General features: G+C 45.9%; 2 protein-coding genes across 22 annotated transcripts; both read left to right on the forward strand.

Moving 5' to 3' along the window:
• The first annotated feature begins 462 nt into the window (after positions 1-462).
• Positions 463-30013, forward strand: ZNF622 (zinc finger protein 622). 4 transcript variants are annotated; one of them, XM_078779903.1, is made up of 10 exons: positions 473-581; positions 4470-4609; positions 5524-5692; positions 6305-6646; positions 6953-7199; positions 13506-13757; positions 16602-16764; positions 16974-17092; positions 29274-29417; positions 29665-30013. In XM_078779903.1, exons 4-10 carry the CDS (start codon positions 6326-6328, stop codon positions 29793-29795), a joined length of 1377 nt encoding a protein of 458 aa, XP_078636029.1. In that variant the 5' UTR covers positions 473-581; positions 4470-4609; positions 5524-5692; positions 6305-6325; the 3' UTR covers positions 29796-30013. The 4 variants fall into 4 exon arrangements, with proteins under 4 accessions (XP_067977991.2, XP_078636029.1, XP_067977975.2 ...); XM_068121890.2 differs by lacking the exon at positions 4470-4609 and having other exon boundaries at positions 463-581; XM_068121874.2 differs by lacking the exon at positions 4470-4609 and having other exon boundaries at positions 507-796.
• Positions 30014-43424: 13411 nt separating this feature from the next.
• LOC137431034 (uncharacterized) lies at positions 43425-103724 on the forward strand. 18 transcript variants are annotated; one of them, XM_068121963.2, is made up of 10 exons: positions 43596-43695; positions 43832-44015; positions 44800-45236; positions 45392-45478; positions 53620-53745; positions 68501-68605; positions 81085-81192; positions 95504-95611; positions 95729-96164; positions 102151-103724. In XM_068121963.2, exons 3-10 carry the CDS (start codon positions 44804-44806, stop codon positions 102152-102154), a joined length of 1407 nt encoding a protein of 468 aa, XP_067978064.1. In that variant the 5' UTR covers positions 43596-43695; positions 43832-44015; positions 44800-44803; the 3' UTR covers positions 102155-103724. The 18 variants fall into 18 exon arrangements, with proteins under 18 accessions (XP_067978046.1, XP_078635995.1, XP_078636010.1 ...); XM_068121903.2 differs by having other exon boundaries at positions 95729-95890; XM_068121921.2 differs by having other exon boundaries at positions 95732-95890.
• Positions 103725-115000: the final 11276 nt, after the last annotated feature.

The raw sequence follows: 115000 nt of genomic DNA on the forward strand, positions 1-115000 counted from the left end.
TCCCCCCCCACCTCCGCCCAAAAATTTAATATCAAAATACAGTCGTTACCTATACACCGCGCTAAAATAAAAATAAATAATAATATTAAATGAAAATTAAAAATCACATAAGAAATTAAAAACTACAATAATTGATCTAAAAAAAGATAAATCAACTGATAGGCCTAACATATTCAACTTTAAAAGCAAAAAGTTTAAACACGATTTTTTAGTATTCACCAAGTATTCTGCGTAAGAAACGTACAATACAAAAATACTAATAGCATACCGGAAGCACGTTCTTATAAACTCAGTTTAGATGCTGGATTTATAAAACTAAAACAACAACAACAACAATTTTATTAATAAAATAATAATATATTTCATTCTTATAAACCCAGTTTAGATGCTGGACGTATAAAACAAAAACAACAACAATAATAATAGCAATAATAAAATAATAATATATTTTCATGATTTTATACAGTAGGGTATAGCGATGAGAAATATTAGCACGACTGGTTTCTACCATCTTCAGTTGTGATCGCTAAAGTTATATTTTCACAGAACAAGCATTGAATTAGCCTTTTCACAGAAAGGAGGTAGGATTTCACTGATATATATGGATATAAAAGAAGCAAGGCATAATTTGCGAAGGTTGATGCGTTGATAGTCGTAATACATGCGAATTGCGAACACTATAGTGCTGAGAGAGAGCGTATGTACTTGGTAGACGTGTGGTGCGTTTACGTGGAAGGCTGTTATTAATATTAAGCGCGGGTGTTGTGCTCCGTGTTGAAGCATCATTAATCCTGAGGTAAACGATACATGTCCTCGATTACTGGTACGGACAATGCTAGTGGCGCTGGCCTTGGCCTTGGCCGAGCAAGGCTATGCGCTTGTATGCTTGTACTTTGGCCTTGTACCTCACCTGATGTTTAAAAGCTGTCACGTTTTAACAGCCAGTTTGTCGATTCGTTCTCTTAACGTCTTTAATCCGTGAAGATTAACTATTTTAGATTCATGTTTTGATGGAAAATGATATATTTATTGAACCTGGGCATGATTCAGATTTATCGCCCAACAGAATACAGTTATAGTATCCGAGCGTCGATATGACTTTGGACTTTGATCTAGAAATAGTTGCTCCCCAATTTTGGCGCAATGCTCGATCCTACAAACATCAGCATGGTGTTTGCCCGTAAAATGTGGGTTTCTGCTCCCGTGCTCCAAGTCCACATGGCAATGACGTCATCCGCAAGCGGATCCTGATGGAGAGGCTGTATCAGTATCGTTGATCATGCATGATATTAGATTAGAGTGGGGCTTAAACAGCTACCATGAGGAATGCTGGGTGCGTCATTCTTCTTCCTCTTTTGAATTTAAATTGTGTTTTCAGAGCCGCGAGGCAAAACACTTCGGCAGGAGGGGAAGGTTCTGGCTCGCCCCGGTGTTCACACGTATCAATCAATCTTGGACAATGGTGTCCTTATTGCAGTTAAAGGTGACTGCTGCAGTTAAAGGTGACTGCTGCAGTTAAAGGTGACTGCTGCAGTTAAAGGTGACTGCTGCAGTTAAAGGTGACTGCTGCAGTTAAAGGTGACTGCTGCAGTTAAAGGTGACTGCTGCAGTTAAAGGTGACTGCTGCAGTTAAGGGTGACTGCTGCAGTTAAGGGTGACTGCTGCAGTTAAGGGTGACTGCTGCAGTTAAGGGTGACTGCTGCAGTTAAGGGTGACTGCTGCAGTTAAGGGTGACTGCTGCAGTTAAGGGTGACTGCTGCAATTAAGGGTGACTGCTGCAGTTAAGGGTGACTGCTGCAGTTAAGGGTGACTGCTGCAGTTAAAGGTGACTGCTGCAGTTAAAGGTGACTGCTGCAGTTAAAGGTGACTGCTGCAGTTAAAGGTGACTGCTGCAGTTAAAGGTGACTGCTGCAGTTAAAGGTGACTGCTGCAGTTAAAGGTGACTGCTGCAGTTAAAGGTGACTGCTGCAGTTAAAGGTGACTGCTGCAGTTAAAGGTGACTGCTGCAGTTAAGGGTGACTGCTGCAGTTAAGGGTGACTGCTGCAGTTAAGGGTGACTGCTGCAGTTAAGGGTGACTGCTGCAGTTAAGGGTGACTGCTGCAGTTAAGGGTGACTGCTGCAGTTAAGGGTGACTGCTGCAATTAAGGGTGACTGCTGCAGTTAAGGGTGACTGCTGCAGTTAAGGGTGACTGCTGCAGTTAAGGGTGACTGCTGCAGTTAAAGGTGACTGCTGCAGTTAAGGGTGACTGCTGCAGTTAAGGGTGACTGCTGCAGTTAAAGGTGACTGCTGCAGTTAAGGGTGACTGCTGCAGTTAAAGGTGACTGCTGCAGTTAAAGGTGACTGCTGCAGTTAAAGGTGACTGCTGCAGTTAAAGGTGACTGCTGCAGTTAAGGGTGACTGCTGCAGTTAAAGGTGACTGCTGCAGTTAAAGGTGACTGCTGCAGTTAAGGGTGACTGCTGCAGTTAAAGGTGACTGCTGCAGTTAAAGGTGACTGCTGCAGTTAAAGGTGACTGCTGCAGTTAAAGGTGACTGCTGCAGTTAAAGGTGACTGCTGCAGTTAAGGGTGACTGCTGCAGTTAAGGGTGACTGCTGCAGTTAAAGACCTAATTGTAGTATTATCAAATATGCTGATACAGTAATTAGTGGGTTATTACTCAATGATAACAATGAATATGTGAACTAAGTTAAGTTGGTAGACTGGTGTGACTGTCATTATTTAGTTCTTAATGTCAACAAGGCAAAGGAACTGATTTTTTTTTTTTCGACGCCTAGCAGGTGATCATGACCCCTTTGATCATTCAAGACCATAGTATCGAACAACTCCCTGAACAAAATAATTTTGGGATAATGATTAATAACAAATTGAAATGGAGCAGGAATTCCCAAGTGTTGGCTGCTAAAACACACCAAATGTTGTACTTTTTAAGGAAACTGAGAGTTTCATGTTGGTAGTAGCATTTTGATTCTTTTTTTTATTAGTCATTGGTTCAAAGTATTCTTTCTTTCAATTTTATTTGCACAGTGTCTTCAGAAAGTATTCACACCCCTTGAGCTTTTCACATTTTGTTGTGTTGCAGCCTGAAATAAAAATTGTTTTAATTGAGATTTTTTGGCTCTGATCCACACATAACACACCATAACGTCAAAGTGGAAATTGTTTTTCAGAAATGTTTACAGATTAATTACCTCCGCCACCAATGGTGGATGGAGGTTATGTTTTCACCCCTGTCTGTCTGTCCGTTTGTGAACAAAATATCTCAAAAAGTTGGACAAGATTCGGACCAAATTTGGCAACGAGGTAGTGTATGTGACAACGACGAAATTATTCGATTTTGGTGACGATCCGGATCCGGATCCGGCTACTATAATTTAAAAAATGATTCTTCACCATTGGGAGATGGGGCCAAAAACGATGCGTAGCAGGGTATCTCAAAAAGTTGTGGACGGATTTGGACAAAATTTAGCAGTGGGGTAGTGTATGTGACAAGGACGAAATGATTCGATTTTGGTGAAGATTCAGATCCGGATCCGGCTACTATAATTTTTAAGTGATTCTTCACCATTGGGTGATAGGGCCAAAACCGACATATAGCAGGATATCTCAAAAGGTTATGGACGGATTTGGACAAAACTTGGTGGATAGGTTGGGTGTGTGACAAGGACTAATCGTTTCGATTTTGGTGAAGATCTCAATATGGATTCGGATACGAAATTTTTTTTTTTTTTGAAGTGATTCTTCACCATTAAGTGATAGGGCCAAAAACGACATGCAGTATAGCATGATGTTAAAAAAGTTGTGGAGAGATTCGGATGAAACTTCGTGGATGAGTTGGGTGTTTGACAAGGACAAATTGATTTGATTTTGGTGAAGATCTGGATCCGACAATTGTTTAAGTGATTGTTCACCATTGTGTGATAAGGCTAAAAACGGTATATTGGTTCACGAGTTATCAAGTGACCACTATATTCGTCATGGGTGTGCGTCTGTCTGTCTGTCCGCAGCATAACTACCCGATATCATCCGATCTTGATGAAACTTGGGTGGGAGGTTGATATCATGATCTAGTTGTGTCCTGCCTGGAGTGGGCATATTGCGCCCATTGTGGGCAGAGCCACGCCCAAAAAAGATGTCTTTTTAGGGGGTAATCGAGTTCAAGCTACATCTTCTCCGAGGGGTTTGTTGGAATCTGACAGGGGGTTTCGATATTTGGTTAGGCTAATGTCATGTGTCTAGCCCCACGGAGCTCTATTTTTAATTTTCGCCCCAAGGTCAAGGTCACAAGTTCACGAAATTTAGAAAAGTCGATTTTTGATGGTTTTATTTAATTGTTCGCTTCCTGACAGGGTGAAATGTCGTACATGATCTTATATTATCACATACATCATGAAATACAAGTTTTTGGTTCACGAGTTATCAAGTGACCACTATATTCATCATGGGTGTGCGGCTGTCTGTCTGTCCGCAGCATAACTACCCGATATCATCCGATCTTGATGAAACTTGGGTGGGAGGTTGATATCGTGATCTAGTTGTGTCCTGCCTGGAGTGGGCGTATTGCGCCCATTATGAGCGGAGCCACGCCCGAAAAAGATGTCTTTTTACGGGGTAATCGAGTTCAAGCTACATCTTCTCCGAGGGAGTTGGTGGAATCTGACAGGGGTTTCGGTATTTGGTTAGGCCAATGGCATGTGTCTAGCCCCACGGAGCTCTATTTTTCATTTTCGCCCCAAGGTCAAGGTCACAAGGTCACGAAATTTAGAAAAGTCGATTTTTGATGGTTTTATTACATTGTTCGTTTCCTGATTGGGTGAAATGTCGTGCATGATCTTATATTATCACATACATCATGAAATACAAGTTTTCCAACAAATTTCAGAATCTTCGACCGTTTACCTTTGAAGGTCACAAAGGTCAAATTTTCAAAGTTGTCGGAATCGAACCGAATTTTCGGTATTGTGTAGCTAACTAATCTCAACATTGCTCATTGAGCATTGTCATTGAATACCGCTCGCTCGTGAACCATCGTCGTCTCCTGACTTGTCTGGTTTTTTTTGTTGTTTTTTAATGGGATTTTTCCCGCCACAAGGCCTACGTTCTTGACTGCTTGCCTGGTCATGCGCTTAGCTGGTCCCCTTGTTTGGGAGAGGTTTCATTTTGTCCCTTCCCTCGGGTTTGTAATTTGGCCTTCGTGTACAACTCGTGCTCTGTCTCCATGGTCTTACAATCATATGGCATTGAAAATCTTTGTTTGATAGACAGTGTCTTATGCAATGTGAGCACAATAGATTGTACAAACGGTTTATTATAATGAAAAAAAAAAATCTGTGTCTAAGTGCTCTTTAGATCGTGTGTCCGAGTCCAGGATCTTTGTATTGTGTTTTAGTCCATTCCTGTGTTCTTTGGATTGTGTCCTGTCTATTTAAACATTTCTAATTCTACTTGTCTTTATATCTATGACATCACCTGTTTCATCCGTTTTTCTATCGTTTGATATTGTCTTCATCTTCTTTTGTGTGCAGCACAAGGCTGTGGGGTAGCACCCATTGGCTGAGATCGTGGCTGTGCCACTGATACAGTGCCCTCTGCTGGTTAGGGAAGGAATTTGGATAGGGAAGGTGTTGGGGAAGGTGAAAATTCGCCTACTCTTCATGAAAGATACTGCGAGATCTTTGACATCAACCAACTAAGGTCAGTAGATGGGACACCCCATTTAACGTCCATCCGAGGGATGGCACACACATTGATGAATCGCTCTGCCCGAAACACCTGGATGGTAGTTTGTAGCTGGGATGACATTCAACCCCAGGCTAGACAGCTTTGAGGAGAGTGTGCATTCCTCTCGGCCACCCTGCAATCCTGTTTGATATTGTTATCAATCACTTAGCATGCAATCTTTGTTGCCATCAGCCGTCAGACCCAATTCTTGTGCCTAGGTTATGAATAGAGCTTGCCAATTACCCTTGCTTTGTTTTCTGTGTCCACCGACATGTTATGGACGAGTTCAAACTAGATCGATTCAAATTTGAATTGAAGATCCGGATCCGGGTAGTAGAATTTGAAGTGATTCTTCACGATTGGGAGATATGGCCAAAAACGATACAAAGCAGGATATCTAAAAAAGTTGTGGACGGATGATTTTGATTAAATGTAATTCTGTATTGTGGTTTTCTGGTCTACTCTGGGATACAAAACGTAAACTGTTCACCTGGTGGAGGGAGGTATGCTCTCTACTGAGTGTTGTTCTTGTTATTATTGCTATTGTCTCCTCCTGCTCCCCATCCCCACTGTATTCCCTGCCAGGCTTGCAAGTAGCTTTCCAACATGTCTGCACTCACTTGCATTACTTGCCGTGTTGTTTTCTCGAGTGCGGAGCTGCAGCGTGCACACTACAAGTCGGATTGGCATCGTTACAATCTTAAGAGAAAAGTAGCGAACTTGCAGCCCGTTACTGCGGAGGTCTTTCAGGAGAAGGTTCTGGCTCAGCGAACAGCCACGACAGGCCCGGAGCCTGTACAATGCTGTGCCTTGTGTGGAAAGACCTTTGCATCAACCAATACATTCAATAACCACCTGGGCTCACAAAAACACCGTCAGGCAGAGACAGCCTTCAGGAAGCTTGGAAATCGGGCTGTGCAATCACAGGTGTGACAGAATGGATCATGATTTTGTCAGAATGTGAACTGTAAGAAAGTTTATTTTAATTTTATTTATTTATCGATGTTTGCAGAATTTAAAGTTGTTTGGGTTTTGGAAAGAAATTGGGAAGAAGTACTTTTCCCCCCTCTCCTACACACTACATCCCCCCCCCCCCCCAACACTACCCCTCCATTTTTAATACCTGCTTTTACCCACCAATAACAATTTATATTCTTGTGTTCCTACTGTGGTTTCTTGCATCTTTGTTTGAAGTCGAATGCAACACATCCAGTTTTCACCTTTTGGTTGCAGGTAAACAAGAAGAACATAGAAAATGGCCAAGATGTGGTGCTTGCTGATGATGGCATTAACAAGGCAATCCAACAGGCCATGGCTAAAGGTGCACAGAAACCTCCGGGAGCACCTGTAGAAGGTGAGACTCGGACGAAGAAACGTAGACAAAAGCCACCACGTCTGGTATGGCTTGAGAAGCAGGCTGCCAAGTTGCATCTGAAGGAGCACACAGAACACAAAGCATCTGGGACAGATGAGGATGAAGGTACTTTTTTTTCTCAATTCTGTCTTTCTGCAGACTCTGATGGTTAATATTTGCTTTCTATACTTGGATGTTTGTGATATTTTTTGCGCTGAACCTGTTTGTTAGCCAAACCACCTCCCTACTGTGCATGAGCAGGGTTCGCACAGTCGTTTGAAATTCCTTGAAATTCCTGGAAAAATGAATAAGCATTTTCCATTACCAGAAAGTCCTTGAAACTCCCAGAAAATTTCGCAAATAGAAATATAATCTGCCAGGCCCCAAGTAGTATTGTTAATTCCACCAGTCTCTAAGAGAGTCTCCTAACACCAGTCTCCACCAGTCTCCACCAGTCTCCTAACAGGAGACCATTACCAATTTTAACAGTCTCCCAAAATTTACCATTAAAGCTGCACCGGAATGGTTTCTCAGTCTGGCTCTCCACCAAATTTTTCATATGTGTTGGTCGTACCCAGGGGTCTGGTCGTGGGCACAAAAAAAGAAAATCCCCGACTTGCGATGTTAGCCTGGACGCATGCCCTGCAAGTGGTTTACTGACCCCTGCTGCAGACGGGGCATCTATATAATAATACCGTAAGGACTCGACTTTGTTATCCCTTTTACGCCGCACCCAGTGACCCCATGCCCACGGCACTAATGCATTTTCCATCTACGAACCGCGCTCTTTGTTTATCACGTACAGCCATACTCGAAAAATCTGAATTCGCCGACTTTGGGACCCAAAAGCATCCGATTATCGGCCGATACGACGCCATCTTACGACACCATCGTATTGGCGTCTGCTGGGCGAAGGCGATGCGAGCCGTCCGCTGATTGGACAGTCGAGTGGTGTGAACCAAATCGTCTTTTTATTCCCTTGAACATTTTAAATTAGGATATATAAGGAAACGTCTTTATCGTCATTCGAATCGAAGTGAAGAAGTTTTTGAAGTTTTGATTTTGGAAACGTTAAATGGAGAAACAGTTTCACAGGAAGAGAATGCGAGGCGATGAAGAAGAATCCATCTTTATTTTATTTTTTTGAACCACAAAAGATTGAAGCTCCACGAAGTCAAGAATGTGAAACTACGTGAATGTAATAAAATAACAAGTGCAACAAGTACAAAAAGTTTTAATTAAAACAAAAGCCGCGTCGATGCTACACAATGCCTAGATGCAGCTGTGCCTATAACGTCGATGTTATAAGCACAGGACATTCCTATTGATTTGATTACTTGATGTTATTTTTGTGCAAAGTGAAAATATATCTCGGCAATTTCCCGTGTGTGGCGACGAATTTTTAATATATCTCGGCATTTTCCCGTCTGTTATTTCAGGCGGTGTATGACTGACCATGCCGCGATTGAAAAAAATATATATCTCGGCAATTTCCCGTGTGTGGCGACACGTGAACGAAGCTATGCTCCTCTCTCCACATTATTGTCATCAAATGGACGAATTTTTAATATATCTCGGCATTTTCCCGTCTGTTATTTCAGGCGGTGTATGACTGACCATGCCGCGATGTAAAAAAAATATATATCTCGGCAATTTCCCGTATGTGGCGACACGTGAACGAAGCTATGCTCCTCTCTCCACATTATTGTGACGACGTATAAATTAAATATTTCATCGTGACGATTGTCATCAAATGGACGAATTTTTAATATATCTCGGCATTTTCCCGTCTGTTATTTCGGGCGGTGTATGACTGAGCATGCCACGATTTAAACAAAATATATATATCTCGGCATTTTCCCGTCTCTTATTTCGAGCGGTGTATGACTGAGCATGCCGCGATTAAAAAAAAAAAATATCTCAATGGACTTGAAGTTACAGGCCTTTGAGAATTCATTTCGTTCTATAAAGGGCAACTTTCATCGGATTTTCTTCCCGTTCTTTTTCAACCGAGTCTAAAACTATGTTAGCGACTGTGAAAAATGAAATGATATATCGAATTTGATTTGAAAGAAAACTGTGTGAGAGAGGAAGACACCACGGGCCTACAAAACAGGCCTCAAAGCTATGCGAGTTAATAAAATGGTGGATATTTGTTTATATGAAGCCTCTCCCAAAATGGGTGGAGCTATGGTTCCCAGAATGGGTGGAGCTCTGAGGTTTTGTCTTCTCTGCAAGAACAAGAAGAAGAAGAAGAAGAAGCAGTGGTAACAACAACAACAGCAGAGGGCACTCTATGAGCAGCGTCTGCAACGCGGCTAAAAATGTACATAAACGACACAGTTCTATGAAACAGTTTCACAGGAAGAGAATGCGATACGATGAAGAAGAATCCATCTTTATTTTATTTTTTTGAACCACAAAAGATTGAAGCTCCACAAAGTCAAGAAAGTGAAACTACGTGAATGTAATAAAATAAAAATATACATAAACGACACAGTTCTATGAAACAGTTTCACAGGAAGAGAATGCGATGCGATGTGATGAAGAAGAATCCATCTTTATTTTATTTTTTTAAACCACCAAAGATTGAAGCTCCACGAAGTCAAGAATGTGAAACTACGTGAATGTAATAAAATTAAAAATATACATAAACGACACAGTTCTATGAAACAGTTTCACAGGAAGAGAATGCAATGCGATGTGCTGAAGAAGAATCCATCTTTATTTTATTTTTTTAAACCACAAAAGATTGAAGCTCCACGAAGTCAAGAATGTGAAACTACGTGAATGTAATAAAATAAAAATATACATAAACGACAGAGTTCTATGGAATTTTAAATCGATTCATTTTCACATGAAGAAAATGAGACGCAGATGAAGAAGATGACTGCATCACCGGAATTCACCTCAGGTTTTTGGCGTATCTTTCAAGTTGTGATTTTGTGAAAATCCTGAATATTCCTTTGGTTTTGTCGACACGTTTTGTTGAGAAGACGATCAACAAAACATTTTCCTTTTTGATTGACAGGTTACAAATGTGTTCTTGAATAGCTGAAATGTCGCGTTTTTTAATTCAAGTTGAATAGGTCTTGAGGCCTTTATTAATAATCTATATCTATATCTATCTATATCTATATAACGACTTTGTTATCCCTTTTACGCCGCACCCAGTGACCCGATGCCCACGGCACGAATGCATTTTCCATCTACGAACCGCGCTCTTTGTTTATCACGTACAGCCATACTCAAAAAATCTGAATTCGCCGACTTTGGGACCCAAAAGCATCCGATTATCGGCCGATACGACGCCATCTTACGACACCATCGTATTGCTGGGCGAAGGCGAAAGCTTTTAAAAAAGTGTACTTCGCCGAGTGACGAAACGTAGGCCTAAGCACTACCTATCCAGTTGTTGTGTTTCCGTTGTGGCCATGATCTCAACAAATGGCGTAGGCCATGTGGCGTCGGGTAGGTCATGATCAGCCCCCCCCCCCCCCCTTTCGTTTCACCAACTCCTGCATCTGCCACCGTTCATGATTATCAAAGTAGGCTTTACCCTGTTCACGATAAGGTAGAAATCAGTGAGTTGTATACGAAGAGATAAAAGGATGGCATTGACTTCGAGACGGTACGTGATATTTTCAAAAGTATGTCGTAGCGTTGTCATTTAAGTAGATTGCAATAAATACGTTGTTCATATACGCACTCTTCATTCTCATCTTTCTTCCTAACTCTTACTCGGACAAGCAAATCCCCTATGCCATCCATAATGGTACACTCTATCCATACACTACATCCTCCCTTCCGTGGATGTTCCACGGGTTTCGGCTAGTTATTACTATTAGTCGTGGCACAAAATATATTTGGGGGCCATTTATTGTATTGGCAAATATAGGAGATGTGTTTTTCCCCCTCCATCTACGACCAGCCCATTATACCCCTCATGTATGCATAAATTTGAATCGCCCCTGCCTTTTTGTTAATGGAGTATGTATTTCAAATTGGTCTTTGATTTAATACCACACCGTTGGAGCATCTTTTATAATTGAAGCTTGATAACAGCTCAAAATCTCCAGCGTAGACCTCAACATATCATCATCATTATCATTTTTGTGTGCAGCATGCAGCTGGTAGTTTGCATCATTGCTGGGAACATCGTGGCAATGCCCCCTGTAGGTTAGGGCGGAAACTTGTAATTTGGCCATTGTACCGGTGCTAGCTCACCTCCTCTTCGCAAAGGAAACCATATGATCGTTCATGTCTGAATGCTGGCAGATGTGATGCCTGTTTAATGTTCATCCAAGGGACGGCACATACATTGGTGAAACAACCTGCTTGTGAAACACCGGGATGACAGTTTATAGCTGCACTGAGATTTGAACCCAGGCTGAGTGTGCCACCTCCAGCTCTAGCACATCATGTCAGCCTTCTCTCGATGGTGAAGAATCCTTAAAAATTTTTTATCTTCATTAAAATCTAATCAATTCATCATTGTCGCGCACCAAATTTTGTCTGAATTTGTACACAACTTTTTAAGATGTCCTGCTCACACACAGACAGGGGTGAAAAGATAACCTCTGTTCACCTTCGGTGGTGGAGGTAATAATATTGTTATGGGTTCGTGTCGGAAGGGGTTACGATGTGAGTTATCGGACATACTTTCTGGCCGATGACCCTGAAGCTGACGAACCGCAGATAACTCTGCAGCATGGCAAGTTGCTAAGCAACCACAGACGCTGTCTAAGACTTAATTTAGGTACGGCCCAGCATACAAATCTCGCTTTACCTTCCCGGCAAATTAATCACCCCAGATAAGGACTGTGCATCCCAATGCTCCACTGGTATTGATCAAAACGCCCAAGCGATACCGCAAGTGGAATGTTGGCTAATGTCTAACCATAAAATGGTGGAGCTGAACTTGCTGTCACTAATCACACACTATGTTCTAACCAATGGAAAAGGACAATCGAGCAGTTTGGGAAACGGTTTATAAGGCTTAGCAAAAATGCATGTATAAACAAGGCAAACGGTGTCACAAAACAAAGCTCTTACCCTGAGCACAGAAGCCCAGTCTTAGTCAGTAACTTAGTCGCAGGTTCTACACACACAGGTGCCTCAGTCATTCTGAGGAAACTAGGTAAGGAGAGAGAGGTTAGGTTGAGCCTCTTGCTCACCCGGCACAAGCCGGCTCACCTGCATGTTGGTCCCAATGAAAGATAGGAAGGGGGAGAAAAAAGAAGAAGAAGAGGAGGGTAGAGGATGTCGTGTGCAGTTGTGGGAGAGGTGCAAATGGTGAATGCCAGTAGGGTTTTCGAGGAAAGTATGAAATGAGTCAGTAACCCAGCTTTAAAAGGGATGAGGGCTTATTGTTGATGCTCTGTGTTCAAAGTGAACGAATTGGATAGACGTAGGGAAAGCAAGAGATAGTGTAAATCGGTGTGTTGTGGCCGGCACTCCAAGGTAATCTCTGCTGCTCGGTCCGCTCATCAGCCCTTTGCTGTACCACGTTCACCAGCTCGCTCGTCCTCACAGGTTCAGTCTTTGCTCGGAAATTTCCCCAGACCCAGACGCACCAACTTGTCAGCCCTCAAATATTCCAGCTTGCATGGCCCTGGAAGAGGCATGGTTTGGGGACTGAACAGCTCCTAGCTACACACTCTAGGTCTAGTGCCACTTTGGTCTCTTGGAGTGGTCTGTCTGTCATTGGTCTATCTTGTATTCAGGTGGTTTATTGGCGGAGTACAGCTCATGCAGTGCTTTCGAAGACCAAGGTGGGGCATTGGTAGTTGAGGCTGTTGTTGGAGGTTTGCCCATCTGCTGCTGTGCGGCTTCATGCTGCTTTATGATGCTGTTCCATTGGATTTGTAATGTTGGTTTTATAATGTTGAGTGCAACGTTGAGCATTGTAAAGTATGTCTGGATGCGCTGCAGAGCTGTAGAGGAGATAAAGGCAGAGAGAATATAGATGGAGAAGAATCACAAAGGGGTTCAAATCTTCTACAAACACAACACATTTCCCTTTCCACTGATATGTGGAATTGGCATGTGCCTTTGGCATGTGCTCACATTGGCATGTGCTCACAACATTTCCCTTATGTATTGGCATGTGCCTCCCCAGGGTCTCTGAAAACAGTCAAAATATTTATCACAAAACTAAAACTTTTTCAATTTCCTGATTTATTTTATATACTTTGTGGTAACTGTGACATTATATCTGCTTTCACATATTTGAATTATCTACCGATTATTGCACACTTTTAACATCCCACAAATGTTTAATGGGGAATAGCACAACAAAAGTGGAAATAATCCAAACTTTTGCACAGTGCTGTAGGTAAACCAAGGTGTTGAAATTAATTTATTTTAAAATCGATATCACTTAACCTGGTTTGTATAGATAATCTGTACATGTTTGCTGTGAATTCAAAGATGAGTGGGAAGACTTTGAAGAAGTAGATTTTGAAGATGAAGGGGGAAATGATGATGAAGAAGATGATGATGAAGAAATGGCTGCTGAACTTCCTGCGAGTGAGGGTGCCCTATCAAACACGACTTGCCTCTTCTGCCCACACTTATCAGCCTCTCTTGCTGAGAATATGGCGCACATGTCATGTGACCATGGCTTCTTCATCCCAGATATGGAGTACTTGGTGGACCTTCCTGGTCTCATGAGTTACCTTGGTGAGCCTGATATTCCATTGCTCATTCACACTAGTTAATTCATTCTTAAATTATCTCAAAGATGCAAAGAGTGGATCAGGATGATGACCAATGTATTTCTGTTTATGCAAAAAATGATTACTAAAAGTGGTTATTCAATTCTCTTCCTTTCATATAGTGATCTACCATAATCTTGCGATGCCCCCCCCCCCCCATTCCCCACTCATGATATATTCTATTCACCCACAAGGCTTTCTGAACACTTTGTTTTCCTTTTATTTCCCTTATCTGCATTAACATTAATCACACAAAAAGTCAAACCGACACAAACCGGCACATAAAACACAAAATAAGGGGAGCGGTAGACAAGATGGGGAGAGAGGGGGAAGGACACAAACACAACATTTGAGAGCAGGGACATCGAGAGAAATGTGGGAGGGAGAGGGCTTGGGGGGAGGTGGGAGAGGTAGAAAACATATGGACACGAGCCTGGTGTTGGCTTAGCGGTTAGGGATCCTAGGATCCTGGGTTCGAATCCCGGTCGATCGCTGAATTAACGCCAGGGGGGTTGACTCAGCCTGTCATCCTTCCGAGGTCGGCAAATTGAGTACCAGCTTGCTGGGATGAATGATCACGGTATGTACCCCGATTTAGAATAGGTACACCGTATCCCTGCACATCGTAAGAGGCGACAAAGGGTTGGCGTCAGGAAGGGCATCCGGCCATAAAAACACTGCCTCAAACAGGGAACCATGATTGTCATGGGGCCCACAAGGCTAACCCCCGCTTTAGCGGGGAAAATGGCCTTAAAACGATCATTCATTCATTTTTTTCATTCCCTTATCTGCCCCACTAAAAACTTGTCATCTTTTGTCCAACTGTTTTTATTTTTGTTTGTTTAAACCTCCTACCCTCAAAAGTGTTGACCTATCATCTAACATCCTCTAATTCTTCCATGAACCATGATTCTTTCATTTAAAAATGCCAGACCTGAGGTGTTTTCGGCAAAGTGCAGTTTTTCAGCAAACACAGGCGTCGAGTTTTTCAGCAAATATGGAGAGGATTTATTTATTTCTTTTCAACATGTATGCAAACAGAAAAGGGGATTTTAAAAGTCTAAAGGTGTTTCCTGGGTATATTTTCTGTCTGCCTCATGACCACAATTTAAAGCAAATCAATATTGTGCGAACAAAATGTTTTTTAGCTCACCTGGAACGAAGTTCAGGGGAGCTTATGCGATGGCGCATAAGTCGTCAGTCTGTCCGTCGGTAAACACTGAAACTTCTTCTCCGAAACTACGAATGGGATTGCGACCAAATTTGGCACAAATGATATTTGTTACGTTGTGACTAAAGTTTGTTCACGGCATTAAAAAAAATTGGGGTCTAAGGGGGTTTACTGGGGGTCAAAGTGCATCCAGGTTTGATTCCTAAAATAGGCATTTGCTTTCTTCTCTGAAACCAAAATAGGTATTACAATTCGAAACCGATCGTCACGAAACTTCACCAAGTTGTATAGGTCGTCCCAATTGAGAAGCCTATTGCTTTTGGGGTCAAAAGGTCAACATAGGCCAAAGGTCACCAACTTTGCCAAATTTCTAAAATCCTCAATTTTCATCCTATTGACTTGAAATTCTAAGAGGACTTGCATATCTGGTCACTGAATTCAACCACCAAGTATATTTGAGGTCAACATAGGCCAAAAGGTCAACATAGGCCAAATTTCTAAAATTCTCAATTTTCATCCTATTGACTTGAAATTCTAAGAGGATTTACATATCTGGTCACTGAATTCAACCACCAACTATTTTTGAGGTCAACATAGGCCAAGTTTTTAAAATCCTCAATTTTCATCCAATTGACTTGAAAATTGAACAGCATTTGTACATTGAGTCACTAAATAGGGAAACTAAATATTTTTGAGGTCAAAAGGTCAAAGGTCAACTCAAGGTCAACCTTACAAAATCATCATTTTTCATCTGAAAAATCGTCACTTTTCTTCCTGTTGACCCGAGCTTTGATCAAGATTGTCAATTTTAATCTTGATGAAATGGACAATTTGCTGTATCAATGGAATTTTTTTTTCTTAGGAGTGGGGGGCAGATTTTGCAAGTATCGTGCTCCGCATGACATCTTCTTGTTTTCTTATTCTTTTTTTTTGCCATTAAAAAAATTTATCATTTTGGGATTCTTTCAAAGGGAAAGGTGGTCTCCAATGGATAATATTGCAGTAATGCGCTCATAGAGGAAATCGGACCACCACATGAGCAGGGGGATCTGAATACCAAAATAAGATGACTCAAAAATCAAGACTGGATGCTAGACGGTGTCAAAGGCTCTAGACTCTAGATGTTTCCAGAGAGATGTCCTCCAACCTCTTGCTTTGTGGTTCAGGGCATCCATTCACTGCTGTGTCGGGAGGAATTGCCATGTGGGGGGTCAAACTGGTTGTCATAAATTCCTGAGTTGGAGTTGGTTGGAGAAAAGATCGTACCTGAGGTCTGCTGCAATGATGGAATATTCTGCAATACTTGGCTTATGGTGTGGAGAAGGATTATAGGTCTTCGTTATGGATAGGTTCCTGAGGCTGGGTGTGCCATCAAGATTGGTTATGGAAGAGGTGTTGGACTGGGTAAGAAACATCTCCAATACGTCGGAAAGAAGGTTATAATTTTTGTCATTTTTGCAATAATGGTTATATGTCAGTCCTTCAATTTGTCTTTTTTTTTTTTTCCTTTTTTGCTTCTCCTTTTCTTTCCCCACTTGTATTCCCACCCTCATGATTGTGTTTAACCTAGGTGTGAAAGAAGTTGGAGTTTGAAGATGATTCATGGCTTAACTCCATGGTGTTGCCTTGTTAACACAGGAGAGAAGGTGGGAGCGGGAAATGTGTGCCTGTGGTGCAATGAAAACGGTCGCTCGTTCTACACACTCGAGGCTGTCCAGGGTCATATGCGTGACAAGGGACATTGCAAGGTCTTCGCTGATGGAGACGCACTTCTGGAATTATCTGACTTCTTTGACTTCAGGTTCGGGCACTTAAACTTTCCAGCTCTTGGTTAATGGAGTTGTATATACAGCATTTATTTCATTTGTAAATGTAAACCTTTATTTATTTTTTTGTTGCAATAATCAAACGTTTTGAAGTTACATTGAAGTTAATTGAATTGAATTGATTGATTTGAAGTTAATTGTTAAATGTACTTTGTTTTTAAGTTTATATAATGTCCCTCTTTAGGCCTAGCTATCCTGATTATAAAGGTGGTGTAGCAGGAGACTCTGATGATGAAGATGAAGAAGCAGAGGACATTCTATTGAAATATGATGAAGATACAATGGAACTTCAGCTTCCTTCTGGTAAGCAAACTGAGCCCAAGCTATTAATTTGGAGTTTGAGAAGAGCTGTGATGACCTACAATAATTGGTTGTTACCTTCGCAAAAGCGGAAGGTTATGTTTTGATCGCTGTGTATTTATTTGTATGTCTGTCTGTGTGTATGTTAATCGCATAACTCAAAAAGTATTCAACCGAATTGCATGAAATTTGGTGGGATGATTGGTTATTATACGGGACACATTTGATTAGATTTTGGGAAACAGATTTGCTCAAATTCTGACTATTTTTAACTCGATCGTATTTCACTCAAAGTTATGAGCGACTGAAGAAGAAGATGTCCATCCAGGACGTCATCACTATAACGCGATCTCCCGCGATCATTTCAACCTCAAAAAAAATTATAATTGCAGATTTGACAATAGATGAGGCATATTAACAAACGAATGAAACAGATTTGCTCAAATTCTGACTATTTTTAACTCGATCGTATTTCACTCAAAGTTATGCGCGACTGAAGAAGAAGATGTCCATCCAGGACGTCATCACTATAACGCAATCTCCCGCGATCATTTCAACCTCAAATGAAATTCAAATTGCAGATTTGTCAATCGGGGAGGCATATTAACAGACGAATGAAACAGATTTGCTCAAATTCTGATTTTTAAAAATCGATCACATTTCACATAAAGTTTCACATCGCATACACTCCCATGCCAAGTACAGAACAGTAGCTGCGGCGAAGGTATGCGCTCTACCGAGTGCCCGGATTCTAGTTATTCTTGTGATGACTTCGGATTCCCAAAGCTGGTGATACCTTTTAATTATTTGTTTAAGTGAAGCCTAATCCTAACCCTAAAAGTAACCAATGCTCCAGGAGACCATTAATTTACGAAACTGCATTCAATTAACTATTAATTTGATGTGCTGCTCTGTACTTTCCCATCGTATTTTGCAAACTGTATTTCATTGGTTCACACCTGGTGGTATTTCCTTGGTGTTCCGTACAGTGGTTCCTTGGTTCTGTACAGTGGTTCATTGGTTCACACCTAGTTATGGTATTTCCTTGGTTCCTACCTGGTGGTGGTGGGTCCTTGGTTCCTACCTGGTGATGATGGTTTCATGGTTCCTACCTGGTGGTGGTGGTTCCTTGATTCCTACCTGGTGATGGTGGTTCCTTGATTCCTACCTGGTGATGGTGGTTCCTTCATTCCTACCTGGTGGTGGTGGTTCCTTGGTTCCTACCTGGTGGTGGTGGTTCCTTGGTTCCTACCTGGTGATGATGGTTTCATGGTTCCTACCTGGTGATGGTGGTTCCTTGATTCCTACCTGGTGGTGGTGGTTCCTTGGTTCCTACCTGGTGGTGGTGGTTCCTTGGTTCCTACCTCGTGATGATGGTTTCATGGTTCCTACCTGGTGATGGTGGTTCCTTGGTTCCTACCTGGTGATGGTGGTTCCTTGATTCCTACCTGGTGATGGTGGTTCCTTGATTCTTAACTGGTGATGGTGGTTCCTTGATTCCTACCTGGTGATGGTGGTTCCTTGGTTCCTACCTGGTGATGGTGGTTCCTTGGTTCCTACCTGGTGATGGTGGTTCCTTGGTTCCTACCTGGTGATGGTGGTTTCATGGTTCCTACCTGGTGGTGGTGGTTCTTGGTTTCCTACCTGGTGGTGGTATTTCCTTTGTTCCGTACAGTGGTTCCTTGGTTCACACCTAATGATTGTAGTGGTGGTTCCTTGATTCATACCTGGTGGTGGTGGATCCTTGGTTCCTACCTGGTGGTGGCATTTGCTTGGTTCTGTGCAGTGCTTTATTGGTTCCATGACTTGAACCAGGTTCATAAACCTCAGTTTATAAATAACTGTTTTGATGACTTTCTCTTCGGTTCTAGTTACACTGTTAAATGAGAATCAACATCTTCCTTCATCTTCTTTATTTCAAAGGGTGAAATCCTTTTCCAACACAAGCAGGTGTACAGCATTTCGAATCACTAAAGCTTAATCTCTATTACAAATCAAAAGTCAAAATAATAAATGTGAAGGTCCCAACTGGGACAATGTTCAATGTTCTCCTTTCCCCCCCCCCCCCCTATGACGAAATGCCTGGGAGGCCTGATGGGAGGGTGTGGAAAAGGATGACGGCTACCTGTAACACACCTAAGGATGATAGTTAGTTATCTCCCCCCCCTGGGGATAAGTTTTTGAGGGTACGTAAAAAACTGATTGTCACACAGCTGGAGTGTTAATGTCCATCTGGCACACTGGTTGGCCCACGGTGGTGGGGAGTGCTCGGTGGCTGGAGCTCCTTGGAACCAGCCTGGTTGTGAGGGAAGAGCCGAGCGAGGGCACGTGGTACCCGTGTTTTAGGTCCTGTCGGGCAGGGGGATCGCCGTGGTGGAGGATTCACTAAGGCGGGTGAACTGATGGGGCTGCTCGTGATATGTGGCCCCTGAGATGGGCGAGGCGGTGAAACAGGTGGCTGGGCCATATGAGGCAATGGGGCCTGTGTAGGGGTAGGAACAGGTGGCTGGGCCGTATGAGGCAGTGACAATGGGGCCTGTGTGGGGGTTGAAACAGATGGCTGGGCCATATGAGGCTGTGACAATGGGGCCTGTGTGGGGGTTGGCTCTCTGGGCAGTCCCACCACCAGGCCAGATTCTGTCCCTGTGCCACACGTGGGAGTGTTGTGGAAGGGAGTGAACTTTCGAAGGTGTTGTCGGTTCCGGATGGTGACTCTGCCCGATCCGTCAACACGAATGACATACTGGTGGTACTGCCGCACTTCAACCACTGTCCCAGTGCGTTCCCATCTCCCAGGGTGGTTGCCGACCAGGTTCTGCAGGTAGACATGATCGCCCACCTGCAGTGGGGGTAAGAGATGGGTGTGCTCACTCCAGCGTTCACGCTCCCTAGAGTGGCGTCTAGCAAGAGCCATTTCCCGTTGTGACATCAGCTCCGTCCATGTTTCGTGTGGGGAGTATCGGCCCATGGGAATAGGGATGGCATCACGTATGGGTCTTCCAAACAATATAAGTGCTGGTGAGGCTTTTGTTTCAGGGTCAATGGAGTTCCTGTACATCAGCAGAGCCTGCTGGAACTTGTCAACATCAAGAGACCCTGAAGCAGTGACATTGTCCATCAGCATGCGCTTGGCCGTCTTCACAGCCAACTCGGCCCTGCAATTTGCGTGTGGGTTTGCCACAGAGGAGATCCTGTGTCGGACACCCCAGGCCGTCAGGAATTCCTGTGTTTGGCCTGATTTGAATTGGGGACCCCCGTCAGAGGTCAATTCTTCCGGGATACCGAATGTAACGAATGTCTCACGCAACCGTTTGATGAGGCCCTCTGCACCTGATTCTGACCTGAAGACCATGGGCCAATGCGAGTATCTGTCCACAATCACCACGTAGTCCTTGCCATTGTGGGTGAAGTAGTCACTGCATATCATTTGGAATGGGTAGGCTGGGGGTGTCGACACAGAGGGGGGTTGCATAGGGTTGCTCTTGGCTATCTGGTGGCAGTGTGCACATTGGTCTCTCACTCGGGCAATGTCGATGGAAATATCAGGCCAGTATACCGAATCCATGGCTCGTGCACGCATCGCACAAACACCCTGGTGGGCGGCATGAAGTGCGTGGAGAATGGGTGTGCGGAGCGTGGGTGGTATAACAATCCTCCGGCCCATCAGTACCACGCCATCCACTACACACAGACTGGCAGAGTAGCGGTGAAAGGGGCGCAGGTCAGCGGGGAGCTCTCTGCAGTCAGCTGGGAACCCATTCTCCAGGTGCGTGATGAGTAGACTACGGATTTTTATGTTAAGAAAATAGGCCTTTTATGTTTTGAAAAGCGGAAATGTATTTTTTTTATGTGAAAAAATCCCGAAATATTTTTTTCCCCCGTTTTATTCGTTTTTTATTATTACCAAGTTTTTCAGAAATCAGTCAAAAAAAGAACAAAAAATGGTAAGCTTTTTCCTGCACAACATTAAGCACTCTGGGCTAGTAAACAGGTAAAAAATGACGTTCAGGTACCTTTATTGCAACCGCATTGTTTGATAAGTAGAGGACTAGAAGAAATTGACAAGACCCTTTTAGGAACGGTTAAAGGAGGTGTTTGAAATCATGATCTTGGTAATGTTCTCCTTGGTGAGGCGGTGTCGGCGGTCGGTGAGGATGTTTCTGTAGACGGAGAAGGACCTTTCCACGTCGACGCTGACGATGGGGCAGTACCTCAAGAGGGGGATGTCGGCAAGCTTGACTCCAGCCGGCACACCAACCTCAGATCCGTGCTGATCTCCATCCAGGATCAAAGCCACTGTCCTCAGCACACCAATGTCGGGATTGCGCTGCAGCACCGCCTTGAACTTGGTGAGCAGGATCTCCTTACGGCAGCCTCGGATCTTTTCGAGCTCCTCCTTGGCCTGATCAAGGAGCTGGAAGGCCTTGGCCAGCTTCATGCCGGCCTCCTCCAGCTGCTTAAGGATCTTCGGGATGAACGACACGTGGGCATTTAAGAAGACCAAACTGAGCTTGATGTCCGCCTTTCCGAACAGGTCCTTGGCACTCCGGATTGCCATCGCGTCGTCATCGTTCAGCTGGTCCACAATGTCCTTGACGGCCTCGAAGTGCTCGGCGCAAAACACCGCGGCGTCGATCCACGTCCCCCACCGAGTCAGAATGGGCTCCGGGGGGAGAGAAAGATTGGGCTGCTGCTCCTTCCAAAGGACAACACGTGACGGGGCTTTGACGAACACCTTCTTCGTCGTGGCAATCAGGTCGTTGACGTCCTTGAACATTTCTCGGACTGTCTCGCAGACACGGTGGAGCGCATGGGCAACGCAAGTCACATGCAGCAAGTCCGGGAAGAGTTCCTTCAGGGCATGGCCGGACTTGATCATATAGGCCGCGGCGTCGCTGACGAGGACCTTGAGGCACTCCGGCTTGAAATCAAGCCAAAGATAGCGCAGCGTGTCTGACTGCGCGCACGATCTCCCCGGAGTTGGTCTTCTCCAGAAACATGCACTGGACGAGGTGGGGACGGAAGTACCTCTCCTTGGACAAGCGTCCCGCGATGATGTTGGCCACATATCGACCTGCCGAATCGGTCGTCTCGTCGACGGACAGCTAGATGGGCTGCTGTCCGAGGTCGGCACGGATCCCCGCCAAGGCCTCGTCGTAGCACTTGTCGAGGTAGTGCTTTCGAATCCAGCTTTCATCGGGGATCTGGAGAGTGATGTGCTTCTCCAGGAACGACCGGAGGGCAGGGTTTTCCAATTTCGACCATGGGATGCCAGCGGCCAGCATGGCCTGGCACAGCTCCTGAGCCACGACGTCGCACTTGTGCCTTTTTCCGCCACCAAAGTCCTCCTTGGTGGCTTGCGTGACCGTCTTCTTCTTCAAGGCCAAGTTGCTCTTGTGGCGGTCTCCTCGGACATGTTGGGCCAGCTCAGACTTCTGCTTCGCCCGGAAAGTCTTTTCACAAGCTCGACAGAAAGCCGTGTCACTCGACACGTACTTGAAGGTAGCCCCATCGCCACCAGCATTGAATTCCTTCAGCCACTTGTCACGAAGAGCAGCACTCATCTTGATAGGAGACTTGTTCACACTTTGTGTACACTCTCTCACTGTAGTACACCGCCTCACTGCTGTGCACGCTGGGGACGCAACGCACGCAAGTGGACGCAACGTTTTGTTTTTGAGATCGATCGCAGTTAAAAATTTTGATCGCAGTTAAAAATTTCGAAAAATTCCCTAATTATTTTTTAGCGTTGCCAGACATTTTCGACCAAAAAGGGCATTTTATTTTATTTTTCCCGAAAAAGGGCGAAATTTTTTTTTTCTCCGAAAATAGCAAAATAATTTTTTTGCGCGCAAAAAAGCCGTTTTATGTGAAAAAATATTTTTTATTTTTTCACATAAAAATCCGATGTGCAGTGATGAGGTTTCGAAATGTCATGTCCGAAGCTGTCGCCTCGCGGACCATGTCCCATGTGACGACTTGGATGACAGTTTTAAGGGCGGCGGAAGCAGCTGCAACTGTAGAAGTGTCATCGGCTAAATCAGTGTTCTCTCCGTGCAGGGGAGAGCTGGCCGTGGGGTTGTGGTGGAGTACTGACATGTTAGCGAGGTCAGATTCTGACGGCTCACCTGGTAAGTGGAGGCGAATGGGTTGATCAACAGGGTGTCTTGAAGCGGCATCAGGGCCCAAATTCTTCCTGCCAGGCACATGTATGATTGTGAACCTGTATGGCAGGGTCTTCTCTTTGAGGTTGAGGAGTCTCCTGTTGGCAATATCTGTGAGTGACCTATCATTCAGGACCTGGAGTAGAGGCTTATGGTCGGTGGCCACAATCAGATCTGTACAGCCCAGCACATAGTAACGAGTTTGGTGGAGCGCGTAGGCGATAGCCAATGCCTCGCCTTCAATGGGAGCATACCGGCTTTCAGCAGGATGGGTGAACCTGCTGCCCACTAAGCACAATTTCCAGCCGTCAGGGCAACAGGTAGGTGTTCTGGCCTCGCACTGACAGTACTTCTGCATCATGAGGAATCCGATGCCATCAACCGACCAGTCTGTTGCCAAGCATGTTGGTCGAGATGGGTCAAACAGTCGGACACCCTCCTGCATTTCTTGGATGATGATGTCCTTCGATCTGTGGAATATTTCATCCAACTCCTCTGTCCAGATGAATTTTGTGGAAGGCTTGAGTAATGCCCGGAATGGCTTCATTTGTTGTGCCATGGCAAAGGCGTACGCTCCCTGGTCGACCAGCCCGAACCAAGATCTAGCACCGGTGATGTCGGTTGGCGTGGGGAACTTCCTAATTGCATCGAGGAACTTGGCGCTGGGCCGTATGTTGGTCGGAGTTATTGTGAGACCAGCAAAGTCAACGGCGTCCTGGGCAAACTGGAATTTCCTTGGATTCAGCGTAATACCATTACGGGCACATACGTCAAGCCATGCGCACGCCTGAAAGAATGCTGCCTCGACAGAATCCGCCCACATGCAGGTGTCATCAACGCACTTTACCTTGTTCTGGAAATCAGCGATGATAGCATCAAAGCGTTGGTTATAACCATCACCGCTGGCCAGGAAACCCTGTGGGGGCTACCTTATACCTATAGCGTCCCCATGGTGTGATGAATGTGGTAAAGTGTTGGTCCTCCTCGCGGATGGGCACCGAGTGATACCCATTCCATGCATCGGTCACCGTTTTCTTTGTGCCCTGAGGGATGCGGTCGGCCAGGTGGAAAGGGCTGGGCACATGGTGGGTTTGACGTGCGGCCTGACGGATTAGGGGTTGCAGGTCTACAGTCCGCCTCGGTGTGCCATCGGTTTTGCCTGTCGCAACCATCCGGGAGCACCATGTTGTAGGTGTGTTTGTGCTGACCTGCTCCAGCACGCCGATATGGACATCTCTCTGGAGATCAGCATGTACTTTGTCCTGCCAATGGATTGGGATCAGTGCTGGCTTGTGGATAGCCACCGGTGTGGCATTGGGGTTGACATGAAGATGTAGGGGTTCGCATTTCATGAGAGGCAGTGGTTGGTGCTCGCACACATGAAATGTTGTGGGCCCGTAATATTCGAGAAGCCATGCCTTCAGTGCATCTACATTCTCTTCAGTGGCCTGTAATCCCGGGGGTAGAGAGGTTGGTATTGGGGGTGGTTGAAGGTCACGCTTGGGACAAGAACAGGTTGGCTCCTCATAATTCTCTGCAGCTGCAGTCGAGGCTAGGTGTTCTGTGGGAGTGGTAGCTGGGAAGTTAATGGGGATGGTACCCAAGGCGACAAGTGCCTCTCTACACAGGAATGCTTTCTCCATGCCGTTGGACACATAACACAGCAGCCGTGTTGACCGGGGAGAACCGCTGGTGTCTCTAATGGTGATGTCAACCGCAATTCTGCCCATCACGCCTAGGTCTTCTTTAATCGCCCCGCGCATGACAAGTTTAACGGGAAGGAGGTCGTGCTCTTTATAACCCATATTGTAGGCAGACTTTAAGGGTATTATAGAACTTTGGCACCCGGTGTCAGCAACCATTGACATGTTGATCGGTGTCAGGTGACTGATATCCTGTATGGGGTGTCCTAGTGATGAATGTTCCAGGTGGAGTGGGGTCATAGTAACCAACAGCATTGGGTGGGGTTTAGAGGGGCGGGCCACCCATTGTCCATCAAACATATGGTGAGCAAGGCCTGCGGCCTCCTGGTGCCCTGATGTGGTGCATAACTGGTCATAGATGTAAGTAGCAGAGTCATGTGGCGCATCTTTGCTCACCCCCGGTGGGGTGTGTTCCTTAGGCGTGTACCTGCGGGCTGCTCCTTGGTGGCAAAATCTGGATGACTTGTCGCGATGGCCCCAGGTGCCACAGGTGGTACATTTGTTGCATGATTTGGTATAGTGACCTTTAACTGCGCATTTGGCACATGTAAATGACCAGGCCTCACAGTATCTTGATCTGGTCCTTCGGTCATTCCTGGGCCCATGAGTGGGGTTGCCACATGCCCAGCATCTCGCCATACTATTATTACTAGGTCCTGGGGCTGTAGGTGGTCTGGGGTTGTTATACGTGGCACCTGCCGAATCTCCCACAGCCCCTCTGGTCACCTTGCCCAGCTCCTTCTGGGCAATGAAAGAGACTGCCTCCTCCAGGGTTCTGTCTGTTTTGGTGTCACCTAGCAAGTCGGACATAATCTCGGGGTCAGCAATGCCCCTCACCAAGTTATCTTTGATTATTTCCTCGCTGAAGTCAAATATGTGAGTGCAGTCTGGTACCTTACACTTGGCTGTGTACTGGCAGAGGGCAGCCTGGCCTCGGAGGCTGGCCAGAAATGTTCTGATGCCTGCTCCAGGTGATTGGGTCATCTTGCTCAGCTTTAAGGGTCATTCCATGTCAAATCATCAAAGAATCTGCCGTCATCTCTCAGATTTTTGTAAAACTTTGGGAACCAATTGGGACCCATGAAAAACAGCTAGAACTCAAATATTTTTGCTAACAGCCTCTTAATTAGTGAGATACAGGTTAACGAACTTTGGACTAATTAGCGCGATGTCGCGAATTCAAATGGCCATATCTCTAAAAGTATAACACCTAGAGAGCTGGTTTTGGTGTCATTTTAAAGGTATTTTCATGCCCTATAAATTTGTCTGGGCAACATTTTCCTACCTCCAATCACAAAAAAGTTATCACAAAATATAAACTTCAATCGTGAATCCAAAAAAAATGTATCCTTCAAATTTCCTCAAATTCATCCCAGATGTACCTTATGATGTCAAGAAGCTTCCACATAAGTTTTGTGATGGGCACTCCAATAGTTTCTGAGATATGAGCAATAATGTACATGTACGTATGGCATATAGGTTCGAAAATCAGCATTTGTAATGTATTATACAATCATTCTAACCTAGCCATGACAGGGAACACAGGGAACAACCATCAATTGCTTTGAAGTATCATATACTTTCATTTTCAACTGGGCCTGAGGGGAATTCTCATCTGGGGAATTCCAACTGGGATTTCCCATGTGGGTAAGTCGAGGTGATGCAACTTTCACAGTCTAAGATCCCCAGGGAAAGTCCAAGTTGGCTTAGTGTAATGCTTAGGCCTGCCACCAACAGAAATTGGCAGTTCACTTCTGAAGGAGCTGCAGAAAAATGACGACTGCCAAGGAAAAGTTCATCTTGAAGCAGAAATCCTGCTGCAATCCCTTTGGAGCTCATGAAAAACCAAAGTCGTCTGGCTTGAGAGCTGTTAGCCAAAAAGCCATAGCCGCTCATCCAAGCCTCAAACTGCAAAGTGCACAGAAAATCTGTACCCAGTGTCGTAAGAAACTGGCAAAAAGACAACCAGGTGTGGTAGAGACTCAGAGTGAAATACCATTACCAGTGACCAGCAGCGCTATTAGCAGTAGTGAGGACAATGATGGTGGAGGTGAATCACCAATACCAGGCAGTTCAGGGGAGTTTGAATTTCATTCTCCTGAAATGGAACTGAATACACTGAATGAGTCTTTGGGATTGATTGGAGAATCACCTATTCCAAAAAAGAGACTTGCTGCAGATAAATATGTGAAATCCAAAACCAAGAAAATCGGTGACACTGGTTAGTGAACCTAAGTCAGGTTAGTGAACACTGTGTACTTGAACTCACTTATTGATTGTATAATACATTACAAATGCTGATTTTCGAACCTATATGCCATACGTACATGTACATTATTGCTCATATCTCAGAAACTATTGGAGTGCCCATCACAAAATTTATGTGGAAGCTTCTTGACATCATAAGGTACCTCTGGGATGAATCTGAGGAAATTTGAAGGATACATTTTTTGGGGATTCACAATTGAAGTTTATATTTTGTGATAACTTTTTTGTGGTTGGAGGTAGGAAAATGTTGCCCAGACAAATTCATAGGGCATGAAAATACCTTTAAAATGACACCAAAACCAGCTCTCTAGGTGTTATACTTTTAGAGATATAGCCATTTGAATTCGCGACGTCGCGCTAATTAGTCCAAAGTTCGTTAGTCTGTATCTCACTAATTAAGAGGCTGTTAGCAAAAATATTTGAGTTCTTGCCGTTTTTCATGGGTCCCAATTGGTTCCCAAAGTTTTACAAAAATCTGAGAGATGACGGCAGATTCTTTGATGATTTGACATGGAATGGCTGTTAATGCGATGGACGAGGATGCTCTCGTCTTTGACAGCCAGTCTTTTGATGGCGGCCATTAGGTCCTTTTCCGCCATGTTGCCAACGTCACCCTGAAGATCACGCATGATGTCCGCCCTCAGGTCATGGTCGCAACAATAGAATAGGGCCGTGGGTACAATGTTGCCGGAGATCGCCATACCGGCCTTGTACATGTCCCACTGTCTAGTGAATGAGGACCAATGTTCAGGGTCACATCCGGCAGAGATGGTTGGGGGGTCTAACTTGAGCTTTGGCGGAGCTGGTGGGGGCCGCACAGCGTGTACGGTCCTGTCATGGATCTGCATTGCTGCGGTTAAGGCTGCCGCGAAGGCAGCGTCCATGTCCTGGGACTGCCAGTCGCATCCCTCCACGGGGCACTGTAGGCTCGGCATGTTGGAGGTCTGTCACGTGCAGGGGGGTTCGATCGTCTGCTCACTGCTGGCTGGAGGTACTCTTGTAGCCATCATAAATGAGAATCAACATCTTCCTTCATCTTCTTTATTTCAAAGGATGACGGCTACCTGTAACACACGTAAGGATGATAGTTAGTTAACTGTAAGTTATCTTCTCTGTGTGTGAGCATTCACTTGTGTTTCACGGTTAACATAATTGAGATTATCACGTCTTGTGCCCACTTTGGTTCCGGTTACACTGCAAGTTATCTTCTCTCTATGTAAGCATTCGCTCGTGTTTCACATGGTTAACATCATTGAGATTATCACGTCTTGTGCTCACTTCGGTTCTGATTACACTGCAAGTTATCTTCTCTCTCTGTAAGCATTCGCTCGTGTTTCATGGTTAACATAATTGAGATTATCACGTCTTGTGCCCATTTTGGTTCCGGTTACACTGCAAGTTATCTTCTCTCTATGTAAGCATTCGTTCGTGTTTCACATGGTTAACATCATTGAGATTATCACGTCTTGTGCTCACTTCGGTTCTGGTTACACTGCAAGTTATCTTCTGTCGATGTAAGCATTCGTTCGTGTTTCACATGGTTAACATCATTGAGATTATCACGTCTTGTGCCCACTTCGGTTCTGGTTACACTGCAAGTTATCTTCTCTCTATGTAAGCATTCGCTCGTGTTTCACATGGTTAACATCATTGAGATTATCACGTCTTGTGCTCACTTCGGTTCTGATTACACTGCAACTTATCTTCTCTCTCTGTAAGCATTCGCTCTTGTTTCACATGGTTAACATCATTGAGATTATCACATCTTGTGCCCACTTCGGTTCTGGTTACACTGCAAGTTATCTACTCTCTATGTAAGCATTTGCTGGTTTTTCATCATAGACAAAGTCATGTCCTGTGCCTGCTTCACGAAATAAAATAAAAACCCCCGCGCGTTTTCATCGCTCAGCCTAAAAATGTAATCGCTCATAAATTTCCACTTCTACAGTTGGTGATCACAAGCACACATTTTAAATTCAACACTTGCATTTTCTGTTCATGACCATTTAAATGTTAGATTTTTATTGCTTGTGTTCACAATTCCCACAGGTGCAAAAATCGGGCACCGGTCACTCATGATTTACTTTAAGCAGCGATTTGGAAAGCCACAAACTATTGCAGTGCGTAAGAACACGCACCTTCTGGGACGGGTGATGCAGCAGTACCGTGTGCTTGGAAGGCGTGGAGATGAAGGTAAGGAAGAATAAAGAGCAAAGTCTTCAAACTTCAGAGGCTTATTAATTTTGGAAATTTAGTGCTTTCGGTACAATCACTGATGTTTTGTTTGCAAATTCTGCATTTTAGATGATTATTTGAGTGATGTTTAGTTGTTAATATAACAGGTGAGCAAGGTAAATAAGTGGTTACTGCAACATGGATTTGGAACTACTCAGAGCATGGTTTGAATACCATTATTGTATCTGTTCTCTGGCACATCCAGGTGGAGAAACTGCTTTCAAGCGGCGGCGAGATATGCGATGCTTGCAGAGGTCGAAGGCCAAGTGGTCCCTGAAGATGGGCTTACTTGGAAACTCTCTGCAGCATCATTTTAGGCCTCAAGTTATATTCTGATTCGAGGTCATTCTTCAGCTGAAATGTCTCTTCTGTACACTTGACTGGACGTGCACCATCGTCGATGAAATAAGCGGCTTTTTTGTTAACAATATGCAATACTTAAATTGCAAATATTTGCAAAGACTTGACTTTGGAGAGTAAAATTTCCATTGAAATGAATATTTGTTGCTGTTTAATGCCTCCGTGATATGATCAATAAATGCATGTAGAAAATATTTTGATTACTCCCAGTGAAACTGCCTGGTGTTGGCTTAGCGGTTAGGGTGCCGGCTTGGGATCTGAGGGTCCTTGGTTTGAATCCCGGTTGATCGCTGAATTAACGCCAAAGGGGTTCACTCAGCCTGTCATTCTTCCGAGGTCGGCAAATTGAGTACAAGTTCACTGGTAATTCCCTGTGTGTCGGAAGAGGTGACTAACAGGGTTGGCGGCAGGAAGAGCATCCTGCCATAAAACATTGCTTCAAAAAAGGGGACCACGGTGCCTGAAAAAGGCCAACCCCCACTCTGCGGGGAAAAATGGCCTCTAAAGGTGGTTCTTCTTTTTACTCCCAGTTAAACTGGCAGTTGTTGATCTCAAATTGTAGCTGTTGTACTTTATTAATTCTAAGTAAGACATCTGAGTCGGCTGTAGCTGCAAGTATGAAAATTGAGGTACAGGCAGAGACTCGTCCAATTGCAATGGTCTATTCATTTAATTATATTATTTAACTGACGTGAAACCATTTGGTTTGTTTGGCTGATTTTACAGTTGCAAGTCATAGAGAAACTGATTTAATTCGAACAATTTTAAAATGCATTCCTGGCTTCCAAATGATTTTCCAAATTTGGAGACGTTTAGTGTAAGTGAAGATGTTTACCATTTGTGTGCTGACATTTTGCGTCTGTCTTGCACAATCTATCAAAGGTAAGTACTTTTTATATATGGGTCAAAGGTCATGCAGGAGGTAATATCAAAGGGCTGCAGGTTTTCAAATGACCGAATGGGGTGGGGTGGTTGGCTAGACAGCACAAGGAGGAATACCAAAAAGGAGTAACAATGCCCAGAGAGACACAGAATGGCAAGGAATTAGCATTTCTCAAAGTGATCTTGGACGTGCATGTGTATTGACGGGTAAGAAATTTGAAAGACTTGAGTAAGGAGGAGACGACAGACAAATGGGAAGACTATTACACATTTGGGTAAGATAAGGGGATGGATTTATGCAGGTTATAAAATAACCTTGGCTTTTGGAGGGTGAGCCAGTGAAGGTTTCTTGTGGAACTGGTGTGGTCTGGCTTGGAGAGGGCAGAGATGGGAGAGTTCAGGAGCAGCAAGGCCAAATGTTTGCTTTATAAAATGGTGCCCACCATCTTGCTGCCGGTGGGAGATTGGCAGTCTTTGGGAATTCACCTCTTGTCTTGAGATTTCCATGATGCTGAAGACCTTATCAACCACCTCCAGAGCAGTAACGTGGGGAAGAGAATAACCAACCCAGAGTAGTGAGCCATAATCTTGTGGTGAACTTGGGGTGGTTCTCATTAATATTTTGCCTCTGTGGAGAATACCCGAATGGTGACGAGCCTTTAACGCTAGTTTGATGGTGTGATATTCTCATGAAAGGTTATGCCAGGTAGTAAGGCCTGACCAAGAAGTTCCAGTAGAGAAATTGATTGGAAGTTCATTTGTTGATCCTTGTGGAAAGCGCGTGTCACTTGCCAGCATTGAACATCATGTTCCAACTAGCTGATCAGCGGATTGTCTTGTGGTAGCCTTTCACAAGTGATGTATCGTTCGACATAGGCTGGAGTAGTCAGCAAAAGGGTAAAGGTAGTTTTGAAGAGAAAGACATCTTTGATATCGATGAAGGATAACATAGTTCCTAAAATGCTGTCTTGTGCAATGTCAGCATGAGGGGTATGGACATTTCTCTTAACATAGAGCCACCTGTTTCCACTCAGTAAAGTGGGCAAATATTTGAATAGGGGGGGGGGGGGGGGGGGGAAGGGGTCAATATACGAAGGCAACTTAGAAATCAAGGTTGGATGCCAGATGGTGTCAAATGCTTGAGAGACATCTCGAGAAACAGCCCTAATATATTGCTTTGTGTTTCAGTGCATTCATCTACTGTTGCATCAAGAATGGCTATGTTGGAAGCCAAACTGTCTAGAGAAGAGATGGTGTCTGAGGTCCGCTGCAATGGTGGACTCCATTACTTTGCTGAAGATGGGGAGAAGGATAAGTCTATAGTTGAGGGGAGCAGTTTTGGAATCTTTCTCATGTAAAATGAGTGATGTTTGCCAATTTCCAAAATGGAGAAATGAGGAAGCAACTTCGCTGTGGTGAGGGGGAAGTCCACGTACTGTTGGGAACCTTCTGTAATAGGGAAAGAGTTGGGACAAAAAAGGACAGATTTGGGATCTTGGCTTTTTTGTGAAGACAGAGTTCAAGAATGCTTTTTCTTGAACAGCATCCAGCATGACTGTCCTTTTGGGGGGAATGTATACTTGACCAACTTACCAAGCTTTGGAGGATGGTGAGGAGCTGGAGAATTTGCATTGCAGCCGAGCCTGATCTTAGGCCTTGGTATTTTGTGGGACAGATACACAATGGTTCTGAGATATACAAACTACAGGTTGCCTTAAATAGGGTTTGCTTTTCAGGAGTATCATTCGTTTTCCAGTAATGGCCTCACGACATGCCTCAGTGTACCAGTATCGAGATGATGGACAGAAAAGTTAAATTTAGGATGGGATGAACTTGCTAAAGAGAGCGATGAGTCTGACACTGAAGATATTCCAGGAGGAGCTAATGGCATAATGGATTAGATTGTGGAAAGTGGATTTTAGATCAGACCAAACAGCCTTCTTAAATTGATGTGCATAGTTCCTGGCGATAATGGTATGAAAGCTGCACCTTGGGATTTCTCTTAAAAATTGACAGAGGAGGATTCTTAACTAACACGTGGCCAGAGAAGCTGAGGGGGAAGCAGAACAAATTGATCCCCGTTTATCGTCCACCAACTAATTCTAGCAGACAAGACATCATGTTTAACGTCCACCAACTAATTCCAGCAGACAAGACGTCCTGTTTAACATCCACGAACTAATTATAGCAGACAAGACATCCTGTTCAACATCCACCAACTAATTATAGCAGACAAGACATCCTGTTTAACGTCCACCAACTAATTATAGCAGACAAGACATCCTGTTTAACGTCCACCAACTAATTATAGCAGATAAAGACATCCTGTTTAACGTCCACCAACTAATTATAGCAGACAAGACATCCTGTTTGACGTCCACCAACTAATTATAGCAGACAAGACATCCTGTTTAACGTCCAACTAATTCCAGCAGAGAAGACATCCTGTTTAACGTCCAGCAACTAATTATAGCAGACAAGACATCCTGTTTAACGTCTCCCAACTAATTATAGCAGACAAGTCATCCTGTTTAATGTGCACCAACTAATTATAGCAGACAAGACATCCTGTTTAACGTCCACCAACTAAAGACTTGGCATTTAATATGGAATATTTTTTTTGTGGGGGTGACCTTACTTTTCAAGATGACTTAGAACCAAAAGGTCGTTGGAATTATGGAAATTATTCTAGATTTTGTTCATGTGAAAAGAAACAAAAACCACATTTGACATTTCGAAGCAAATAAATTGATCCTTGAATGTAATGTAAACTGATATCGAACTCAATTCACGGACAGTACTGTGTTAAACTTCTGTATGTTTTCCAGAAGTATCTCTTTATTTTGCACATTAGCCAATTTTTTTTTAACAAAAACATAAGTTAAATAACGACTGGGATTACGGACAGTAAAATTTCAGTTCAGTACTTCGTGTAACCCCCACGAGCATTCAGGAGAGCACGTACACGATGAGGCATGCTGTTCACGAGATTTGCCAAGATTTGGACAGGAATCGCTTGCCATGCAGTTGCAATAAATAAATAAAAACCTTTTAGAGGCCATTTTACCCCGCAAAGCGGGGGTTGGCCTTTTTCGGGCACCGTGGTTGTTGTTTTTGTTGGTCCCCTTTTTGAAGCAATGTTTTACGGCCGGATGCCCTTCCTGCCGCCAACCCTTTTTGTCGCCTTTTTACGACAAGCACGCAATTACCAGTGAACTGGTACTCAATGCAGTTACAATAGCCTGCTGCAATTCACGCACAGAGGCAGGCTGCTGGTCCAAGTTGTCGATTTGATGCGTTAATTCTGCCCACAAGTTCTCTATCGGATTCATATCCAGGGACATGGCAGGCCACTCCATATGCTCTACACCACGGTCAGCAAGAAAGTGTTGGATCATGCGAGCACGAAGAGGCTGTGCATTGTCATCTTGGAAGACAAAGTTTCCTCGAAAGGCTGCACGAGCAAATTTCACAATGTTTCACAATGAAGCAATGTTTCTTCCAGAATGGCCCTGTACTTGAACTGGTTCAGGTTTCCATTCGGAACAACCAGGTCAGTTTTGCCCCCTGCATGAAAAGCAGCCCAAACGGTCACCCCCATCACCTCCAGCTTGGACTCTTGGCACTATACAATCTTCGTTGTAGGCTTCATGCACTTGTCTGTGCACTCGGACGCGGCCATCTTGACGATAGACCAGAAATCTAGACTCGTCACTGAAGATCACGTGATTCCAGTGTCCTGGCTGCCATTGACGGTGCTCTCTGGCCCAATGCAATCGGCGCTGGCGGTGTTGTCTGGTCAGGCGTGGCTTTCTCAGGTAACGCCTGGCACGACAGCCTGCTTGAAACAGTCGTTGGTTGACTAGCCTTCTGGATACAGGCACATTTGTCAGTTGCTACCACTCAGCCCTAAGCCGATTAGCTGACTTGGTACGGCCATTGCGGACTAAGTGGTGCAGCTGGCTATCATCCCTCCTTGTGGTTCTGCGGGGACGTCCTGGCCTCGGTATTGGAGTAGGGACACCCTTCTGAGCATTTCGTTTCAGGATCTTTGACACCTGACCTTGAGTGATGCCATACTGCCGAGCAATAGCACACTTTTTCATGCCGGAATTTCGTAAAGCCACCATTCCATGACAAACAGCATTGTCGAGTTGATGGACCATCTCCAGAGGAAGCGGCAATAACTTTTGTAGATGTGCAGCAGTTGTTTTCCACGAATACAGAACGCAACAACCCTTATATACCCGATTGTGAAGCCAATGGTCAAATGTACCTGTCCGTACATTTTGTCACGCCACCTGTGATATAATCCTGTTATTGACTTCTTGCTGCTACAGACAATCAGTGACATGGTTCTTTTAACAAAGAAATCACCGAAGTGTAAAAGAAACTCACCAGATTCATATACTGAGTTCAGAAAGTAAACCCAAGTCAAGAAAAAAAAAATATTCCATATTAAATGCCAAGTCTGTAATTCCAGCAGACAAGACATCCTGTTTAACGTGCACCAACTCATTCTAGCAGACAAGACATCCTGTTTAACGTGCACCAACTAATTATAGCAGACAAGACATCCTGTTTAACGTCCACCAACTAATTATAGCAGACAAGACATCCTGTTTAACGTCCACCAACTAATTATAGCAGACAAGACGTCCTGTTTAACGTCCACCAACTAATTATAGCAGACAAGACATCCTGTTTGACGTCCACCAACTAATTATAGCAGACAAGACATCCTGTTTAACGTCCACCAACTAATTATAGCAGACAAGACATCCTGTTTAACGTGCACCAACTAATTCTACCAGACAAGACATCCTGTTTAATGTCCACCAACTAATTATAGCAGACAAGACATCCTGTTTAATGTCCACCAACTAATTATAGCAGACAAGACATCCTGTTTGACGTCCACCAACTAATTAGAGCAGACAAGACATCCTGTTTGACATGCACCAACTAATTCTAGCAGACAAGACATCCTGTTTAACGTGCACCAACTAATTATGGCAGACAAGACATCCTGTTTAACGTGCACCAACTAATTATAGCAGACAAGACATCCTGTTTAACGTGCACCAACTAATTCTAGAAGACAAGACATCCTGTTTAACGTTTACCAACTAATTCTAGCAGACAAGACATCCTGTTTGACGTGCACCAACTAATTCTAGCAGACAAGACATCCTGTTTAACGTGCACCAACTAATTCTAGCAGACAAGACATCCTGTTTAACGTTTACCAACTAATTCTAGCAGACAAGACATCCTGTTTGAAGTGCACCAACTAATTCTAGCAGACAGGACGTCCAGTTTAACGTCCACCAAGTAATTCCAACAGCATGGACACTGCGTTTAAAATGCAAAGACCGTCCGTGTCCGTTTGTATTCAGACATCTTCCATAAGATAAACATGACGAAAACAGTTTTTAAAAAATACGAAATGAAAATTGTCGATTTTATGACCTTTGACCTTTTGATCTAAAAAAAACAATCAGCTGTCTGCTGGAATTCCCTTTTCAAATTTTAATCCACCTTTTGATTGGTGAACCAATTGAATGATCCAATATGCATATTCTTTAAATTTCAAGTCAATTGGGAGGAAATTGATGATTTTATGCAACCTTGACCTTTGACCTTTTGACCTAAAAAAAAACAATCGGCTGATAGCTTTTGATTGAACCAATTCAGTGACCCAATATGATTTTAAAAATATTATTATTTAACGTCATTCGAATGAAAATTGATGATTTTATCTGACCTTTTGACGTTTTGACCAAATTATGAATTTGCCGTATCTATATTCTCATAAGCCTGGTGTTGGCTTAATGGTTAAGGTGGCTAACTTAAGATCATAAGGTCTTCAGTTCAATCCCCTGTCATGCCTGTTGAATTAACACCAGGTGGATTGACTCAGTCTGTCATCCTTCTGAGGTCAGAAAAATGAGTACCAGCTGACTGGGATGAATGGAATGAGCCATTTGAGTATCCTGTGTCGGAGTGGCGACCTGTCCAGGATTGGGCCCAATCGCAACGAAATTGACTCAGCAGTCCTATGCACCTGCCTATCTACCTGAACATGCAAAAAGGAGTGGTCTTCATCATGTTCTCATAATAAAGCTTTGTTGAGAATTGGATAACAAAACTCAAATGGTAAATGTAAATTTCAGGTTAATTGGATGAATATTGATTAATTTAGGTGATGCTGACCTTTGACCTCTTGACAAAATTATTAATTTATCTTCTTTGTATTGTCATAATAATGCTTTGTTGAAAATTTAATGATAAAACTGAAATGGTAAATTTAAATTTCAGGTAAATTGGATGAATATTGTCCTGTGGATTGCTCTATATTCTATAAGGACAGAGCATCCATGGATGGCTAATCGAGCTTTAATGAGGCGTTCACTTCAATCAATGGTGGATGATACGTGAGAGGGGGGGGGGTGGGGGGGAGGATGCCGACTTACCTGAGTGGCCTCGACGATGTCTTCACCCTTTGAAAAGAAACTCACAAAAACGGAATTTATGTGCAAAAATAAACGCGGCTTTATTGCCGACTCCGAGGACAAAGAAACGCACTGGTAAAAACTAAACCCCTATATCGGTACGTCCCCACACCTCACTTCAAATACAAGACAAATGGAGGGATAAATAAAATAAATGTTGTGGTTCTGCGGGGTGTGTCCTCATCAAGGATGGTCAGGCTCCGACCGATGCGGCTCTGGTCGGCGCAAACCGCTCGGTCCGGTCTGCTGGCGTACCACCGGCCCTCCACGCGATTCGAACGGGTTGCGTGCAGCTCGCTCCTCCGGCCGTGCCCGGACTCGTCCAAGCGGAGTCGCTCCCTTGTCCAGAACCGAGATGAGAGGTCCGACGGCACTGGAACACGCAAAGGGCAACAGGAGGAGAAAGGAAAGAGCCTCCAATGCGGGAAGGCGTGAAGAGGCAAAGGCGAAGGGGGAAGAGAGAAGAGAGAAAAGTCCGTCTCCGCTCACTTTTATCAGACGTGGTCTGACGTCACTGGTGCTTTCCTTCCAATCACCCCCATTGCTTCCAGAGAGTCTTTCGCGCCCTCCTCACGTCACCGGCGCTCCTCCCCCAATCAGCACGTCACTTCTTCCTTGCCTTTCGTGCCCTTCTCACTGATTGGCCGAGCGCTTCGCGCCTTTGGTGTTGCGTCATTGGTCTGTGGCCAATCAGCGTGGCACGTCCTTCACCTTCCTTACTCTGCCAATCGGCGACCAGCTTTTTACTCGCCCCTTCCCCCTGTCAATCACGAGTTTCTGGGCGTGGCTATTGCCTGTCTGCACGGTGTTTGCTTGCCATGGTGTAATACTGCGCGGCCGCTTCCTGTCTGTTCTTCCGGTCAGGTTTTATTAATTACTATGTGTGGTGCTTTTTATGGTGGGATTCCTAACCTATGTGTCTCTGGGTGTGTTGCCATATGGGACACTGGATAGATCACAGGTATGACATATGGGGGAGGTAGCATAATCCCTACTCTACCTATCACACGATCATCCTTGTATGATCACAGATTTACACTTAATCTGAACAAACCACCAAGACAAACTTATTACAGGTAAGGTTCCCTATCACGACAATCGAAGGACCTACCTATTCAGAGCTACGTGGATCTATATATCCACCTATCCAAAAGTCATAATATTGATTAATTTAGGTGATGCTGACCTTTGACCTTTTGACAAAATTACGAATTTATCTTCTTTGTACTGTCATAATAATGCTTTGCTGAAAATTTGATGATAAAACTCAAATGGTAAATTTCGGGTTAATTGGATGAAGACTGATTAATTTAGGTGATGCTGACCTTTGACCTTTTGACAAAATTATTAATATATTGTGGCGGACACGAAACCCCACTGGCGTGGTGACATCATTCCACGCACCAAGGGGGCGGCGGCCACGCCCGAGGGGTAGGCGTGGCCTCAGGGTATACCCTGGGCGCGCAGCCCGGAGCGCGCCAGTGCTACAGTGACCTCTTGTCAATAAAGACACTTTTGTTTAACCGCGTTGTCCGCTTCCTCCTTGGTAGCAAGTCGCGTGCATAGCACCGCGCTTCATTGGTGACTCCGACGTGTGGTCAGCCGTCACTGACCACCCGAACCCGCCACAGCCATGGCAACCAACGTGGTAGCGATAAAGCTCCCCGAGTTCTGGGAAGCTCAGGTGGAGATCTGGTTCCTGCAGGCCAAAGCCCAGTTCAGGCTTCGACGCATCACGGCGGACGAGACACGCTACTGCCACGTGGTCGCCTCCCTCGGGGCCGGCGCGGCCGCCCACGTTGTGTCGGTCCTGAGGAACCCACCGGCCCACGACAAGTACGAGGCGATCAAGCGCCTCCTCCTCGCCACGTTCGGCCTCACAGTGGACGCACGGGCCGATCGCCTCTTGGACCTCCCCGAGCTCGGTGACACGCGACCGTCGGTCCGAATGGACCATATGCTGTCGCTCATGGGCGACGAAACCCCGAACGCTCTATTCTGGGCGTTATTTCGACGCCATCTGCCGGCACGAGTCCACCTCGCGTTGGCCGGTTCCGCGACGACGGAACCCCGTGCTTTCGCGGCCGAGGCCGACAAGTTCTACGCGGTTTTGGACACGCAGGGTAGCGGCTCCCGAGCCCGAACCTCCTGCGGGTGCCCACCCCTGCTCCGAGGGGCGCCTCGTGGCGGCCGCCACGCCCCGCCCACCACCACCGCGGAAACCGCGGCCTCCGGCTTCGCCGCAAACCTGGTGCCATTTCCACGCTAGGTTCGGCCACGAGGCTCGGCAATGTCGCCCGCCGTGCTCATTCGGCAGGTCGGGAAACGCCCGGGCCGGCCCTCGGTAGTGGCACTGAGCGCCGGCCGATTAAACAGCCTCCTATACATAACGGACACCTTATCTGGGCGCCGTTACCTGTGCGACACGGGAGCGCAGGTGAGTGTCGTTCCCGCCGGTACGTCCGACAAGCAGTCCGCGGGCCGGGGCCCCGCGCTGCTTGCTGCCAACGGTATGCCCATTCGCACGTACGGAAAACGCTGCCTTTCTCTGCGGTTCGGAGGGCAGGTTTTCCGATGGTCGTTCGTCACTGCCGACGTGCCTATGGCACTGCTCGGCACGGACTTCCTCTGTGCCAATGGCCTGTTGGTCGACGTAAAGCACAGAAGGCTTGTCCAGGCTGAGACGTTCAGCTCGCTCGCGTGCGCGCTGCCAGCCTCGTTGAGCGGCTCACTGAGCGGCTCATCGAGCGGCTCGCCGAGCGGCTTGCTGAGCGGCTCGGTTCCGGCCAGGTTCATCTGCACGCTTCCGGCAGCGGACAAATTCACCCGCCTCCTCGCCCGTTTCCCGGCCCTCATGAGGCCCACCTTCTTGGCGGGGACCGTCAAGCACGGGGTGGAACATCACATCCCCACCGCCGGGCCACCGGTCTACTCCCGGGCACGCCGCCTCGAGCCGACGAAGCTCGCGGAAGCTAAAGCGGAGTTTGCTACGCTGGAGCGGCTCGGCATCGTGCGGCGCTCCGAGAGCGCTTGGGCGTCGCCGCTCCACATCGTGCCCAAGGGGGATGGCGACCGTGCGGGGACTACCGCCGTCTCAACGACGCCACCACCCCCGACCGCTACCCCGTCCCCCATATTCAGGACTTTTCTGCCCGCTTGGCGAATGTCCTTCTTTTCGAAGGTGGACCTCATACGCGGTTACCACCAGGTACCTGTCAGGCCGGAGGACATCCCGAAGACGGCTGTCATCACGCCGTTCGGTCTTTTCGAATTTCTTCGGATGCCCTTCGGTTTGAAGAATGCGGCTCAGGCGTTCCAGCGCCTCATGCACAGCGTCTTGCGCGACTTGGATTTCGTCTACGTCTATCTGGATGATATCCTCGTCGCAAGCGCGTCCCGCGAAGAGCACCTACACCATCTCCGCACGCTCTTCGAACGTCTGGGCCAGCACGGCCTGATCGTGAACCCCGCCAAGTGCCGGTTCGGTGTCGCCGAAATCGACTTTTTGGGGCACCGCGTCACCAGGCATGGGGCCGTCCCCCTACCGGCCAAGGTGGAGGCGGTGAAAGGGTTTCCGCGCCCCCGCACGATCAGGGGGCTCCAGGAGTTCCTGGGCATGGTAAACTTTTACCACCGTTTCCTGCCCCGCATCGCCCAGCTCCTGCACCCCTTGCACGAGGCCCTCCGAGGGAAGCCGGGCAAAGGTGACGTCACCTGGACCGAGCAGATGGACGTGGCGTTTGTGGGCGCGAAGCTCGCCTTGGCTAACGCCACCATGCTCGTGCACCCGGCGCCCGATGCACCGATCGCCCTCACCACCGACGCCTCGGACTACGCGGTGGGCGCGGTGCACGAGCAATGGGTGCGTGGAGCTTGGCAACCGTTGGCGTTTTTCAGCCGGCAGCTTCGCCCGCCCGAACGCCGGTACAGTACCTTCGACCGCGAGTTGTTCGGGCTCCACCTGGCGGTCAGGCACTTCCGCCATCTGCTCGAGGGCCGTGCGTTCACGGCCTTCGTCGACCACAAGCCACTGGTGTTCGCGATGGGCAAGGTCGCCGAGCCGTGGTCGGCCCGGCAGCAGCGTCACCTCTCGGCCGTGTCCGAATATACGACGGACATCCGGCACGTCACGGGAAGGACAACCCGGTGGCGGATTGCCTTTCCCGGTCCGTTGCCCACGCGGTCCACCTCGGCATCGACTATGCCCGGATGGCGGCGGACCAGGCCGCCGACCCCGACGTCCAGGCCTTGCGGACCGCCGTTACGGGCCTCCGCGTCACCGAGGTGCCGTTCAACGGCGTGGGCACGGCCCTCTGGTGCGACGTCTCCCTCGGGCGGCCTCGCCCCATCGTGCCCGCGGGCTGGCAGCGCCGGATTTTCGACTCCATCCACGGCCTGTCCCACCCGGGCACGAGGGCCTCCCAGAGGTTGATCGCCGACAAGTTTGTCTGGCATGGCCTCCGGAAGGCCGTCCGCGGCTGGGCCAGGACGTGCCTCGCGTGCCAGCGCGCGAAGGTGCACCGACACACCCAGGCCCCATTGGCCCCGTTTGCTGTGCCGGAACGTCGGTTTGACCACGTTCACGTGGACCTGGTGGGACCTCTGCCCCCCTCGCGGGGTTTCACCCACGTCCTGACCATGATGGACCGCACCACCCGGTGGCCGGAGGCTGTGCCTTTGGCGTCAACGACGGCGGCGGACGTCGCGCAGGCGTTCATCGCCACCTGGGTCGCCTGGTTCGGCGCCCCCTCGGACATCTCGTCCGACCGCGGCCCCCAGTTCACCTCGGAGCTCTGGGGGGCGGTCGTGCGGGGGCTCGGGGTCCAGCTGCACCGCACCACGGCCTACCACCCCCAGGCTAACGGCCTGTGCGAGCGGTTCTACCGCTCGTTGAAGGCTGCGCTCCGGGCCACCCTCCGCGACGGCGGCTGGGTCGACAGGCTCCCCTGGGTCCTGCTGGGCCTCCGGACGGCGCCCAAGGAGGACCTGCGCGCATCCGCGGCGGAGTTGGTCTTTGGACAATCGCTGCGGGTGCCGGGCGAGTTCCTCCCCGACCCCACGGCACCTTGGTCCTCGGCGCAGGAGCGCTCCGCGCTGCAGGAGACCGCCCGGAGGTTCGCCCCGGTGCCGACGGCGCACCACGGGCACCCACCCACGCACGTCGCCCCGGAGCTTCGCACCGCGGAGTATGTCTTCGTCCGGCACGACGCCCACCGGACACCACTGCGGCCCCCGTACGACGGGCCTTTCCGCGTGCTGGAGACCGGGGTGAAATACTTCACCTTGGACATCGGCGGTACTCCCGACCGCGTCTCGGTGGATCGACTCAAGCCGGCCCACCTCGACGTGGATCACCCACCGCCGGTGGCTCGGCCCCCGTGTCGGGGCCGCCCCCCGGCGGGCGGACTCCCGGCACCGCCCAGCACCGCCGGCACGCCGCCCCCCTGTCCGGCACCCATCCCGGGTACATCCGGGGGCATCCCAGCTGGCATCCCTGCACCCCGGACGCCACCGGTCGCCAGAGGGCGCTTCGGCCGGGTCATCCGTTTGCCCCGCAAATTGGCCCTCCAGGTGCGCGGGAATTCTGGGGGGGGGCGCGTGTGGCGGACACGAAAGCCCACTGGCGTGGTGACATCATTCCGTGCACCAAGTGGGCGGCGGCCACGCCCGAGGGGTAGGCGTGGCCTCAGCGTATACACTGGGCACGCAGCCCGGAGCGCGCCAGTGCTACAGTGACCTCTTGTCAATAAAGACACTTTTGTTTAACCGCGTTGTCTGCTTCCTCCTTGGTAGCAAGTCGCGCGCGTAGCACCGCGCTTCAATATCTTCTTTGTATTGTCATAATATTGCTTTGCTGAAAATTTGATGATAGAACTCAAATAGTAAATTGAAATTTTAGGTTAATCGGATGAATATTGACGATTTTAGGTGACGCTGACCTTTGACCTTTTGATAAAATTATAAATTTGTCTTCTCCATATTATAATACTAATAGAGCTATGGTGAACATTTGCTGCCAATAGCTCAAATGGTAAAAAAAAAGTACAGACACAGAAGTAATTGCAAAACCCCGTCTCCCGCTGCGCAGGGCACGAGCTAATTAATGAACGGAGTTGAATTTAAAACGGCGAATTCCGTTTTCGGATGGAAGGGACTATCGAAGCGAACTCGCGACTGCTTACGTAATAAATAGATAGATAGTCTCCTCGGCCTCGGGTGAGGAAGTGTCCGTGAAGGAAGGAAGGAAAGAGAGTTGGCGTGGTGTTGAAGATCGCGCTACTAAAAACTTTCACTGGAAATATGTTTGATCTTAGACACGTCGTTAAATAAGAAAAAAACATTTAGTTTTTCTCTTCTCATGATATATATATATATATCCCACGTATTAAAGGGAAGGATGTGACGTCAGCGTGCCTTTTCCTTGTCTAAGCTCGATCTGCCGTTTCTCTCTTGAAATCATAAACTTTCTTCTTTGGAAGGTACATTGTGTATATTATTTGTCATTTTCATCGCGATAGTGGATCATTACCACATAACTGTTGTTGTTTATTTTCGATGCAAACTCGGCTAATCTGTGCCTGTGGTGATAGTTGATGACTGATGTTGCTTGCACAGGACCCCGACCAGGAGGTAGGAGGCCTCAGTTTCATGCCGCCGGGCCGGGAGGATCAGTATCTCGGGTTCTTTCGTGTGCTTTGTGACGACCCCCCAAAGATCTGAAATGGCGCTTCAGGTCGTCTAATCGACACGAGCATTTGACTCGAGAGAAAGAAAGCACGAAGTATATAATTATAATAAGGTTCGTTGCTGGGCGGTCCTCAAGAAGGCCTTTCGGTGTTCTAGGCCGGATTCGGGTCGGTGCGACTATTAGTATTACCAACTTGGGTATTGCAACAGCTTGGTCGGCAGGATGTCTCGGAAGTAGTGAACTCGCTTTTTGAGTTGCTCAGCCGAGGTTGCATAAACTGCCGACCTGGTGATGCTCAGGGAGGGCGTTGTTGCAGCATTGGGTGCGCCGTCCTTCATAGGGCCGGCGGACCGAGCTTTGCTAGTTTCCCAAAAGCTAGGTCTGCCTTTGTATGGATGAGGACGTAAAGTTAGGTGTTCTGCGAGCATTAGCTGGTACATGTTAAATATCCTGCAGTAGGGCAAAGGGGGGCATTAGGCTCCACTACATTGTAAATGCATTTTATAATAACTTACTGTACAAGAAAACTCATTCTGATTGGTTCTTGAGTCACTTGAGAACATGGCCGGTGTGTCATGAATAAAATATAATCCAATTACAATGACAATGTAGTGGAGCCTAATGCCCCCTGGAGCTTAATGCCCCACTTTGCCCTACCTTTCGAAAAGGGTAGGACAGTGTTCCGTGCTCCCGAACACGTAACCTTTAGGCCTAAGTATTCACCTTGGCCAAATAGATCCTGCTTAAAATTTCTGGTCACTCGTTCTATACCTACCTACCTGGGGTTTGAGTTGGGTTAGATTTGAACTTCAAGTGATGTGGTACTACAATGGAATTGTCAATGCCAACTGCCGACCTATCAAAATGTATGTTGTGCATGTTTCCTTTCCGGCAGAGGCATGTCCGAGCAGCTGGTTCTCGACCCGTACCGTGACTTTCCTGCATGGCTCACCTCCCGGGGAATGAACCATCGCATGGCGCGTGCTCTCGAGATGGAGCTGGGAATAACAGACTATGACGCCTTGCTGGCATGCGCCCGTCCAATGAACGTTCGCTTTGAGCTGCTCGCTGTAGCCAAGGAGCGGCTGCCCTTCGCCGCCTACGCTGTGCTGCGCCAGGTGCTTGAGGGGTGTCCTTTGGAGGGTGGTACCAGCGGAGAGTCTTGCGGCTTTCGGTGCTCAACGTCACCGCACGCTGCTATTGCCGCTCTGCTTGATGCTATCGTGACCACGCTAAGTGGGTTGAGCCAGGAGCTGTTCCATTCTGCACAGAGGTTCAGTTGTCTCTATTCGGGAGGGCAGGAGTCTGTGGAAGATGTCCAGGCAGACACAGGTAAACCTTCACTGCACATGTACTGTTCCTCAGGCCGGTGGCACTTGAGTGGGTAGTGCAGTCGTTATTCTGTTTTCATAGACCAGTAGGTGTGGTTATAACGCCGTAATTTGTTTTTAAATATGCTTGTAGTTATTGTGACCATTTTCCAACAGGATGTAATGAAGACTCTACTCAACTAGACACGACACAAAACTCCCAGCAGCCATGGCAGATTGAAAGAGAGAGGGAAGACGATAAAGGTATTGTCGCGTCCACAGCTAATTATCACCAGCCTTGGACGGATGAACCGAACCGGTTTTAACTCCTGAGGCAATCTCCCAATCTGGCGGTTATGACGCACGCGTGGGATGGAAGAAACACTAAGCGTTTAGCTTCACGAACACAAAAGTTTATTCTGAAACCCAACCAAGAACACAACAACAAAAATGTAACAATAAAGCTTTATAAGAAAATAAGGCGCAGAATGAAAACGATGAAAATAAAAATGAGGTAAAATGCTATGGTGAGGTACCTCCTCACAGACACAAACACAAACAGTGGTCCCGTTCCCTGCCCATTGAAACACTTTTGCCTTGCCTCTCCTGGGCGGGTCTTTGCCGTACTTGTCCATGGAGCATGAGTACTAGCTGGCTGCTGCTTTGCTTGGCCGGCAGCTGTTATAAATGTTAGGGATGGCCACAGAGGGTATCACCAACCGGGGAAATTAACCTTAAACCCTACTACTAATAACAGGGCATCATCCCTCATATGAACATATAAATCGAACCTTAAGCTACATTTTCCCAACTTATTACATCGAAATGCTCCTACACGTCACACGGTCCATGCTATTTTCTATTCAATCCTACCTTTCCTATGGTATTCTCTTACCTACCCCCATAAACGTTACAGTATTTTCTAACTATTGCAATTTAAGTGCACCGGTCTTGTGTTTAATCCAAATCCAAACTCCATGAAGTTGATCCATCTTCTAACTCGGAAATTTAAGATTCCATTTTAATTTTAATTTTATTTTTTTATTTCTTATAGTTCGAAGATGTTTCCGTTAGCAAGTCAACTTGAAGATACCACAACATGCATTTTAAGGCCATTTCCCTGCTAGAGCGGGGGTTAGCCTTGCGGTCCCCATGACGATCTTCTCCATCTTGCCCTATTTTCTGCATCTCTCCTTGTTAACCCCCTTGCCCGCATTTCTTCTTCCACCATCTTTAGCCAAGTCTTTCTCGGTCTTCCCCGTCCTCTACTTCCTTCTACATTCATTTCCATCACTCTTCTCAACCAGTCACTTTCATCCTTCCTCAACACATGACCAAACCATCTCAACCTGTTCCTCTTCACAGCATCAATCACAGGCTCTATTCCCATCATTTTTCGCAATTCATCATTTGTCTTCCTCTCTCTCAACGATACTCCGCACATCCATCGAACCATTCGCATTTCCACCTTTTCCAACCTTCGTTGCTGCTCTACGTTCATTACCCATGTCTCGCTCCCATAAATCATAACACTTCTCACACATGTAGCATACACCTTTCCCTTCAGCTTCAACGACACTCCCCTCCTCATCAGCACGCCACTCAGTTCCCGAAACTTCTTCCATACACATCTCACTCTAGCAACCGTTGCCGAGTCTGATCCACCTTCTCCATTCAGCATGTCTCCGAGGTAGCAAAATGTTTTCACACCTTCCAGCTTCACGTCGTCTCCAAGATCCAACTCAACATTTCCTCCATCTGCAGCTCCCTCTGTGCGCACCTTAATAATAATAATAATAATAATAATAATAATAATAATGGAGTCTTATATAGCCCCATCTAGCAGAGTAAACGACCCTCATGGCGCTTTACATTATCATGCGAACGCGCACACACATACACAAACATATACACACACACAGACACACCTTCACTCTTGCCCTATTCCTCTCCCTCCCCATTCAAAACCCACAAATGTGTACTCCCCCTCCTCCTCCCCTCCCTCCCCCGCACATGTACACAGACATACTCTCGATCTCTGTCCCACCTCAAACCAAAGGGAAAACAGGACTTAGACTTTGAAAGACTTGTGAAACAGATAGGTTTTGAGGGAGGTTTTAAAGGCAGGAAGAGAGTCAACATGTCGAACCAGAGGAAGGCAAGTCATTCCAGAGCAGAGGTGCGGCAAAGGAAAAGGATTTCTCGCCAAACGATTTGGTGCTGGTGCGCGGCGGCTCTAAGGTCATAGAGGCGTCGCTTGAACGAAGCCGTCGCCGAGGTTCATAGAGAGTGAGCAAATCGGAGAGATAGTGAGGTCCTGTTCCACACAATGATTTATAACATAGTGTGCAAATTTTGTATTGCACACGAGCAGAGACAGGCAGCCAGTGTAAAGATTCAAGAAGCGGAGTAACATGGTCAGACTTCTTCGCCTTACAGACAAGACGAGCGGCAGAGTTTTGAACCTTTTGTAACTTATCCATGAGAAACTGAGGGCAGCCAGCATACAAAGAATTACAATAGTCTAGCCTTGAGAGGACAAGGGCACAGACCAGAGTTAGAGCAGCTTGAGGAGTAAGAAAGTGGCGAATGGATGCGATCTTTCGCAGCTGAAAGTATGCTGATTTGCAAGTTTGAAGTACTTGCTTGGAAAATGTCATGTTACAGTCGAAAACCACACCAAGGTTCTTGGCCGACGAAACAAAGTTTACATCGGTTTCGCCAACATGAATAGTGGTAGGAAGTGAACATTGTAGAAGACATCTGTGCGATCTTACAATCATGGACTCTGTTTTAGCATCGTTCAGCTGAAGTTTGTTTTGGGTCATCCACGCCTTCACGTCGGCAATACAGCTTTCTAACACTTCAACAGTGGGCACGATTTGTTGAATCGTGCTTCCTTTGTACAGCTGATTGTCGTCCGTAAAGGCGTGGTGATCAACTGAATGTCTGGCAACAAGATCAAATAGAGGCTGAGTGTACAAAAGAAAGAGGATAGGTCCCAGGACTGAGCCCTGGGGAACGCCAAAGGAAAGCGGAGAAGGGGCTGATTTCTGGCCATTGACAACAACTGTTTGCACTCTATCAGTAAGATAGGACATCAGCCAAGAAAGGGGAGTACCAGTTAGACCAAATGTGATTTCAAGACGACGAATTAAGACACTATGGTCAATCGTGTCAAAGGCGGCAGACAAGTCCAAAAGAGCAAGAACGGAAACCTTACCACAGTCAAGAGAGGTCAGAAGATCATTGGTTATTCTTAGGAGAGCGGTCTCGGTGCTTTGGCCTGGTCTATGTGCTGACTGGCAAGAATTGAAAAGATTATTTGAAACTAGATGGTCATTCATCTGTGATAGCACAATTCTTTCTGTGATCTTTGACAGGAAAGACAGGTTGGAGATGGACGGTAATTTTTCATGTCGTTAAGGTAAAGGGTGGGCTTTTTAAGAAGTGGTTTAACAAGAGCTTGCTTAAAGAGAAGCGGAAATGAACCCGTAGTCAGAGAATCATTGATAACTGCAGTAATAAATGGGACGAGGGTGTCCAAACACTCAATAAACAAATCGGTGGGAAGGGGGTCAAGATCACATGTTTTTGTGTTTGACTTGAGGATTGTACATTTGACAATTCCTCAGTAACAGGAGTAAACGAACTAAGAGGTCGTTTGTGAAAGCAGTGTTCAGCATCATCGAAGGAAAGGAGTGACTGCTTGTCAAGATTGTTTCTTATTGACTGAATTTTATTGTGGAAGAAATGCAGGAAGCGTTGGGGTAGTTCGTTTTGAGGAAATACAGTGGGAAGAACGGATTTATTTTTGGTGGCAAACAGGCGGTTGGTAATGTTGAACAGTTGCTTGCAGGAGGAGCTCCTAGTAATCCGATCAGAAATATATGACGTTTTTGCTTTCAGAATGATTTTTATGACGAGTCTTTTAGCTATGTTATACAACTGTTTATGGACTGTGAGGCCAGTCTTCAGCCACTGTCTCTCGGCACGTCGTCGTTCCTTTTTGGCAGCCCTGACTTCGTCGCTGACTGCGCTGAACCACGGAGTACTCATGCGTCTGGGAACGGCACGCCGTGTCGCTGGAGCATGACAGTCCAACGCTGTGCGGAGGCAACAGTCGAGGTCTTCTGCAGTGACATAGGAACGGCCAGAGAGACGGGTGTGAAGGTCCTCTTTAAAGGCGGAACGGTCGATGGCACGAATGTTGCGGGCAGTGAAGAAGGTGGGCTGAAGACGAGGAACAGCAATACTCAGGTGGCTGGTGACACAGAAGTGGTCCGAGGTGATAGCACAGGTCACTGACGTGGACTGCACCAACTGATCATCGCATCTGTGCACTAACCAATCCAGGATGTGTCCTTTAACGTGTGTAGGTTGGGAGACAGACTGAGACAGACTAAAAGTAGAAAGGAGGTCAATGATCTTTGAAGTGAGAGGATGTTGTGGTTGGTCGTAGTGGATGTTGAAATCTCCAAGAATCAAGACGAAACCAGGAAGAGTATTGCAGTGGTCGAGCAAATTAGGAAGCTGGGTCACGAACATAGAGTCAGTAAGCTTGTTTTTCCGGTTAGGTGGAGGTCGGTAGAGGCAGAAGAAATGAAGAGTGTTTTCTGACAGAGTGAAGGTGACATGGGCTAGCTCGGAGGATGAATGGTCGAATGAAAAAGTCGTGGTGAAGGAGACAAAGGGAGAGAAGTTGTGTCTGTAAATAACAGCCATGCCCCCGCCCCTAGAGGAGCGAGGAAATGACTGCAGGGTGTATCCAAGTGGGGTGAGATCAGCACATCTCGCTTCGTCGCCACTGGGTCGGAGCCAGGTTTTGGTCAGAAAAAACACGGCGATATCGTAATATCTTGAATAAAAGAGGTAATTTCTGTTCGCTTGTCAGGACTACTTACAGACTGAGCGTTGAATAAGGCGAGATACAGGTCAGAACAGTGTTGTTTTGGTGCTGTGTATGTTCTACAGGGATAGATGAGGTTATTGAAGTTGACAGGGGACACTTTTTCGCAGGAATTATTAAAATGTGGGCCGGGCCGTCGCTGGTCGCGAAGATAAATCAAAATCGGTATTTTTCTCTGCTTTCTCCTCCCGCCTCGCTTTGTGCGTTTTCTCGGGAGACCAACACCGATTTCAAGTTCTCTGAGGCCTGAAACGAGTCCAGGAGTCAATCGAGTGGTGTTGTTTAAAGACAAAAGTTTTTGCCGAGTGTAGCGAATAGGCCTCGGGATCGAGGAGTTAGAGCGGATAGTCGAGCTCGGTACATGCAGAGGTGGGGCGAGCGATGGGGCGAGGGGTGGGGCAAGCAGTGGGACGAGCGATGGGGCGGGCAGTGGGGCGAGCGATGGGGCGGGCGATGGGACGAGCGGTGGGACGAGCGGTGGGGCGAGCGATGGGGCGAGACAGGGAAAAGAACTGTCTTGTTGAGAGGCGCACACCGGGGCTGCGTGAGGCTCAACGAAAAAACATGGTAGGTACTTACAGTTCGAAATTTTCAACTTGGTGGCGAGTAAAAACCAAAGTACTGCAAATCTCACGGGCAGACACGCCGCCGTAAGCCAGGAAACGAAACGGGGATCCATCACAATCATTCACACAAAGCACAACAAATCCAACAGAATCAATCAAATACACAGGACGACCGACTCAGCTCAGCCTGCTAGGCGAATGACCCGGAAGTTAAAATTTGAACGACAAATTACATTTGAATGTAGCTGCCACACTGGTTAATGACCCACTCAGACCACTTCATTTTTGATGAACCCACTCAGCGCACATTGTACATTGAATGGAGTTCACTCCGACACCCTTCCTGCACACAGCACAGGGCCACTTCCCAGTTCTTCCCACCTCACCACATGCTTTACCACTTGCCATCACCTTCGTCTTTCCGATATTCACCTTCAGACCTTTTGTCTCCATACATTCCTTCCACTTGTTCATCTTTTCCTTCAGTCCATCCATACTTTCCGCAATCAACACCAGATCATCTGCATACAACAACTCCCACGGTAAACCCTCCTTTACGTTCTGAGCCAGCACCTCCATCACAGCTACAAATAGTAGTGGACTTAGTACCGACCCCTGATGCACTCCCACCTTCACCATTGTTCCCGTCCTTCGTCCTTACAGCTGTGCGCGCTCTTTTGTACATTGCCAGCACTATGATCAACCATTCCTCCACTCCTAACTTCCTCATTGCCCATGTCAATACTATGCGTGGAACACTATCGAATGCTTTCTCCAGATCAACAAACCCAAGGGGTTTGGGTACCCAAGGGAACCCAACAAACCCAAGGGATCAACAAACCCAAGAAGAAACAACTTCCTCCTCTACTCCATGTACTTTTCCTGCAACTGCCTCACAATAAAAAGCACGTCTGTCGTTCCTCTTCCTGGCATAAATCCAAACTGCATTTCGTCGATCTTCACTTTGTTCCTTATCCTCCTCTCCAACACCCTTTACAATACCTTCATTCCATGCTCCAATAACTTTATCGCTCGGTACGAGCCACACTCTAGACAGTCTAGAGGGTCACCTTTCGCCTTGTATAAAGGGACGAGGGTACTCAGTTCCCAATCCACTGGAATGCGGCCTTCTTTCACCGCCAGATTACAGATCTCTGTCATTCTCTTCACACCCGAACTTCCTGCTGCCTTCAACATATCTCCCACAACTCCCGTCGGCCCTCCCGCTTTTCTACTCTTCATTGCTTTTATCGCTTCCTCAACTTCCTTCTCAGTTATCTTCTCTGCCGGTCCTAAAACTGGGTTACTCTCTATGTTGCCATCCAATTCATTCTCTGTATTCAACAGCATTTCCATATATCTTTTCCATCTTCCTTTAATTCCATCTGGGTCCACAACGATTTGTCCCACTTCATCCTTCAAGCAACTCACCCCCATCACATCACACCTCTCTTTCGCTATCTGCTTTGCAATCCTGAATACTGCTCTGACCCTCTTCCAAATACAAGCGTTCTCTGAACATTTTCCTACATGCCTCCTGCGCCTTTGCTACCTCTTTCTTTGCAGCCTTCTTGGCTGCCTTATAACTTTCATGCTCTGCTGTTTCTGCTCCCGTACCCTTCGCCTTCTGCCACTCATTGAACTTCTTCCTCTTCTCGTCAATCCTCTTTCCAACTTCATCATCCCACCACCATGTTTCCGGGTGCCTCGGTGGTCCTTTTGTCCATCCACATACCTCACCAACGGCTCCCAACAGACTAGCTTTCATTGGCATCCAACCACTTTCAAGCTCAACCACATCATCCTCTACCCTACTCAGCCTCTCTTTTAATGCCTCCCTTACTGTCACCTCTTTCAACCTCCACACCTTTATTCTCGGTTGGTGCTTCACCCGCCGATCTCTCCTTGCACCTTTCACCCTTATGTCGCAGACAACCAAGTGGTGCTGTGAAACAGCCTCCTCCCCCGGGATCACCTTTGTGTCCCGGAGTTGCCCCCTATCTCGCCTACGCACCATCAGGTAGTCAACGGTTGTCGTCGACCAACCTGACGTGTATGTAACAAGCTTATTATCCTCTTTCTGTAACTGAGTATTACAAATCAGCTCCATCAGCAAACTCCAAAATCCTTTCACCTTCTCCATTTCTCACACCATATCCGTAACCCCCATGAACTCCCTCAAAACCATCCATACTCCTTCCCACATGTCCATTTAGGTCTCCTCCTACCACAACAACTTCCTCATCTTTCACGTTTTCCATCAGCTTCTCTATCGCACACCAGAACTTGTCCTTCTCTTCATCGCTCCGACCAACCTGCGGAGCATATCCCGAGATGACGTTCACCAAGAGCTTTCCAATCATCATTTTCACCATCAACCTATCACTCACTCTAGTCACACACACCACACTGTCTAGAAACTCCTCAGAAAACAGGACACCAACACCATTCACGCCCTCCAGGCACCCTTGCCACACAAACTTGTATTTCTGTCCCTGCCTACCCTTCACCATGCTCACACCACTTCCCTTCCATCTCGTCTCTTGCACACAACACATACATCAACTTGAAGATGATAAATTTTAATTCACAAGTCTTACCATTTTGGCTCAATCGTGAATAAATTTACCTCTTCCTCCTCCGACTGCCCCCCCCCCCCCAACCCATTTCAGATTAATTAATGGACGGTTTCTGATGTATTATTTTCCATAATTGTTTTGATGCAGGAAAGACCCATATTCACACTTCCTCCTTAAGAATTGACAAACAAGTAAGTCCCCCAATGTATTTCTGCGGTCAGTCTATGGAGCTCCTGGGCATCACTGTCACCAATAAGTTGGCTTGGGTGTATTGTATTGAAAATCTGGCTTCAAAAACTGGCCGCCATCTCCTAATGATCCTCGGCGCCAAGTCAAGTTCTTCCTCTGCAGGCAGCCCTCAGCTTAAAACGGTGCACAAAGTCTTCATCCGGAGTGTCGTGGAATTATGGATCTCAATGTGGACTGCTGCTACTGCTTCCCACTTCCCAGTGTCTGCTTCTTGCTCTCTGAAGGCAGGTTGGTGGCTTTGCAGGTTTTTTGCCAGTTCTATTTCAGTGTTGCTCCTTCCCTTTCAACTTTTTACTCAGCCCCTGCCCTTCCAGTTCATGCAGGTTTACCCAGAAAACATTTCCTTGTTACCTGCCCCAAGTTTAAACTCTATGCTCTCACCTCCATTATTTTGTACCCCTCTTTGCTCACTTGTGGACCCACCTTCCTGATCCCATTGTCTCGACGTCTTTCTTGCTAGATTTAAAGTGTGCTGCCTACTACCACCTCATGGTCTCTCCCATATCCACTACTGAGCTTTCTTACTTTCACTGAGACCTTGTTCTCACCTTCCGACAAATTCAATTATGCTCTGGTGCATCTGTTTCTTGTTGTTCCACCGTTTTCCCTTTGCCCTATTTTGTCTGTTGCTCCATGCCCCTTGTTGTTCTACTGTAACATTAGCCTCAATACCAATAAACAAAAAGCATGTTTGCACTCGAAATGTGCCTGAGAAGTTGGAGGTAGGAAAGATCCAGACCACACAAAACGAAAACGGTCAATACAAGAGAATATATGGAGAATGGTCTTGATCATAAAGGTCGTCCAAAGGTTGAATGAATGAATCATCGTTTTAAGGCCATTTTCCCCCACTAGAGTGGGGGTTAGCCTTGCGGGCCCCATGACGATCATGGTTCCCTTTTTGAGGCAGTTTTTATGGCCGGATGCCCTTCCTGACGCCAGGTCGTCCAAAGGTTAAAGAACACTTTTGGAGTGAGGGAGAAGGATGGACTGCAGAGCGATGGGGACGAAAACCACGAATGGAATCCAGTCAAGTACGAGGCCTATTGGGAAAATCCAAATGAGTTGCAACAAAATAAAAAAAGAAGATTACGAGATACTTGCAGACAGCAATCAACCCGACATTTAACAATGTTAATGACTTTACGACGGGGACTCAAAAATAATCTGTCCCGGTAGATTTTGTTTTAGAACAGGTGTGCGGGGCTCGACTGAAAGCTGAGAACTGGAAACTGAACACCCAGCTTCTAATTGAACCATATATTATTTCCTACTTGGAAAGCTATCCTTATCCTCATTCTCATGTACAGAGTGTTTGTCTGCTGTGGTGTGTATCCTTATCCAATGCAGTGTCTTTGCTAGGGTTACAACCGTGGATGGGTCGCCACTCTGATGCAGATTCGCTACTGAGTGCACAACAATTTAGAATTTGGTCAGGGTGCGAGTGATAGCTTGCCTACTCATTGCGAAGAATATCGTAGACTCTTTAATGTCCACCAACTAATGTTGACAGATGGGAAAAGTCGGGTAGAGACCGGGACCCAGACCCAGCTTCCACGAGAGGTACAGAGACACAAAGACAGAAGCGTTTGCACTTTTATAGGTTCTTTCTTGCCCCAACCGTTGAGAGATTGTTTGAGTTGAGTTGAACCAACCAACCAACCAACCGTTGAGTTGAGAGATTATCGTTGAGAGAGAGGAAGACAAATGATGAATTGCGAAAGATGATGGGAATAGAGCCTGTGATTGATGCTGTGAAGAGGAACAGGTTGAGATGGTTTGGTCATGTGTTGAGGAAGGATGGAAGTGATTGGTTGAAAAGAGTGATGGAAATGAATGTAGAAGGAAGGAGAGGACGAGGAAGACCGAGAAAGACTTGGCTGAAGATTGTGGAAGAAGAAATGCGGGCAAGGGGGTTAACAAAGAGAGATGCAGAAAATAGGGCAAAATGGAGAAGATTGTCATGGGGACCGCAAGGCTAACCCCCGCTCTAGCAGGGAAAATGGCCTTAAAATGCATGTTGTTGTGTTGTTGTTTCTTGCCCCAACCCCCACATCCTTCTAGCATGCTTATTGCCCCATCATGTGGCCTTCTCAAAGCTTGTCGTCATGTCTAACAGTTGCTGGCTGTTTTCAGTGGTGGTTCGCAGCTTCTGGTTGCCGTTTGCATTTTCTCATTTCCTGTGGTTGGAAATTGCTGCCCGGCGACCCAGCTGCCCAGCGGGATTTTGACATCGGGTCAAAAGGTCACACACTGATTAGAAGGGGATTAAAGCGCATGCAGGCAGATAAAGAAGGGAACGATTTATGGATTAGTGCTGGAGGAATGGTGATAGAATAGATGCATTACAGAATGGAAGGGTGATGTTTAACTCTGACTAGACATACTATAAATATATATGTATATGTATATATATATAAATATGTATATCTATATAGATAAAACACAGTTTGTGTGTGTGTAATGTTACCGATAGACTCCTAAACGGAGAGGCTTACGTGCTTGATATTTGGCATAGACATGGCCATTGAGCCTGGGACGAACATGGCCAAACTCAAAATATTTGACGATCCATATTTTTTATTCATATTTACCTCAGCGCATTTCAGCGCACAGAATCAGAGCAGGTGGGCGCTGATTCGCTCAGAGCGATCACGTGATGACGCTATGAACGCTATGAACGATATGACGCTATGACGCTATGACAAAAAAAAATCGCTATGACGCTATGAAACGCTATGAACGCTATGAACGATATGACGCTATGACACTATGAAACGCTATGAACGCTATGACGCTATGAAAAAAAAAATCGCTATAACGCTATGAACGCTATGACGCTATGAACGCTATGACGCTATGACGCTATGAAAAAAAAAATCGCTATGACGCTATGAAAAAAAAAATCGCTCGCTTTACCAAGGGGCTCGCTCTCCCCCCGTTCCCCTCCCCTCCCCTTCCCTCTCCCCCTCCCCTCCCCCGCCCGGCAATGCCGGGTACTTCTGCTAGTGTATATATATTTACAGTATATGTATATGTATATATATATACAGGGTGAGTCAAAAGTAGCGCCCGATTTCTGTTTATATATATATATATATATATATATATATATATATATATATATATATATATATATATATATATATATATATATATATATATATATATATATAATCGTTAGATTAAATAAGACGCGGACGTAGCTTCAGGACGTCGATCTTTAATTGTCGACAAGCTTTCGACCAACAAAGGTCTTCTTCTGAGTCAGCCCCAAGTACAACGGAACTTGGGGCTGACTCAGAAGAAGACCTTTGTTGGTCGAAAGCTTGTCGACAATTAAAGATCGACGTCCTGAAGCTACGTCCGCGTCTTATTTAATCTAACGATTATTTATTCAATACAAATGAGACGCCCTGCTCGTACTTTGGAGTTTCTACTATTTCTTACAGTTATATATATATATATATATATATATATATATATATATATATATATATATATATATATATATATATATATATATATATATATATATTTCTGTCAGTTGATTGTTTGTTTGCCATTTGTATTACAGTGTATAAGAAGGTAGAAATAAATTAATGGCATGTTTATCTAACCATTTATTCGGGAGAAAATTATTACGGAAGTGTACCAAGCTGTTTTACTTGCAATTTTTTAAGTGCCCTCCCTCGTGATCGATGCACAATTGCAGCCGAGCAGGCACAGAGTGGCACACACGCTTGCAGAGTTCGATATCAATTTCCTCAAACTTTGCAGTGATTTGAGCCTTCAATTCCTGAATGGTACGAGGCTTTTCACGATAAACAAGGTCTTTCATGAGCCCCCAAAGAAAGAAATCTGGAGGTGTAAGGTCTGGGGAGCTTGCCGGCCACTCGATCGGACCGCGGCGGCCGATCCACTTTCCGAGAAAGTTTTCATCAAGCCGCTGACGAAAATGACGTCCATAATGAGGTGGAGCTCCATCTTGCTGGAAATAACAGTCCTGATCTTGTACCCTGGGCCAAAAGAAGGTTTGCAGCATATCCAGGTAAATTTCTGCAGTGACAGATCCCTCAAAGAAAAAGGCTCCAATTATCCCTAATGGAGATATGGCTGCCCAAACTGTCACGCCAGGTAAATTTACCTCCTTCTCAACTGTCACTCTTGGGTTCTCCGCAGCCCAGTAGACACAATTGTGTCTGTTAATTGTGCCGTTAAGCTTAAAACATGCCTCATCTCAGATGAACCAACCATCCGTTGAGTTGAGAGATTATCGTTGAGAGAGAGGGAAGACAGATGATGAATTGTGAAATATGATGGGAATAGAGCCTGTGATTGATGCTGTGAAGAGGAACAGGTTGAGATGGTTTGGTCATGTGTTGAGGAAGGATGAAAGTGACTGGTTGAAAAGAGTGATGGAAATGAATGTAGAAGGAAGTAGAGGACGGGGAAGACCGACAAAGACTTGGCTGAAGATGGTGGAAGAAGAAATGCGGGCAAGGGGGTAACAAGGAGAGATGCAGAAAATAGGGCAAAATGGAGAAGATTGTCATGGGGACCGCAAGGCTAACCCCCGCTCTAGCACAGTACTTACTTTTTCCACATGCAAAATTTGCATTTATGTTTATTTAAATTATACAATGGACTCCAAAATGTAAATGTTTCATGATATTTGTTATATTATATCACCTTTATCTATCAATATTGTTGAAATGAAGATCAAATAGCTGTATGTTGAAATATGTTGAAAAAGTCAAAACTTTACATGGGGTGTACTTACTTTTTCACGTGACTGTATATGTATGTATATATACAGTGCATTCAGAAAGTATTCAGACCCCTTCACTTTTATAACATTTTGTTATGTTGCAGCCTTATGCTGAAATCGTTTAAATTCATTTTTTCCTTCATCAATCTATACTCGATACCCCATAATGACGAAGAGAAAACAGGATTTTAGAAAGTTTTGCAAATTTATTAAAAAGAAAAAACTGAAATATCACTGACATAAGTATTCATACCCTTTGCTATGACACTTGAAATTTAGCTCAGGTGCCTCCCATTTCTCTTGATCATCTTTGAGATGTTTCTACATGTTACGGATTCGTCACTTCCGTTGTTGTGGTTTTCATCCACTTGAAACATATCTGGTTCCATGTATTATTATTATTAATTGTTTGAGGGAAATAGCAATTATTATTGTTAAAAGGTAAAAAGGTTAATGTTTTAAATGAAACAGGAACCGGACGGCGACGAAGAGGAAGAGGAGAAAAAGAAGGCGGAGCAAGTGAGTCGGACAAGAAAGCCAAGCTGCTCCGAGTTCTGAAGCGAATGTTGTCGAACGGGAGTCACTCGCGAACTTTCGGGTTTCCCGGGAAAGGGATTCCTATGACAGAGTTGTCATCGCTGTGACCGATCACCCTGCGTGTCAGGTCTTTGGCGGTGGATTCCGAGGAGAATTATCGTCGGGCCGTTACGTCTCAATAACGGGTCGTCGGCCATTTTGACTCGCGCGCTTTGCGCGTCAAGCAAGGTTTCTTTGCTTCGTCAGCCGTTTTCACCGCTTTCAGACGTATCTGGTGTGTGTGTGCACCGTGGCTTTTGAAGATTAATTTGCGGTTCGCCGACTGTGAGCCTTGAAAGTCCATACCCGAGGGTGTGATTTCCCAGTCGCCTGGAGGGCGCCTTTGGATTTCCCAGTCGCCTTGAGCGCGCCTTGGTGCAGCTTTGGCTGTGTGACTGTACTTGCCATCCGCACGGGATTCTGGTCTCGATTGGACATCGTTCTGACGATCGCTGGAGCGAAGCAACTTTGGCTTGGAGCCGGGAATAAGAGACATTGGGAATGTTCTTGGTTCACTCACTTGGAGCACAGTGAGTTATATATTACGAAACTGATGGTACCATCATAGGACGTATTGATTGTTCTTTTGATTCCTATTATTGTGACCAAGTACCAACCAAGAATACCATACCAAGGGTGAAGTACCAACCAAGAATGAAGGTGTGGAGGTTGAAAGAGGTGACAGTAAGGGAGGCATTAAAAAAGAGGCTGAGTAGGGTAGAGGATGATGTGGTTGAGCTTGAAAGTGGTTGGATGTCAATGAAAGCTAGTCTGTTGGGAGCCGTTGGTGAGGTATGTGGATGGACAAAAGGACCACCGAGGCACTCGGAAACATGGTGGTGGGATGATGAATTTCGAAAGAGGATTGACAAGAAGAGGAAGAAGTTCAAGGAGTGGCAGAAGGCGAAGGGTACGGGAGCAGAAACAGCAGAGCATGAAAGTTATAAGGCAGCCAGGAAGGCTGCAAAGAAAGAGATAGCAAAGGCGCAGGAGGCATGTAGGAAAATGTTCGGAGAACCCTTGGATTCGGAAGAGGGTCAGAAAGCAGTATTCAGGATTGCAAAGCACATAGCGAAAGAGAGGTGTGATGTGATGGGGGTGAGTTGCTTGAAGGATGAAGTGGGACAAATGGTTGTCGACCCAGATGGAATTAAAGGAAGATGGAAAAGATATATGGAAATGCTGTTGAATACAGAGAATGAATGGGATGGCAACATAGAGAGTAACCCAGTTTTAGGACCGGCAGAGACGATAACTGAGAAGGAAGTTGAGGAAGTGATAAAAGCAATGAAGAGTGGAAAAGTGGGAGGGCCGACGGGAGTTGTGGGAGATATGTTGAAGGCAGCAGGAAGTTGGGGTGTGAAGAGAATGACAGAGATCTGTAATCTGGTGGTGAAAGAAGGCCGCATTCCAGTGGACTGGGAACTGAGTACCCTCGTCCCTCTATACAAGGGGAAAGGTGACCCTCTGGAGTGTGGCTCGTACCGAGCGATAAAGTTATTGGAGCATGGAATGAAGGTATTGGAAAGGGTGTTGGAGAGGAGGATAAGGAAGAAAGTGAAGATCGACGAAATGCAGTTTGGATTTATGCCAGGAAGAGGAACGACAGATGCGCTTTTCATTGTGAGGCAGTTGCAGGAGAAGTACATGGAGAAGAGGAAGAAGTTGTTTTTTTGGATTTGTTGATCTGGAGAAAGCATTCGATAGGCTTCCACGCAAAGTATTGACATGGGCATTGAGGAAGTTAGGAGTGGAGGAATGGTTGATCAGAGTAGAGATGGCAATGTACAAAAGAGCGCACACAGCTGTAAGGACGAAGGATGGGAACAGTGGTGAGTTTGAGGTGAAGGTGGGAGTGCATCAGGGGTCGGTACTAAGTCCACTACTATTTGTAGCTGTGATGGAGGTGCTGGCTCAGAACGTAAAGGAGGGTTTACCGTGGGAGTTGTTGTATGCAGATGATCTGGTGTTGATTGCGGAAAGTATGGATGGACTGAAGGAAAAGATGAACAAGTGGAAGGAATGTATGGAGACAAAAGGTCTGAAGGTGAATATCGGAAAGACGAAGGTGATGGCAAGTGGTAAAGCATGTGGTGAGGTGGAAAGAACTGGGAAGTGGCCGTGTGCTTTGTGCAGGAAGGGTGTCGGAGTGAACGCCATTCAATGTACAATGTGCGCTGAGTGGGTTCATCAAAAATGTAGTGGTCTGAGAGGGTCATTTACCAGTGTGGCAGCTACATTCAAATGTAAGGTGTGCACAGAGGGAGCTGCAGATGGAGGAAATGTTGAGTTGGATCTTGGAGACGGCGTGAAGCTGGAAGGTGTGAAAACCTTTTGCTACCTCGGAGACATGCTGAATGGAGAAGGTGGATCAGACTCGGCAACGGTTGCTCGAGTGAGATGTGCATGGAAGAAGTTTCGGGAACTGAGTGGCGTGCTGATGAGGAGGAGAGTGTCGCTGAAGCTGAAGGGAAAGGTGTATGCTGCATGTGTGAGAAGTGTTATGATTTATGGGAGCGAGACATGGGTAATGAATGTAGAGCAGCAACGAAGGCTGGAAAGGGTGGAAATGCGAATGGTTCGATGGATGTGCGGAGTATCGTTGAGAGAGAGGAAGACAAATGATGAATTGCGAAAGATGATGGGAATATTGCCTGTGATTGATGCTGTGAAGAGGAACAGGTTGAGATGGTTTGGTCATGTGTTGAGGAAGGATGAAAGTGACTGGTTGAGAAGAGTGATGGAAATTAATGTAGAAGGAAGTAGAGGACGGGGAAGACAGAGAAAGATTTGGCTAAAGATAGGCCTCAAGCTGACACCATGTATCGTTCAATCCCGTTCCGAGGTCAGAGAGACTAAAAAATAATCACTGATAATCTGAGTACGTGCCGAGTTGTAGCACATACAATAACTATCAGATCCTGCCAGTTTGAAAGTTTTCCACGCGTTTATGTCGCACTACTTTGTCTTGCATTGAAGGCACTGATGTTGAATCTAGGCCTATCAGAACACTTGCTTGGGTCACATGACATACAAAATGGCGGCGCCCATGTCACGCTGAATGTTTAGTCATGGCCTCGGGAAAATCGCGTTTAAAGTGCTTCATGCACTTTGAACACGTCGTGAATGACATAACTTCGCCGTTTACGCCTCTTAGATGGAGTAAATATCGTGAATGCCTGCAGACATGGCTGCAATTGGACGGTGAGTGTCACAATCTTGCCAACAGACACCAGCATCTGGTCAACGTCGAGTTCACCAACACCTCCACGAGTGTATGATACACCTCCACGAGTCTAGGATCTACCTCCACGAGTCTACGATACACCTCCACGAGTCTACGATACACCTCCACGAGTCTACGATACACCTCCACGAGTCTACGATACACCTCCACGAGTCTACGATCTACCTCCACGAGTCTACGATCTACCTCCACGAGTCTAGGATCTACCTTCACGGGTCTAGGATCTACCTCCACGGGTCTAGGATCTACTTCCACGGGTCTAGGATCTACCTCCACGAGTCTAGGATCTACCTCCACGAGTCTAGGATCTACCTCCACGAGTCTAGGATCTACCTCCACGAGTCTAGGATCTACCTCCACGAGTCTAGGATCTACCTCCACGAGTCTAGGATACACCTCCACGAGTCTAGGATACACCTCCACGAGTCCAGGATCTACCTCCACGAGTTTAGGATCTACCTCCACAAGTCTAGGATCTACCTACACTGCTAATTATACCCCAAGTTATTGTGCAGGGTGGGACGAAACGAGCTCTGTTGTACAATGTCTGCATCAGTGGGTGATATTGGATATGCGTCCGCCTGCGTTCGATGTCAACCCACTGTTTACGTTTGATCTCGATTAAAGGTCACATGACAGAGGTAAAACCTCAGATGTTTCAAACTCGAGTTATGATCTGCAAAAATATTTTCAAAGGGCACATGTCCTGTTACACCCAAAAATTTAATCTGTCCATCTTTGCACAGCAGGCCATTGTGGTATCAAATTTGGTTGTTGTTGTATCACTTCGGACAGTTCTCTCGAACAAGCCCGTGACACAAAGACAGCGGATCGATCTCCCAGAAACGACCCAGAGATCCCCCACATCGAGGATGGTGTGACCCACCTTCACGAAGTCAGGGCCACGTCGGAGTTGGAGAAAGACAGAAACAGGGACAAGAGGGAAAGGGACGGTCCATGGGGACCAATCGGCACTCTGACCCTAATAAAGCGCTGACCTGACGAATCCGGGCAGCAGGACAGAATGGGGAAGATTTTGCCCCCGAATTGCATTGGGGGGAGGAGGGGGAAGGGTTCGACCACCATGAAGAAGCATCCGCGATATTTACTGTCAAGTTTGATTGAAATCCCTCTCTCGTCCACAAGTTGTGGTAACCAAGATTTTAAATTAAAGGTCACATGACCATAGTCCCTTTGACCTTTTCAACCCAAAAGCGAAGCAGTTCATCTTTGCATTACAGTTCATACCAATTTTGTTATCATACCAATTATTACAGTTCATACCAATAAGCCAATCCCATAAGCGGTTATTCTGGAAACGAAAGTCTGGTACGGACCGACAACCGGACGGACAACCGTCCTGCGGAGGCATAAAAACGTGCACTGCATACTAATTTTAATAATAAAATGCTCACGATCACCTTGCTCTTATACCTGAGCTAAATAATTGCTGATTAATTCTACCTGAGATTTTTCAAGTATATTGCTTGATCTTGTGCGTTATTCTGTCTGTCTGTCTGTTTGTCTGTCTGTCAGGCGCCTACAGGTCACAATTTTCAACCGATCTTCACGAAATTTCACCAAATGGTAGAGTTGGTCATAAGCAAGAAGCTTATTGTTTTTGGGATCAAAAGGTCAATAGGTCAACATAGGCCAAAGTTCACCAACTTTGTCGAATTTCTAAAATCCTCAATTTTCATCCGATTGCCTTGAAATTTTAAGAAGATTTGTGCTACTTGAGTCCGTGGACATTCAGAATGTTCGCATACATCGAAGCCTGCATCTTGGCGTATTGACACGACGGTGAATAAACTATCATGCGATTTACTTCAGGTGTGTGCCTTATTATTATCTATGGATTGATGCTTATTTTATCAATGGATTATCATGTATTCATCGGATTCATACCGCCGACCAAATACCAAGCTTCCCTACTCTACATTCACTATGCTATCGCTGGTCATCATGCGGTCCCCATATGCATCTGGAGGCATTTTTAGTGTCGCCCCCTTCATCCGTTGTTTTCCAGACAACCACGAAACGTCGTCAATAAGCAGTATCCCTTCCATATGCCAAGCTTACCCATTTTCGAGAGGATATCTCTGATGGTTTCGAAAATATTTTGGGTTAATTTCGGAGAAATTCATTGAAATTTACAGTAGGTACGAACGACAAAAGTACATTTTTTACATTTCCGCTGTATGATGCGTGCGTAAGTAAGAGCCTTCAAAACTGACAGGGCCACAGAACCATGGGAGGTCTGTGCCTAGCATAAATTCCTAGGCTGAATTATATGTACTGACGGAGATACCACGCCGCAAAGTCGGCACCGGAGCTAAAAATCCTCCTTTTTGACTCTACATGACCTAGTTTGACGTGGTCGTTCATGGAAACTGGCAGGATTTCAGAGTTAAACTTTTAACACAAGGTCAGACGTGTTATATACAATAAAAAAATGCATAGAAATCGTAGTCCCATGAGTTCGGAACGAAACTAATTTTTTTGGCACTATTTCAGACCTCAGCTTGAGGCCTAATGGTGGAAGAAGAAATGCGGGCAAGGGAGTTAACAAGGAGAGATGCAGAAAATAGGGCAAAATGGAGAAGATTGTCATGGGGACCGCAAGGCTAACCCCCGCTCTAGCAGGGAAAATGGCCTTAAAATGCATGTTGTTGTTGTTGTATTCCTATTATTGTTGTACTGTTGTTCTCGTGTGATCTTAATACAATATTTGTTTGTGAGTAACAATTGGGGTGGCTTCTCCATTGATCTTTGACATACAGAATAACACATTTTTCTGCCGTGACTCCTCTCGGGGCTCGGAGGTACACCGTGACCAGGGGGTCGGGGAGGAGCACGTAACATACACCTTGATTGGACTCCACCTGTGGTAAATTCAATTGATAGGACATGATTTGGAAAGGCACACACCGGTCTGTCTATATAAGCATATAAGGTCTCACAGCTGACAATGCATATCTGAGCAAAAACCAAGCCATGAGGTTGAAGGAACTGCCTGCAGAGCTCAGAGATAGGATTGTGTCGATGCACAGATCTGGGGAAGCCGACAAAAAATTTTCTGCTGCATTGAAGGTTCCCAAGAGCACAGTGGCCTCCATAATTCTTAAATGGAAGAAGTTTGGAACAAGCAAGACTCTTCCTAGAGCTGGCTGCCCGGTCAAACTGAGCAATCGGGGGAGAAGGGCCTTGGTAAGAGAGGTGACCAATAATCCGATGGTCACAATGGCTGAGCTCCAGAGATCCTGTGTGGAGATGGGAGAAACTTCCAGAAGGACAACCAGCACTGCAACACTCCACCGATCTGGGCTTTATGGCAGAGTGGCCAGACGGAAGCCTCTCCTCGGTGAAAGACACATGGAACCCCGCTTGGAGTTTGCAAAAAAGCACCTAAAGGACTCTCAGACTGTGAGAAACAAGATTCTGTCGTCTGATGAAACCAAGATTGAACTGTTTGGCTTGTCCGTCCGTTCCCAGGTACCGCAAAAACGGCTGAACCGATCGCAACGATATTTTGGGTGGGTAATCCTGGGACCCCCTGGAGTAAAATAGGCTATATTGTTTTTTCCAATTTCAGCTTTGGTCTCCAGCATTTTCAGGTTTGGACTCCCGCCTAACGCTATTGTCCCGGGTACCGCAAAAACGGCTGCACCGATCGCAACGATACACCTCCGTGTTCGTGGGATTCCCACGAGTGGACCCCACCAGTATATATAATGTGTGCACGCACACACATACACTCCGGGGCAAAAAAATAAGCCAAGTTGTTGTTTTTTGGAGCCATAGATGTGCAGTACATATTCCCAGTTTAAACTGATTACTCGTGTTACAGCAGCTAAAAGCCCTCCATGTGGTTCACAGCAATTTTTATGAAACAATTGGTGTTTCAAGAAGTTTTGTTCTCACAAAAACGAAAATTACGGAATTTCCGTATTTTCACCTTTCATCTTTAAAGGCCAATATTTCAGGTAAAACAAAATAAATCAAGATTTCCCACATAAAAAGGAAGATAAGACTGTTTTGAGTTGTTTTGTGTCCCAAAGGAAATTAAAAAAAAAGTTTTTACTGTTAAAAGTATACTTTCAAAGATCTGCAATGCATTTTTAGGGTGTTGTGTTTTTTTGTTTTTTTTTACTGTTTAGTGCATATGTAGTGCCTAAATTGCTCTAATTTATGACTTGTACAGTTAGTGTTGTTTATTGTGTTTCTTTTTAGAAATGGCCCCAAAGAAAGAAGTTCCATGCTGATAGGGATATTAAAATCGAATTGCTTGTCTTCGTCAAACAGGCAAGACGTATTCTGAAATCCACAAGCTCCTGAATAAGGAGAACATACCTATTTACCTGCCTACCATAAAGAGAATAGGTCCACAGTTGCAGAAAACTGGTTCCACTGCAAGGTAGAAGGGATCTGGCAGGCTGAGAGTACTACAAGTAAAGATGACAGGCGACTGAAATTCTTAGTTCTCCAGGAAAGGAAGCAAATCCTGCGGAAACTGTCAGAGGAGTTCAGAACTGCTGAAAACAAAGCTGTCTCCAGAAGGACCATCACAAAAAGGTTGACTGATGCTGGTTTTGCCTCAAGAAGATGTGCTAAGAAGCCTCTATTATCTAGGAAAAACATTCAGGACAGATTGCATTTTTTGGCCGAATATGGGAACTGTGATTGACTGGTTTTAGAGAGTTCTGTGGAGTGATGAATAAAGGTTTCAGCTTTGCAGTGATGCCCCAGAACGTTGCCTTCTCAGATCTGGTGAGAGACTCAACCCTGAGTACATTTCAACAACTGTGAAGCATGGAGGAGGTTGAATAATGGTCTGGGGTGCATTTTTGTCTGCAGGTGTTGGTGTGCTGATAAGGTGTGAACAGTCAATTACTGCCAAGGAATATCAGAAAATATTAGAGAAAGGATTACTTCCCATCCAAAAGTTATTTCCCGGAGAGAAAAGTCATTTTTGCCCCCCGTCGCACCGCAGAGCGAAAGGGGGACTATGGTTTTCCCCTCCGTCCGTCCGTGTGTGCGTGCTTAAGCGAAGGACCGAAGTCTAATTTGGTGTGTGGGTGCAACTAGGCATAAGGAAGAACGCTATTGAAAATTGGGTCGCCACGTCAAATGCCAAGATGGCCGCCACCATATATATATCTGAACCTTGTGAGCGAAATATCTTGAAAAATTAACGAACTACTAACTTCTAATCCTGTGTGTGGATGTATCTAGCCATAAGGAAGAACGCTATTGAAAATAGGGTCGCCACGTCAAAATCCAAGATGGCCACCACCATGTATGTCTGAACCTTGTGAGCGAAATATCTTGAAAAATAAACGAACTACTAACTTCTAATCTGGGGTGTGGGTGTATCTAGGCATAAGGAAGAACGCTATTGAAAATTGGGTCGCCACGTCAAAATCCAAGATGGCTGCCTTGCGTCTTCCACTTTGTCAACTCGCATCACTTCACCGACGGGGGACCTAGGCGTAACGCTTGTCCAACAAGATAATAATGCCCCTGCCCATACTGCAAAAGCCACCAAAAAGTGGTTGGAGAAAAAGTCCTTGAAACTTATGTCCTGGCCTGGTAAAAGTCCCGATTTGAACCCCATAGAGAATCGTTGGGCCTATATTCAGCTTATTGGAAGGAAATTTGCAAATTCTAATCAACTTTGGAAGCTGTCAAACATGAATAGGACAATTTTGACATTTATTGGTGCAAGAAGCTTTGTGAAAGTTTGACCAAAAGACTGGATTATTTAAAAGAAAGCTGAGGGACAAGCTATTCCATACTGATTTGTACAGTTGTTTCAGCATTTTGTGGTGTTTTGGTGTTTTTTTAATGTATGGTAAAATAGTTATGACAAAAACTGTTAAAATATTGACTTGGCTCATTTATTGTTAGAGAGAGAGAGAGAGAAATAGAGAAATATATGTATGTATGTATGTATGTATGTATGTATGTATGTATGTATGTATGTATGTATGTATGTATGTATGTATGTATGTATATGTATATATATATATATATATATATATATATATATATATATATATATATATATATATATATATATATGTATGTATGTATGTATGTATGTATGTATGTATGTATGTATATATGTATGTATGTATGTATGTATGTATATATGTATGTATGTATGTATGTATGTATATATGTATGTATGTATATATGTATATATGTATGTATATATGTATGTATGTGTGTGTATATATATATATATATATATATATATATATATATATAGTTTTCTGAGTTGCATAAAAAGGCTTGAAGCATGTGTTGAGTTTCATGCTGTGATATTTGTTTTTTCTGTGATGAAAGCTCAAACGTTTCTTGCACTTCTTCCCGCCAAACCCAAGATGGTCATTTGATGGAGTTCCCACCTTCGACGGAAAGCGAGCTGCCAGATGAGACCCTTCCACCACACCCCTCCCTCAGAGTGAAGACCGAGGGCTTGATCGGGGGTACGATTTCCTAATATACATTATATATACCGTGTGTATATATATATATATATATATATATATATATATATATATATATATATATATATATATATATATAGATATATTTATATATATATATATACAGTGATCCCTCGTTTATCGCGGGGGTTACGTTCCAGAACCCCCCGCGATAGACGAAAATCCGCGAAGTAGCGACCATATTTTTATTTTATTATTTATATATATTTTAAAGCTTTATGACCTTTCCCACACTCTTATTAACCTTTCTCACACTCTTATTAACCTTTCTCACACTCTTATTAACCTTTCCCATACTCTTATAAACACTTCCTATACTCTTAAACACTTTTTACACTCTTAAACATACGTAATTTTAACAACATATAAAATTATAATGGGTACTCAGCATTGAAGATACTACAACTTGCGTGATGAAGATGATGATGAATTAGCTGTACAGTACTGATGACGATGATGAATGTACTGCACAGCCAGAAAGAGCATTACAGCTCTTCTGAAGGCGCCACTGCATCAGGCGCTTCGTCAGGTGGTGTAGTATCTTCGCCCTCGTTTGCAACTTCAGTTTCCGCTGAAGGCGTAAGCGTAACTTGTCTCTTCTTGCGAGTGAGGGACATGGTTATGGGGAGTTGCTGGTGCTGCTTCTTATTCTGTGCAAGAAGGTTTTTATAAACCGTCATGCCCCCCTCGATGGTATTTGCAAACTGCAACGAACGAAGCATGTGGGGGTCCCATTCTTGAGCCACTCGCTGAAGGTCTTTGGCCATTCTGACCATGGTTGCGAGCCGTTCGAGTGTTAGGCCAACCTCCTCTTCTTCTTGAGACCCTGGTTCCTCTTGTTCCTCTTCCTCTTCCTCGCTTGCTGACTTCGTCATCTCCATGAGGTCTTCATCCGTCAACGGTTGTGAGTGGGCATCAATCAGCTCATTAACATCCTCGTGAGTCATGTTGTTGAAGCCATCTCCGCCAAGAGGTTTTGCCAGCTTCACAGCCTTATCAACTGCGGAATGATAAACCTCTTCAGGAGAGAACCCGTTATAGTCATGCACGACTTCTGGCCACAATTTCTTCCAGCTGGCATTTAAAGTTGCACTCTTCATCTCCTTTATGGCCTTCTGAATATTTAGGAGACACGATGCAATGGTGTATTCACACCAGTATGCCTTCAGCGAGAAGTCTTCGTCAGAGTCCATAGCATCAACGAGGTTTTGCAGGGCGCTTCGCGTATAAAGCGCCTTAAAAGCGCGAATAACGCCTTGATCCATCGGCTGAATCAGCGATGTGGTGTTCGGCGGCAAGAACTCTATCTGCACACCATCATACGATAGATCAACTGCGTGGCCTCCAGCATTGTCCATGATCAGAACCACTTTGAATTTGAGGCCTTTCTCTGCCAGATAAAGCTTCACCTCCGGTATAAAGCACTGATGCAACCAATCAGATGTAAGAACTTTAGTCATCCAGGCCTTAGTGTTGTGCATCCAGTAAACTGGCAACACATTCTTATTTCTGTTTTTGAGAGCCCTTGGGTTTTTTGACTTATAAATAAGACCTGGCTTAATCATAAAACCCGCAGCATTCCCACACATAATTACCATTACACGATCTTTTTGGGCCTTGAATCCGGGGGCTTTGGCTTCGTCCTTCATAATAAAAGTGCGAGACGGCATCCTTTTCCAGAATAGGCCCGTTTCATCCATGTTGAAGACTTGTTCAGGCCTATAGCCCCCTTCCTCGATGAGCGTTTTAAGTGTGTTATTCACATATTCCTCAGCTCCAGCTTTATCCGCAGAGGCAGCTTCCCCATGCAGAGGAACGCTCCTAAGTCCAAAGCGCTTCTGAAACTTATCAAACCAGCCCTTGCTGGCACTGAATGTGGTTTGTTTGGTGGGAGAAGCACTCGATGGTCCTGCTTCTGCATTGTCGTCCTCGTCCTCCTCGTCGCCGTCGTGATCGTCACCGCTTTCAGCAAAACTATCGTGAAGTTTCTTGGCCTTTGTGCGGATGGTGTTGGTATCCAGCGAGATATCCTTCCTCCTGCAGTCACTGATCCACAGGGCCAATGCAGACTCCATCCTTACAATGGCCTTATTGCGGGACGTTACCACCCTCTTCGCAGTCTTGTTAAAAGACACTGCTGCTGTCGTCCTGATATTCTTTTCGTCCTTAATGTACCGGACCGAAGATTCATTGATGCCGTAATGGCAGCCTACAGCCGCAAGCTTCTCCCTTGCTTTAACATGTCGAGAAGTTGCACTTTTTCAACGATGGTTAGCATCTTCCTCTGCCGCTTAGGTTCAGTGCCAGATACCTTAGAAGGTGCAGAACGTTTGGGCGGCATTGTAGGGGTTGAAATAAATTTAAAACTTTTACAGATAAATCACACAAACACAACACCGCAGAGTAACACTACGAGTAGCGATCGCACGTCGATGTGAAATGGACAAGGCGAGATGCTGAATGCATGCTATGCGCGGGAGATACAGAGAATGATGCTATGGTCGCTGAGCCAATCAGAGCCCAGGATACAGAACACCATGCTCTGGTTGGTCGCCTCTAATCCATCAGCCAGTAGCGTGCCGTGTACGATCTCACGTGGGTAACTAGCGCAAGTGGAAGCTGCCGCATCTGCGTTTTCCATACGCACGACTCTTTGTCTCTTTGTCTACTCTTCTACTGTACACTATGTACAGTATTTTATTTCTTGTAATATGTTTTAATTACTGTATTTTTCTTATTTTTTTACGTTTTTTAATTTTTTAGGCTAGAAAATGCTTATTTTACCACAAAAATATTTAAAATAATAGTATATAAAAATACATTTATACCGCAAAATCCCGCGATATAGCGAAAAATCCGCGATATAAAATTAGATATGTAAGAGTTAAAAATCCGCGATACAGTGAGGCCGCGAAAGGTGAACCGCGATATAGCGAGGGATGACTGTGTATATATATATATATATATATATATATATATATATATATATATATATATATATATATATATATATATATATACACATACATACATACATACATACATACATATATATATATATATATATATATATATATATATATATATATATATATATATATATATATATATACATACATACATACATACATACATACATACATACATACATATATATATATATATATATATATATATATATATATATATATATAACTGTGAGAAATAGCAGAAACTCCACAATAAGAGCAGGGTGCCTCATTTGCATTAAATAAGTAGCGGATGTAGCTTCAAGACGGTCAATCTTTTATTTTTGACAAGCTTTCTACCGAACAGATCTTCTTCCTCGTCTACAAGAACAGCAGACATAAATCAGGAAAAAAACAAAACATATATATGTATGAGTGTGTATGTATGTATGTATGTATATACAGACTTGGCATTTCATATGGAATATATTTTTTTTCTTGACTTGGGTTTACTTTCTGAACTCGGTATATCAATCTGGTGAGTTTCTTTTACGCTTCGGTGATTTCTTTGTTAAAAGAACCATGTCACTGATTGTCTGTTGTAGCAAGAAGTCAATAACAGGATTATATCACAGGTGGCGTGACAAAATGTATGGACAGGTACATTTGACGATTGGCTTCACAATCGGGTATATAAGGGTTGTTGCGTTCTGTATTAGTGGAAAACAACTGCTGCACGTCTACAAAAGTTATTGTCGCTTCCCCTGGAGATGGTCCGTCAACTCGACATTGCTGTTTGTCATTTAGTGGTGGCTTTACGAAATTCCAGCATGAAACAGCGTGCTATTGCTCGGCAGTATGGCATCACTCAAGGTCAGGTGTCAAAGATCCTGAAACGAAATGCTCAGAGGGGTGTCCCTACTCCAATACCTAGGCCAGGACGTCCACGCAGAACCACAAGGAGAGATGATCACCAGCTGCACCGGTTAGTCTGCAATGGCCGTACCAAGTCAGCTAATCGGCTTAGGGCTGAGTGGCAGCAACTGACAAATGTGCCTGTATCCAGAAGGCTAGTCAACCAACGACTGGTTCAAGCAGGCTATCGTGCCAGGCGTCCCCTGAGAAAGCCACGTCTGACCAGACAACACCGCCAGCGCCGATTGCAGTGGGCCAGAGAGCACCGTCAATGGCAGCCAGGACACTGGAATCACGTGATCTTCAGTCACAAGTCTAGATTTCTGGTCTATCGTCAATATGGCCGCGTCCGAGTGCGCAGACAAGTGCATGAAGCCCACAACGAAGATTGTATAGTGCCAAGAGTCCAAGCTGGAGGTGGTGGGGTGACCGTTTGGGCTGCTTTTCATGCAGGGGGCAAAACTGACCTGGTTGTTCTGAATGGAAACCTGAACCAGTTCAAGCACAGGGCCATTCTGGAAGAAACATTGCTTCCATTTGTTTGTGCAGCCTTTCCAGGAAACTTTGTCTTCCAAGATGACAATGCACGGCCTCATTGTGCTCGCATGATCCAACTCTTTCTTGCTGACCGTGGTGTAGAGCATATGGAGTGGCCTGCCATGTCCCTGGATATGAATCCGATAGAGAACTTGTGGGCAGAATTAACGCGTCAAATCGACAACTTGGACCAGCAGCCTGCCACTGTGCGTGAATTGCAGCAGGCTATTGTAACTGCATGGCAAGCGATACTGTCCAAACCTTGGCAAATCTCGTGAACAGCATGCCTCAACGTGTACGTGCTCTCCTGAATGCTCGTGGGGGTTACACAAAGTACTGAACTGTAATTTTACTGTCCGTAATCCCAGTCGTAATTTAACTTTTGTTTTTGTTAAAAAAAATTTTGGCTAAGGTGCAAAATAAAGAGATACTTCTGGAAAACGCACAGAAGTTTAACACAGTACTGTCCGTGAATTGGGTTCGATATCAGTTTACGTCACTTTCAAGGATCAATTTATTTGCTTCAAAATGTCAAATGTGGTTTTTGTTTCTTTTAAAGGTCACATGAACAAAACTAGAATAATTTCAACATAATTCCAATGAACTTTTGGTTCTAAGTCATCTTGGAAAGTAAGTTCACCCCCACAAAAAAAATATTCCATCTTAAATGCCAAGTCTGTGTATATATATATATATATATATATACAGTGAAACCTTGACTTACGAGTGCACCAACTTACGAGTTTTCCGAGATACGAGCCGTCGCTCGGGCGGTTTATTGCTTTGAGATGCGAGCCGAGATCTGAGTTACGAGCTTACGCCACCCGCCACCAAGTGGGTTCCGGTCACGTGGTTATCTTGCCGTGCAAGCATCTCTGCCGTATATCGCTGCTGCTTTGTTTTCGCATTTTGGTTATTTTGGAAAATTTCTTAGTTTTAACCATGGGTCCTAAGAAATTGAGTGCCAAGGGCAGTACTGAGAAGAAGAAGAGGATGATGTGCTTGGATATAAAACACGCAATCGTCGAAAAACATGAGCGAGGTGTGCGTGTTGTCGACTTGGTGAGGCAGTACGATCGTAGTACTTCTACGATATGTACGATTTTGAAGCAGAAGGAGTCGATAAAGGCTATAACGCCAGCCAAGGGCGTTACGATTATTTCAAAGCTCCGGACCTCTATCCATGAAGAGATGGAGAATTTTCGAAACATTTTGAAAAGGAGGAAGAAACAAACCTCGTTGGACAGGTTTTTATTGAAACGCCCTGCAAGTGAAAGCGAGGAAAGTGTGGTGAAAAGGGCAAAAGATATCTCCTCCACCTCCGCCAGCATCTTCGTCTGATCTTCAAGGTAAATACACTGTAGCGCGATGCTGCGCGCGCTAATGCTTACGCAAGGAGCAAGCGGACAACGCGGTTCATACAAGTCTTTATTCAAACTGCAGCACTAAGCTGCTCAGCTCAAGGCTGCACGCCCCGTCTATATCCTGAGGCCACGCCTCTCTCCCCGGCGTGGCCCACCCCCACTTGGTGTGCGGGGTGATGTCACCACGTCAGTGCTTTCGTGTCCGCCACAACACTTAATAAAACCAGTTTATTTCTTTACATTGAAGGAGTCTGGACTCCAGCAGAATACGGATAAAAGGATGGCAAGGCACAAACTCGTCCGAGAAGATGTTTATTCGTAAAACCAACTCGGGAACACTAAAAAGCCCGTTTATCGGGCTGCCTTATAAAGCAAAACCAAAAACCCAAACCGAAACCGAAAGCCACGCCTCTCAAGCGAGGCGTGCTTCGGTGGTCACGTGATCCACAGGTGTAGCTCATTATACCCGCACGCGCGGGACGCTTTGGCGGTCACGTGACCAGCCACTCTGGCGCCGGGGATCCCCGCCGGTGACGTCACCGGCTGGAGCAAGGAGATTCTGATGCCGGTCTTGCTTGGGGGACCCATGGGTCGCTACAACATTCTCTTTTATTATGAACAGTACACATATACGAGGTCGTGCTTGTTTGTACATTATTTGTTATTTATAAAGTACATTTTTCTTATTTAAAAACACGTAACAAAAAAAATTGGTGTGGTTTTTTGGGGGCTGGAACGGATTAATAGCATTTCAATGCCTTTTAATGGGGAAATTTAATTTGAGAAACGAGCAAATTGAGTTACGAGCTCGGTCACAGAACGAATTAAACTCGTAAGTCAAGGTTTCACTGTATATATATATATATATATATATACATATACATATACATACATACATACATACATACATACATACACACAAACACACACACACCGCCGGACCCCGCTAATCACGGGTTCCGCATATTTGTGGGTGAAAAATGCGACCTGTTTCTCTATTCATGACAAAGTGTCCTGCGAATCTTTTTTCTATTCACGGCCGTGTTCTGCGAATTTGCGGTTTTTCAGGGGTGCAAAAAGAAATTTCACGAGCCGTTAGCTTGACATACGGTATTTCTAAATTCCATCTTTCACCAGCCATGTATCTGGACATACGTTAAAAAAAACATCTAAGATCTGCGAGCATGACCTGCGTATACATTCCCTGCTGTGTGCTTTGCGTTTTCATGGCTTTTGTGGCCGTGAATTTTCGCTGCACTCTAAGCAAGCTTAGCGGGATATCCCACTAGATGTGTAAACAATACAACCCCGCAAATTATAGAAAGCAAACGCTTCATTAAATCTATTATTGAAATTAGCAGATAGGCTCAATATGGCATCATCTGATAACATCCCCCACAAAAATGTCCAGGGCATTCACCCCTTCCGCAGCTACCCACAATGCTTCGATTCCTACATATACAGACTGTGTCCTGGATCTCGATCATTGTTCTCGTCCCCTTGCTTTGACCTGCATTTTTGACTCTCGCTCTGCTCATCGTTCAAGCGTGGCTCCCAAGCGCAAGAAAAGTGCCAGAGATGTCGACTACCAAGAGGCAGTAGAAAGTGATGAGCCTGCCCCAGAAAGTGGAGCTGCTCGACCGGCTTTCGAGAGGAGAGTGCAGCCTCTGGGCAGGCATTATGGCGTCAACGAATCCACCGTTCGCTACATACGGAAGAACGATAAGGCGATTCGTGAGTATTTCAGCATGCGCTGTATCGAGTACGAAGTTGGTCACCCCATGTCTGGGATGTCCACATAGAAAGGATGGAGAAGTCTCTCAGCATATGGATCGAGGACAACACGCAGAAGAATATGCCTTTGAGTGGACGTCTCATTCGCGAAAAGGCCAAACAAATGTACGACCTGTCTGGGGCGGGTGGTGCCAGCACGAGTGATACGCCGAGCGATGTTGGTACCAGCAGCGCGTCTTCTTTCACTGCAAGAAGGGGATGGTTCCATTTTTTCAATGGGATGTGGATGGAACCCGCGTGCTCTCAAGGGCAAGAACAAGCAAACTCTGCCCATGTTTTGGAGGGCCAACAGGAAAGCTTGGGTGACGGCAGCAATCTTCCTGGGCTGGTTCCATAATTGTTTCGTCCCTCAGGTGGAGAGGTACATGGTGGATAAAAACCTTGCGTTCAGGGTTCTCTTGCTCCTGGACAACGCTCCTGGCCACCTTGAGAACCTGGACGTGCCTCACCCGAATGTCGAGATGATCTTCGTGCCGCCCAACACCACCTCCCTCATCCAGCCACTCGACGAAGGTGTGATTTCAAAGTTTAAAACTTATTACACCCGTCGCACCTTTCACTTCATTTTGGATGTGATGGATCCCGACCCCTGGCTCACCGTCGGGCAGTGCTGGAAGGATTTCGACATTCCCCACTGCATCAGCACCATCAAGGAGTCGCTGGATGAGGTGAGAGCCTCCACCATCAACGCGTGCTGGCACAACCTGTGGCCATAGGCAGTCAGAAACTTTACTGGCTTTCCCGATAACACTGAGGAGAGGAAGGGGAAGGCCTGGGGTGGAGCAGGGGGGTTGGGGAGGGGGGGGGGGTGGAGAGGTGGGGTGTGACGAAGCATGGAGAGAGTAGATGGTGCAAGACCAGAAAGGAAGTGGAAGAAGACAGACCACTGACCTGTCGATGATGGCAAAGTGAGAGGCCCAAGAGACTCAGATTAATTGTGGGAGATTTCTTTGATCTTCAAAGCCTTGGCTTCCACGCTGATGTCAAGCTGTACAAGGTGTGAGGCAGAGGCACCAGCCCAGAGGAGGAAGCAAAATTCCATCAAGCAAATGTAAGCTTTGTAGGTGGATATGAGCTCAGGTGTGCCAATGAAGGACTTTATATGACAAAGAATGCCCAGTCGGCAACTGGCTTTGAAGGCCAACTTTTAAATGGAGCTTGCCCATGAAAGAACATGGCTGATAGAGAATCCAAGATTTTGAGTGTTTGAACTTCTTTGAGAGGGTTGTTGAGAAAGTAGATGGGAGGGATTGGCATACGATCCTTTCAGAGAGAGTGTGAATGAGTGAGATTTCTCAGGATTAAGACATATTCCAGGTTTTTGACCAGTTTTTCATTTTGTCAATGCCTGAATAGAGTGAAGAAGCTGCTGCCTATTTATCTGAAGGTTGAGAAATGTAACCATAGAGGGTGGAGTCATCAGAAAAGAGATAAAGAGGATTTTCAAGGGAGATCGTTGATGAAAATTAGGAATACGATTGGGCCTAGAACACTACCTTGGAATACGATGGGGCCGAGAACACAGACAGGGAGAGGAGATCAAAGGATTCCGTTTAGAGCCACATTAGTTGCGAGTGGAGGAATTGGATGCCATAGGCAGATAATATGGAGCGCAAGGCATGATGCCAGATTGTTTATAAAGCTCTGAGATATGTCTAGAGAGATGGCTGTGATCTCATGTCTGACATTGGGGGGCTCCATCCATTGTTGGGAGATGATGACCATATCTCAATCCAAATTGATAATCTGAGGTGAGGTCATTGGAGAAAAGGAATGATTTTATATCAACTGTGTTGATGGATACTCTGACTTTGCTAATGATTGGCAGTAAGCTGATTGGTCTGTCATAGTTGAGGGGATCGGTTTTTGAATTTTTAAAATGTGATTCAGTGCTGATAGCTGACTTCCTAGCAGATGGAAGATTACCTCATGCAAATTATAGGGAAAAAAGAGTAGAAAGAGGATGAACAAGTACAGCAGAGCATGTTTTTTAGACACGTGAGCTGATGCCGGCCAGTTGCAGAATCGGAGTAAAGGCCAGAAACTTTTCCACCTTCTCAGGTGCAAAAAAAGACAATCAAGGAGCAGTTGGGTACAATTAACTGGGGTAGGTTGGGTACAGAGAGCGAGGGGTTGGGGACAAAATATTTGGAAGCAAACACAGAATTGAGGCATTCGGCCTTCTCATGAGCAATGTCGGCTGTGGTGCCATTTGAAGAAAGGGAAGAAGGGATGGAGGGAGAGCATCCACTAGAGACAGACTCAACTAGAATGGCATTCGGTAGAGTGCATACTTTACCTCCGCCAGGCTGAACAGTTTGCATTTTGTATCCCACAGTTAGGACGGATCTGCATCCATGCTTAAACCAAAATCTAATCGGCTCGTTCTTATCACTTATCCAACCTGTCCACCAAGTTTTGTCATAACCCATCCATAACTTTGAGATATCATGCTATATATTATTTTGGCCCTCTCTCTCGATGGTGAAGAATCACTTTTAAAAAATGATAGTATCTGGGTCGTCACCAAACCCTAATTAATTAATCATTGTCACTTACCCAACCTGTTGACAAAGTTTCATTCAAATCCGTTCATAACCTTTTGAGATATCCTGCTTACAAATAGACAAACAGGAGTGAATACATAACCTCCGTCCACCTTTGGTGGCGGAGGAAACATTGCGTCACCAGGTTTGAGGAGAGGGTTCAATTTTGAGTTTGAAAATTCAATCTTGAGATTGGAAAGATGTTGTTTTCTGGCTCTACCAAGAGTGGACCCACTCGTCGTGGGCTTTTTGATTGTGTTATAGCTAATTTGATTGTGTTTAGACTAATTGTGTTATAGCACCAATGAGCTGAGGTTGCTTTCGGTCAGACATGCCTTCCAGGAGGAGAATGGAAGTTGCTTTAAAGCAACTGCCTCACCACAGGATTCAGAGTACCAAGAGTAGGAGGATGTAGGTAAGATAACTGAAGATGAGGTGTGGTGAATCTTTGCATAATGGAGAGCAGGTTTCTGTGGAAGATTTCCTGGGCTGAATTAATAGCAGGGGTGGTCGATTATAGGCCATTGTTAAAGTGCAGGGGCTGCTTTCAATCTCTGCCAGTTTGCAAGTTTTCCAGCTCTGAGGCTGTTCTCTGTGAATGGGCAGAGAGTTGTTGACCTTCACAAGCACATGAGGCAGTAGAAAGTGATGAGCCTGAGCCAGAAAGTGGAGCTGCTCGACTGGCTTTCGAGAGAAGAGAGTGCAGCCTCTGTGGGCAGGCATTATGGCGTCAACTAATCCACCATACGCTACATACGGAAGACCGAGAAGGCGATTCGTGAGAGTATTTCAGCGTGCGATGTATCGAGTACGAAGGCAGAGGATGAGCAAGATACATTGGCAAGGAAGTTGGTCATAACCAAATCCAGAAGGGAGGATTTGCCATTGGGAGAAATCTTGGAAGAAAGTTCACAGATTGAGTTAGTGCCATGGCTGGTGAGGGAGGTACCAACACCCAGTCAATTGGCACGGTGACAATTGAAATCACCACATAGGAAGAGAGAGTAGGGATGAGTGATTAAAAGTTGGTCCATGCCATTTGAGAGAGATGTAAATGGAGTCGCCACTGTTTGGAGGACGGTACACCACATGGAGAAATAAACATGAGGTGGGAGTGGAGGGGAAGTCGCAGCCAGAGGTACTCCTGGGATTTAGGAAGTGGAATAGCATACTATAGCAGTACATGGAGAGTGAGATACGGAGTTCTTAATGTACAGTTCAACTCCTCTGTCTTGACCGGGTTCAGGTCAATCAAACTAGAGACAATCCTATATAGCCAGGGAGAGACACAAAGGAGTCAGGGTCGTCCTGTATGAGGAAGAATTTTGTTTAAGTTTAACATCCTGTTTGTTAACATTTTTATAATTGTTGACCTCGAGTTATCAAGAGAAGTTGAGATTACCCCCATCACGAATATTGTAAAAAAAAAAGGAAAAAAAAGACGTATGATCTGAGGAATGGTTTATTTCCTCCACCACCGAAGGTGGATGGAGGTTGTGTTTTCACCCCTGCCTGTTTGTCTGTTTGTCTGCTTGTCTGTTTATCTGTCTGTCTGTCTGTGAACAAGATATCTCAAAAAGTTGTAGATGGATTCGGACGAAATTTGGCGGAGAGGTAGTGTATGTGACAAGAACGAAATAATTAGATTTTGGTGAAGATCCAGATTCGGATCCGGATAGTAAAATTTTTAAGTGATTCTTCACCATTGGGAGATAGGACCAAAAACGATACATAGCAGGATATCTCAAAAAGTTATGGACATATTTGGACGAAACTTGGTGTGTGACGAGTGTTGTGTTGGGTGTGTGACAAGGACGAATAGATTCGATTTTGGTGAAGATCTGAATATGGATTCGGATACGAGAATTATTTAATTTTTAAGTGATTCTTCACCATTGAGAGATCGGGCGAAAAGCGATATATAACATGATATTTTAAAAAGTTATGGACGAGTTCTGACTAAACTTGGTGGACAAGTTGGTTAGGTGACAAGAACAAGCGATTCGATTTTGGTTCAGGTCCGAATCCAGATCCGGCCTATCAGTGGGATACAAAACATAAACTGTTCAGCCTGGTGGAGGTATGTGCTCTACCGAGTGCCGTTCTCGTGTTCATTTGTATTGCAGATATAACATGCTGGGCCTTGTGTTGATGTTGATGTTGTTGTTGTTGATGATGTAGTAGTAGCAGTAGATAATGATGATTATGTCCACATACTGAGCCATCAATCATCAATGGTGGATACGTTGAAAATAACCGCTTTTTAGCACCTGCAGTTTCTACAGGATTTAACCTTATCTCAAGGCATTTACTGATCAATAATGAACAACTGAGCTGACATCTTCCCATTGCAGATGCTAACTCGTGGGAAGATGGTGTTGAAATGGAAGACGATCAAGGATACTCTAAGAGCAAACAATTCCAGAGAACCATGAAGATGGAAGGGACAATGCATTGTGCAGGTGCTCATCTAGTGTAGAGTTGTTTGTTATCCCATGCACGCAAAAGGAAAAGGGGGAGGGGGTAGGCAAATAAAATTGAAAATAATTCTCAACAGGAAACTTTAGTGATGTCATAGAGGGCACAAACAACAGGCATGAACAACTAATGTGGCGTGTTAAATAAGGATCGATGGGGGTAAACTTCCAGAATTTTTTTTTTCTATAACCTTTAAAATCGTTTCATTTCAATTGGATTTTATACTAGTAGAACACAAATCACCTTATCCGCATGCTTTTTGGAAAGAATTGTGGGGATATTTTCATCGGCTCCTGTCTGTCTGTCTATCCGTCCGTATGTCTTGTCCGTCATGCTATCTCCTCAAAAACGGTTGTGCAGAAATTCTTCAAACTTAATGGATATTATCACCACATGGCAAGAAGGTGCTATAACAGTGTCAATCTTGGCCCCAACCCTGGGGAGGGTCAAAAGGTCAAATATCAAAAATGCAGTTCCAGCTGCATTTTGAGACATTTTCAAATGAAACTTTGGATATGCAATTAACATTGGGGGACACATGAAATATGTAACAATTTTTTGGATTTGATCCCAGGGTTCATGCCCCAGGGGTGGGGACTTAAGACAAAGGTCAAAACGGGAAAACAAAAACAAAAAACGTTTTACTCAATATTTGATATTAGGTCATTCCTGGTGGAACATTTTGCCATCTTTCAACTTTGCTTTAGGTGGGAAGCGTGTGGATTTGTAATGTGATAGAAATGAATGTAGAAGCTTCACTCTATTTGGCACTTTCAAAAACCTTTTGTTTAGCAGTACTTGGAGAGAGAGTAAATAAAGTAGAGAGTTCATGGGTGTTCTACAAGTTGTGGTCTGAATTTTTTTTCCGAGGAGGCTCTGAAAGTTATACCACCTTTCTCTTGCAAAAGTCGACTGGTAGAAATCCTGAAATAAAATTTTGATTGCATTGTTTTTTTTCATTTTGCTGAAGCTTTATCACAACCTTCATCACCCATGATGTACCAAAGTTTGTTCACAGCACCAAAAAAAAATCAGGGTCTATTGGGGGGGGGGGGGAGCTGCCCCCCGAAATAGGTATTTGCTTTTTTCTGAGAAACTACACACACAATTTCGATGAAACTTGACCCCAACTTTCATCACCTGTGATGTTCCGTAGTTTGTTCACGGCATCAAATGAAGTCTGGGTCTAAGGGGGTGTACGTGGGCTCTGAATTCCCCCCCAACCCCCCCTGAAAAACAGGTACACTACTCACAATAAGTTGGGGATATTGTGGGAGTGAGTTTATTTTTTTTATCGGGGTTACGGTTATGGTATTGAAATCAAGAATGCTGTGTTTTTTCACACATTAATAACCATAGAATTAGGACCAACAACTTTTTTCAACATAATTAATACACAAAATCAACCACACCGAAGAACCTGCCAATATCCCTAACGTATTGTGAGTAGTGTATTTGCTCTCTTCTCCGAAACTACACACAATTTTGGTGAAACTTGACCACAACCCTTATCACTCGTGACAGATTAAAGTTTGCTTATGGCACCGAAAAAACAAACAAACAAAAAAAACAACAACACAACAACATGCATTTTAAGGCCATTTTCCCTGCTAGAGCGGGGGTTAGCCTTGCGGTCCCCATGACAATCTTCTCCATTTTGCCCTATTTTCTGCATCTCTCCTTGTTAACCCCCTTGCCTGCATTTCTTCTTCCACCATCTTTAGCCAAGTCTTTCTCGGTCTTCCCCGTCCTCTACTTCCTTCTACATTCATTTCCATCACTCTTCTCAACCAGTCACTTTCATCCTTCCTCAACACATGACCAAACCATCTCAACCTGTTCCTCTTCACAGCATCCATCACAGGCTCTATTCCCATCATCTTTCGCAATTCATCATTTGTCTTCCTCTCTCTCAACGATACTCCGCACATCCACAGAACCATTCGCATTTCCACCCTTTCCAGTCTTCGTTGCTGCTCTACGTTCATAACCCATGTCTCGCTCCCATAAATCATAACACTTCTCACACATGCAGCAGCATACACCTTTCCCTTCAGCTTCAATGATACTCCCCTCCTCATCAGCACGCCACTCAGTTCCCGAAACTTCTTCCATGCGCATCTCACTCTAGCAACCGTTGCCAAGTCTGATCCACCTTCTCCATTCAGCATGTCTCTGAGGTAGCAAAATGTTTTCACACCTTCCAGCTTCACGCCGTCTCCAAGATCCAACTCAACATTTCCTCCATCTGCAGCTCCCTCTGTGTACACCTTACATTTGAATGTAGCTGCCACACAGGTTAATGACCCTCTCAGACCACTATATTTTTGATGAACCCACTCAGCGCACTTTGTACATTGAATAGAGTTGACTCCGACACCCTTCCTGCACACAGCACATGGCCTCTTCCCAGTTCTTTCCACCTCACCACATGCTTTACCACTTGCCATCACCTTCGTCTTTCCGATATTCACCTTCAGACCTTTTGTCTCCATACATTCCTTCCACTTGTTCATCTTTTCCTTCAGTCCATCCAAACAAACAAAAAAACAACAAAAAAAAAAAAAAAATCAAGGTCTACGGGAGTCAGCGTCTGTTGTGGGGTGGGGTGGGGGGTGGGGATGGGGGAGTGGCTTGCCTGTTGAAGTTGACCCTCTTGCCAACTTGACCACAACCTGTATGAAAGTTTGTTCACAGCATTAAAAAAAATCGTGGGTTTACCCCCCAGACTAGTTACTTACATCTCGGTTTCATATTTCATGTGTCATCCACACCTATCAGTTGTTCCCTGATTCTACTAGGAGGGCCCAGGGGCTTTGCCCATTTTTTTTTTAAAGTGGTCACCATGCTAAAAAGTATCGCCACGATCCAAGCTTTCAGGTTGACCCAGTTGACATCGTGGCATTTTACCTTGTCAAATATTTAGGTCAAAATGTCAAATGAGGTCAAATTTCAATTTTCTTCAGAAATAATATCCCATCTGTTTTGCTTTTCTTTTTTTCTTGATGAAGGTTTCGATTTAATCGAAATAGTGTGTGTAGTTTCAGAGGAAAAAGCAAATTCCTATTTTGGGGGGGGGGGGGGGGGGGGGGAGAGGGTTATGTTACCGAAAAACGTTTGACCCTCCCTCTATGGCGGCGTGGGAGGGTCAAACGTGGATCCATGCTGACCTCCTGGTAGACCCCCTTCGACCCCAATTTTTTATTTTTCATGCCGTGAACAAACTTGAGTTGCAACATACCAAATATAATTTGTGCCAAGTTTGATCACAATCCCATCAGTAGTATTGGAGAAGAGGTTGCAAGTCTTTCCTGATGGACTGACCATCCCATAAGCTCCCCGGAACTACGTTCCAGGTGAGCTATACTATAAACCATGGCAAACATTGCAGTATATAAATCCAGATGTATCTGGCAATTTACATCTAAATTAGCACAAATGGGGGTCAATAAATATCTCCACCATTTCAAGGGACCACAACCAAAATGCATGATTTTGATCTTTCTTTAGCTGGGCTTGAAATTCCTTAGTGATCTTCAGCCCTGTAGTAGGACAACCATGTTCCAGAAGGACAACCATCACTGCAACACTCCACCGATCTGGGCTTTATGGCAGAGTGGCCAGACGGAAGCCAAACAGTTCAATCTTGGTTTCATCAGAACACAGAATCTTGTTTCTCACAGTCTGAGAGGCCTTTAGGTGCTTTTTTGCAAACTCCAAGCGGGCTTCCATGTGTCTTTCACTGAGGAGAGGCTTCCGTCTGGCCACTCTGCCATAAAGCCCAGACCGGTGGAGTGTTGCAGTGATGGTTGTCCTTCTGGAAGTTTCTCCCATCTCCACACAGGATCTCTGGAGCTCAGCCAGTGACCATCGGGTTCTTGGTCACCTCTCTTACCAAGGCCCTTCTCCCCCGATTGCTCAGTTTGGCCGGGCTGCCAGCTCTAGCTCTAGGAAGAGTCCTGGTTGTTCCAAACTTCTTCCATTTAAGAATTATGGAGGCCACTGTGCTCTTGGGAACCTTTATTGCAGCAGAAATTTTTTTTGTAGGCTTCCCCAGATCTGTGCCTCGACACAATCCTATCTCTGAGCTCTGCAGGCAGTTCCTTCGACTTCATGGCTTGTTTTTTGCTCTTGATATGCATTGTCAGCTGTGAGACCTTATATAGACAGGTGTGTGCCTTTCCAAATCATGTCCAATCAATGGAATTTACCACAGGTGGACTCCAATCAAGGTGTAGAAACATCTCAAAGATGATCAAGAGAAATGGGAGGCACCTGAGCTAAATTTCAAGTTTCATAGCAAAGGGTATGAATACTTATGTCAATGTGATATTTCAGTTTTTTCTTTTCAATAAATTTGCAAAACTTTCTAAAATCCTGTTTTCTCTTTGTCATTATGGGGTATTGAGTGTAGATTGATGAGGGAAAAAATGAATTTAAACGATTTCAGCATAAGGCTGCAACATAACAAAATGTGAAACAAGTGAAGGGGTCTGAATACTTTCTGAATGCACTGTATTGTTACGAATTTGGTAGTGCAATATGTAGAGCAGAGTAGATCTGAGTAGGTAACATGCTTCGACTGTCGCGATAAGGAATCTACCTGTAATAAGTCATGTGTAGGCGTTTTGTCAGCTAAGATGTATGATTGTGAATCTACCAGGAGATTCATGTGTTAGTTAGTGCAGGGAATAATGAGTAGAGCCCTTGTATGTCTCACCTGGTAGCCAAACCTTTGTCCATTTTGGCACTGCACACCACTTAAACATTAGTTAGGACCTTTAGTACAACACTAAATGACGCCTTCCCCCCTGACATTACTTCGGAAGAAATCAGGCTCGAACACCGCCACAATTGGCCGCCACCATTTACACCTCCGAGAGGCCTATTCACCTCGCATAGCATGTGCTGTGACCAGGAGTAGGGGACGGGAGTTGGAGTGACGCAGTGGGCGTGACCTGAGCGAGCCGGCGGGTCGGGGGAGGCTCTGATTGGCAGAGGAGTGCGCCAATGCTGACGCCACCGGGCGAGAGATATTAACGAGGGCCGGACGCCTTTGCTGGGAGTTGAGTGAGGAGTGCTGATCTGATCCCGAGTTGAGCAGGAGGAGTGAGGGAGTCGAGTTCCATTCCTGAGTCGAGTTGAGCAGTTGGATTTCTGGCAGTGCAGTGCAGAGCCGAGTCCGTTTTGAGCAGTTGGGTTTGAGACGCGGCAGGACCTTGGTCGGAGTCGACCCCGTGTGGAGCCGCGAGCCTGCGTGGGACGCATGGCGCTTGGAGCGAGGCCTTGTGGGACTTGGAGCGAAGGACCTCGTGGTGTGCGGTCGGGCCGGGCGGGGCGGTGTTGGACAGCAGCGGAAGAAGACGACGACAAGACAAGATAAGTCCGAGCTCAGCGTACATTTTGACATCAAAGACGTGTTTCTTTATTAATTCATCGCCCTCGTCTCGTATCCGAAATCTGTTGTGTGGGGACATCCCGATTAGGATATTTGTTACCGGCGCGTGCTTTTTCCTGTCCTTGCCTTTTTCCTTTAATAAACCCTTCTATTATTTTCTGTACATACTTGAACGCAGTTTCCGGGTGGTTGATTTGATAGATAAGGCTGCGGGGACTTGCGCTGTTTCCCTCCATTCCGCACGCTTAGGTGTTTTGGATTTTGGAATCCGCCATTGAGCTTCTGCCTCAGAGTTAAAGCCTTCGTGATCGGCATCTGCGATCGCCTGATATAAATTTCGGCGGTTGCGCGACATTTGGTGTCAGGAGTGTGGGATTCGAACCCGTCGGACAATTTTTTTTGTCCGCGGCGAGACATCGACACGGCCGGGCATACATCGCGCCTGACGTTCGAACGCAAAATTTTTTATAGTCGAGGCGGAGAAATTTGATAGTCGATTGGACATATGGAGCGCGATATCGTGTCTTCGACAAATTTAAATTGTGTTTTTTTTTTTTTTTGGAATTAAAATAAATACGCGCGCGGGAAAAGACCCTCCGAAAAGCGGATGTCGGAGGTCGGCGAGATGGAGGCACGTAGCGAGGCTTCTGTCAGTGTAGGGAGTGAGCCGGAAATGGAGGATAGCGTTGGAACTTTCCCCGCCGTTGGGACGGCCCCGACAACCAACCAGATGTTGGGTCAATTGCTTCGGAAAATGGAAGGATTAATGTATCAAATGAGGGCTCGGAGTGAGAAAAGCGAGTGAGCCAGTAGAGAAATGAAGGAAGACATGAGGGCTCAGAGAGAGAACATTGAGCGAGCCAGTCGGGGATCGACAAGAGAAATTTGGGGAATAAATAACAGAATTGGGATATGGAAAATTGATATAAAAACGGATATGGGAGGAATGAAAATGGATTTGAGGGGAGAAATGAAGGCTCAGAGGGAGCAGAGTGAGAGAATGGGTGAGCGATTCAGTAATAAAGTTGATGGGCTGAAAAACAAAATGGAGTCCCAGGGGAATGAATGTAGGGAAGGAATGAAAGGAATGAGTGCTCGATTGAAGGAAGACGAAGCAAATGAATAACAAAATGGATGAACAAAAGATTGAAATGAAGGAAGACCTGAAGCGAATGAAGAACAAAATGGATGAACAAAAGATTGAAATGAAGGAGCAAATTAATGCTCAAAACAGAAAAATTGAGGGGTTGACGGGAGAATTGAATGCCCAAACCAAAAACATAGGGGGATTAAAGGGAGAATTGAAAGAGCAAACTGAAGGAATGGGAAATAAAATTGATGGGTTAAAAGGGGAACTGAATGCTCAGAGTAATAAAATTGATGGGCTGGAAAACAAAATGAGTAAAGATATGGGAGAAATGAAAAACAAAATGGAGGCTCAGAGTGAGCGCAGTGAGCGACTAGAAAATAAAATTGATGGGTTGAATGGAAAAATGGACTCCCAAAGGAATGAAATGAAGGAGCAAATTAATGCTCAAACCGGAAAAATTGAGGGGTTGGCGGGAGAATTGAATGCCCAAACCAAAAACATGGATGGATTAAAAGAGGGATTGAAAGGACAAATGGAAGGAATGGAAAGTAAAATTGATGGATTGGAGGGAAAAATGGAGGTGATGAATGAGCAAGGGAATAAAATGAAGGAAAGGAATGAACAATTGGAAGGAAAAATTAAGGGACTGAGAGTAACAAAATGGATGCCTGGACGAATGAATTGAAGGAAGAACGCAAGAATGACGCCGACGGGGCTCAGGAGCCGGGAATGGCAAAATTGGGAATTGCACCGGGAATGGCAATTGTGGCATGTGTACAGGTGAGCGGGGAATGTCCACAGGTAGATTGAGAGACTGCAGGTGCAGAGGTGGATGGGGAATGTCCACAGGTGGATGGGGAATGTGAACAGGCAGATGGGGATGGCTGCAGGTAAACGTGGAGTGTCCACAAGTGGATGGGGAATGCGCACAGTTGAGTGTGGAGTGCGCACAGGTAGATGGGGAGACCGAATGTGAGAGTTTTAATCGGGAGTGTTTCCCACCTGGTGGCCTGGTTGTTTGTCGGGACCGGGTGGATGTCACAACACATCAACAAGGGGATGAATTGGAATTGGTGCAGCACCAGGGCGGTGGTGCAGAGCAAGTGGGGGTCCGAGTGATGGAGCCGGATCGGGTATTTATTGGGGATATTGATGAAAGCCTGTCGGGGCCAGAAATGATTTGTGGTGTTGATGATGAGGATGAGCTTGATGTGATTCAGCGGCTGGGGATCTGGGACAGTCCCATGGAGGTAGGGTTTGACCAGGCCCAAAGGAGTCCGGGTAATGAGGTGAGTTGGTCCGAGGAGGTGGTTGGAATGACCATGGGGACCCTCGCCGTGCACTACTATTTGGTAACAGAGGCTCCGAAATTGCAGAACCAGTTGGGGGAGTGTGTTGGCTCCGGGCTGGATTCGGACATCGTAGGGGAGTCGGGAGATAGAGCTTCTTGAGATTTGGTCCCCATAGGGAATTTGGACCAGCTGCAGGGAGGGGCAGAACAACCGGTGGTAAAGGTTGTTACCTGCAGCTGCGGTTTGGCACAGGAAATGAAAATTTCTAAAAGGAAATTTAAAATTAAATTAAAATGGGAAATTGATTTGGAGCAGCCATGGCTGGAGTTGGTCCCCAGGCTGCGGGATTTAGACCAGGAGAGGTCATTGGTGATGGCCTCGGGCAAAAGTTGCCCCTTTCAAAATTTGGTGATGCCAGCCAGCTGGGGGGCTGTGCTGGCGAGATTTGGACGTGGGGTCCAGCCATGGGTGGCATGGTATGACCTGGGTCCCACGGGGGGTCTGGTGGAGTGTGGCGTCCCTTGTCCGTCGGGGCGCCGTCCGAGCTGGTGGCTCGGGCCGACAGGGTCACCGGACCCTGGTGGGGGTTAAGACCTCCAGGGGGGTCCGAGGTGGTCTCTCAAGCCTGGGATGGCATTTATTGAGGACCACTAGGGGAAGGTGTTGTGGGTCACGCTTTGGTGGTGGCACTGCGGACGGCCAGCTTGGGCCTGATGTAGTGACCACTCTGGCATGCGGCCTGACACCCTCTCCCTGAGACCTTGGGACAACCGGCATGTGGTGACTTGCCATACCGTGTTGGGCGATGGACGCGGGTCAACCCGAATGGACAGGGATGGAGATAGCCTGCCGGACAACCATTGGGACATCTGTGGAACGTGACGGTGTGAGAGTGACCTTCCACAGATGTTCCGTTATGATTTATGGGGTTGTTGAATCGGGAGTGTGTAACGAGCCGAGTATATGGGCCATGCTCGGCTGGCATGTGTATGGCAAAGCATCTTTCTTTGGTTGAGATTAGTGAAATGTGAAAAATGTTTGGCATGGGCAATCTGTGGTTTAGATGCAAATTTAATGGTGAATTTTGTGAAGAGAAATGGTGGACACTGTATAGTGACGCCATTATTGATCCAGGTGTGTAGACCAAAGTGTTGGAGGCTGTGATAAAATTGACAGGGTAGCAGGACAGCTTTGAACTGGTTGCGGGGACGACTCTGCTGATATTTGGGACGCGGGATCATGGGGATGTAGTTGTGTAGCCTGAGGGTCAACGTGGTGCTGTGCGTGTCCGAGGTGTGTGGACCATGTCTTCTGGGTGGGTCTCCTGGTGGAGCATGGCTGTTGACTGGACCTTGGTGTGGTCAAGTATGGGTGAGCACTGGGGGGCTGCGGTTCTGTGGACTGGGTGACGTGAGGGGAATGCCACGCACTGCGACCGTCTCCCCCAGGGCCGAGGTTGTGTGTGCGGTAGTGAGTGTTGTGGCAGCAAGTGCTCACCACATTGGCCAGCGGAAGCTCGTGCAGCTGTGTTCCTCGCAGGGGGGCCGAAGGATGGATTGTGGGTCGCACCCTTATGGACACTCATGGGCCATGTTGGCGTTTTGACTGCTCACCTTGTCCCGATGACCCTTGCACGGTCGAGGTGCAGAGCTGTCGTGGCCACTGGTAGTTGTGTAGTAATGATCACCGTTGGATGCGGATCCACATACCTGTCAGTGTAGTGGGGACAAAGAGAAATTTGGTGGAATTTGGTAGGCCCAATGATAAATTTTGGGATTTGGTGGGTGGATTGCACTTTGGACCTGACCAACCGGTAATTACCTGCACTTGAGGTGAGTGGTTGATGTGTACTGTCCCAGGCTTCAGGACTTGCTTGTGGAAATTTTGGGGGACATGTAATTTGGAGTTTGGAGGCGGGTGAGAGTGATGACATGGCCGGTGAGGGGGATGGAATGGGGGCCACACAGTGTCTTGTGGGTGGCGTATGTTTTTGTGTTGTGGTTATGTGTTTTGATGTGGTCGTGAGAGTGGAAACTGGAGAGTGAGTGATGATTCTTGGAGACCATGAGGGGCGATTATTGTGTTTTGGAAATGGAAATGTGTAATGATTTGAACTGTGAACTGGGGGATTTCACATGAGGACAGGCCATGGCAAACTTGTGAAACATCTTGTACACTATCTTTGGAATTGTGCCGTGTGGTGTTGAGAATTGAATGGCAGCGGGGGAGGAAGTGTGTTTCGGGGATCTTGTGGGTGGGGAAGGTGTGTGTGTCCGCAGGTACGGATCAAGCTCTGAGGAGCGATGCCTGCGACCCCCCTCTGCAGCAATTACCCCTGGCAGCCGGTGGTAACTGGAAATTGGAGCTCGTCGGTGGAGGGTCTGGTTGGGCGCCGTGGGGTGGGGAAGTCCCCCGGTGACCCGTGTTGCTGCGCTGGAGCAGGAGGCTGCGGAGGAGCCTGGTGTGTGTGGAGACCCTCACCGGCGAGGTAACGGTGGAAAGGGGCTGTTGGGCTGTCACGGGGCCAAGAGGTAAAAAAGGGGGGGGGGGGGCAATGAACTTGTAAGTCGGTCGACTTGTTTTGGGACTGTGGGCACCACAGCCTGAAGCGCCCCCACCATCTTTTTGTGCGGTACCTCCCCGCTGCCTAGCTGAGGAATGCACACACACACGAATGACATCAATGCCATGGTCCTGCAGGGGGGTGTATTGAGTAAGTGCTTTGTTGATTTTTGAAATGCGGTAGTGAGGAGTTTTGGAATGGGAATGAGTGGTTAAGGGGTTTGTGTTGCATGAATGTGGGCGAAATCCACCGAGTCATGTCACTCACCTGTAACACCTGGACAGGGCCCGTGGAAATTTAGGGGTGCATTGGGATGGCCCCGCAGGTAAGGTTGTGTTGTGGCATCCACCGGGGGACGCGGTCTGTAGACCGGGGTATATAAAAATGTTTTGTGGAGTTTTTGAATTTTTGAGTAAGGTTAAGTTTTGTGGAAAAGGTAGATTTTTGCGTGTTGTTTGTTTCCTCCCTCCGCAGGAACAAAGAAGATCAATGTACATATTTGATTGCATGATGGTTAAGGGGTTTAGCATGTTAAGGAAGTGTAGGTAGGTAGTCTGACTCACTTCCCACAGCCCTTCCTGATTTATTTCATAGGTTAATTAAGTGTGTGACAGTAAATGTTAAGGCTGGAATGGTAGCGCCTGCAGTGAACCTTGCAGGAGCTACGGTTCCAGAGGTGGGGGAGGGGGGGGGGGGTGGGGGCTGTGTTACGAATTTGGTAGAGCAATATGTAGAGCAGAGTAGATCTGAGTAGGTAACATGCTTCGACTGTCGCGATAGGGAATCTACCTGTAATAAGTCATGTGTAGGCATTTTGTCGGCTAAGATGTATGATTGTGAATCTACCAGGAGATTCGTGTGTTAGTGTAGGGAATAATTAGTAGAGCCCTTGTATGTCTCAGGTGGTAGCCAAACCTTTGTCCATTTTGGCACTGCACAACACTTAAACATTAGTTAGGACCTTTAGTACAACACTAAATGACGCCTTCCCCCCTGACATGACTTAGGAAGAAATCAGGCTCGAACACCGCCACAATTGGCCGCCACCATTTACACCTCCGAGAGGCCTATCCACCTCGCATAGCACGTGCTGTGACCAGGAGTAGGGGACGGGAGTTGGAGTGACGCAGTGGGCGTGACCTGAGCGAGCCGGCGGGTCGGGGGAGGCTCTGATTGGCAGAGGAGTGCTCCAATGCTGACGTCACCGGGCAAGAGATATTAACGAGGGCCGGACACCTTTGCTGGGAGTTGAGTGAGGAGTGCAGATCTGATCCCGAGTTGAGCAGGAGGAGTGAGGGAGTCGAGTTCCATTCCTGAGTCGAGTTGAGCAGTTGGATTCCTGGCAGTGCAGTGCAGAGCCCGAGTCCGTTTTGAGCAGTTGGGTTTGAGACGCGGCAGGACTTTGGTCGGAGTCGACCCCGTGTGGAGCCGCGAGCCTGCATGGGATGCGTGGTGCTTGGAGCGAGGCCTTGTGGGACTTGGAGCGAAGGACCTCGTGGTGTGTGGTCGGGCCGGGCGGGGCGGTGCTGGACAGCAGCGGAAGAAGACGACAAGACAAGATAAGCCTGAGCTCCGCGTACATTTTGACATCAGACGTGTTTCTTTATTAATTCATCTCCCTCATCTCATATCCGAAATCTGTTGTGTGGGGACGTCCCGATTAGGATATTGGTTACCGGCGCGTACTTTTTCCTGTCCTTGCCTTTTTCCTTTAATAAACCCTTCTATTATTTTCTGTACATACTTGAACGCAGTTTCCGGGTGGTTGATTTGATAGATAAGGCTGCGGGGACTTGTGCTGTTTCCCTCCATTCCGCACGCTTAGATGTTTTAGATTTTGGAATCCACCATTGAGCTTCCGCCTCGGAGTTAAAGCCTTCGTGATCGGCATCCGCGATCGCCTGATATAAATTTCGGTGGTTGCGCGACAGTATGTTGTCTGCTGATCCTAGTATAAATCTCCCCGGTTCATAAGCAACCAAAACATCAGGCACATATATGTCACCATTTGCTTCAATTTGTTGATGGATGGCAAGGTCTCACACCATCAGCTAAATCATCCTCTTTGTCTTCCTCATGAGCCTTTGTCAAGAAATTGGCAATCACAAACTGGGATTCATTACTGGGGTATAGAATAAGTAGTGCTTTGGGCTGTAATGGGTGAAAAGGCATGTTTTATTTCTCAAATGTTATTGCAATGATTTGTAGAACGTTTTTCTTCTGGAAATGAAGCTCTCTGGCAAAAGTGTTTGGTTTTCCTCAGCAATTGGCAGCTACATGTCCAATATATTTCCCATATCATGGACATGACTCAAAGCAAGACCATCTAGCAATTTATGGTGGAGTTTCTGATGACTAAAATCTGTAGAATGTTGTCCCTACTTCTGCTTCTTCATCCTCCTTTCAAACTCGACTAAGCACTGAGTGTGATTTTTGCCTTTAGCGGCAATAAGGTCAATTACATCAGCTGTCCGAACAGTATAAAATCGAACTGGGAAAGGTGACGGATCCTCTTTGATATGTTCATCATCACGATGTTAAGTAAGGCGAGTTTGTACTTTTGTTGACAATACATATAAAAGTCCCAATTAATTGGAAATACTTTGTGTCCATGGCTTTGGTTAGAAGAGTCCAGTGTCTGGTCATCGTTTCCACTGATCGTTCCTGCTATTCTCTTTGTTGACCTTTCTATGCAGCATGGTCAAATGGCTCCCTGAGGAAAAAGTTTATTTGCAGATGTTGTGCCATTTCATCTCCAGATCCCTCCAGTCATGGTCTGACATATTCTTGAGTTGATTTAGAATAGGTAAAGAAGCTCGATCAGTAAGCTTCTGCGTTTCTTCCCATCCTTAGGGTTGACCTGTAGTTGTTCATCCACTCTATTAATTTCTTGGCAGATGAGACACCATAAGTAATCAATGTTGGAAGAGGAATCGCGTTTTCGCTTAAGTGTAGTAACTGAAGGGGTAATGCTACCAGCCATGTTCGACATCTGCAAAAAATAAATCGCCACCACATGAAACCACCACTGCAGAAGCAAAGTACCACATGACATTGGCATTGCAAAATCAATGGACATGGTTGAATTAATCTGTACTTTTGGTCAGGTTCAATCATACATGTTAAAGATGCAGATGAAAGGTATATAAAAGCAAGGGGATACAGACTTACTGACTCAGACTGACATGAAGTGTACACAAGTGCAGCGTGCATCTTTGCCAAGTTTAACCCTTTGAGTGCCGAATACTATGAGCCAAACCTTTTAAAACATTTTTATGCTTCGCAAATTTAAGGACATGTCAGTTGGCAAGTATTTTGTGAGTCAAACGGTTGAAGAGATATTTGCATTTTTCTTCAGAATTTTCATCACAACTTCATATTATTTCCAATCTTTACAGCACGATAACTCATTGGTCAATATTTTGTCTCTGCCTCTTGTTTTTGAAAGCATACACAAATGAGATCATTTATGAAGAAAATTGAAATATTACCTTTTGACCTTAATGTTTGACATTGAAAGTCAAATGGATGCTGCGATGTCAACTGGGTCATTCTGAAAACTTGGACCATGCTCGATCTGAAACCTTGACAACTTTTTACAAAAAATGCCACCAAAACTTTTTTGAAGCATTTTTCTGGAGGTCGGCCAGTCGAGTACAAGCATGGGTGGTGGCGTATTGGTTAAGTTGGCTGGCTTAAGATCATAAGGCAAAGAGTTCTAGCCCGCGTCATTCTATATGTATCACCAGCTGGATGACTCACCCTGTCATCGTTCCGAGGTCAGCAAAATGAGTTCCATATCTGGGAACAAATGAGCCATTTGAGTATTCTGTGTTGGAATGGCGACCCATCCAGGATTGTGCCCCCTCGCCAATGAAACTGTTTTGGCAGCCTATGCACCTGATGGTTGGTGCGAGAAGGATGATGGTTTGTTTTTGTTTTGCTCTTACAGATTCGGTAAAAGATTTGGTTGATGGGAAGCATGCGGATAGGGAGGAAAGTGGAGAAATCCATCCAAGTGACTGGTTCCCGGCAGAATCACCTGATACATTTTGCTCAGGTAAAACCTACATGGTTACTGTTTTAACTTAAAATGGACGATTTTGTGGTCTTCCTTGTGCAGTAATCTTGTGCTTTAATGTATAGCTTTAAGTGTGTTTGATGGCACTGTGTGCAGCAGAGTCGGTGGGGGGAAGCCGTACAGCAGACGTTAGACCGTGTGAGGTGACTTCCCGAGTGGACGGAGATGGTGCAAGACAAGGGGAGGATTGGCGCAGGCTGGCTCTGGGATCCAACTTACCACCACCACTGCTGCCTCTCCAGCCGCCGGGCTTTGCAGGTGAACGTGGTGGCTTCCTGTGCCAATGGTGCGGTCAGGGCTTTTCACAGAGGCGGTACCTGCAGATCCACCAGCGGACGCACACCGGTGAGCGGCCATTTGCCTGTGAAGACTGCGGCAAGAGATTTCGGCAATCGTCAGATCTGGTCCGGCACAGACGCACACACACCGGCGAGAGGCCATACCGGTGTCCAGAGTGTGACCGCTGGTTCAGGCTAAAACATCATCTCCGCGATCATCGAAGGACGCACTCGGGTGTAAAGCTTGCCTATGAGTAAGCCACATTGCCCATCTCTTTGTATTGGAAGAAGACGCAAAATTGTACTTTTCCAGAGGTGGAAAGAGCTTTTGACCTTTATATTGCCAAGTCTTAAATATGTTGGTGTATAAAGTACCGTATTTTCATGCAAATAACCCGCCACCTTGAACACCCCACACCTGGGGAAGAAAAGTGCTCTCGGAAAATTGCAGGCATGTATAACCCATACACCGACCGGTATAACCCGCAAGCCAGCTTTCCTCTCCACATTTCCCGGAGATATGCAATCTCCATATTTCCAGTAGCCAACAAGGCCTTGCCGTCAAAGGCTAGTGAACAGCTCTTTTCAAACAACTGCGGTGAATAACCAATTGACATGAAAGTGAATATCTTGAGAAAGGGGTCTTCAACGCATGGGGAGGGGAAGTGGGAGGGGATGGAAGGGAAGTGGAGGTGGGGGAGTATGTCCAAGCGTCAGAGTGCTACAGGGAGGAGGGGGTTGTTTCCATTGCTGTACATAATGCTAAATCAATCAATGACAACTGCCTTCCAGGCACCCTTTTATAGATGCATGTATTTAATGATAAACATATTCAATACATTAATGATAAAAGCAAATCGCTTTGTTTGAATGTCATCGAGTTTGAGGAGGAATCTCATTTGCAAATGCAAAACAGAAACTTGATCTCATTTGCAGATGAATGCAATTTTTACAAACTATTACATCATTCTAAGTGATTCGTCCGATGACATCAATGCAGGGATTCCGACTGCTGCCTGGTTGTTATTGATTGTACACTGTACCACCTTTACTTTTTCAAATATAGTTCGTAGTAACTGAAAAAACAATGGGATAAATAGTAGCCCAGGATTAAGGTATGAAATAAGGGCAGAGGGTGTCTTCCCCAAGCATTATGTAATATTTGGGGGGGGGGGGGGTTGTCTGTTGAAGTGTTACGGGAGTGGGGGTGTCAGATTTTGGCAAAAAATGCGTTCCGTAATTTTTGAATGCTGTTATGGTAAAATACTTCACTGCATAACCCGCACATGAGCAAAGCCTGCAATTGGAATTTTTGAAACTTTTTGTTTTTACGTATAACCTGCAGGTTATTTGCGTGAAAATACGGTATTGTGTAATTTAAGCAATGATCTTGGACAAATATGTTTTTTTTAACCACTCCAGAGTTTTCAATGGCGAATACTGGCTCATACTACCTGTGCGTTTCAAAATTACACATTTTTAAAAAAACAACAAATTGCCAAAGTTTGCCATGTTTAGTTTCATAATGATTTATTATTGCGCCGCTTTCCACCGCAGTTTACGGATGCGCCACTTTCCGCCGCAGTTTACGGACGCGCCGCTTTCTGCCGCAGTTTACGGATGCGGCGCCCGCAGTTTACGGACGTGGCGCTTTCCGCCGCAGTTTACAGACGCGGCGCTTTCCGCCGCAGTTTACGGACGCGGCGCTTTCCGCCGCAGTTTATGGACGCGGCGCTTTCTTCGGCCGCAGTTTACGGGCGCGGCGCTTTCCGCCGCAGTTTACGGAGGATGAGGCGCTTTCCGCCGCAGTTTACGGACGCGGCGCTTTCCGCCTCAGTTTACGGAAGCGGCGCTTTCCGCCGCAGTTTACGGACGCGGCGCTTTCAGCCGCAGTTTACGGACGCGGCGCTTTCCGCCGCAGTTTACGGACGCGGCGCTTTCCGCCGCAGTTTACGGACGCGGCGCTTTCCGCCGCAGTTTACGGACGCGGCGCTGTCCGCCGCAGTTTACGGACGCGTCGCGATGTCCCCCGCAGCTTAAGGACGCGTCGCGATCTCCCCCGCAGTTTAAGGACGCGTCGCGATGTCCCCCGCAGTTTAAGGACGCGTCGCGATGTCCCCCGCAGTTTAAGGATGCGTCGCGATGTCCCCCGCAGTTTAAGGATGCGTCGCGATGTCCCCCGCAGTTTACGGACGGGCCGCGATGTCCCCCGCAGTTTACGGACGTGCCGCGATGTCCCCCGCAATTACGGACGGGCCGCGATGTCCCCCGCAATTACGGACGGGCCGCGATGTCCCCCGCAATTACGGACGGGCCGCGATGTCCCCCGCAATTACGGACGGGCCGCGATGTCCCCCGCAATTACGGACGGGCCGCGATGTCCCCCGCAATTACGGACGGGCCGCGATGTCCCCCGCAATTACGGACGGGCCGCGATGTCCCCCGCAATTATGGACGGGCCGCGATGTCCCCCGCAATTACGGACGGGCCGCGATGTCCCCCGCAATTACGGACGGGCCGTGATGTCCACCGCAATTACGGGCGGGCCGCGGTGCCCCCCGCAATTGCGGGCGGGCCGCGGTGCCCCCCGCAATTGCGGGCGGGGCCGCGGTGCCCCCCGCAATTGCGGGCGGGCCGCGGTGCCCCCCGCAATTGCGGGTGGGCCGTGGTGCCCCCCGCACTCGTGGGGGGCTGCGGTGCCCCCCTCACTCGCGGGCGGGCCGCGGTGCCCCCCGCATGCGCGGGCGGGCCGCGGTGCCCCCCGCACGCGCGGGCGGGCCGCATTGTCCCCCGCAATTGCAGACGGGTCGCGCGAATTAACGGGGGTCGAAAAGATCAAGGTTTTGGATGGGGAGAGATAAGAGATGGTGGTGAACATCTGTTTTGAAGACCTGGCGGGAGGAGTGGGATTGAATAAAGTGAGGGAGTTTGTTCCAGAGGCGGGAAAAAAGAGGAATGAAAGAGTGAAGGTGAGCAGAGAGTCTTGATTTTGGCAGTTTCACCAGAAAAGAGGATTGCTGGCAGATCTTGTGCGACCTGATGCTATTTCACCAGAAGCTATGAATATTTGGGGGACAGAGCACAGACAGAGCTGGGGGAGCTAGGCCGGAGAGGAGTCTGTAGAAGACAAAGACCACCAACCTGCCTGCGGTGAGTGAGTGAAAGGCCCTCGTAGTTAGCTTCATCACGCGAGATTCCGATGATTCTGAAAGCTTTGGTTTCAACAGCGTGAAGCCGAGCTAGGTGTGAGGCAGGAGCACCAGCCCAGAGGGGAGAACAGTATTCCATTGAGCTGCGGATGAAAGCCTTGTATGTGGTGAGGAGCTCAGGTGTGCCAAGGAAGGACTTCGCACGATGGAGGATGCCCAGCCGGCGACTGGCTTTTGAGGCCAGCTTGGAAATGTGGTTTTCCCAGGAAAGATCATGGCAGATAGTGAGACCCAAAAGCTTGAGTGACAGGACTTTTTGGAGAGGATTGTTGAGAAAGTAGATAGGAGGGTTGTCCAGTCAGTCTTTTCGGAGAGACATAGTAACTCTGTGAGATTTGTCAGGATTGAAAGACATGTTCCACTTGTTTGACCAGTCTGTGATTTTGTCCAGGTTTGCAGAGAGTGAGGAGGCTGCAGACTGCCGATCTGAGGAATGAGGTATGGAGCGGCAGAGAGTGGAGTCATCAGCAAAGAGATAGAGAGGATTTCCAGAGTCGGAGAGATCATTGATGAAGACCAGAAAAAGCACAGGGCCCAGAACACTGCATTGGGGAACTCCAGCCTGAACAGGAAGGGGAGATGAGAGAAATCCATTCAGGGCCACACGTTGACTACGACCAGAGATGAAGTCCGCAAGCCATGCATGGAGATTTCCATGGATACCATAGGAGGAGAGTTTGTTGAGCAGAGCTGGGTGTCAGACCATATCGAAGGCACGTGATATGTCAAGGGAGACAGCTCTGATTTCCTTTTTGGCATTAAGGACCTCCATCCATCATTGAGACAGCAGAAGCAGCATGTCCATAGTAGCACCTTGCACCTTGTCTGAATCCAAATTGATGATCAGAGATCAAGCCATTGGAGAAGAGGGAGGATTTGATGTCAGAAGCGATGATGGATTCCATGACCTTGCTGATTAATTGGGAGCAGGCTGATTGGTCTGTCGTTGCAAGAATCTGTTTTTGCACCTTTTTGTGTAAAGTGGTAATGTTGGCTGATTTCCAAGCAGTTGGCAGATGACCTTGAGCAAAAGAGAGGGTGAAGAGAACAGAGAGAGGGTGTGAAAGATGGGCAGAGCAGGATTTTAGGACCCTTGGGCTGATGCCGTGTGGTCCAGTTGCAGAATCATAGTCGAGGATTGACAGAAACTTCTCCACCTTGTCAGGAGAGAGTCCAGGAGCAGCTGGGTACGACTGGGTACGGTGGGTACAGAGAGATGGGTTTGGGACACGAAATTTTGAGGCAAACAGAGTTGAGGCATTCAGCTTTTTCACGTGCGGATTCAGCTGTGGAGCCGTTTGAGCTAAGGGAGGGGGTGGAAGGGGAACAAACACCAGAAACAGATTTGACCAGATGCCACCAGGATTTGGAGGGAGAAAGGTTTGAGAGTTCAGTCTTGAGAGTAGAGAGATATTGTTTCCTGGCTCTCCTGAGGGTAGACACACTTGTTCCGAGCTTTGTGAAAGCAACTGAGATTACCTTCAGTTGGATTAGCCTTCCATGATGTGAAGGCAACTGCCTCACCACAAGCTTCAGTGTACCATGGACACACAATTAATGAACTTCATTTCCCCCACAATTAAGAATGGGTTGATTGTATATCGTGGTTGATGATGTGTAATCACGATATACTATATATAAGTTTTTGACCTCATGGTGAAGAATCACTTGAAAAATGAAAACAAAATCATATCCAGTTCTTCATAAATTCGTCCTTTGCATGCACCCAACCTGTCCACCAAACGTTTTCTGAATCTGCCATCAAACCTTTGGAATTCCCTGCTCACAGACAAACAAACAGGAATGAATACAAACTTCCATCCACATTTGATGTTGGAGGTAACAAACAAACACATACACTTCTCATATTTATAGTATGATTGTTTTAAAAATTAACCTTTTATTTAGGAATCTAAGACTCGTGATGGAGCTTGTACATATATCGCATACAGTAAAATCACATTGGGAGACGTCATCGTTTGTTTACATGAATTACAAGGACAGGAGTGATAACGTCATTAAAGGAATATTGTTTACATGGATTTGAAAACCTTAGGAGCAAGGAAAATGGGTGACAGGAAATGTGACAGACCAAAGGGAAAGAAAATGAATAATTTTTCAGAATTTTAATGAGACCTGCCAAAAAACAGATACCCTATAAATAAAGGACTGCACCTGTCCCGTTTCCTGTCACCCCTCTCACCCCTTCACGCATCGTCACCAAACTTCATTCGCATAATTATAAATGCCTTCCAATCAAGCTTATAGAATCTAAATTTACTCTCAGCTCCATTTATTCCATTCAGTCGTCAAAAGTGAACTCTTCTCAAAGCGTTCCAGCCCAACCGTCACAGGATTGTTGTCTCCATTTATTCCGATCATCATGAGGTTGGTGTTGTTGTCCTATGCCTCTCCCCCTATCCATTTCCAAAACCATACCATCATCTGTCCTTGCCAGTTATATTTGTTATATATATATACATACATACATACATACGGTACATACATACATACATACATACATACATGCATACATACGCACACGCATACATGTAGTAAGAGCTTGTTGAGCTTGTTCCTCTGCTTCATTTCCAATCTTGTCTGTGACTGAAGTTTTACCAGTTGCAGAGAAAGAATGTAAGTTAATTGTCTGCATGTGTTTGAAAGGCAGCTGGTTGGATGAATCTTTCCCCTGCACCCACCACCCCTCCACCACAATCTAGCACCGAAAGCTATCGGTCAAATTAAAAATGTATACATACATGTGCATACAATTCAAGGTAGACTTTAATATTGAGTGGTTGTTTGCATTTTTTTATCTTAAATGTTTCATTTTTCATAAACTGACATGGTTTTAATAATTATAATTGGTTGACCAATACGTTGAAGTCTTTAAAATTTATAGGTTTGTGGATTCATTGTATAAACTCATTTGTTGTGTTACGTGAAGCCTGTGACCTGTGCTTGTACTAGAGCTGGGATTGTTTTTTGGTTTCCCTCTCCCCCTCCACATACCCATGATCCTTAACAGGTAATGCGGATGGCTTTGGGCAGAGAGCAACATCCGGTGAGAGACAGTCTTATCCAGCAGAGCGACCGGTGCAATCTTCCTGGAAGCAGGCTGGGACGGGCCGGAACTCCAAAAGAGATTCTCAGCCACGAGGTCTACCTCCACGGCCTTTTATCTGTGATGAGTGTGGCCGGGGATTTGCCAACAGGTCGCATTTGCTGGTGCACGTTCGTCGGCACACGGGCGAGCGGCCCTTCTGCTGTGAAGAGTGTGGGAAGCGCTTCTCGCAAGCCTTTTGCTTGGCACGTCACCGCCGCCTGCACTCTGGTGAGAAGCCATTTATGTGTCACGAGTGCGGGATGCGATTCAAGCTGAAGCACCACCTCCTCCGACACGACAACACTCATCGCGGAGAGCGCCTGTTCTCCTGCGAACAGTGTGGTACGGGATTCGCACACGTTACAAGGCTGTTGAAGCATTGTGCCTGGCATCGTGAACAGGCGATTGCAGCATCCATGCCACCAGCAGTTGGAGCCGAGGTGAAGAGCGAAAATGATCAGTATTCCAGCTCCACATTTGATCAGCCGAGCTAGGAAAATCGTCTTGGCTGCTTTTCAAAGCATTAAGCGGTGCAGCGTGCATATGTGGTTGGTGGTTGATGATTATTATGCTTTGAATGTTTATCTTTCTCCATCCACAGTGCTATTTCATATTCACATTTCCTGTTCTCGAATCCTTGACCGTAACCCTCTCTCAGCCTGAGTCCATCACGGATATTTATTAGCATCTAAATGTAATAAATGAAACCACCGGACGAGGCCCATTCACTGGGATTTTCAGAAGCTTGTGTCCACCATTAACTCTTTGCACTGGATTTACCATTTTTATGAATGCAATCCAAAACTGAATGGCAATCTGATTTGAAGGTGCTGTTCAATCCATAACCTATTACTGCAAAAAGACCTGTTTGTTAACTTGATCATTGTAGTAATTTAATAGACAATCCATTGTTTGGGCAAGGAATGCCTGAACCTTTTCAAAAATCAATTATTTTGATTAAAAATGCTGCAATGTAAATTTGTTGGTACCCTTTATGCTATTGCACTGAGGTTTCAATCCGACCAAGGTTTGCCAAGTAAGTGCCCTTTTTTGAAAACCTTTAACTTAGGCAATTTGGTTTGCAATTATGTGGGCATTGCCTCTGCATTTGGCAATTTGAGCAATTCTGTACCTACAATGGCATTTAAATTTTTTTTTTTTTCCGATCGATCGTTTTGTTTTAATGAGCTGTAGTTCACATGAATGTTGTATCTTTTCCTTGCAAACATGTCCCCTGTTTTTTCTCTCCAAACCAATTTTCTTGTGTATAATCTAAGGGTGTGCACACTGGCCAGAATTGTTTTTGGGCAAAAGACCCCAGGATTACACAACCATTGTGGCAATGGAAGAGTTTGCCATTTGGCTTTCTGATGCTGGGTGAGTATTTGAATTCGACACCCTTTAATCGATCGAATGACTGTATCGTAACTTTTCCAATGAAGTTACCAGATTCTACATTGTGAAGATTTAGCAATAAATTGAGCAATTGATCCATTTTTAAATGTTAACATTTTTTTAATGGTTTTTAAATTTTTATTATTTTGTATGGAGCCTGTTGGTGGTGGTACCATCATTGCTGAAAGCATGGTTGTATCGCTGATGCAGTGCCCTGTTTCCAGTAAGCTGGTACTCATTTTGCCAACCTCGAGGATGACGGTATGAGTCATGATGGTACCTGGTTATTTAACGGCACTAGTAATTGTAAATTTAACCCCTCAAACTCGACACCCTCGCATCTTAAGCCAGCCACCTGAACCATTAAGCCATCACAAGGCTGTTTAATGGTAAAATCAGAGTAAATCATATATATATATACACACTACATGGCCAAAAGTATACGGACACCCCTTCTAATTAGTGGATTCGGCTGTTTCAGCCACACCCATTGCTGACAGGTATATACAGTCACATGAAAAAGTAAGTACACCCCATGTAAAGTTTTTGACTTTTTCAACATGTTTCAACATAAAGCCATTTGATCTTCATTTCAACAATATTGAAAGATAAAGGTGATATAATATAATAAATATCATGAAACATTTACATTTTGTAGTCCATTGTATAATTTAAATAAACATAAATGCAAATTTTGCATGTGGAAAAAGTAAGTACACCCCGACATTTATCACTACTTCAAATACCTAAAATTAGAATCAGGTGCACCAGCTCAGGTGCAAATGATTAGAACATCGTTAAAGAGGATCTTGGAGGAACCAGTCTTATTTAAACCTCAGACATTTAGTTTGGTTTGCTCTTTGTTGTTGAAGTGTGCGGCATCGCGATGCAGAGATCAAAAGAGCTCTCTGAGGCCTTCAGAAAAAAGGTTATAGATGCCCTCCGAGTCTGGGAAGGGATTAGAAAAGATCTCCAAACAATTTGAAATCAATCATTCGACTGTCCGGAAGATCATCTACAAGTGGAGAAGATTCCAAACAACTACCAACTTGTTCAGGCCACGCCGCCCCAGCAAGTTCAGCCCGAGAGCAGACCGCAAGATGCTGAAAGAAGTCTCTAATAACCCCAGAATGTCATCACGGGACCTACAGGTAGCTCTTGCCACTGTTGATTGCAAAGTGCACGAGTCTACCATAAGAAAGAGGCTGCACAAATTTGATCTACATGGGAGGTGTGCCAGGAGGAATCCTTTGCTGTCCAGAAAGAGCATCAGGGCAAGACAAAAGTTTTCCAATGAACACCTCGGCAAAGACCATCACTTCTGGAACAATGTGCTCTGGACAGATGAGTCAAAGGTTGAGCTATTTGGCCACAGTACCAGAAGACTTGTTTGGCGAAAACCAAAGACAGCATTTGACGACAAGAACCTGATACCAACTGTAAAGCATGGTGGTGGAAATATTATGGTTTGGGGCAGCTTTGCTGCATCAGGGCCTGGGCAGCTCACCATCATAGAATCCACTATGAATTCTTCATTGTACCAGAGGGTGCTTGAGGATAATGTGAGGCCATCTGTCGGAAAGTTGAAGCTCAACCGAAGGTGGACCTTGCAACATGACAATGACCCTAAACATACCAGCAAATCCACCAAGGAATGGCTGAAAAGAAAGAAATGGAGGGTTCTGGAATGGCCGAGTCAAAGCCCGGATCTAAATCCCATCGAGATGTTGTGGGGGGATTTGAAACGAGCTGTGCATGCAAGAAACCCCTCAAACATCGCACAGCTGAAAGAATTCTGCATGGAGGAGTGGGCAAAGTTCTCCCAGTCGATGTCAGACTGGTCGACAGTTATAAGAAACGCCGACTTGAGGTTGTTTCTGCCAAAGGGGGCAATACCACCCATTAGAGCCAAGGGTGTACTTACTTTTTCCACATGCGAAATTTGCATTTATGTTTATTTAAATAATACAATGGACTACAAAATGTAAATGTTTCATGATATTTGTTGTGTTATATCACCTTTGTCGATCAATATTGTTGAAATGAAGATCAAATGGCTATGTTGAATTATGTTGAAAAGGTCAAAACTTTACATGGGGTGAACTTACTTTTTCACGTGACTGTACATATATATATATATATATATATATATATATATATATATATATATATATATATATATATATATATATATATATATATATATATATATATATATATATACATACATACATATATACAGTGGAACCTTGACTTACGAGTTTAATTAGTTCTGTGACCGAGCTCGTAACTCAATTTGCTCGTTTCTCAAATCAAATTTCCACATTAAAATGCATTGAAATGCTATTAATCCGTTCCGGCCCGCCAAAAACCACACCAATTTTTTTTTAAATATACAGTATATATAAAAAATATCTCGCGCTTTATATTTCACCTGTATGCAGCATACAAGTTGGCAGGATGGCCTGGACTGGAGGTACGCACACTTGACTCTAAACTGTCCAGCCTGGGTTTGAATCCCGACCCAGCTATAACCTGTCATGTCGGTGTTTCACAGGCAGGGTGATTCATCAATGTGTGTACCGCTAAACTGGGCGCCCTGTTTGCGTCCCATTAGTTGTTGGATGTTGAGGATCTCACCGTGTCTTCCACAAAGAGAAGGCGAGCTATCGCCGGCACTCTGAACAAGTTGTGGCCTGGCATGCTCTTCTCCTCTGCCGTTATATACGTCCTCCTCGGCATCTTTTTCCAGAAGAGCCCTGTCTCGTCACAGTTGAAGATTTGCTGGGGGATGTATCGTTCGGCTTCTATCAGTTCGGCAAAAGTTATAATAAAATCTTCAGCTGCCTTCACATCCGCCTCACCAAGTCGACAACACGCACACCTCGCTCATGTTGTTCGACGATTGCGTGTTTTATAGCCAAGCACATCATCCTCTTCTTCTTCTCAGCACTGCCCTTGGCACTCAATTTCTTAGGACCCATGGTTAAAACTAAGAAATTTTCCAAAATAACCAAAATGCGAAAACAAAACAGCAGCGATATACGGCAGAGATACTGTACTTGCACGGCAAGATAACCACGTGACCGGAACCCACCTGGTGGGGGGTGGCGTAAGCTCCAAAATAACCAAAATGCGAAAACAAAACAGCAGCGATATACGGCAGAGATACTTGCACGGCAAGATAACCACGTGACCGGAACCCACCTGGTGGGGGGTGGCGTAAGCTCCAAAATAACCAAAATGCGAAAACAAAACAGCAGCGATATACGGCAGAGATACTTGCACGGCAAGATAACCACGTGACCGGAACCCACCTGGTGGGGGGTGGCGTAAGCTCCAAAATAACCAAAATGCGAAAACAAAACAGCAGCGATATACGGCAGAGATACTTGCACGGCAAGATAACCACGTGACCGGAACCCACCTGGTGGCGGGTGGCGTAAGCTCGTAACTCGGATCTCGGCTCGCATCTCAAAGCAATAAACCGCCCGAGCGACGGCTCATATCTCGGAAAACTCGTAAGTTGGTGCACTCGTAAGTCAAGGTTCCACTGTATATATATATATATATATATATATATATATATATATATATATATATATATATATATATATATATATATATATATATATATATATATATATACAGACTTGGCATTTAATATGGAATATTTTTTTTTTCTTGACTTGGGTTTACTTTCTTAACTCAGTATAACAACAAGATTATATCACAGGTGGCGTGGCAAAATGTACGGACAGGTGCATTTGATGATTGGCTTCACAGTCGGGTATACAAGGGTTGTTGCGTTCTGTATTAGTGGAAAACAACTGCTGCACGTCTCCAAAAGTTATTGCCGCTTCCTCTGGAGATGGTCCGTCAACTCGACAATGCTGTTTGTCATGGAGTGTTGGCTTTACGAAATTACGGCATGAAACAGCGTGCTATTGCTCGGCAATATGGCATCACTCAAGGTCAGGTGTCAAAGATCCTGAAACGAAATGCTCAGAGGAGTGTCCCTACTCCAATACCGAGGCCAGGACGTCCCCGCAGAACCACAAGGAGGGATGATCGCCAGCTGCACCGGTTAGTGCGCAATGGCCGTACCAAGTCAGCTAATCAGCTTAGGGCCGAGTGGCAGCAACTGACAAATGTGCCTGTATCCAGAAGGCTAGTCAACTAACGACTGGTTCAAGCAGGCTATCGGGCCAGGCATCCCCTGAGAAAGCCACGCCTGACCAGACAACACCGCCAGCGCCGATTGCAGTGGGCCAGAGAGCACCATCAATGGCAGCCAGGACACTGGAATCACGTGATCTTCAGTGACGAGTCTAGATTTCTGGTCTATCGTCAAGATGGCCACGTCCGAGTGCGCAGACAAGTGCATGAAGCCTACAACAAAGATTGTATAGTGCCAAGAGGACAGGCTGGAGGTGGTGGGGTGACCGTTTGGGCTGCTTTTCATGCAGGGGGCAAAACTGACCTGGTTGTTCTGAATGGAAACCTGAACCAGTTCAAGTACAGGGCCATTCTGGAAGAAACATTGCTTCCATTTGCTCGTGCAGCCTTTCGAGGAAACTTTGTCTTCCAAGATGACAATGCACGGCCTCATCGTGCTCGCATGATCCAACACTTTCTTGCTGACCGTGGTGTAGAGCATATGGAGTGGCCTGCCATGTCCCCGGAAATGAATCCGATAGAGAACTTGTGGGCAGAATTAACGCGTCAAATCGACCACTTGGACCAGCAGCTGACCTCTGTGCGTGAATTGCAGCAGGCTATTGTCACTGCATGGCAAGCGATTCCGGTCCAAACCTTGGCAAATCTCGTGAACAGCATGCCTCAACGTGTACGTGCTCTCCTGAATGCTCGTGGGGGTTACACGAAGTACTGAACTGTAATTTTACTGTCCGTAATCCCAGTCGTAATTTAACTTTTGTTTTTGTTAAAAAAATTTTGGCTAATGTGCAAAATAAAGAGATACTTCTGGAAAACGTACAGAAGTTTAACACAGTACTGTCCATGAATTGAGTTCGATATCAGTTTACATCACTTTCAAGGATCAATTTATTTGTTTCGAAATGTCAAATGTGGTTTTTTTTTTTTTTTTTTTTTTTTTTTGTATACAAGATCGAGGCTCGTGAAAGAGCGAACATTAATCACACAGAAAGACGAACCGACACATAAAACATATAACATCGGGAGCGGTAGACAAGATGGGGAGAGAGGGGGAAGGACACAAACACAACATTTGAGAGCAGGGACCGAGAGACATGGAGACATCGAGAGATCTGAGAGAGGGCGAGGGCTTTGGGGGGGGGGGGCATGGGAAGGGGGCAGTGGGAGAGGTATAAAACATATGGACACTGCCAGGACTTCCAGGAAAGAAGTTGGAATTTCAAACAAGGTGGATCAGGGGTGAATTAGCGGGGGTAGAAAAGATCAAGGTTTTGGATGGGGGAAGATAAGAGATGGTGGTGAACAGCTGTTTTAAAGACCTGGAGGGAGGAGTGGGATTGAAGGGAGTGAGGGAGTTTGTTCCAGAGGCGGGAGAAAAGAGGAATGAAAGAGTGAAGGTGAGCAGAGAGCCGAGATTTCGGCAGTTTAACCATCAGAGGGTTGCTGGCAGATCTTGTGCGACCTGTAGGAATATTTGGGGGACAGAGCACAGAGAGAGCTGGGGGTGCAAGGCCGGAGAGGAGTCGGTAGAAGACAGAAAGACCACCTACCTGCCTGCGGTGAGTGAGTGAAAGGCCCTCAGAGATAGCTTCATCGCGGGAGATTCCAATAATTCTGAAAGCTTTGGTTTCAACAGCGTGAAGCCGAGCTAGGTGTGAGGCAGGAGCACCGGCCCATAGGGGAGAACAGTATTCCATTGAGCTGCGGATGAAAGCCTTGTATGTGGTGAGGAGCTCAGGTGTGCCGAGGAAGGACTTCGCACGACGGAGGATGCCCAGTCGGCGACTGGCTTTGGAGGCCAGCTTGGAAATGTGGTTTTCCCAAGAAAGATCATGGCAGATAGTGAGACCCAAAATCTTGAGCGACAGAACTTCTTGGAGAGGATTGTTGAGAAAGTAGATGGGAGGGTTGTCCAGTCGATCTTTTCGGAGAGACATAGTAAGAGTGTGAGATTTGTCAGGATTGAAAGACATGTTCCACTTGTTTGACCAGTCTGTGATTTTGTCCAGGTCTTCAGAGAGTGAGGAGGCAGCAGACTGCCGATCTGAGGGAAGAGGAATGGAGCGGCAGAGAGTGGAGTCATCAGCAAAGAGATAGAGAGGATTTTCGAGAGAGTCAGAGAGATCATTGATGAAGACCAGAAAAAGCACGGGGCCCAGAACACTGCCTTGGGGAACTCCAGCCTGAACAGGAAGAGGAGATGAGAGAAACCCATTCAGGGCCACATGTTGACGACGACTAGAGAGGAAGTCCGCCAGCCATGCGTGGAGATTTCCATGGATACCAAAGGAGGAGAGTTTGGTGAGCAGAGCGGGGTGCCAGACAGTGTCGAAGGCACGTGATATGTCGAGGGAGACAGCTCTAATTTCCTGTTTGGCATTGAGGACCTCCATCCATTGTTGAGACAGCAGAAGCAGCATGTCCAGAGTAGAGTGACCTGGTCTGAAACCAAATTGATGATCAGAGATCAAGCCATTGGAGAAGAGGAAAGATTTCATATCCGAAGCAATGATGGATTCCATGACTTTGCTGATAAATTGGGAGAAGGCTGATTGGTCTGTAGTTGCTAGGATCTGTTTTTGCACCTTTTTTGTGCAAAGCGGTGATGTTGGCTGATTTCCAAGCAGATGGCAGTTGACCTTGAGCAAAAGAGAGGGTGAAGAGAACAGAGAGAGGGTGAGATAGAGCAGCAGAGCAGGATTTTAGGACCCGTGGGCTGATGCCGTCGGGTCCAGTTGCAGAATCAGAGTCGAGGGTTGACAGAAACCTTTCCACCTTGTCAGGAGGAAAGGACACGGAGTCCAGGAGCAGCAGGGTACGACTGGGTATGGTGGGTACAGAGAGGGATGGGTTTGGGACACAAGATTTAGAGGCAAACACAGAGTTGAGGCATTCAGCTTTTTCACGTGCGGAGTCAGCTGTGTAGCCGTTTGAGGTAAGGGAGGGGATGGAGGGGGAACAAACACCAGAAACGGATTTGACCAGACGCCACCAGGATTTGGAAGAGGGAGACAGATAAGAGAGTTCGGTCTTGAGAACGGAGAGATATTGTTTCCTGGCTCTCCTGAGGGTGGACACACACTTGTTTCGGGCTTTGTGAAAGGAAATGAGATTTCCTTCCGTTGGATTTGCTTTCCAGGAGACGAAGGCAAGTTGTTTCTGGGCAACAGCCTCACCACAAGATTCCGTGTACCATGGACGGGAGGAAGGGTATGACAACTGAAGACGAGATGGGATAAATCTGTGCATGAGAGAGAGCAATTTACTTTGGAAGAATTCCCAGGATGAGTTGATGTCAGAGGTGGTAGAGATGGGAGACCAGTCCAGATGATTTATGGCTGCTTGAAGACCGTGCCAGTTGGCCTGAGTGAAATGCCAGACTCGTCGACGCTGAGCAGGCTCCCTGAGGATGGTCAGAGAGATGTCCACTTTAACAAGGACATGATCAGATGATCCGATCGGAGCAGAAGAAGAGCAGCAGACATTTTCAGGGAAGTTAGTCATAACCAAGTCCAGAAGAGAAGATGTTCCGTTGACTGAGATCCGGGTCGGGAAATTGACAGATTGTGTCAGTCCCAGTGAGTCGCAGAAGTCCTTTGCTGAGGAGCCATGGCTGGTGAGAGAGGTACCCACACCCAGCCAACTGGCATGATGACAGTTGAAATCACCACATATGAGGAAGAGAGAGTTGGGATGAGTAGATAGAAGTTGGTCCATATCATCAGACAGCGAGATGTAGATGGAGTCATCACTGTTTGGTGGACGGTACAACACACATATGAACAAGAGGTGGGAGCGAAGGGGAAGCCGTAGCCAGAGGTATTCCTGGGGGTGAGGTGGAGAGAGTGCAGTGCAGGGCGAGTGAGGAAGAGAGTTTTTGATAAAGATAGCAACCCCGCCTCCAGGACGAGGCTCAGGTCTATCATACCGGAGGAGGGAGTAGCCCGGGAGAGATACTATGGAATCAGACATCATAAAGGAGGAAAGTTTCTGTTAAGCAGATCACGTCTGGTTTGACAGAAGCAACCTGTATGGAGAGATCAGTTAAGTTTGAACGAAGGCCCCGGATGTTTGAGGTCCATACCGTTAATGAAGAGGAAGGGGGAGCATCAGATACAGAACAGGGGGGAGGAGGGGGAGGGTAAGATGTGGAAGAGGTGGAAGAGGTAGGGAGAGCTGTTGAAGGTGTGTCAGAGATTTCAGAATAGTTCGGAGAAAGGGAAGGATGGGGCGGACAAAAGGTTTGATGGTGATTGGGTGAGCCACAATGAGGTGTTATTTGAGGAGGGGGAAGAGCGAGGCAGAAGGTTGGGGGAGATGGAGGTGAGAGTTTGAAGGGGGAAGAAGCGGGGAGGACGCTTTGAGGAGGGGGAGTGAGAGGGGGGAAATTGAGAAGCAATGAGGGTGGGGAGATTTGAAGGGGAGGGGTGAGGGGGGAGTTTGGGAGGGAAGGGACAAGGGGAGGGATTTTAAAGGGATGGGATATGGGGGAGATTTGGAGGGGAGGGGTGAGGCAGGAGTCTAGGAGGGGAGGGGCGAGGGGGCGTCTTGACGGGGAGGGGTGAGGGGGTAGTTTAGGAGGGAGGGGGCAAGGGGGGAGATTTGAAAGGGATGGGTGATGGGGAAGATTTGGAGGGGAGGGGTGATGGGGAAGATTTGGAGGGGAGGGGTTATGGGGAAGATTTGGAGGAGAGGGGTGAGATTGGATTTTTGAAAGTGTACGATTTATGGGAAACGAACATTTATTGCAAAATGAGTTTCTTGTGACCTTCGAGTTAAAAATACGTTTAAGGATGCTGGATGGAGGATGGAGTGCAGGAGAGTTTAGGGAATGTAGAAAAAAGGCACTATAGGAGATGGATATTTTTTTTGGGATGAATTGATTTGGTGAGCAAGTCGAAAGCAGCCTTTTAAAGAAGAAGAAGAAAAAGGTGTTATAAAATATGACGGAATACATAACTTGAGGGGAAAGTGTAAACATTGAAGGTTAATGAGTGAAAACTATCTGGGGAAATGGGGGAGAAACACGTGGTCGAAGAACGAACGAACGAATAAGAATGAATAAACGAATGAGAACAGAGAAGGAAATGTTTTATTTATTTATTTTTTTTGAGTTGAGATTTACACAAGGAAGTAGGCTATGGGTGAAAAGCCTGGGAATACAGAGAACGAAAGTTATTGGATCACAAACGACGGACCGCTGAGAGAAAAACAAAGCCTCAAGGTTGTACAGTGCACACTGTACAAGGCCTCAAGACACGACACGATTTTCAATACAGGTATGAAAGATTTGCACCGAAAAATCTTCGTCGGGACACAATATACGTACAACACCATAAATAAATACAGTTTTAACGAAAATACAAATGGGAACAATCACTTAACTTCGATTTCAAATCGTTCGCGACGCGGCAAAGGCCTTGCTCGCGACACGGCAAACAGACGATCCTAACGTCATCGTTTCTTTTAAAGGTCACATTAACAAAATCTAGAATAATTTCAACATAATTCCAATGAACTTTTGGTTCTAAGACATCTTGAAAAGTAAGTTCACCCCCACAAAAAACATATTCCATATTAAATGCCAAGTCTGTATATATATATATATACTAGCGGGGTCACCCGTGAGAATCCCACGGGCATGGATGTGTGTGACATTTCGACATATTGAGTTATATGCTGCACATTCATTTTTACAAAATGGTTACTGGCAAGTCATCAGATCCAGAAATGGTGTGATGAACACAATTTATTTATTTCACATAATATGTGACCCCTCACTCCTCTCCACCTGACACTCTCCTGTCTCCACCTGACACTCTCCTGTCTCCACCTGACACTCTCCTCTCTCCACCTAGCACTCCTCTCCTCTCCAAACCCTCACATCCCTCTCCTTTCCAATCCCTCACCTCTCCAATCCCTCACACTCCTCTCCTCTCCAATCCTTCACACGCCTCTCCAATCGCGCCTCACACTCCTCTCCAATCGCGCCTCACACTCCTCTCCAATCGCGCCTCACACTCCTCTCCAATCGTGCCTCACACTCCTCTCCAATCGTGCCTCACACTCCCCTCCAATCACGCCTCACACTCCTCTCCAATCGTGCCTCACACTCCTCTCCAATCGCGCCTCACACTCCTCTCCAATCGCGCCTCACTCGCCTCTCCAATCGGCTTTCCCCGTCTCGTTTCTCTCCTTTTTCTCCCGTCTCGTTCTTTTTCTTGCTCCAAATCGGCCCGTCGGAATCGGAAATCGGCCCGTCTCGCCCGTCGGAATCGGAAATCGGCCCGTCTTGCTTTTGTGCTTGTGCGTAAATAAATTGTGTTCATGACACCATTTCTGGTGTTGGGCTAGCGGCTAGGGTGCCGGCTTAGGATCCTGGGTTCGAATCTCGGTCGATCGCCGAATTAATGCCAGGGGGGTTGACTCAGCCTGTCATCCTTCCGAGGTCGGCTAATTGAGTACCAGTTCACTGGTAATTCCCTGTTTGTCGTTGAAGGCGGCAAAAAGGGTTGGCGTCAGGAAGGGCATCCGGCCGTAAAACATTGCTTCAAAAAGGGGACAAAAAAACAACAACTACCACGGTCCCCGAAAAGGCCAACCCCCGCTTTGCGGGGAAAAATGGCCTCTAAACGGTGGTTTTTACACCATTTCTGGATCTGATGACTTGCCAGTAACCATTTTGTAAAAATGAATGTGCAGCATCTAACTCAATATGTCGAAATGTCACACACATCCATGCCCGTGGGATTCCCACGGGTGACCCCGCAAGTTTGCATTGACGTTCGTCGATGGACTCGTTCGCCCGTCTCATTCGTTTTCTTGCTGCATCCTGTTCAAGTCTGCGTTCTTCATCGATCGTCTCATTCATTTTGGAAATAGAAGTTTCCACGCAGCGCATGAATTGTCACGATCCTCAAGAGGAATTTGTCTCGTAATCATCAAATGATAAATGGCAAGTAAATTATATTGTGGAAAATTAAAGATTTCAAATAAACCTATTTAAAGTGTATTCGCACATAACTAATTTTAAAAAACGAAGAAATATCTCTCGGTAATTTCCTGAAACACATTTTACTTCCGGCTAATAATGTTGAATTAAATAAAAACGAAGAAATATATGTCGGCATCATTGTTGACGTTTTTGTGACGACTGTCATCAAACGAAAAAGTAATATATCTTAACGGAAAAGCAAAA

The sequence above is a fragment of the Myxine glutinosa genome, chromosome 1 (assembly GCF_964187855.1).
Source record: "Myxine glutinosa chromosome 1, kmMyxGlut1.1, whole genome shotgun sequence".
In the NCBI taxonomy this organism is placed as follows: domain Eukaryota; kingdom Metazoa; phylum Chordata; class Myxini; order Myxiniformes; family Myxinidae; genus Myxine; species Myxine glutinosa.

Coding starts and splice junctions, on each gene's coding strand:
- ZNF622 (XM_068121890.2), top strand. CDS start 6,326: ATGTCTGCACTCACTTGCATTACTTGCCGTGTTGTTTTCTCGAGTGCG. Junction 7,200..13,505: donor TGGGACAGATGAGGATGAAG/GTACTTTTTTTT, acceptor GTGAATTCAAAG/ATGAGTGGGAAGACTTTGAA. Junction 13,758..16,601: donor TGGTCTCATGAGTTACCTTG/GTGAGCCTGATA, acceptor TTGTTAACACAG/GAGAGAAGGTGGGAGCGGGA.
- LOC137431034 (XM_068121903.2), top strand. CDS start 44,804: ATGTCCGAGCAGCTGGTTCTCGACCCGTACCGTGACTTTCCTGCATGG. Junction 68,606..81,084: donor GACCGAGGGCTTGATCGGGG/GTACGATTTCCT, acceptor TTCCCATTGCAG/ATGCTAACTCGTGGGAAGAT. Junction 95,891..102,150: donor CCAGCCGCCGGGCTTTGCAG/GTGAACGTGGTG, acceptor GATCCTTAACAG/GTAATGCGGATGGCTTTGGG.